The sequence below is a fragment of the Jaculus jaculus genome, chromosome 8 (genome assembly GCF_020740685.1).
Source record: "Jaculus jaculus isolate mJacJac1 chromosome 8, mJacJac1.mat.Y.cur, whole genome shotgun sequence".
NCBI classification, from domain to species: Eukaryota; Metazoa; Chordata; class Mammalia; order Rodentia; family Dipodidae; genus Jaculus; species Jaculus jaculus.
The window spans coordinates 34,416,786-34,538,681 of NC_059109.1; the positions used below are offsets into that span (position 1 = coordinate 34,416,786).

General features: G+C 35.8%; 1 protein-coding gene across 5 annotated transcripts; it reads right to left on the minus strand.

Moving 5' to 3' along the window:
- Positions 1-47,866: 47,866 nt before the first annotated feature.
- Tinag (tubulointerstitial nephritis antigen) lies at positions 47,867-117,823 on the minus strand. 5 transcript variants are annotated; one of them, XM_045157206.1, is made up of 11 exons: positions 117,346-117,823; positions 108,694-108,757; positions 107,356-107,445; positions 105,049-105,163; positions 99,596-99,719; positions 94,831-94,981; positions 93,489-93,555; positions 91,217-91,262; positions 87,819-87,939; positions 56,039-56,084; positions 47,867-48,181 (listed from the first exon to the last, which is right to left on the minus strand). In XM_045157206.1, the coding sequence occupies exons 1-11, from the start codon at positions 117,698-117,700 to the stop codon at positions 48,047-48,049; spliced, it is 1,314 nt and encodes a 437-aa protein (XP_045013141.1). In that variant the 5' UTR covers positions 117,701-117,823; the 3' UTR covers positions 47,867-48,046. The 5 variants fall into 5 exon arrangements, with proteins under 5 accessions (XP_045013141.1, XP_004668261.2, XP_045013143.1 ...); XM_004668204.3 differs by having other exon boundaries at positions 93,375-93,555; positions 117,346-117,822; XM_045157208.1 differs by having other exon boundaries at positions 93,375-93,555; positions 117,571-117,821.
- Positions 117,824-121,896: the final 4,073 nt, after the last annotated feature.

Genomic DNA, 121,896 nt, shown 5'->3' on the forward strand with positions numbered 1-121,896 from the left:
TTTGTTGAAGATCAAGTAGCTGTAGTTACCTGACCTAAATTCTGGATCCTCTATTCTGTTCCATTGGTCTATAATCCTGTCTTTATGCTAGTACCATGCTGGTTTTATTGTTACTATGGCTTTTTAATATAGCTTTAGATCAGGTATGGTGATGTCTCTAGAGGTGTTTCTGTTGGTGATTATATGCATGGACATCCGAGGCCTGCTGCCATTCTTATGAATTTTTAGATAATCTTTTCTATCTCTGTGAAGAAAATGCTGGGATTTTTTAAAATCTGTATATTGCTTTTGGTAAGGTTGCCATTTCCACAATGTTAATTCTATCCAGGAGCATGAGAGGTCTTTCCATTTTTTCAAGTATTCCTTAATTTCTTTTTTGAGTGTTCTTTTTGTTGTTGTTTGTTTTTGTTGTTGTTGTTATTTCTTTTGTTTTGTTTTGCTTTTGGAGGTAGGGGTTCACTTTAGCGCAGGCTGACCTGGAATTCACTATGTAGTCTCAGGGTAGCCTCAAACTCATGGTGATCCTTCTACCTTTGCTTCCTAAGTACTGGGATTAAAGGTATGTGCCACCATGCCTGGCTTGAATGTTTTTGTTTTCATTATATAAGTCTTCAACATCCTTGGTTAGTGTTATTCCAAGGTATTTTGTTGTTGTTGTTGTTATTGAAAATGGGACAATGTCACTAATTTGTTTCTCTGTATCTTTGTTCTTTGCATATAGAAAGGCTATTGATTTTTGTGTATTGATTTTGTATCCTGCTACTTTCTGAAGGAATTATTCATCTTTAACAATTTTGAGATGGAGGTTCTCTGGTCTTAAGTTAAGGATCACATCATCTATGAACTGGGCTAACTTAATTTCCTCCTTTCCAATTTGTATCCCTTTAAACTCTTTTTCCTGTCTTATTGCTTGGGCTAAAACTTCAAGTACTATGTTGAAGAGCAGAGGTAAGAGTAGGCACCTCTGTCTTGTTCCTGATGTCAATGGGAATTTCTTAACTTTCTTCCCATTAAGTATTATTCAGACTTTAGGTGCTTTATATATAGCCTTTATAATGTTGAGATATAATCCATCTATGCATATTCTCTCCAATGTTTTGATCATGAAGTGATGTATTTTGTAGAAGGCCTTTTCTGCATCTATTGAAATGATCATGTGGCTTTTGTGTTCAAGCTTATTTATGTTGTGTATTATGTTGACAGATTTCTGTATGTTGAACCAACCTTCCATTTCTGGGATAAGGCCTACTTGATGGATAGGTGCATAATGCTTTTGAGTTCTTGTTGAGTTCAGTTTGTGAGGATTTTGTTCAAGATCTTTGCATCTAAGTTCATCAGGGAAATAGGCCTATGGTTTTCTTGTTGAATCTCTGATTGTGGTGTTAGGGTGATACTAGCTTCATAAAATGAGTTGGGAAGCTCTCCCTTTTCTCCTCTCTCTGGAAGTTTTTAGTCCCCTTCATGGCGAATTTGTTAATTCTAATTCTTTTTATCCTTTTACATTCAATGGGCTGGTATCCAGTATGCCCTATTCTTTTGGAAAACACTTCTCCTTCAGTTCTGAAAAATTCTCTTAACTTTTTATTGTTGATTTTATACACTTAATATATTTGTGCTAATTTTATAAGATCATTCCCTTATTTATATTGTTTATTTACTTTGTTTCCCTGTTGGATTTGTTTTGTTCTTAATAGTTTGTAATTTTGTCATCACTAATTTGAACAACCTTTAAAAATTAACATTTGGCACAATTTTAGAAAAATTGGTTTCAGTTGTTCCAAGAAGGTTTGATAGAATTCAGCTGAGAAGCCATCTGGTGCAGGACTCCTATTTTTGGGAAGGTTTTGAATACCTTTACAATCTCGATGGGTATGATAGATTTGTTTAGGAGATTAATATGCTCTAAGTTTACCTTTGGTAGGCTATGTGTGTCCAGAAATTCATTCATTTTCTCAAGATTATCCAATTTTGTGGAGTAGAGGTTTTGGAAATACGTCTTGATGATTCTTCCAATTTCTCTTATGTCTGTTGTGATCTCTCCTGTTTCATTTCTAATTTTGCTAATTTGAAGCATCTCTTTTTTTCACTTGATCAAATTGGCCAGGGGTTTATCAATCCTGCTTTTTTTTTTTTTTTCAGAGAACCAGCTCTTTGTTTCATCATTAGTTTCCAATTCATTAATTTCTTCTCTGATCTTAATGATTTATTTCTGTCTGGAGCTTTTTGCTTTGGATTCTCTGTTTTTCCAATACCTTTAGGTGGTTGCTTAGGTTGTTGATTTGGGATCTCCCTATCTTTGTTATGAAGGCATTTAATGCTATGAATTTTTCATTGTATCCCATAAGTTTTGGTATGATGTATTCTCATTATTATTCAATTCTAGAAATTTTGCTGTTTCGTTTTCTATTTCATCTGCTACCCATTTATTGTTGAAAAGTGTGTTGTTCAATCTCCTGGAGCTGATGCAGTTCCTGGCACATCTCTTGTTAATTTATAGCATTGTACCATTGTACCATTGTGATCTGATATCATGCAGGAAATTATGTCAGTTTTCCTAAATATATGGAGAAGGTTCCATGGGATGCTGAGAAAAAAAAAAATGCATTCTGTAGACTTGGGGTGGAATGTTCTGTATGTATCTGTAAGGTCTAGTAGATCTATGGTTTTGTTGAGCTCTCTCGCTTCATTGTTAATTTTCTGTTTAGATGATCTATCTATTGCTGATAGTGGAGTATTGAAGTCCCCAACTTTGATGGCTTTGGTGTTTATTTCTGTTTTGTGGTCAAGTAGGTTTTGTTTTATGAATTGTGGTGCACCTGTGTTTGATGCATAAAGATTGATGATTGTTATATCCTTTGGTTGGATCAATCCCTTCATAAGTAAGAAGTGGCCTTCTTTGTCTTTTTTGCTTACTGTTGGTTTGAAGTCTATTTTATCTGAAGTTAGTATAGCACTACCTGCTTGTTTCTTAATTCCGTTCACTTGGAATATCATTTTCCACACTTCCACCCTGAGGAAGTGTCTGTGTTTAGTGGTCAGGTGGGTTTCTTGAAGACAGCAGATTGAGGGGTCTATTTTTCTGATGCACTCTGTTATCTTATGCCTCTTGATGAGTGAATTAAGGCCATTAATGTTTAGGGTAAGGATTGTGAGGTTTTATTTAATCCCTGCCCTATGGTGGTGGTTTATATGGGTTGGTGTTTTCTTGGACTTTGTAGTTCTTTGCACCAACTCTGGTGTTGTGGCAAAGTGGGAGGGGGATGGGACTGTGGTGTCTGATTACAAGGTGAAGCAGAAGGGAGTGGGACCGCTGCAGGGTCAACGACGCTGTGTTGTGGGGGGTGTTGAATGGAATAGCGGGAGGGTAACATAGCCGGGCAGGGGCGACGGAGTGGTTGTACCACTGTGGGAAGAGGGATGAAAACGAAGGGAGGGAGGAATGAGAGCTGGCTGGCCTGGATCTAGGAGGCCAGCTAGTAGTGTAGGAGGGAACCTGGTCTGCAGCTCTGAGGGGCAGCAGTTGGGATGACGGTTCTGGTTGTGGAGGGGAAAATCTGAGGGCTGGATGAGGGCGTGGAGAAAGGGAGGAATGCAAGTCAGCTGGCCTGGGTCAGCGGAACCGGCAGGTAGTGCAGCAGGAACCTGGTCCACCACGCTGCAGCAGCTGGCACAGTGGTTGATCTACCGGTTGGGGGGGGCTGCAGGCTACCCCAGCGCACAGGAACCAACGGGTTCCCTACATTGCTCCTCTAAGTCCTCCCACTGGACTTTTAGAAACTGCAGACACTAAAGGCCGGCAGGTCTTTCCTTCCCCACAAGGTGAAGCTGGTTAAGCAGACACCATCCCCACCCGAAATCTCAGCAGACTTTCATTCTCAGCACTTAGATGAGTTTGAGTCTCCCTAACTGTCTGCAAAATCTTTTAAAATACCTACAATTGTGCCATACTGAAAAGTAAGAACCAATTTTCATCTTTGAAATCCAAATGTTAATTTTTAAAGGTTGTTCAAATCAGTGATGACAAAATTACAAACTATCAAGAACAAAACAAATACAACAGGGAAACAAAGCAAATAAACAATATAAATAAGGGAATGATCTTATAAAATTAGCACAAATATATTAAGTGTCTAAAACCAACAATAAAAAATTAAGAGAATTTTTCAGAACTGAAGGAGAAGTGTTTTCCAAAAGAACAGGACATACTGGATACCAGCCCATTGAATGTAAAAGGATAAAAAGAATTAGAATTAACAAATTCGCCATGAAGGGGACTAAAAACTTCCAGACAGAGGACAAAAGGTGAATTCACATTTAAAATATTTTCTCAGCATCATCAGGATCTCAGAAAAAAACTGAACACGTTATTTATTTTACTTTTGTATATTAGTTTTAAATTCACAGAGCAATGTTAAACATTTCTCTAAGGTTTTTACATATCAGTTTCTCTTTGTATATCTAACAAGTTAGATTGGCTATTTTCATCCTATATTCTTTGCTAAAGAAAGTTGTCTCTGTTATTTCTTCATGGCTAATTGTGCCTTCTTTTTCATTGAATATTATTTGTGTCACTTTTAAATAATTATTTATTGAATTCTATTTTCATATTAGTAAGGTAAGCTCTATTCAACAATTCCGTATGTCTATTTTTTATAGCTTTTGGCTCTTTGGGATTTTCATCAGACTGGCTATTTTATTTTAGAAATAGGCCTTATGCATACTAAAAAAAAATAGTTCAATACACTTGAACAGTATTTTTCTATTAATATTAAAAATTATAAAATATACATAGGATCCACATGGTATTCCAGATAACACTATGTAAAACCTGAAGATTTTAGTCATAAATTTCATAACATGTTCTTCTTCATTTATTGTCTTTTAAGCCTTTGAAAATTATTAGTGAGTAAGAAAAATACATACTTTTTTTTTAAATTTAATTTATTAGTTTTCATTTCAGTGAATACAGGCAGTTTGGTACCATTATTTAGGCTCATCTGTGATCTACCCCTCCCATTAGACCCTCCTTGTTAATGAAAATGGGTCGTGCATTGTGGAGTTAGCCCCCAGTTATTGTTTAAAGATGATTGTGGAACTAATAAGGATACATTATACATTTGAAAATTGCTTCTGGAGGGTGAAGTAATTCTTGCTTAGGAATTATTGTAATAGTTTAAGTTAGAGATAATGATTGCTTGATGTTAGGTAATTAGAGTGAGAGGTGAAAGATGATTACTTAGCTATCTTGCCCAAGAAAATATTGAAGTGTCTGGGGAATTATAATGGCACTGGTTATCACAGGAAATAAAAATGAACAATAATTTTCATCGATATGTTGACTTGAAGAAATGGAAGAGCAAGAACACCACTTTATAATCTCAAATACAATCATCCTTCTGTAAATCAGGAGTAGTTGATGCTAGGACCCTCCATGGGCACTGTAGTGGTCTGAATGTAAAATGTCCCCCATTAGCTTCATGTGTTTGAAGCACCATCCAGATGGTGGTGCTGTCTGGGAAGACTGTGAAGCCTTTCAGAAGTGGAGCCCTGTTGGAAGAAGTTTTTCACTGGGTGCAGATATTAAGTGTTGTAGCCCAGCCCTACTTGCCAAACTGAGCTTGCTCTTGCTTTTTCTTCCATGCTGATGTGAAGATTTGAAGTATTCTTCTCTGCTCATGACGTACTATCCCTGCCATGATGAAACTTCCTCTTAAAACTGTGTGGTAGTTTAAATGAATGAACTCTAATATATTCAGGATTTTATTACAATTTGTATTTTCTATCTGAAGCTACCTGCATGAGGAGGTGTCTGGGTGGATCTTAGCATCCAGCCCTAAGGTGTGCTGGTGGTTTTGAAATTTCAATTTAAAGGTATGCAAAGTGTCTAAATTCTGCCTGGTGCACCTGAAGTGTGCTGTGTTGTGTGGCTTTCTCCCTCCCTCCCTCCCTCCCTCCCTCCCTCCTTCCCTCCCTCCTTCCCTCTCTCTCTCTCTTCTTGGTCCTTTAAGAGGGGACCAACTTCTTCTGCTGTTATAGAACTTCTCCTGGATCTGTAAGCGTCAATAAATATTCCTTCCTCCATATCTGTGCCTGGTTTGGAAATTCATCTCAGTAAACTGAGGTTGTACACTACAAACTGTAAGTGACATGAACACTTTCATTCCAAAGGATGCTTAGGTTAGTTGTTTTTCCCCAGCAATAAGAAAGTAACTGCTACAGTTACCATGACTCTTAGATATTCAAATACTTAATATAAAAATGGTATAGTAGCTGGGCATGGTGGCACACGCCTTTAATCCCAGCACTTGGGAGGCAGAGGTAGACGGATCACCACGAGTTCAAGGCCACCCTGAGACTACATAGTGAATTCCAGGTCAGCCTGAGCTGGAGTGAAACGCTACCTCGAAAAAATGAAAAAAATATATAAATGGTATAGTATTTGTATATAACCTATGTAGATCCTCCTATATACCTTAACCTATATTTTATACATCATAATTTATTCATTGCATATACTGTGCACATCATTGGTGTACTCCATTGTTTAGAGAATAAGGACAAGGAATCAATCTGCATATTCCTATTGCAGTTTAAATTTTTAACAAATTTTTAACCTACCACAGTTGCTGAGGTGGCAACTAACAAATTCTATGAACTAACTGTGGAGGCAAGAAAAGTAATGAATCAATCTTAAAAAACAACTCTTCTGTAATCTTGCCCTGGCCTGTACTTGAGTCAATAACTAGAGTTCTACCTGAGCAATACTGTGACTATGTGCACTCATGGCTCAGTCCCCCTGAGGCTGTCTTTCAAAACCTAGAATAGAGATCTTCATCTAATCCTCATGGTTCATTGAGAAGTGTATGTGACCTATTGATCCCTGATAGATACTGAGTGCACCCACAATTCATGTTCTGAAATCCTAATCTCCAAGGAGATGGCATTTAGAGGCTGAGTCATTACTGGAGCTCTCCTGAGTGGAACTCCTCTAAAAGAGTCTTGAGGGAGCATACTTGCCCTTTCTAACACATCAGTGTACAACATAAAGGTTCCACCAATAGCACTAAGAAACAACCCTTTACTTGACACTGAATCCACCAGTGCCTTGATCTTGAATGTCCCAACTTCTAGAATTTCCCGAAATAAATTTGTATTGTGTAGAAGCCACACAACTGATGGTATTTAGTTATGGAAGAATACAATCCCTTATTCTTAACTTCATAGTTTTATGTACCACCTGTCCTGTAGCAGTTACGGTGCTTACATGCAAACCATACAACTTCGTAAAATATATCCAGCAAGATAATAATTACAGATTTTACAGAGACTAAAGGGGACATTTATAAAGCTAAGTTTAGAAAAGAGTACTACCTCAAGGGAGACAGGACAATGAGAACCCCACATATCTAATGAAGAGTGGTTTGAACCTAATCTGTGGTTCTGCACCATGAGTCTTTAATTATTGTGCAGACACTAAGGTAGACTTGACACTACCACTTCAGCCATCTCCTCTACCACTTCAACTGTAAATAGTATGTAAACCAGCATGCACTTCTTCCTTCAGGTTCAAACTGCCAGGAGTATTGTGGGTTGTGCCTAGTAGGCTACCTATTCCTTTCTCTGTTGGAAGATACGAAATGCATAAATCACTCCTTTTGCCTCTGTTCATTAAGAGAGAGCTGCCACAGTATCTCATTCCTTTCCCTGAGAATTTAGGTCAGCTACAGAGTCTGACATTGAATTAGAAGGAATCCTACAATAGTATCCAAATGCCTTGCCTGAAGGCTCAGCTCAGTACTTTCAATAAGTTTAGTTCTCTTGTTACTCTCCTTTCTGTCTGGATTCAATTTTATGCTTCTGTTTAACTTGTATTATAAAATCAAAATTAAACTAGACAGAAGCATTCCACTTATTTTTTTGTCAATTTTTACTTGTAATTTTACTAGTGTACAGGTGAACCTTTATATATGCTATAAACAATTGGCTCTAAGTTATGTAGATTCAAATCTAGGCCTTCCAGTGGGAATAATTTACACAACAGCCATCTCTCATTCAATTTTCCAAAGAAAGAAAAAGGAAGCTGATTTTTTAATGGATTCAGGATACTTAGTACCGTTTACACAGATGAAAGTTCTGGTGGTTTGATTCAGGTGCCCCCATAAAATTAGGTGTTCTGAATGCTAGGTTCCCAGCTGATGGAGATTTGGGAATTAATGCCTCTTGGAGGCAGTGTATTGTTGGGGGTGGGCTTATGGATGTTATAGCCAATGTCCTCTCACCAGTGTTTGGCACAGTCTCCTGTTGCCATTGTACACCTTATATTGGCCAGAAGGTGATGTCCATCCTCTGCTCATGCCATCATTTTCCCTGCCATCATGGAGCTTCCCCTTGAGTCTGTAAGCCAAAATAAACTTTTTTCTTCCCCAAAAGCTGCTCTTGGTTGGGTGATTTCTGCTAACAATGAGAACCTGACTGCAACAAAGGTGATGATCACCTGAAATATTTTGTCCAAGAATTCTAATCCCAGTGCCCTGAAGCCCGAAAGAGGACAGCTGAAGAACTTGATAGTAACGTGCCTAGGTAACAATGCAGCAACCACAGGAGTAGAACAAATGAACCACTGTGTAAATTAACTCATAACAACAATATTTTAATAACCAAAGGGCCGCTTTCCTTCTGGGGGCAGTGGTAGGAACCTAACCAGCATAAGTATCTTGGTTAGATGGGAAAACATTTCAGATGGAAAAAATCAAATTACAAAGGGTTTATAGATGGTACTCTTTATCTTTCTCTGTTTTAAAATTGACCTTATAATATTTTAAGCCTTATGTGACTATAATCCCCTTCCAAAAAGAAAATGTTTCCCAGATCCAGGTGTCCAAATGATAGCAGAGTCTCCAACTGTGACTAAATCATGCTATGGAAGAATATATCAGTCTCCTAGGAAACTCAAATGAACCTGAATTATCACCCCTAAGTGCTGAAGATACTTAAATACAGCACACAAATTCTCACCTGTTATAAAGTATTACTTTGAAAATCTTTACAAGCCATAACAAATGGAGAAAAACTGAATCTAGTCCATTATTTTACTCTAAAAGTGATTATGACTAGACAACCGCAGGTTCAAATCTGTTCTCAGTGTGTAGTACTACCTAAGCTGGCCAAGCACTTGTTTATGGGCTAAAAGTCTTATGGGGAAACATTTATTAAAGGAAAAGAAAAAAAAAAACCAAAAATATAGAAGGCTGGTGGGTTGGCTTAGTGGTTAAGGTGCTTGCCTGTAAGGCCAAAGGACTCAGGTTTGATTCCCCAGGACCCATATTAGCCAGACTGCACAAGGGGGTGCCTGCATCTGGAGTTCATTTGCAGTGTCTGGAGGCCCTGGCATGCCCATTCTCTCTTTCTCTGTCAAATAAATAAAAATAAAAATAAACACAGTATAGATTATGATGTTATATATTTATGCTTATGGAGTAAACATAGAGCAGACAAGAAAGACGAGGAAACATTAGATGGGATCAAAATGAAAGGTGACTCAGAAGAAAAGCTACAGGCATAGACACTTGCACAATGAAGGAGAAAGAAAGGAGCAAGACACACAGATAACATAGGGAGCTCAGACAAAGGAAGACATGTAAAACTGTGACAGCTGCAAGTTTTGTAGGTATGGTCACATTCTTGAAAGGCAGCTGCTATAGCTCTAGCATCGTGGAGAAGCAGGAAGGAAGCAAAAATTCAGGAGAGAAGTAATAGGGCCAGAATATACAAGGGTGTGCAAGCCATGATAAGAACTTTGACTTATTCACAATTGAAGTGGAAAGTAGGATGTGAGAATCACAACAGGTGAATACATCTGACAATTTAAACAGAGGTTTCTCCAAAACGTTTTGCCAGGTTTGTAGAGGAACCCATAAAATATAAGACAATATATATGGAACATTATTATGATGTTCCTTTGGTGTGTTAAAATTATTTTTGATAATTTAAATTTTATTTATTTTTGCACTCTTCCTCCCATAAATTTTTATAATGAAGGGTCCTGAATCTTTATGGTATTGTATTGATGGTGACAGTGAAGTGAAATTCCCAGACTTCTGTATGTATCCACGGGGATACTTAAGTTCTGCTTGCAAAAATAGTCTTTGATACACACCATAGTTCTAATCTGATTTTCAGTAAATGTAGCTTGGAAAAAAAAAAATCTAAAAAGGTGGGGAGGCTGGAGTAATGGCTCAGAGGTTAAGGTGCTTGTCCATAAATCCTAATTACCTGAGTTTTATTCACCAGTACCCACATAAAAGCCAGATGCACAAAGTGGTGCATGGGGCTAGAGTTTGTCTGCAGAGGCCCTGGTCCACCTATTCTCTTTCTCTCTCTTTCCATCTCTCTTGCCCCTGTGATTGTGGCACACACCTTTAATCATAACGCTTGGGAAGCTGAGGTAGTACCTATGAGTCTGAGCCCAGCCCAAGACTACATAGTGAATGCCAGGTCAGCATGGGCCAGAGTGAGCTCCAAATACACATTGATGAAGGATTTGGGGCTTTTGGAAGATTCCTCAAAATTTATGAATTCCAATTTTGGGTCCTGTCCTATGTTTAACAAAGTATTGATAAAAATAGACTCAAGAAGGATAAATTATTAATTATTGAGTTTATTTAAGGGAAATTGGGGCCTAGGAAAAAGTGTAGAGCAGAGTCATAAGCACATAGGAAGTAGAAAACACATACTTAGGAAGAAAACACAGCAGAGTCTGTGAGATTGTCTTAAGAGAAATGGCTGGGGCAGAGTCATAAACAGATGGAAGACAAAAAACTAGGTGCTTAGGTAGGGAGAGTAAGGAGATACACAGCATCTGCCCTGAGCTTCCCCACAGAAGAAAGTCAAAAGGGCAAATAATGATGGCTTATTTTAGAATAGCAGAGGGAAAATACCAAAGTAGAGACTAAAAGTTTCAGGTGAGAAATGAATCATAAAGAGAGTTACATTCATAGTAACCCAGAACTCAGAAAAATTGCACAGGTAAGAGGCCCAGAGTTTAGAGAAAGCACCCACATCGTAGATCTAGTGCAAGGGAAATATGGGTAAGTCAGATTCAGAGACCAGATAGCAATTATACATATAATTAAAGTGAGAAATTACTCCAAAGTATAAAGCAGAGAGAACAGAAAATTACCCAGGCCAAGAAACAGTGCTCTGCTCTCCCGCATCCAGACAGGCTGGATGGGTGGGGGGAGAAGGGGAATGGGGGAGCCAGACACACGTGTATCTTATATCCAAGGAGAAATCACAGGGAAGGGTAGGAGAAACAGAGCAAGAAGAGGATGAACAAGCCTTCATATTGAAATTGTATTCTTTCCTCTGATTCAGGTAGGTAAAGGGAAGACCCAGCTGTTTTGCAGATTTAAAGGGCGGGCTCCAGGACCAGCCCGCCTGGCTAGACTGTAAGCAGCAGGGGCGCTGCAACTGTTGCAATGGAGTCTCAAACACAAGTTCTCTTCCTGCCAAGGCAGGTGGCATTTTGGGGGGGAGGGGAGGAGGGGATTCTTCTCTGGGCCTCTGTCATAACTGAAACTGCCTAGAAAAGAGCTAGCTCCGTCCTCATCTCTTACAACATCAGTGGGTAAAGAAAATGCACATTCTCTGAATAGTATGTAAAGAGGGGTACTTATATCTTCTGTATAGGTATCTACCCTTCAATAATCAGTTCTTCAGATGGTCTGATACAAACTCTAGCTCAGCTCCAAGCATAGAGCATAAGATCATGCCTAAAACAAGTAGCCCTTGGCATTCTGGGGCCATATGATCTGCAAAATGTATTTTCTTTAAGCTAGACCAGGCCAACTTCTCTGACTCTTGAGGTTAACAAATGATAATACTTTAAATTCAAAGCATCTTGAAATATTTTAAGAAAACTAAGTTCAGCAATATGTGGCATGAACTTCTAGATAGTCAAACTTTATTTTCTCAAATATTAGATATGTCTTTTCATGTAGGGAATTAAACACCATCTAAGACAAGAGAAAAAGAGAATCTTAGGGACCTAGACTTAGGACAGAGTCCTGGGACCTGAGTTGGATGTAGGGGTACAATGGAATTGATAAGGTCCTCAGGGCATAGATGGAAAAAATAATAAAAAAAAAAAAGGGAAAACTGGAATTTCAAACCTAAGCCCAAATCCAAACAATCACATCACATGGTCCAGTGACCAAATCATTCAAACAAGAGGCAAAACACTCAAACTACCTTCAAGTCAGTACAAGGTTAAACTTTTACTAAAGGCTGGACTTGGAGAAAGCGCCTGAGGATGTGGGAATTGCTGCAGGGCACTTGACAGATCTCCTTTGGAGTCAGTACAGGTGGAGAGGAATTACTGAAGGTACAAAAAAGAACATGCTTAAAAAATATTTAGTTATGTATCCAGGCCAAGTAAAATATTCAGAATTTAGTAGACCTTCAAATCCCTAAGGCAACACTACTTTGAAGAAAAGAATATCTTCATGTATAAAAAGCACTCACTATTGATGGAATGGTAATTCTCTATGACCCAAATGAGGTCACTATCCGCAATCAACACATGAAATAAAAGTTTTATTTAACTGCTTCTGTCCTTCATCTACCCACTACCATTCTATCATAGTAGGTATTTCACATGGACTGTATTACTAAAATAAATATGTTCTAAACTTGCTACAAGTGAGTTGAGATCGTGGAAAGAGGTGCATATGTTAAAAGTCGTGCCACATAGAGACCCTTAAAGCCCACTTGTCAAGTGTAAAAGCGAGATTCAGACACAATTTTGAGACGGAAATCCTTACGTCATTCTTAAATTTCCTTTTGGACCTGGGAACTTGTTAGGTAAAATTACTGAATCAGAAATTCTAGAGAGCAGGTTTGCACTTGTAGGTTAACAAAAACTTTGAGCTATTCTGATTCACAATAAATTTGTAACCCAGTGCTTTAGCCCAGATTCATCTCAACAGGAGTCACTGAAGCCTTCCCCACTGACAACTGAACAAGAACATTTGCTGACCACATGCTAACCACAAAAGAAGGGGGTGCCCAGACCAGCGGAGAGTCAAACAAGAACCCGAGGGGAAGTTATCCTGAATGGGAAGAGGCAAACAGACACAAGGAAGGAGACCAAGCCAAGTTTCTAGTCAAGGCCTTGAGACTTTATTCTTACATGTAGGTTTATATAAGGTTGTAGGGGGAAGGGGACATAATCAGGCCAAAGATCACAGAGTTACTGGCTAAACCTCAATGCCTCTGTTTCTTTATCAGTTACCAGCAGCACAGGGGAGGGGGAATTATCACCCAAGCATACAATTTCTTCATTTCTGGTAACTGAGCATTTACATGAGGAGATAGAAACTTAACTTGCTATATGGCGGTTTCTGTCAACATGGCCAAGGTTAGGCTCATAGCTCCCAACAAGGGGGAACAGAAGTCCTAAAGTCCACAAACCAATTAGGTCTTCCTTTTGCATGTAAGGCTCTCCTATTCTTCTTCTCTTGCTTTTATCTCTGTGGGATATCCCTGTGATGCTTGGATACATGTGAGTTTCGCTTCCCCCTCACCCAGCCTGGCTGTGTTTGGGGTGGGGGGTAGGGAAAGCATAACACTATTTCTTGGTTTGGGGAACTATTTTGCTTGCCTCTGCTTTACAGTTTGGGGATAACTTCTCACTTTGATTACATGCATGATTTTCCTCTGCTCTCTGAATCTATTATGTATGAGCTTTATTTACAATCTAAGCTCTCCCAGTAATCCCAGGCCTGTTACCTGTGTAAGTTCTTTAGACTTGGGGTATCCATGTTGTTGACTCTCTTCATTACTCATTTCTCTTCCATATTTCTTGGTCCCTGCTTTAATATTTACCCTCTGATTTTACCTGAACCTCCCCATTTAACTGCCCTCCATGGGAAAGCACAAGTCAGATGCCATGCGCGCTCCTTCTAAATCTCTCTGCCTGTATACCTAACTTCTATCTTCCACATGATTTGAGCTCTACTTTAATCTTTCCTTGAAATCTTCAGTTTCTTCCCTACATGTGCAGCTCCATTTCGTCCTTTCCTAAAAACCTCCATTTTTTTTCTCAAAAGGAGCCTTATAAACTTGCAGTGTTTCTACATGAAAGCATGTTTCATATTTCCCACAGGTTTATGACGCTGCTCTAGACTTCCTTCCTCAATCTAATTTCCCTTAAATAAACCCCTGAATTTGTGATTTCTCTTTTAAATAAACCAATTACTTAGTTGTGTTTTCCCCATAGATAAACTTAATAATTCATCCTGTTTCTTTCCTTTTTTTTTTTTTGGTCTTTCGAGGTAGGGTCTCACTCTGGCTCAGGCTGACCTGGAATTCACTATGTATTCTCAAGGTGGCCTCAAACTTTTGGTGATCCTCCTGCCTTTGCCTCCCTTGTGCTGGGATTAAAGGCATGCACCACCACGGCTGGCAATGATTTATCCTTTTGAGTCTATCTTTATTATTTCCTTTTAAAGATATAAAATAAGCCAAACTTGTGGCTCATAAATTTGAGTGACCTCAAACCCAAAATTCCTGCATCACTTCCTCACTTGGATGACAGGAGACAGCCCCTCCCTTGAAGCTAACACCTGAGAGATCAAAAGCCCACCTTAGACACAGCATGCATTTCTCCAGCATGATTTCTCATCTCCGTGTGAAAGAGAGAATGTCAGACCAAACCATGAAGTAGAACAGCACCTGCAACATGGGACTTACACTCCACTACACAGAGAACTAAACCTCATCCTCCCCCACTTCCCTAGAATGCCTTTAAAAACTCTCCTTTTCCAGGGGACTCAGAGCACCCTCCCCTCTTTATCTCTTTCCCATGAGTTCCACCAGCATCCTGATTGCATTAAGTAAATACTGTGAAGAAATTGTCTCTTTTGTTTTCTAAATTCTGAATCTCACAAGTGAAGACAGGCAAGTAAGCAAATATACACAATAGTGACATAATTTGCAAAAAGTTGGATAGCATTACAACTTGGACAACCTAACTGGGCTCTACATTTACAGAGAATTATATAAAGTACTTTAAGAATACCATTTCCTTTGGGCTGGAGGGATGGCTTAGCTGATATGGCATTTGCCTGCAAAACCAAAGGACCCAGGTTTGATTCCCCAAGACCCACATTAGCCACATGCACAAGGGGGCACATATGTCTGAAGTTTGTCTGCAGTGGCTGGAGGCCCTGGCATGCCCATCTTTCTTTCTCTCTCACTCTCTTTGTCAAATAAATAAATAAATAAAAATAAAGTATTATAAAAAAGAATGCCATTTCCCTAGACTAGAGACATGACTAAACAATACATAATCTGTGAAAGAAAAAAAAAAATCTCTAAAAGATAAATTCAAGATATCCAAAATCCTCATGAGGCCATTATTAAATTATGATATATATTAAAGTTCTCCTGTTTGTTTTCTTGTCCTCCCAGGCAGCCCTTTTGTTAGTCCAATTTAAAATATTGACTTGATAATGAGAGAAAATGCTCAGGCTGTTTGAAGAAAGCTTCTTTTGATTATAGTGAATGTCCTCAAGAAAAGTAACATAACAAATAAAGTATCTGATGACAGAATAATAATATGCAGACTAAGGGAGATAGTGTTTCAAAGAAGAATTTAAGAAAATTAAAATGGAGTTTGTTACTGGGTGTATTTTTTCATGAAATCAGATTTTATTATTGGGAAACCACAAAAATATCTGTATTATGGTTGATATATAACCTGGTTGTGTCAAACTTCAAATGTGCATCAGCTAAAAACATTTGAATTTTAGGGAAGTTTTATGTATGTATATGTATATGTGTGTATATATATATATATATATATATATATATATATATATATGTATGATTAAAAGAAAACAGACAACAGCATGTACACCTTTCTAATCTGCATCTTTGCTTTTTTCTCCTTTGTTTCATATTTTTTATAAACCAAATATTAGTTAGACTGAAAACCAGAGGAAGAATATTCAAAAAGTTTACATATTGGGAAGAGTATTAATCACTGTGGATTCTAAATGTAAAAGGCAGAAGCAGACTCAGAAATTCAAGGACTGTTTTGTTTTAATTTAAAACACAATTGGGCAGATAGTCCAAGAGTTTTGGCTACTGCCCTGAGGAGGGAAATAAAAAAGAAATTTATGCTCTTTGAGTTAGAATTGAAAAAAAGCAAATAGGTTCAATGGTAAAAGTTTTTAAGGAGCTGCAATGGGGAAAATATGTCATCAAAGAAAGAGAAATTCCCAGAGTATCAGGACAGATGCTTACAGTTTTGTCTGGCATCTGTAAGGAGAGAAAAAGAGGAAACATTGGACCCTGTGAGTTAGAGCTCAGAACAGCAGACAAGCTTAGAGGTAGTTATATGTAAAAGGTACATAGATATAGGTAAAAAGATATATGTGAAAGGTTCATAGCTGTATAGAGATACACTATGGAGATATTATAATCTTTAGACAGTACAGGACAAGTGCAGCAGGAGGAACCCGTCCTTAGTGAACTCAAGCCTGCTAATGCCTGTGTAGCTACCACACCACTTAATACGTATGTACATTGTAAAATTATCAACAAAGAGTCAACATTAGTCACAACATTTTTGTTCATTGCTTCATTTGTAATCAAAATGTCTTGATAATACATACATACATACATACATACATACATACATACATGCACGTATATTAATGGTATAGCCCTCTGTCAGATGTGACATGATAATAGTTATTTAATTTTTTATTCTTTTTTAGTATTTAGATTTTTTTTTGGTAAACAACATTGATCATAGATATGTATGCTTTCTCTGACAATGCAAAAGACACAGCTATCATCTCAAAGGGGATAAGTGATAGTTTATTCTAGAGCCTAATATGAGTGACAATAGTCCAGGAATACAGAGTTAGGCTACCCCAAATTCCATGAAGGTTTTATACTTACAGAACAAAAAGGTAAGTCAAAAGTCAAGACACTTTTCAAATATATTGGCAGTCATCAGGTAGGCAGGTTACAGTGAGGCATAGGTCTTAGATGTTATCTGATAACATTCTTAGCCCTTGAGTTGGTAGAGGCTGATGGTCTGTCAGTACATCCCACAAAGGTTACACCTGATTAACTGATAGTCACATGGATTTTAGTTCAAACACAGGGGTGGATAATACTGGCTATTGATGGGCTAAAGGTAGCCCATGTGATTTGGCTGTGATTTGCAACATTCTGTCCATGAGATCACAGGAGTTCCATCAGTCCATTCAGCCTTGTTGGAAACAGGTGCAGCAAATGCAACACTTTCCTGAGAACTTCAGTTCACAGTTCCTCCTGTTGGCCATGCATTATATTTTGTGCATGCAGAGGACAAATAGTCTACTTAATATGTCCCATGTAGCTAAAAAAGCTCATTCCTAGGCTCTAGTATAGATGAGGCTGTGTAGCAAGCAGGAAAACCATCTTCCAGGGAGAGGAGTTGCTGATAAACCCACTAAGGAAGAAACACTTGGATCATGTCATTAGACACATACATGAAACAGATTCTGATGTATCTGGATATAATTATTTTTGTTTTGTTTCTCAAAGTAGGGTCTCACTCTAGCCCAGGCAGACCTGGAATTCATGATGTAATCTCAGGTTGGCCTTGAACTCATGGTGATCCTCTTACCTCTGCATCCTGAGGGCTGGGATTAAAGGTGTGCACCACTATACTCGCTATCTGGGTATAATTATTTCTTTCCTCTGTGTCATATATAATATGTACATGTGAAATATGATTGGAATGTTATATTTAAAGTTGTATAAAATCAAGAATAAGACTAGCCTAACAAACTTAAGATAGCCGATGAGGGAAGTAGACATTTTTAACCAACTAGACATTACATATATTTAAAATTAGATTGATCATATGTTCCCTCTGATTTTACAGTTATTTGTATTTTATAAGATGTTTTATTTGAAGTTTAAAACACTCAAAATAACATTTTACTTTTAATTCTACTTTTTCTTTGGGCCAGCTTTCATATATATATATATATATATATATATATATATATATCCATGACCTCTTATCAAGTGGCAAGCTCTTATTCCAGGAAAAATTAGTTCTTAACATAAAAATTATTATAATTTTATTTGTATATAATAACTTGTTCTGTATTATTATCAGCATTGTATCAGGTCCCATGTGGAGAAGTAAATGGACAATCACATCACAGCAGAAATCAGAAAACAATACAATATCTTACAACAAATTATCTGTTTTTTATGGACCAAATATTTCAGGGACTGGAATAGAAATGAAAGTACAGATAAGTTACAAATTAGGATTTGTAGGTTTTATGGATATAACTAAATGTTATTTATTATTTTAGAGCCAGAAAGAGAAATGGGATTCTAATAGGAGTTACTGTTAATCTCAGTTAATTGTCATTATAGGACACTTTAAATATTGACTTAAGAAATATCAGCTTTCAAGTTATAAAATGGCATTAATCTTTTTATTATTAGAGATTTACATTTTTATGTGATTTGGATATGAAGAGTTAACCCAAATATTTGGGTATCTCTCAGAGCAAATGCAATTTAAATAGCATTAAAGATGCCAGAAGTTTGAATATGTCATAGGGCCTTTGACAGATTTTAATTAGTTTTCTCTTAACAGTGGTAAACATAGTAATCTAATTTGCTAGACCCAAATAATACACATTTGAAATATATGTAGAAAAAAATAATTGTATTTATTTATTTATTTATTTATTATTTTTGTATTTTTGTATTTTTCAGGTAGGGTGTCTCTCCAGCTCACGCTGGCCTGGAATTCACTATGTACTACAAGGAAGCATCAAACTCCATGGCAGTCCTCCTACCTCTGCCTCCTTAGTGTTGGATTAAATGTGTATGCCCCCAAACCCAGCCCCTATCTATTTTTACCTTCTAAGAATTTGGATTTCAAAAGAGGTGTCCCAGAGTGGGGCTCTTTTAGAAGGCTAAAATGAACCTTTGTTAACTTAATATGTAGAATTCTGTAGGCAAGTATATTATTTATTTAAATATGTTAATAACTCAAATAAAGCAGAAAGCAGAGATAACTCATTATCTCAATATTTGTATTACAGGTCTAGAGTGTTTGACACACTCTCCAGTTGCTATTGTACACCTTATATTGGCCCGGAAGTTCACATGCACACTCTGCTCATGCCATTGCTTTTCCCTGCTTTCATGGAGCTTCCGCCTCGAGCCTATAAGCCAAAATAAACCTCTTTTTCCCACAAGCTGCTCTTGGTCAGATGATTTCTACCAGTAATGTGAACCTGACTGCAACAGAAAAGTGGTACTGAGTAGTGGGATTGCTGTAGACACCTAACTGTGTGGTTTTGGCCTTTTAGAGCTGATTTTCAAGAGAAATGTGGAAGGATTTGAAACATTGGCCTAAGAGATGCCTTGTACTGCTGTAAGTACAACTTGATGGACTATTCTGGTCAGAGTTGAAAGAGCTGAATGCAATAAGAACTACAGACTGTGAGGTTTGCCTTATGAGGGTGAGAAAGAGCTTTGTCTGTACTGGCTAGCAGTTTGTGTGGGAAGCTTGCTGTAATGCCTGGGTCTTGAGAAGTTGTGCAGGGTTGCTTTGCGTAGAAATGAACTGGTGTGAGCAGAGGGATATGGCATAGAAAGAAAAATCTTTGGATAAACTGCTGCCCATTCAACTGTAATTGCTTGAGAAATTACACCCATTGAGATTGGGCCAGCTGACCTGCACTGGGACAACAGGAAAAATGTAAACTCTTTTGAAGGGGACTGAGTATTAAAGAAGTGTCCTGTTCTTCAAAGTCTGCCTATTCCTCCCTGGATTAACAAATTGGCACCCTACCTGGCATTGTGGAGTATAAGAAGTTCAGGAAATAAAGGGTCATAGAGTTTGCAACACGGTCTTGTGTATTGGAAACGGCTATGAGCAGTGTGAAATAGGTTTGTTGGATGCCTGCCTGGAGGCCCCATGGTGCCATGAGCATGAACTGTGGATTGCAGTGGAGACCCAGTGGAGATGCCAGGACCATGAGGTGGCTGCTAAGGAAAGCTGCCAGCCCTGATGAAGTTTTCCAAGACTAAATGTAGCCTAGCTGGAGGGGTGGAATGGAATAGCAGCCACTGGTTAGAATTATTGGATTTGGAGACTTGTCACTGGCTAGAGTTATTGGACTTGGAGTCAACAGGGTTTGATGTTTGCCCTGGTTGTTTTAAATCTTGTATTGGTTGAATATTGCTTTACTATGCCCAATACCATCTTTTGCAGTGTGAATGTGTACTCTGTGCCATTATGGGTTTTCTGATTTCTTTTTTGGTTTTATGGTTCAGTTAAAAGACCTTGGACTATGGGAATGTATGAATATCATTGGAATTGATAAAAACTATGGGGACTTTTAAAATTAGATAGCATTGCATTTTACATCATATATGGTTATCAGTTTATGGGGGCCAGTGGTGGAATGTGATGGTTTGATTCAGGTGTCCCCATAAACTTTGGTGTTCTGAATGCTAGCTTCCAAGCTGATGGAGATTTGAGAACTAATGCCTCATGGAAGCAGTGTATTATTGGGAGTGGGTTTATGGGTGTTATAGGCAGTTTCCCCATGACAGTGTTTGGCATGCTCTCCTGTTGATATTGTCTACCTTATGTTGGCCAGGGGGTGATATCCACTTCTCTGCTTATACCATTGTTTTCCCCTGCCAACGTGGAACTTCTCCTTGAGCCTGTAGCCAAAACAAACCCCTTTCCCAAGAAGATTCCTACCAGCAATGTGAACTTGACTGCAACCATATATATATATATATATGGAGAATATTTTTTTTATTTTAGTCTGGCTATTTTTAATCTTTAATCTTAAACCTAGACTTAAAGAGATGAGTTAATCGAAATAAAATAGTAATGCTAGATCTGAAAAAAGAGACTTTAAAGTGACATATTTTACCATTGAAATATATTTTAGGAGCTGGGGAAATAGTTTAGTAGTTAATTCAATTGTCTGTGAAGCCTAAGAACACAGGTTTAATTCCCCAATACCCATGTAAGCCAGATGTACAAGGTGTTGCATGTGTCAGGGATTTGTTTGCAGTGGTAGAGATTCTGACATACACATTCTCTCTCCCCCTCTCTCTCTCCCTATTTCCCTCTCATAAATAAATAAATACATTTAAAAATATTAAAACCTTAAAAAACTGTTTTGAAGGAGAACACAGGCAATAACTTTGACACCTTAATGTCACAACTGCAAGTAAATTTCATCAAAAAATTATAATATTTTACATTGAGACTTAATAATATGGCAGCACAAGTAAGCCTACCCAGATTCTGAATGACATCATTTTCTGGTATTGTATTTTCTGTAATATCTACTAGTGAAAATAAAATTTAAAGATTCTCTATGAGTACATAAAATAAAAAAATCATGGAAGGAGGTGTGGTATCGCTGGCCATTAATTTCATCATTGGGGAGACAGAGGTAGGAGTATTGCTATGAGTTTGAGGCCAGTGTGGCACTACCAAGAAAGTTCCACATCAGCCTGGGCTATAGTGAAACCCTATCATGAAAAAAAAAAATACAAAAAAATTTATGCTTTGTACTTGTATATAAATCCTGGGAAAGAAATCCCAGTTCATCAATCTAAATAAAGGATCTTTAGTGTATACTACTTAGAGGTATTTTGATGTCTTATTTTGATTACATATGACCATTGGAAAACAATGAAATAGAATTATAAAATCTCTTTGGGAAGGAAAGCATCAAAAATCTATGCATCCCAAATCTATGTATTTTGGAAGAGTAAGGTCTCCTGTCACTCTCTACTCCAATGAGAATTAAGTAAATGGATTTATTAATTCATCTAACTGTCAGGGACTAGGCACAAATTTGGAACCTAGACAATAGACAATAGCAAGCATTGTCTCCTGACCAAATAAGCTTGTGCAGAAGGACTTCAAGAATGCATTTGAATGACTGAAAGTCTGTCCTGTACACCAAAGTCCACAGAAGTAGATATGACTTCAGCAAATACATCTTAGTTAAATTTGGCTGTGTTTTGTGATCAAGAACTGAGTCTGCACACATGAATGAAAAGAGCTGTGGTTTTGGTCAGAAATAGCAGAAACATCATTGCGATAATGAAGAATCATCATCTTTCATACTGTATCATCCATCAGCTGCCATTTTGCTTGAAAGGAAGTGTATACTAACAATGGACCAATTATTTTTCTGTCTGTTTATTGTGTGAAAATCATGGTAACCTTTAAATTAAGATAGCCCTGAAGTTTTTGGACAAGGGGAAATTGGTTAACAGAAGTCTCAGAAAGGAATAGTAGGCATACTGGTAAGAAACAAATGAATTGATGGCAGTATAAAATACAATCTGAGGGATTGTATAGTCATAGAAATAGGTGAATTCAGAAAGTGTATTGTAGATGTTATTGTTTCAACAGGAATGCCTGCTACATACTAGTCATTGGCTAATATGTATATGTTGATATCTCCATGCCTCTCATCAATCCTGCATGATAGCTCTTATTTCTATTTAACAGTCTGCATACTACCACACACTATTTAATAGAAACTAAATAATATTACAAGCCCTGCCAGTATATCAACAATTCATGGCTGTCTCTTAATAAATCAAAAGGTCTGATTGCACATCATGTAACATATTAAATATATGACAACCAAAAATGAAAACCCATTTTCAATGACTCAGTTCAGAACTGTGAAAATTATTAATATAATAACAAAATAATATTAACAAATCAACTGTTAGAATTCAATGATATTTGTAATTATTTATGATGGCAGACAAAATATTTAACCACATTTTCTACATTTCTGTAATACTGTCCTGACCAGGGTGACCCATCTTTTGCATAATGACCATCCTTGCTTTTATCACATCCTGTGTTTATTTTTATCTACAATGTTAATTGCTCTCTGGAGAAAGAAATTAATTTTATTTATAGTAATGATGATGAATGGTAGTTGAATGTTAGAAGGATATACAGAAAATAAAAACAAAACAAGTGTAAGAAAAGCTCTTAAACTTATAGAAGACACTTTATATGATTCCTTTAACAAATGTCACAGTGGTGGAGCCCCCAATAAAAACTAGTGAAGTTTTTCTATTTTTGTCTTAGTGTGTTTACTTGTTTATTGAGATATGATTTGGGGGGATGAGTATAGAAAATACAAAAGATAGAAAATATTGAAATAAGATCATGCCTAAAATTCTTAGTGAAAGATAGTTTTCAATTAGTTTTGATTGAGTAAAATCTAGTGTTTCATTTGGGCTCTGTGTTCTTTATTCATCTTATTGAGACATAGTTTCCAAAATTATGCATTCATTGTATCCAACATAATATATTTGTATATGCATGCATTAACAAATGAGTACTATAATTACATACTCATCACTTTGCATATACCTAAGATAATGAAGATATGCCATCTTGGGATGGACAGATGCCTTAGCAGTTAAGGCACTTGCCTGTGAAGCTTAAGGACCCAGGTTTAATTCTCCAGTACCCACTTAAGGCCGATGAACATGGTGGCACATGTGCCTGAAGTTCTTTGCAGTGACTAGAGGCCCTGGCACACTTATTCTCCCTATCTCTGTCTCTCTTTCATAAATGAAACTAAATAAATAAAATATAAAAGATATGCTATCTTAGCAAATGTCAAGCATGCAGTATGTTATTATTTACTACAGTTTCCCTGCTGTATCTTATATTTCCAGAACTTTCTTACTTTGAAATCCTTCAACCAACATCTCTGCACTTATCACCACCCAATGACAATCCTTATAACAATCCTACTTTGTTTTGATGAATTAGACTTTTTTAGATTTTACATAAATATGAGATCATGCAGTATTTGAATTTTTGTGCATACAATAAAGTCATTAAGGTTCATCCTTGTAGTAAAATTACAACTTATTTTTTTTTTCTAACTGAGGTTAAGTAATATTCTCTCCACATTTTGTTGGTCTATTCATCTGTTGATAGATTTGGGGCTGGAGAGATGGCTTAGCAGTTAAAGCACTTGCTTATGAAGCTTAAGGACACATGTTCAATCTCTCTCCAGATCTCATGTAAGCCAGACACACAAAGGCAAGTGCAAGCTCTCACATGACCACCAGTTGGCATAAGTATCTAGAGTTTGATTGTAGTGGCTGAGGCCCTAGCACAGGGGGGTTATTTTGGAGGTTGGGGGGAGGTAGGAGGATCATTCATTGTGAATTCAAAGCCAGCGTGAGAATACATAGTGAATTCAAGGTCAACCTGGGCTAGAGCGAGACCCTACCTTGTAGAAGAAGACAGAAAAGAACACACACACACACACATCACACACAAAAAAAGAAAACTGTGAAAGTTAAAGAAAGATGACATGGTTTAAACCAAGTTGGTTTATAATAAAAGGTTAAGATACCTAATATTAAATTTCAATGCCCTGAGATAAAATTAATTCCAAATTCTTAATTTATAACACTAGTTTCTTTATATTGATATACTCTTAGTAATATTTGTGAAGATTCATGGATTTCTTCTGAAAGACACACTTGTGATTACATTTTATTCAAGAGTGAAGTTTTGAGACAATTCCACAAAGTCAATGTAAGGAATGAATGCAACAAGCTTTCTTATTTCTGTCTTGACCACAAGTTTTCTAGCTGAACTCCCAGAGCCTTGGAGTCCCCAAAGCTCAGCTAGTCCTCAACCACACAATTTCTAAGTTAACTATACAATTCCCAAAAGTGAAGAATTTTCTTCTCAAACTTCTGACTGAAAAGCCAGTTGGAACTCAGAAATGAATACTGTGTGATACTCATGTTCAGCTATATCAGCAATTAATTACTCCTGGTAACTGAACATTTCTAATTTCATTCTTATATTTCTTAAATCATCTAATATTTAGATATTTTAAAAATTATCTAAGATATTTTAAGTGTTTTCTACTATATTCCTAAGTATAAAATAATGCTACCTTTGATTTTAGTAATTATTAGAATGAAAATGACACATTATTTCATTAACCAAATTCTTCTGATAATTATTTGCTTATATAGACCTCTTACCTTAAAAGGTTTTTCATCCTATTTGTTAAAAAAAAAAAAAATCTTTCAGTATACTTTGGATAGAAAAAAACTATTTTTTTAATTAGTTATGGACATATTTGTACGTAAACAGCATATGTTGGTACCATTCTTTCCCTCATCCCTGACCATTTTCCAAAGAGGCCCTCCTCCTTGGGGATGCAGGTCATCCACATAGGAATTGTAGAAGCAGCATTCAGTTATGAAGAAGAGGCAAGGTCTCTGCACAATGTCCCAACTTCTGGCTCTAACATTCTTTCTGCCCCCTCTTCTACAAAATTAACAAAACCTTATTTTAAATCTTTCAAAAGAAACTCCATTCTGGAATATCTCTTTGAAATCCAAACTCTTAGAGCCTAACATTAAGTAAAACTCCATCTTGTGCAATTCCAGTTTCAGTTGAAGGAAGTTGAATTTCCTGCTCAGTTACAAGTATCTGGGGAAATGTTTGGCCAAGTCCAGCCTGGTAGGGAGACAGAGATCTGTGTGGACATAGTCCAAGGGGCCTGGAGTTCATCCAGAGATGCATATTTTAACTCATTTGTTGATGTTATGGAAGTCCACACTTAGGAAATTAAGAAGAGATCCTATACCTACACTCAGTGATGGAATGGTTAAAATCTGAATAAATTTGAATTATAAGATTTCTGTGAAGCTTTGGAGACAAGAGGTGTCAGGTTATGACTTAATTGAGATGTATTTGTTTGTCAAGTTAAAAAAGGTTAGAAATCTGATGCTTTATATTGATTGTCAACTCAACAGGACTTAGAATCACTTGGGAGGCATTATGTAGATTAGGTTAATTGAGGTTAATGCTGGGCAGCACCATTCCATGGATCAGCGTACTGATCTATACAAAAAGGATAGACCTGGCTACCCACCAGCATTTATCACTCTGCTTCCTCACTGTGGGCTGAATGTGACCAGCTGTCTCTTGAGTTTCTGCTGCCATGCCTTCCCTTCTATGACAAAATGTAACCTGAAATAAACTCTTACTACCCTAAAGTGATTTTTGTCAAGTATTTTGTCCTAACAATGAGAAAAGAATCCACTCACTCCTGTTCCCTATAATAAAAGAATGAAAAAGGAGAGTTTTCACACATCTTTCATTCTTCTAATGTGTTGTTCATTCTGAATAAGAATGCCATGACTATTATTTAAAAAGAAGAAATAAAAAAGAAGAAATAATAACCATAAGATGTAGATGAGATGTACTAAACATTCACATAAGGGTTTCTTCAGGATGAACTAGCAGTACTTGCTAATTTTCTGGTAGTCTTTGAGTCAAATGAAGCATTATAATTGCCGTTTTTTTTTTTTTTTTTTTTTTAGCTCTATTCAAGCAATTTAAACTGGATCATATGAGACATTTCCAGTTCAGTGGATCTAAAGAAAAAAAAAGTATCCATTATGTTTTGGCAAAGAAGTTGTAAGATGAAACCTATTATAATTTAATCAATGATGTGTTTTTATATTTTCTTCTAACTTACATAGGGGAGCTTGCACAGTTTATTTTAACTTTTATTGCCTATGATTAGGGAAATATATAGGAAAATAATTCCAATGACTCACATAACTATCTCAAAATTGCATCCTAAAAATATGAGAATATTCTTAATGATGTCATTGGAAGGTTCTTAGGCATATATTAATTTTAATAATATTTAATTCAGTGCTTGTCAATGACTTTCAACATTGCAGTGTGGATTTTCTCTTTCTGGGACTCTGCCCACTTTTCTATTTCAGAGATTGTGGTTGACAATGCCATAGTGAATAGTATTTTATGGATCTGATTGAAATCCCCCAGGTCTATGGCAAGCAAACTGCATCTTGTTTTGTCCTTTTGTGCTGATGGGCTTATCATGTGTGTTGCCCTTGGCACTGCACAGAAAGCCTGCACCTGTGACAACTAGAACTCCACCGAAGGCCAAACAGGATTTCATGCTGTTCTCCCTCCTTGCTCGTATGCATCGTCAGTGTCCATTTAGTTGTGTACTGAAATGCGTGGTGTCTGCACAGTTATATAAAATGACAGGTACTTTTTGTATGCTAAATGCATTTATTGAGCTATTTCTGGTTTCTTAAAGTGAAAAATATAAATTTTTAACAGCAGGAATGAGTATATTTATAATATAGCATAAGGTAATACCCTTATATCAAAAACATACATACATATATATAATCATCCCCATATAGGAAATCTATCAGGACTGAAGTACAGATGTGTGAAACAAACAAACAAAAAAATGCACTTGGATAAAATATGGGAAAATCCATAGGGATCCAACTGTTCCTTCTTTATAGTATAACTGTGGATAAATACATCTTTTTACTTTCCAAATTAGGCACAGGGTTGTATTTTATTTTATTTTTTGCTCAGTAGGAACTCATAAATCTTATAAACACCTAGAGAAAGAAGACTGAATTTAGAGTGGAGAAAGAGAAGACGTGAGAGGCGGGCTTGTGTGCTGTACTTTCTCACTCTGCATCCCAGGCTGCCCTGGGCCTTATCCTCCCACATACTGCAGGAATTACAGGTCCCCACAATCATAATTGACTATGTTTTACTAAAGTTTCAAATTTATTGTTATTATAAGTTAACTTTTCCCTTTTTCTTTATGTAACAAAATTTTCTTCATGATCTTCAATTTTTCAGAAATGTAGTAGATTTAATGCTTTTTATTTGCCTATTATCCCAATCTCCCAATTTTTCTGACCAACCCCACTAGCTTTCCTTCTTTCTCTCTCTCTCTCTCTCTCTCTCTCTCTCTTTCTTTCTTTCTCTTTCTCTCTTTCTCTTTCTCTCTCTCTCTCTCTCTCTCTCTCCTTCCTTCCTCCCTCCCTCCCTCCCTCCCTCCCTCCCTCCCTCCCTCCCTCCCTCCCTCCCTCCCTCCCTCCCTCCCTCCCTCCTTTCTTTCTTTCTTTCTTTCTTTCTTTCTTTCTTTCTTTCTTTCTTTCTTTCTTTCTTTCCCAAAGTAGGTTCTATAGTCCAGGCTGACTAGGAATTTGTCTCAGGGTGGCCTTGGATTCACAGTGATCCTCCTACTTTAGCTTTCTAGTGCTGGAATTAAAGGCTTGCACCACCATGTCCAGCTTACTTTCTTAATTCTTAAAAAAAATACCAGACAAAAATTAGTTTAAGGAGTGTATAATTCAGTGTTCACTACTAGAACAACAACAACAAAAAAAAAAACAGTAGAATCTTAAACAGGGAATTGCTAGACTACCACAGGAGGTACATGCTGGGCAGTCCAGGACCAGCTGTCCATAGACTGAAAAGTTGAAGCTCTTCACACAGGGAGGATCGATGACTCATAGGACCTGTAGTTATCACTCAGTCCATGAGGCGAAATGAAATGAAGCACACGTAAGTGAAAAGCAAGGAGAGCGAGACACACAAAAAGCATGGGCAAAGTGTGAATAGCTCTGGTAGCCAGATAAAAGATAAAAAGAGCCCTGGTGTTTTCCTGGAGTGTCTTTAGATTCAGTCTTGCAGTGGAAGAAGCCTGTCTTTCCAAAGGCCTGACTTCCTGGCTCAATGAGTCCTGCCTGGAAAGCCCTCACAGACCTGCCCAAGATGTGCATCTCTTGCTCCATTCCTAATCAGGTCCAGTTGAAACAGAACTTAACTGTCAAAGAGAAGAAGGGTGCTTACAGTCCATCGAGGCAGGGAAACTATGGCAGCAACACCATGAAGCAGCTGGACACATTATGTCTATAGTCAGGAAGTAGAGAATTATCAATGCTAGTTAGTGCACACTAGTTCTTTTGATATAGAGTTAGGACTCTGGTCCAGCGGATGGTGCTGCCAACTATTAAACTGAGTTTTCCTACCACAATTAACCTAATCGAGAAAATCTCTCACTGGCATACATAGAGGATAATCTAATCTACCAGAGGGCTCATTTCTTTCTGTTTTAATTTTTCTTTTTAGTTATAGACATACTTAGTATGTAAACACCACATGTTGGTACCATCCTTTCCTTCATCCCTGCCCCTTTTGCCAAGGGGCCCTCCTCATTGGGGATGCAGGTGATCCCCATGGGGATTGTGGCTCAAGCATTAACTGGGCAAGAGTCAGCTATGAGGGAGAGGCAATGTCTCTTTGCATAAGGTCCCAACTTGTGGCTCTGAAATTCTTTCTGCTCCCTCTTCCACAAAATTTCCTGAGCCATGTTGGGTGCATTTTAAGTCTCCATCAGTGATGGGCTCATTAGGAGCCTCTGGATCTCTGCTTTGGTAGGTGTTGAGTGTCCTCAGTGTCTATCTCCTATACTGTTGTACTGATATCAGATTCACCAAAAAAGCAGCACTCTTGCTCATTTCCTCAGTTCCTCTGTGGTTTCAGCTAGGGTTAGGGTGAAGTTCACTGGGTTGTTTATGTACTCAGGTCTTTCTTTCATCTGAAAAAGAGAAGCAAAATCTCCAACAGAGAGTGAAGACAGCACAGGTTAAATGGGATATCTATTATTAATTTAGAGAGAATTCAAAGGGTATAGACCCTCTTGTAGCTTGATAGTGGAAAGCAAAATCATTATCTGGATATGATTCTGACTCATTTCCAAGTTCCAGATGTGGGTTCCTTTCCACTGAGAAGCTCTGTTAGCCAATCCAAGTGCCATTGGTTAACCACCATGGCTGTGTGCCACTATTGTACTTGGGTGAACATCATGTCAAGTTGTTTGCTTCTGAGTAGCTTAGACCTCAAGTTGCTTGGATGGATGTTGGTCACTTTCCCCCAGTTGCTCATGTAGCACCTGCCAGCACTAGATGGGCTAACTGTCTGGGGACTGGCTGTCTTCCAGATTCCAGCCAGGACTTTCCATGGTTCATGCGAACAGCATATGATGTCTTTAGCGTTAGGGCTTTATCATTAACCTCTGGTAGGTTAAGTGATTCTAGGTTCCATCAAATTGAAAATACAAACCGTTACACCCACACTTGCATGAGTTGCAATATAGTCACATAAAGTTACCTCAAGCTTTCAGTGTAAACAATTGATTTTCTTATGAGATTATTGTTGTGAAAAAAAATTTCCCCTGCCTGCATAGAAGAAATCTTATTCCTGAGGCCTCTGTAGGTTCTCAGTGGGTCCTGAAAAGTTCCTATTTCTTATAGTTGAATTCTATTCAAAAACAGAAAAACTTCACTACAGCCATATATAACTATGAAAATTTTAGTTCTAATAGCATGATAATAGGTCATCAAATGAAAGATTATTCATTATAAATTTGAATTGTTTAAGAGTTCAAAACTGAAATCACATGGTAGAAGCATTTGGATATACTCATCATAATAAAATTGTACAAGTTCAAAGTAATGAGAAATGTTAATAATTCCAAGTTGATAATTACCACACAGCAATTGAAACATTATAATCTACTCAAATATGTACAAATATGTTAAAATTTTATAGCTACCCCATTTTGTTTTGTAATCACAAGCTAAATAACTACTCCAAGCTGATCTTAAATTCAAGTACATTTAAAGTAATTTATACTTTTCCTATTGGCAATAGATAAAGTCCCTTCACCCTCAAAAACTACCTACATTTTAAAATCCAATAGCATAAAGTATTTGCCTATGGATTTCTAACAATTCATTTGTTTGGGTTTTAGTTTTGAGAAAGATAACTAATTTTGTGGAGGATATGTTTCTTAAACAGAAAAAAAAATATATTGCATTTTGTTTGAGGTGTGGTCTCACTTTAGCCCAGGCTGACCTGGAATTCACTATGTAGGCTGCCCTTGAACTTCCAGCAATTTTCCTACCTCTGCTTCCCGAGTACTTGGATTAAAGATAGGCACCACCATGTTCTGCATATATTATTTTTGACACTAAATACTTTGAAAGACACTGTATATCAGAAAGTTCCAGTCTTATATAAAAAAATGAATTATCCTCATTTTATAGATGTGTGGACTATATTCCATGGTAGTTAGGTGACAAGCATGTAGCAAGAAATAGGAAGTAGAAATTTATAATTGTTTAATAAATATTTTATGAAATCTCACTTCTTCTTAATTATCATAGAAATAGTAATCATTTTCCACTGTACCTCTGGTTTGGGCATTTGTACCATTGGTCAAAATATAAATCTCTTTTGCAAGTGGAATTAAGTTGCTGGATATAGAATATGATGATTTGGCAAGTGTATTAGGTTCTTTTATCATTATGATTGCAAGATGCCTGCCAAAACCTCTTTATGGAAGGAAGGACTTATGTTGGCTTATGAGTTGAGGGTTCATAGTTCATGATGGTGAGGAAGGCACAGTAACGAGGACACGAGGCAACAGATCACATTTCATGCTCTGTCCAAAAGCAAAGAGAGATGAGTGCTGAAGCTTAGATTGCTTTCTCCATTAAAATATATATATATTCAGTTAGGATTCTAGCCTATGTGGTGACACCATTCACATTCAAGGTGAGTCCTCTCCCATTAAAAATTCTCTGGAAACTCCCTTATGTTTCCTAGGTGATTCTACATTTTGTTAATTGACAAACAGGACAATCATCACAGCACACCTGTTGATATTCAGATTTTATTCTGCCTTTCATTATGGAAAAGTAGGTACGTTGATTTAGCCTACTGCATGGGCTCAGCAAGTAGGGCAGTAGCAGAATGGCTTGCCAATATTCAGCCCTAAAACTAATTCAAGCAATCACAATATATGAATTGATATATGTTATTGGAAAAACAGAAAAATCACTTGTATTACAGTTAAATACTCAACCATCTTGGGTAATGACACACTTCTTTGTATTGTTTGGAGTGTTCGGGTTTCAGTCAACAGAATACACCTTAATGAGTTAGGCTAAAAAGACTCTATTTGGCAGTACTGAAAATTGAAAGGACCATTGAGCTTTGGACTTGATTGCCAAGAACATCTCTTACCACAGAACTAGCTTGGGAAGACTTGTTCTAACCATAGTGATGCCAGAATAGTTTGTCTCTCCATCAGCTGAGATTCTGAATGTGAGATACTGTTGTAGTTCCCACTGCCCACCTCAGAAGCACCAAGAGGAACTGCTGTATCTGGATTTGTCACTGCTGCCAAACATAAACAAGTCTAATTCTATACCAGGAAGAAAAGTGAATTTTCCACATTGGGCCTGTGCTTAAATTAATATAATTAAATTACAAATTATGGATGAAGAGGTTATAAAGCTTTGAAAAAAATTTAAATGAGCTCTCTAATCTTAGGAAAGAAACCTAGAGAATATACTTTTAATAATTCTATCCTGAGAAGATAGCATTCAGTATGGTTGGTTTCAATATAGAGACCTTTCAAAATCTGAGGAAATGTTCAAAAGATTTGGAATATCTGTGAATGATAGATGGTCATTACTCCTGTGCAAAATAGTCCTTTTCTATAGACCCGTACAGATAGTAGAAGAAAAAGTCAAATACTAACCATCCTTTAAGGGCATTCTTTTTTTTTTTTTTTTCCTTCATGCAGAGGACCAACAGATTATTCATTTGTGCTTCCTTGAAAATACATGCTAGGGAAAATTTTAATTTTAAATTGCAAAGTTTAAGGTACTCATATATCCTAGTTGGAGATTGTGGTGGTTTGATTCAGGTGTTCCCCATAAACTTAGGTGTTCTGAATGCTAGGTTCCCAGCTGATGGAGATTTGGGAATTAATGCCTCCTGGAGGGAGTGTATTGTTGGGGGCAGGCTTATGGGCTTTATAGCCAGTTTCCCCATGCCAGTGTTTGGCACACCCTCCTGTTGCTGTGGTCCATCTTATGTTTGCCAGGAGGTGATGTCCACCCTCTGCTCATGCCATCGTTTTCCCCTGCCATCGTGGAGCTTCCCCTTGAGCCTGTAAGCCAAAATAAATCTTTTTCCCAGAAGCTGCTCTTGGTTGGGTGATTTCTACCAGCAATGCGGACCAGACTGTAACAGAGATTTTTGGAGATATAATTAAAGCAAACTCCTAAAGTCCAACCAGATGAAAACTGAAGGCTTTCTCCTTTGTGAAAGTTATCAGATACCTCTATTTCCAGGAAACTTATTCCCTTGCCTCCTCAGACCCATTGACTATCCTCTCCTATCATCCCTCCCCATCAGAAAAGCTCAAATAATATATTATTCACATAATATCTCTTATTTACTTATCGTATATATATGATAAGAAATGTAATATATATATACGATAAGTAAATAAGATATTATATATATACATACATATATATGTATGTATGTATGTATGTATGTATGTATATATATAGCAGTGTAGCTTAGAAAATACCTACAGTAAGGGGCTTTCTGCTGCTTTTGTATTTTTGCACTATTATTTTTATAACATTTAGTCACTTCAACAAAATTCTAAAGTAATTTCCAGAAAGTAATGTGGAAAGACATGGGAGTAGTGCAGAAAAGGTGCAGCAAAGGAATTTCGAAAATCACTAGTTAATTATCACAATAAATGACCTCGTTTCATGCTCTCCATTCTCCCACAGAGCCCAAATCAAAGTCTTTTCATCTTTTATTTTGTCCCCCTTTTTAAGGATATTTTCTTTATACTTCACTGAAAAGTCATTCATTTCTTATTGATGCTTTAAGTGCAAAGCCAGTTCAGGTGATGATATAATTTTCTCCATTCTAAGTTAGATTTCATACAGTACATTCCAAAGGCAAAAGGCAGAGCTCATGCTGTTCTGCTATTTCACTTCATTTGTAAAGGAAATAATTCAAAATTTCCTTTATTTCTTTTTTTTTAAAGTAAGATTCTATTGCTTATTTGTCCTGTGTTAGACCAGCAATCACTGAAATGATCATTTTTGATTCTATCATTAAGCATTTTATTCCTGTCAGGTTTCAAAAAGACACAAAGTTTTATCCATAAAGAATGTTTACATATGTAAGCAAAGAATGAATGATTTAAATGTTACTAAAAAAATGTTGCCAAAGGAGGGATAAGGCTCCTTATAATACACTCTTCCAGACACAAAATGGCCTGTATATGCATGACCTTGCAGTGCCTGGCACTACTTACACAAGACCTTTATAATAGGGGGAAAAGATGATGACATCGAAATAAAAGAGGGGCTGATTGAGAGAGGGAGGGTATATGATGGAGAATGGAGTTGTGAAGGGGATAGTGTGTGTGGGGGAAATCACCATTGTTTATTGTCAATAATTATGGAAGTTGTCAATAATAATAAGTAAAAATTAAAATAAAAATTTGTCTTTAACATCACCAGATGCCCTATAAAATTCCTGATGCTATTAAAACTAAATTTGCATTGACTTTCTTTTCTTAATATTAATTACAATTATCTTTTCTTATACACATTTAAAAAAAAAGACCAGGAATGATGGTGTACACCTTTAATGCCAGGACTCTGGAGGCAGAGAGTTAGGAGGATTGCCATGCGTTTGAGGCCAACCTGAGACTGTAGTGAACTTTAAGGTCAGCCTGGGTTAGAGCAAGACCCTACCTTAGACAAAAAAATAAAAAGAAAAGAAAAGAAAAAGAAAAAAGAAAAAAGAAAAAAAAAACTCAAGGAGCTGGAGAGCTGGCTCAGTATGTAATAATACTTGGTGTGTAAGCAAGAGGACCTGTGTTCCATCTCTAGCATCCTGTAAAAAACTGTAGTCATACATGCCTATAACTCCAGTGCTCTAAGGGAGTGGAGACAGGATCATTCTTAGGATTTGCTGGACAGCCAGTTTTCTTGAGAAATGGAAGCTCCAGTGTTAGTGAGAGACTCTGCCTCAAGGAAATTAAGCCTCCACACACATGTACCTAGGAGTTCATATATGTACATACATGCTTATGCCATTCATACACTCACACCATGCCACCACACTTACATAGAAAAAATGTTCACATTTTTCAGTGTTCAACCAAAACTTCGTAACAATCCATTTACTTTGCTTGTGCTATAGTATATTGACTATTCATGGCAAAGATACATTATCTTTCTAAGACAAACATTGCATTAAATATTATTGAGCATACAAAAGATTTCCATAAACAGTGAAGGCAGTGACCTTGGGATGACTCAGAAGGAATCATAGTGCTGAAAAAAGTGACTGGAGTACTGAGTAACATCTAGATCACACCTTCCAAAGTTGGCTCAAGGTGGTGGAAAGAATGTAAGAGCCAAAGGTAGGGTAGGACTCCTTACAACACGCTCCTCCAGACACAAAATGGCCTGTATATCCATGACCTCACAGTGCCTGACACTACCTACACAAGACCATCATAAGTAGAGGAAAAGTCATGACATCAAAATAAAAGAGAGACTGATTGAGATGGGGAGGGGATATGTTTTTTATAATCATGGAAAATGTTAATACAAATTGAGAAAAAAAATAAATTATATTAACATACAAAATTTCCATAAACAGTAGCAAGAGTATACAGCATATATATATCCACACATTAAATATACATACATAAATATATATGTACATACATATAGATTAGCTTTCAGTATTTTTGTACCACACATTATTGTGGATAAAAAAAAAAAAAACAGTCAGTAAACTTGGTTAAACATTGTCTTTCCTATGTCATGTGAAATGTGAAGTGTAGTTTGTTTCTTTCTATGGTTGTTCTCTGGAAATTTGTTGATTTCCTCACTCCTCCACAAAATGGTGAAAACCACCAACTTAGTTGGTCAAGGGAATAACCCCAAGTCTTTCCCACCTTACATGCTCTACTCCTCCTTGTTATTCTCCATGTCTCCTAATCCTCAGTCAATGGCCTGAACTCTCTGGCCACGTTATCCTGTATCATCCCTGAAGTCCTTTAAAAATAAATTGGAAACTAGGAAAAACTCAATTTTTTATTTACTTATTGGCGTAGACAGATAAGTATTTATGATCCAAGATTTTTCAGAATTGTCATAATGTTAATCAGAAGATTTAACTATCTCTCCAAATGTGCTTACATATATATTCAATAGCTATCTGGTTATTCATTTAGAAAGTACAGAAGATAGTGCCAAATAGAACTAACTTGAGAGACATGCTGATTACTCTTAGTCCTTTGCTCAGAGTAACAGGGAGAGAAAGAACTGCTCCTATGATGTGTGAAAAACTTTTGTTCCTTTCCTCTGCCTTGGCTGAACATGATGTATGTAGGGATGGGTAGAAAACTCTTTGATAAAATATTCTACAGCCTGTGTGTTCATTAAAATAAATAATCTTTAGCTATATAGATACATTTCTAAATTCAGTAAGAAAATGTGTCAATAGCAGCTATATCACTCAGTGTACTCTAAAATCTAAATCAATGCTAGTTCAATTAATGTGATCATTTAGTTAAATAATAAAAGAAATATAGCTACAGAGGTTTAATCATTTCCCTACAAAGACAAAATAACTTTTCCTGGTCAGTTCATATACATAGGGAGAATTTTAGCCTTATTTAGATAGATAAGTGTCTTTTATAAGTACATTTCAGCTCTTTTGAATTATAAAATGAAAGTATTGCTTCAATATGTCATCATGTTTATCATTTTATAATCCCTTTAAGCAATTTTTATATTCATGCTAATAAACAGAACATTCTGTCAAGTAATAAAAATAATCTATCTTTTCTGTTCATGTACATATTTTTTATTTTTTTTTCAATTTTTAACATTTTCCATGATTATAAAAAATATCCCTTGGTAATACCCTCCCTCCCCACCAACTTTCCCATTTGAAATTCCACTCTCCATCATATCCCCTCCTCATCTCAATCATTCTACTTATAAAAGCATAGAATTGACTAAATGCTACAGATTATAAATGGACAATCATGTACAATGATTTCAATGATAAAATTTCTTTAATCAAATATCCATTTGTTGGAAACATACTTGTAAATTAATATGGAAAATTGCAAAGCACCTTAAAGATAGCTATATTATAGAATCTGAAGCCATTTTAAATGTAAATTCCATTTATATCTAAGGTGATTTTGATACTCTAATTTCTCTGTATCTATGGGAACCTAATTTGCTATGGAAAAATATAATTCTTATAGTTCTTTCAACAAAAAAAAAAACAGCATTTGCTTGCAAAGATTGATGTTCTGACTTTCATTTCCCACTATCTACACAAAGTGAGACGTAAAAGTAGTGCATGTATGTGGAGATTTTTTGCAGTGGCAAGAGGCCCTGGCATGACCATTCATTCTCTTTCTCTCTCTCCCTTCCTTTCAAATAAATAAATAAGAAATATTTTATAAAGAATAATAGAAAGAAAATGTGTTGTCCCTTTAAATTTATAAAGTACCACTGGGAAATCTAGCCATAACGAGTGGATTTTATAGTGAAACATAGTTTCATGATTAGACATAGTTTTAAATTTTTCTGTTGAAAATTTTCTACTTTCAAATATATATCAGAGAACTAAATAAATTTGAAAAGTTTTTTTTTTTAGCACAAAGTACATCAGTACAGTTAGATAGTGGGGTCACATCATACACCTGTAATGTTATTAAATTATTTCTACATTGTGGTTGTAAACCTACTGAGGAAAGGTGATCTGAGAGAGAATGCATATAAAACATAACTGAAATTACTATAAACTTTCTGAGGTTTAAGCATTCTCAGAATGTGTTTTATCTTTTAATGATTTAGCAATTACGTTTATGAAGAGCTAAAGGATGTGATGATAGCAGGGAGAAGATACACTCAGTGAGCACCCTGTACAATTGTTTAACTTACAAGAAATGAAGAGCAAAAATTCTTGAGTTGGCAAGGAGACGGCTCTCCATGGTTAATGATGCTCACTTGCAACCTTGCCAGCCCAAGTTCAACCCCCAACATGCACATAATCCCAGATGTAAAGTGGTTTAGGCATCTTTAATCCAAATGTGCCTATGGCAGTAAGAGGCTAAACCAGAAGAATCCAGAATCCCATCATCAGCTAAACAGACGCACATGGGGTAGGGCAAGAGAGATACTTCTCAAGCATGATAGAAAGAAAAGTAGTCTTCAGACATTCACATGTGTTTGGTGGCATGCATGTAGCCACCCACCCATCCACACATACACATCATACTCATCTACACATACATGCACACATACAACACATATAACCTCATGCAACAAAAACACGAAGAGCTGAGGCCAGTTTAAGAAACTAGAAGAAAATCACAATAAATGCAATACCTTAAAAAAGATGAAGATGGGGCTGGAGAGATGGCTTAGCAGTTAAGTGCTTGCTTGTGAAGCCTAAAGTCCTCCGTTTGATGCTCTATTGCCCAGTACCCATGTAAGCCAGATGCATAAGGTGGCACATGCATCTGGAGTTCATTTGCAGGGGCTGGAGGCCCTGGTAATCCATTCTCTCTCTCTCTCATTCTCTCTGTGTCTGTCTGTTGCTCTCAAATAAATAAATAAATCAGCTTTTTTTTTTTTTTTTTTTTTTTTTTTTTGGTTTTTCAAAGTAGGGTCTCACCCTAGCCCAGGCTGACCTAGAATTTACTATGTAGTCTTAGGGTGGCCTTTAACTCACAGCAAACCTCCTACCTCTGCCTTATAAGTGCTGGGATTAGAGGTATGCACCACCATGCCCAGCCTAAAAAAAATCAACATTATTTTAAAAAGATGAAGATAATAAAGATAACTGAAAACAAGAGAAAAGAATTTCAATTTAACCAAATGTATTTATGAATAAAAAATGGATACATAAATCTTTGATGAATTTGTTCAATAAAGTTAGAGATGTGGCAAATTCATTAAGTAATGATATATAGAAAAGAGAAACTGAATTCAGATACAGAGCTATTAAAATGATGTCAATGATGCTATGATATGGTATGCTACATAATAAATATTATAGTCCTATAGTATCCCAAATTAAATGAAATTAGTAACATGTATATGAGTAACATGTATTTCAAAGTAGTCCTAAAAATATATACACATATTCAATTAACAATTTAATATTTTAATTTTTTGTTATGAAGTAGAAACGTCATATGGACATATCATGTGTAGGTACCACCATTTCCCTACTCCCTTCTCTTCTTAGTGTGATTGCTGGTATTCACCATGGACTTGTGAGTTATGAGTTGTGTGAGCAACAGTTAGTCATGGTGTGGGGAGCAATGCCTCTGGATATTCTCTCCCAACCTGTGGCTCTTACATTCTTTCAACCTCCTCTTCTGCAATAAATAAATAAATAAAACTGAACTTTTGTGGGTGGGCTTTAAGTTTACCTCAGTGTTGAGCCCCTAGCAACTTCTGGATTTCTGCTTTGATACATTCTGAGTATCCTCAGAGTCTGTCTCCATCACCCTTGTGCAGGATGTCAGGCTTTCCATGGAAGCAGCACTTTTGCTGATCTCCCCAGTTCCTCTGTGGTTTCGCCTGGGCCCTAGCTGATGTACAAGAGGTGGTTTATCTCCTGCCAGGGAGTCAGCTATCTAAATAAATTCTCCAATGGAGTGTGAAGTCAGGATATGTTAGAAAGGGGATAAGCGTGGTGAATTTAGAGACATTTTTGATGAGTACAACCTCACGTTTGAACAAAGACTAGCGGAAGTTTCTCATTGTAGACCATAATCTTGGTATCCATAGGATTCTAACTCTGTTCCCAGTCCTGGTTATGGGTTCCTATCAATTGAGCTGATCTCATAGCCAATCTGAGAGCCATTGGCTACCCACCTAGGCTGTAGGCTGCTGGCCAGTATTGCACCAGTGTGTATATCTTGCAAGGCTGGTTGCTTTCATGTAACAGTGCCCCCTGCTTGCTCACAACCCATTTTCCCAAGCAGCTCATGGAGTGCTTTTCAGCACTATATGACCTAACTATCTGGGAACTGGCTTCCTTCCAGATTGAGCCAGATGTCTCAATGTTCGGCATAGGCAACATGTGGTATCTTTAGCAGTAGGATCTTACTTTTTCCCTCAGGTGGGTAACGAAGTGTTTTGACAGAAGACTGTGTTGTTTGGGGGACCTAGTAGTTTTCTCTGATCAACAGCTCAATGTTGTACTTGGAGTTACAAGCCTGAGCCAAATGTTTTAGGTTTAGGCTTCATCCTACCATTTCCAGGGCCCTTCCTACCACATGATTCCTCCATGCATATCACTTTTCCAAGAAAAACTGAAGGATTGGAGTGGATCAAGCTCATGACGGAAGATACAGGCAGTGCAACTGGAAGAGTGCACCTGCCCAAGTCTTTTGGAGCCCAAAAGATTTTATCACAACTCAAATGGACCACACATAGAGCTGCAGGATTTGGTGTTGCCCTGGTGGGTTTTGGTCTTGCTTTGGTGTAATATTTCTTTGCTATGCCTCCATTCATTCTTTTTGAACTTAGAATATGTACTATGTTTCGTTCTATGTTTGAAGTATGTAACTTCTTGTTGATACTATATCTGCTCACAGTTAGTAAATTGCCTGTGTCTCAAAAGAGACTCTAAATTAACACTTTTAATTTCTTTTTTTAGAACTTTCATATATGAATATATTGAAACCTGGCCATATTCACATGAGACATTCTATTATACCCCTACCTAAAGGCCCTCCTTAGTGGAGTTGAGGTTATTAATAATCGCCGTGGGGTCAAAAATGTGTCATTCGGTCCTGTCAGAGTACACCTTATCACCCTGTGGCTCTTACATTCTTTCTGTTCCCTCTTTATACAATGTTCTCTGAGCCATGGAGCATGGGTTATCAGTCTCCTCTGCTGCTACCAGCAGCCTCCTATTTTCAGCTTTGATGAGTTTTGAGACTCCTTTTTGCTTCCAGCCATCTCCTTGGAGGAGGTCTACAGGCCAGCAGTGAGAGCAGCACTGATATTTAATATGCCACTTCTTTTGTAATGCTTTCTAGGCCCTGGCAGATGTGATGGAGGTTTTCTTTTCATTCTATATTGACTGTGATATGTAAAAAGCAGATATTCTCATTACAACTGAGAAATCCATAAAAAGGTAAACAGATATTTGGAAGACTTTTTGATAGGAATAATATCTCCTTTTAACAAAAGAACAGTGCAAGTTTCCATCTAAAAATCTATGATCTTTCAAGCTACATGCTTCTGACTTGGTTCCCAATACTAAGTATAAATTCTCTTGCACTCAGGGGGTCTCAAATCCAATCAGTGAGCATTGATTGCCTCCAATAACCTACATGTCACTACTTACACCAGTGTTAACACATTGTCTGGCAGGTTGATTTTGTCCCTTTAAGAATATACTGTTTGCTCATTCTGTTGGTGACTTTTATTCTCAGCAGCTCACATGGCGCTTTCCAGCATGAAGAGAGCTAGTCAGTAGGGAGCTACCTTCAATCTCAGTCCCATCATGTTCTTGCCAGGTCCCATGACCTCATCCTGTGGTATCCTCAGCAATATGAATTTACCATTTAGTTCTAGGGGTAGCCAAAGTTCTTTGTAATGTCCTGCATTGGTTTGGGAGCTTCATGTACTTGCTTGTCTATCAGTTTACTGTGAGTGGTCGTCTTATTCTGACATTGAGCTATTACTGCAACAGCCTATGCTTTTAGCATAAAGCTTTCATTAGTCCTTGAGGGTACTACTGGCCAAGCTATCGCTCTCTCTCTGTGTCTGTATCTTTCTTTCTTTTGATAGTTTAAGACTTCAGATGAAGAAGGATCCCGATTTATTCAATACCATTCTTATACAATGCCATGGTAGTGCTACGTAGCTTCGAATAATCAACCACATTAGCTATTTAGAAGAATAGTACACAGTTTGAGATCATCATAAGAGAATATTTCTAGTATTTATTTATAACTTCACATTGTAATTTGTATGACACTTGCCAAACAATGCAACTATCAAACTCATTAAATGTCACATAAAGAAAATAAGCTTAGGGCCTGAGGGAATGGCTCACTGGGAAAAGTGCTTGCTGTATAAGCATAAGGGCTTGAGTTTGGATCCCCAGCATCCACATAAAGCCAGTCACAGAAGTGCATGCATGTAATCTCAGTATTGGTGAGACAAGAGGATCCCTGAGCTGGGCTGGCTAGCTTGTCCAGTCAAATTGGTGTATCTCTTTCTTTTTAAGAGTTATATTTTTAACTAGCTAATAAAGAAGTAGGTGTGCATTATACTGATTCATATCATCATTCATGTTGTGCATCTCCCCGCTTTCCACCCTCCCTTATCCCTGTGCCCTCCAGACCCTCCCACCCCATGACTCTCTGCTTATCTGTCTGCTATCCCCTTCGCTGATCTGTTTTAGCTTCACCTCTCTTCAAACCTCATTCTAGCTTTCTAACAATTACTAGTGATGCTTACGATAACTTAAAAAATAAATCAAACAATACCATGCTGGGATCCACACATCAAATCCACACAGAATACTAGATATTTTCAGACCTAGGTAAGCTCGCTTAGTATAATTTTATCCAGGTCTATCCATTTTCCTGCCAATTTTGTATTTCTTTACCACTGAGTAGAACTTCATTCATTGTTTATATGTACCACATCTTCGTTATCCATTCACCAGGTGATTTATGGGCATCAGGGCTGATTTCATTTCCTAACCATAGTAAATAGACAAGCAACAAACATGGCTGAGAAAGTACCTTTATAGGACAGCATAGAACCATTAGGGTATATGACCAGAAGTGGTGTAACTATACCAAATCGTAGGTCCATTTTTATATTTTTTGTGGAACCTCCATACTGATTTCCACAGTGGCTCCACAAACATGAACTCCCACAAATTCCCCACACTGTTTGTGGATCCTATTACATAAATTCAACATTGTTGGCCTTAAATGTATATATAGGTATCAATAAAATAAGAGCAAACTCCAATATTCTACTCTTATCAATATATAATTCAGAAAAATCAATGAATAAATATCAGGATTAATTTATAATACATATCAAATAGATTTTATATACAGCTATAAAATATTCTATCCGACAGCTGCCAAATACACACTTTTCTGTAGTCAATGGTGCTTTCTTTGTAGTTGATCATATTTTAGGCCTTAAACCATGTTTCAACTAATACAAACAGTTTAAAATAATTTGGGGGGCTAGAGAAATGGCTTAGCAGTTAAGGGACTTGCCTGCAAAACCTAAGAACCCACGTTTGACTCTCCAGGTCCCACAGAAGCCTGAAGCATAGTGACACAATCACCCAGCGACACACATGTACACAAAAGGGGGCAGGTGACAAAAGGGGGCAGGTGTCTGGAGTTTCATTGCAGTGGCGAGAAGCCCTGGCATGTCAATTCTCTCTCTCTCCCTCTACTTCCCTCTTTCTCTCCAATCTCTCTCTCTCTCTCTCTCTCTCACACACACACACACACATACACATATAATTAAAGGCCATCCTGTTGGGCTTGTCTCAAAATACACTTTTTTTGTATCCTACCAAGTTATAATAAATTAAAATTAGAAAAACACAACAAGAGAAACTGCATGGACCATATGAACTCAGGAAAGTTCATCATCTACCCTTGATTGAACAAAGAACTTAAGATTTTAAATTTAGACCCTAGGCAACTACAACTTACCCTACCTCCTGGATATATTAAAGAAAGTCCTACAAATTTATATTTGTAAGTGTTTACATTAAAATCAGGGAGAAACTCAAATAATATTATGTCCTCAGCAAAACAAGAACAAGACAAGCCAAAACTCAAGATAGAAAGAAATTATAAAATCAGGGTGGAGATTAATGAATGAAGACCAATAGAATCAAGTAAAAAAAAAAAGAAATCAATGAAACTAACATCTGGAAAACTCTAAGCAAGTTTGACAACCCTTGAAAAACCTAACTGATTATAATAAAGAAGAGTTGATTAATAAAACTAGAGATAATAAAGGAGGCATTGTAATACATACCAATAAAATACAAAAGATAATTAGAAAATACTTTGAAATCTTATAATCCATAAGCATGGAAAAGCTATGTGAAATTCATAAATTCATCAAAACTTATTACCACCCAACATAACAGAATGCTGACTTCATGTTCAGGCCTTGTGCAGGAAACCACTTCTGGTATGGATTCATGAGTGCATGTGTAGACACCAGAGTTCCACAGCACTTTTCCCCACCATCCAGGTCATATTCCCTCCATTTCATCGTCTGTGATGTTCCCTGAGTCCTGGAGGGAGGATATATATGTCTTATTTAGGGTTCACAACACATTAGTCACTTACTTTTAGTATTTGACCAGTTATGATTTTCTGCATAAACCACCTTCCACTGTCGAATACATGAAAGAGAGACAAAAGAGAATGAATGAAAGAAAGCAAGCAAAAAAGAAAGAAAGATCTTTCTGATCAGATCTGAGAGTACAACTTATCTGTAAATATAAAGATAAATATTTAGGAGGCAGTTTGACAAAATTCTGTTCACCAATACAATAATAGTTTTGTTTTGTTTTGTTTTTTTTCACTAGTGTCTACCATGATCTTTTGACCAGATTTCCATGCCAGGCATGTATCTTTCCTGAGGAACAGGACTCAAATCAATCATAGAGTTGTTGGTAATCCCTGTAACATCCATATAACTATTGTTCCAATGGGCACTTCTTGCCTAGATGGTCAGTATTGTAGAATACAGGATTCATTACGAGGTGGCAACATAGATGACTTTGCTAACAGTCTGCCTAGCTCCTTCTAACACTCTGTAAGGTAGGCATCAAGAAAGAGGCTTCTCCCACAACTCCCAGCATGATTTCTGTAAGTCTCAAACCCCTCAGGTATAGCACCATATTTAGCAATAACATCTTAACTTTCAGTCCTGTTGGGCAGCCAAGAACATGACAATAGCCTGTAGTATTTTGGGGCCTCAAACATTTCCCAGATCAAAAGCACAATACCTAACCTTGACATTGTTTGATAACCCACAGCTATTAGGAGCATCATTACCCCTTGTGTAGGGCAACTTTGTTCATTCTCTTACTATTGTTTTCTATTTATAGGTAGTCTTAAGTTTACTAAAGAGCAAGTTTCAATGGATTTTTTATATCTCCTAAATTATACATACCCTTCCCCCCTGTTTCTCTATCATCTTTCATCCTTCATTCCTGCTTAATACTTTATAACCCTAATGCCCATGAGCCCACATGCAATGTTTTCATATCACTTTTATTCCACCATATTTTGCTCATATTACTTCTCAGCCTTAGCCATTTTCTGAGTTTCTGTCCTCTGACACTCCAAATTGTTCACCTCAGTCTGGAAACTCTGAACTATGATGAACATATGTGGGAAAACATGTAACATCAAGGGCTGGAGAGATGGCTTAGCGGTTAAGCGCTTGCCTGTGAAGCCTATGGGCCCCGGTTCGAGGCTCGGTTCCCCAGGTCCCACGTTAGCCAGATGCACAAGGGGGCGCACGCGTCTGGAGTTCGTTTGCAGAGGCTGGAAGCCCTGGCATGCCCATTCTCTCTCTCTCCATCTGTCTTTCTCTCTGTGTCTGTCGCTCTCAAATAAATAAATAAATAAAATGTTTAAAAAAAAACATGTAACATCTGTTTTTGAGGTTGAATGAACTCACTCAATGTAACTTTTTATTGTTAACATACATTTTCAAGAAAAATATCATCTTTTAATAGACACAAGAAAGGAAATCACATGATCATCTCAATTCATGATGCAAAGACCTTTGACCAAAACCAACATCCCTTCATGGTAAGATTCTTAGGAAGTTTAGGAATGGAAGATGTACATCTCACTATAAGAAAGATTATATATGCCAAACTTAGACAAAATTATGCCAACTGAAAAAAAATTGAAGCATTTCCATTATTATCAGGAGCAAAGCAAGGGTGTCCAGTTTCTCTATTTAATCAAGTCAATCTATTACCTGAAATACTAAGTAAAGCAATTACAAAAGGATAAAACAAAATGGATACAAATAGGAAAGGATGAAGTAAACGTGACCTTATTTGCAGATGATGTGACTTTATATGTACAAGAGTCTAATAAAGATTTCATCAGAAAATCCCTAGAACTTACAAACCTTTTTAGTAAAGTGAGAGGATAAAGAATTAACACACAAAACGTCCCGCAGGCCAAATACTTTCTGCATGTTTTTCTTGATGGTAAAAGCAGTTAAATGCTACCATTATTCTTTCCAATGGCATCCTCTGTTGCTCATGTCCTCTAATACTATGCACTCCTTGCTCTCAACCAGGAGCATTTTCTCATCATTTCTGGTAGCAATTTTCTGTACCATTTATTTTGTTGATGCCAGGACAAAATACCTCACCACCAGCAGCTTAAGGAAGCAAACGATTCATTTCTAGCTGGGAAGTGTCTTATGATGGAGAAAGCATGGCAGGAGCAGTCACACCAGCAGAGGGTAGTAGGGAGCGAGATAATGGCTCACGGGCCTGTCCTGTGACATCTCAAGGCCCCAGGTCAGCTTTGCTCCCACACAGCTCCACCTCCAGAAGGTTCCACAACCTTCCCAAACAGCTCCACCAAGAGTTGATTACAAATATTCAAACCTATGAGGGCTATTTTACATTCAATCCACCACACTAAGGTGAGGAGTCACTATTTCATATATTTTCTAGTGCAGAACTAGATGAATAGAAACTTCTAATAAAATTACAATAATTAATTATGAACACAGTTGTAGACATCAAGACTTTTTGCATTAATTTTTCATATTTTCAGCATGTGTGGCTTGTCTAATCAAAACTTCTTTAGATAAACAGCATAAAAATTCCCACACTGAAAATCGAAAGGATAGAATACCTAGAAATTTAGGCAATTGGCTACCTTACTGTTGCAATTATAATCAGGTATACTTACCACCCAGTTTTCCTTCTTCATTTATTTATTTTTGTTTGCTTTGTTGTTTTGGCTACTGATGAATTGTTCAAATAGTATATCTTTTCAAGCCATTATTATGCTGCTGTTTTTCTCTAAATATTGAAAAATGGAATTAAAATTTCATGTAAATTAATGCAGATTTAGCTTATTTTTCACAAATCTCAAAGATTGAACTGTGAAATGGTTAAGATAAAAGTAGATTTTTTTCTATTTAATTCATGGAATCATGTTATTTCTATTTTCAAGGGTAAATATAGTATTCTTTATAAGTCACTTTTGTAGTCAATTTTATAATATACCTTACTGGCTTTCCAAAATAAGAGGGCGCTTATGTCAAGATAAACCTACTCTTTTCAGCTTCTAAACTTTCTCTCTCTTACCAGTGTGTCTACTTCGTACAACATTACACAGTACCAAAATAGTTAGTTGCCATGGAGTTCCTTTTCTCCTGTCATCAAACTACATGTCAGATTTTAGACAGATTAAATAAGGTTTTAAATTATTGAGGGAACAACTAATGATCAATTTCTGTTGTTTTTCAGCAAAAAAAAAAATTGTTTTCAGCAAATTTTACATTTAAAGATCATTATGCTCCTGCCATGATGGAGCACATCTTTAATCCCAGAGTTGAGAGGCAGAGGTAGGATTGCCATGAGGTAGAGGGAGTTCCAGGTCGGCCTGGGCTAGAGTGAAACCCTATCTGGAAAAAAATAAATAACAAGTCAACAACAACAATATATAAACATAAAGAGCATTATTATGAAGAAAGGAATATCATAGAGATGACACATAAGTCATTTTCCAATTTGCCTTTTGTTGTAAGAAGTGCTTTTTGGCCCAGTACAGAACCACATCATTTTTATGAGTGTATGGCAAGAAATTTTAATTCAAATTCCATCACAGTATGAATAATTAAATGTAAAAGGACACTATTGCACAAGAAAAATGAACACAACGTTGGAACTTCAAAGTTATTTAGCAACTCTTTCCTTTATTAATGTTTTTACATAGTCAATAATGTAAAGACAGCAGAAGAACAGAGAACAGTCTATGTGCAATGAAGAGGAAAAGTCGCCACCTTGAAGGAGAACCTCACAAGATAACTCAGTCATGCAGTTTCTTAAATGCATGACCTTATGGAAATTTAATAGCTATGGTTCATCTGAACTTGTCAGTTGGCCCCAAGCAGCGATAATCAACTTTTCAATGTCAGATTCATTTACTCCTCGAAGGATCCTAAAATATCCATTCTCTCCCCATGACTTTCCCCAGGAATTTGCAACTATCTGTGGGGAAAATAAAAAGAACAAAATGTTGAATATCATACTTTGATATTTTTAATCCAATCTATAAAAGCATAAAAGCACTCATATGCAGCTTGGATTCCCTGTGTCTTTTAATACTGTGTTTATTAGAAGTAGACATTTTCTAAACAATAATCAAATATTTATATTACTTATATTACATTAATATTCATATATGTGCATATGCTGACACTAGCCATCATTGATACAACTTAGCAATGTGCTTCATAATGATGGATATTTACTATGTGACCAACTTTGTGCTAAACATCAGAGACCAAAAAGAGATAATATTACTAATTTATTATTCTGTGTTCTGGTAATTTATGACCTAGTGAAAAACAGCCAAAATAAAACAAGTGTCCCGGTAGAAAAGTGCATAGAGTGAGTGCTATGGGAACCAGCATGGATACTTCTCACTTAGGGTAGTTGAGGAAAGATGTGAAAGAATTACCATGTGAGATGCATAGTAAAGTCTCAGTACAAACTGATCAGATTACACTGGGGGTGGGGGCGGTCAGGGCATCCTGCTAAAGGGTCATAAACACAAAAACATGAAGTAATTTATTGAAGTAAATAAGTTGTGATGATTATATCAAAAGATGGAGGCAAAATGAGGTGAATATGACAACCAGCCATTGAACTGCTCCCAGCAGAAAATTTATATTCTGATTAGATTACCTCCTCTGGTAAGAGACAGATGAATTTGAGAAAGTAAAGACAGTGTTATGAAACCAGCTTGCACTTTATTCCTGTTTGAATTTTCTGGTGCCTTATTTACATTTTTTTTGAGTTAGGATCATGTAAAGTAGAATTCACTCAGTACTATATACTGGTCTCACTCTCACTCAGTAGATGAGGTTAGTCTTGAACTCAAATATTCCCACTTATACGTCTATTACAGTACCAGAACTGTAAGACATGCATTACCATGTCTTACTGATAGAAAATAGAGAAAGTATTTGATAAAACTCCAAAAAGTAACCTCTTAGTTGGATTTATTTTTCTTTTATCCCTTTTTGAATTTTGGGGATAGTTATAAAGTTAGGATCGATTCAGAATGTCACCTAGATCTAACACTTCAGTGAAAATGTCCACTGTGAAAAATAAAATAAGTACTAATGGAGTATGCAGAGAGCTTCATGGAGACTAATGAGGCACATAGAGGGGAATTTATTGACCACAACTAAATGCAGTGGAGAAGCCAAGATTAAACTCTTGACCACCGCAGCTGCCACACTAGGCTCCCTTGCCAGGGCATATGTCACGGACATTCTCCACACATATGCTTTGTTAAGCCTTTGTGTTTGTCTACTATGTGTGAGAGGGCAGTTACCTTTAGCTTTAGAAACCGCCATGACCAACAACAGCTTTAAGAAATGGTCAGTTAGCAGCATTTCTTAAGATTTGGCTGTTTCCTCAATCTACCCTGACACTGGAAAGTAGCCCTTTCAAGGATGCTTCTGAACTTTTAAATTCAGTGTGCCACTTCAAAGAAGGAATGAGCTTTGAGTAGCTGGAAGCAAGACAGCAGTAATATGTGTGTGAGTTTATGCAGCAATGAGCTAAATTTCAGTTTTCACTTGTTGTAGTCAGCTCCAACGTGTATACTACCGAGATATAATTATAACACATGCACACATAAACACACACATACACACATACCTTCCAGAGACTAGACGAAAAAAGCCAATTAAGATCAGTCACAAGACAAGACAGATTTTTAGGAAAATTAATATTTTAAATTATGATCTTTAGCATTATAGGTCATTCCATTTAAATAATACATTACTTATTGTATTAATTTAAGAAGACTATATGAAGATATTTTTGGCAAATACAAATCTATATGCTAATTATACCTAACAATTTATTTTCAAGAAAGGAAAAATAACTACAAAGAGTGTGACTTTGTAAATTAAGACTGAGAAAAGGCAACTTAGAACATGTCTTTTGTTTATTCATTTTTTTCCTTCCTAATGTCATTTTTCCTTTTAAAAATTGAATTTATTTGTACATAATTATTAAAACCTTTCATTGAGCTATGTGATGCAATTCCATCTGTAAAATATATTAACCTTAACTGTACAATTTAATGGATTTGTAGATGAGTTAATGAAGTTTATTCTTGTGTCCTATGTTCCTACATGCATGATACAGGTCATTTATAACAGCCTAGAACATCTCCCATGTCACAATGCTGTCAATGTCCACTCTGTCTTGTCCCTCCGGTCTGCCTCTGGTTGATTCTTAGAGCAATGAAATGATGCAGTATGTCCTTTTAGGTGTCTGGTTCTTCTAATTCAAATGCCTGTGAGATTCATTCATGTTTGGGAATATGTAATTAATTAATTCATTTCACTGTGCACTTTAATTATGTGTCTATGTACAATTTGCTTATTCATTCTCCTGTTGATAAACAATGAACATAAGTACGCATCCATCAGTACCCTGAGATCTCCATTCCTACTACATTCTGACTCACGTATCGGATTATCAGTTATTCTAATTTCGCCATCCTAGGGTATATGTGGTGATATCTTATTATGATTTTAATTTGGATTCACCAAAAGATGAATAATGTTGATCTTCTATTCAAATAGCTGTTGCCTAATTGTTATTTCCTCTTCTGAGAAGTGTCAATCAATGATTTTGGTTTAACATTTTATTGTCACATTTGTCTTTCTACATATTTGTAAGTAAAACTTCACATATTTGACAGATGAGTCCATGCTAAATTCCTTTCTGGTTATAGAAATAAATAATGTATAGATAGATATACGGATATATGACAGATATATGGATAGTCTAGCTTGCCCTTTCTATCTCATAATATTGTCTTTTTTCAAGGTAGGTTTCTGCTCTAGCCCAGGCTGACACGGATTCACTATATAGTCCCAGGCTAACCTTGAACTCACAATGATCTTCTTACTTCTGTCTCCAGAGTGCTGGATGAAATGCATGTTCTACTTCACCTGAAAATATTTTCTTTATAGAGGTAGTTTATAATATTGGTTGGCATTTTTATTGAACTTTCTTTTGCATGCAATTTAAGACAACTGTGAGACTTCATTACTTTGAAAATTTCAAATTATCTTTGCATGTATTTTGTGAAGTATAATTTACATAGATGGATTTTTGTATTTGAAACAATCTTCTGTTACTGAAATAAACCTCACTTGGTTAATATGTAGTATCCTTTTAATGTCTTCCTTAATTTTATATTTAGAAGTTTATGTTCATAAAAGATACTGGCCTGACACTTTCTTTTCTTGCATTACTCTTGTCAAGTTTTGTTGTTGCTAATATGCCAGATCCTAAAATAACTTGGGGATTCTTCCTCATTTTTTGTCCCTAAAAGAGTTTAATGTAACATTGATTTTATTTGTTTCTTCAATGTTTGAGTAAATCAACTAGTGAAAGCCAGTTTCTTTTTAAGAGTTTTTAATATGTCCATGTTTGTCACATCATTCAATAACTAGAGTCTTTCTACTTTCATGTTGTGTTTGTTGTGTTGCCCAGGGATAGACAATGCACATTTCATATCAGATAGCTAACATTGTATTGCATAATTGCCATCATATTCTATCATTTACTCAGTATTAAGCAGTATCCCTTTCAATTTCTTTTTTCTTCTAGTCTTCCTGAAAAAATATTTTCAAAGAATCAGCTGTTCATTTTGTTACATATTTATTACATCTTTACATGCCTTTCTGTTAGTTGCTGTTCTATCTCTATATATTTTCTTCTATTCATAGTGTGTCAATTATCTTCTTAAAAGCAGATTTAAAACTTGTTTTAATACGCTAATCTTACATTGATATCTATAATTCTCTAACTAAATAACATTTTTTAAATTTTTATTTATTTATTTATTTGAGAGCGAGAGACACAGAGAGAAAGACAGATAGAGGGAGAGAGAGAGAATGGGCGCGCCAGGGCTTCCAGCCTCTGCAAACAAACTCTAGACGCGTGCGCCCCCTTGTGCATCTGGCTAACGTGGGACCTGGAGAACCGAGCCTCGAACCGGGGTCCTTAGGCTTCACAGGCAAGCGCCTAACCGCTAAGCCATCTCTCCAGCCCATAAATAACAATTTTTATGACATAGTATAATCTATATAATTTCAATCTTATGAATTTATTGAACATAAAGATTGGCATAATTTTTCAAATATTTCATATGTTTCCTGAGAACACATGAGCCTCAATACATGTTACTGCTATAGCATTACAGTAAACCATCTTATAGTGTTTCCATTCTTCTATATCACAGTTAGCTGTTCTCACTTTAAGATGCTGAGTAAAATGTAAAGTATTCATTGATTCTTTTGTGCAATTTTGACTTTATATTTTTATAAATATTATTTAAGTTATGGGGTGTCTGAAAGGTTTTGTTTTTCCTTTTTTTGATTTTTTTTTTTTTTGAGGTATGGTTTTAGTCTAGTCCAGGCTGACCTGGAATTCATTATGCAGTCTCAGACTGGCTTTGAACTCATAGTGATAGACTGGCTTTGAACTTATAGTGATCTTCATGCCTCTGCCTCCTGAGTACTGGGATTAAAGGCATGGACCACTATGCCCAAATGTCTGAAAATGTTTTAATTTTGTTTTCATATCAAAGAAAACTGACATAAGGCACAAAATTCTAAATGGGCAAGTATATCATCATTATCATTATTTCTATTATTTCACTCACTAAGCACCTTACTATTGTTGCTTTATTGGTATTTTACCTTCTTTTTCTACATTAATGTCACTCATTTCTTGACATTATTTTCTGAGACTTTTGCATAATATTAAAATGTATCTATCTGAATTTTTCTTTTCCACTATTTGATCACAAAATTCCTGGGGGTAATTTTCATGATTACTCTTGACTAGAATTTATGAAAATTCCTGAACTGGAGTTAATATCATTTAGTTTTTTTAAAATCTGGTCATAAAGGGCTCAAATATGAATTTTGTCTTATTCACTTTGTCTCTTATCCTTCTTAGACTGAATCATATTTGATTATACCTCACTCATCTCTTCATGATACTCTGGATTTGTTTGTTGCTCATTCCATTCCCTTTTCTCCTGTGTATTACAATGTGGATGTGTCATATTGGATTTCATTCATTCTTTGTGTTATTTAACCCATACAAGTGAGGTATGACATTCCCAAATTCAAAAGTTCACTTTTTGTCCTTGAAATTCTCTATTTTCATCCATTTTTTATACATTGTTTCATGGTAGCTATTTTAAAACTTTCTTCTCAAGAAACATATATTGTTTGTATTGATAGCACATTTCTCACTGGTCATTTTTCCTCATTTGTCTCAATTTTAAATATATGCTGGATTTTATTTTTATGCTAAATGAAAACGCTGGTATTGGTCTACAAAAGTTTAGCCTTTTATAATCTAGAGAAAACATAATGAGAGACTGGTTATTATGGTATAGTAAAAATTAAATTAGGTCAGAGATGGGAGAAGTTGTATCAAATTCTGTTTTCAAAAGACTTCAAGACCTTATATTTGTTCTGTTCTGTTCATAGGACTCTAAAAAGCTGTGTGTTTTGTCCTATCCTTCCATTTTTCCCTCTTAGTTTATCACTCCATTCTGGTTCTCAGGGATTATCCCCTGAGAAGAAATTGCTGCATGCATTGGGTTCCTGTAGATTCCAATTCAAGTGAATTCACATTCTCTTAGACCTTATCCTATTATAAAAGCAATTGAATGCAAACCTACCCAATATTCCCAATTATAAAAGTAGGTACAGATTGATTCAGATCCCTAATTTTTCCAACAAAACATAAGCTTGAGGAATCATGCTGTTGTTTTCTACTTAGTAAAATTTCTGAGTTATTGTTATCTGTTATATTTTATTCCAAACTGGAAGCCATCCAATGATTTTGATACAAAATAGGTTTATGTCATAGGGCTATTTGAAAATATTTTAAACATCTTTATGTAGATATAAAAGTAAAAGCTAGATTTATCTTTCTGGATGATTTCTCAAAGTCTTACTCTTGACAATTCAAAATACACATAATATAATGAGAAATGTTTGCCTTCGGTTCTAGAAATAGTACTCTTCATATACCCCAGCAATAAAATCTATAGCCATTTGTCTAGTGAATTGATTAGATCTATGGGTATAATAAAACGTCGCTTATCTCTTATTTTCCCAGATGAGTCAAAGAGTTAGACAGCAGACAAGGTCCTGATTTAAGTTCTAGATGGCAGGGTGTAATCTCCCTTACTGTTTTCATGACAGAGGGACAAACCCCAGTATTAAAAAACACTATCTAGAGTTTATCTAGCCATTGTACAGAAATATTGATATTCCCGAAGGCTAGGGCGAGAATATAGGACACTTTCTGCCTCATCTTACTGGAATAAAACTTTTTTTTCTTTCCTTGGACAAGGAGGCAACTACCTGTGTCTTCTATGTAAGTGAGGAAAAGTAATAAGTTTTCCATCTCTCAGTACAAGATGTACGCTGTTACTATTGAGAAAAGCTTGCCTCAATTAAAATCACATCCCGTGAATTATGTAGATGTGCAGAAGTTATACTGTATTTGGCATTGTCATTCCTGCTGTTGATTTGAATGGGTATCATTTAAGCAGGTTTTCTTCTGACCCAGGTGCTGGCTCGTGTGTGTGTGTGTGTGTGTGTGTGTGTGTGTGTGTGTGTGTATACAGGTGACATAATGTCAGATGCTTCACAGTTGTTTCCAAAAAGATTTAATGGCACTCAACATTATATATTTTAATTTTATCACAAGTTTTGCATAAGAAAATTATTTTGTTGACTTGATGATTTGTTTTTTTTTTCCTGAAGATATAATGTGATTGTTATTTCTGGACTCATTCAATGAGCATTTATATCCCACTGTGCATTTGTTAATGCTTTATCCCTGGATTCCATAGTCAGTAAGGGAAATTTCATACTAACCTAAGATGGGTACACTCAGTAGAAAAAGGAAAAGGAAGTGAAAATGTATGATTTTAAACAGTACTACAAATTTACTGAAATTATTATTTCCCAAGATTACAATAGAGATAAATTTTGCCCTTATGTATAAAATAAAGTTTCATTTGAAATTTTTAACTTTTTATTCATTTGCAATCAGAGAGAGAGAGAGAGAGAGAGAGAGAGAGAGAGAGAGAGAGAGAGAGAGAGAGAATGGGTATACCAGGGTCTCTAGCCATGAGGGAAATATTTTTAAAGCTTATTTAGGTATAAAAGAGAATCATTTTGTTTGAAAGCATATCTTCATAGATAAACCAGGTAGATATCAAGTACAGCAAGATCCTTTAGCAGTTGATATTTGTTAGTATTTTGTAAAGAAATCTACTAAGAATCATTCTGATGAGTCATATATCTAGTAGTATATGTTATAAGTGCCAAAAATCCCTTTTAGCTTATAGGACATATGCATATATATATATATGTATTATATACATACATACATATATATATATATATGTACATATATATATGTATATATATATATGGTTATAATCAATACATGATACTAATACAGCAAAGACCTCCAGCTAATTGTGATGAATACATATATGAAGAAAGTCCAAGCGTTACTTTAACATCGATAATAGAACAACAGTTGTCCTATTGAGTCTCAATTTGTATCCTTCTTTTACAATATGAAAAATCAGACTTGAGAATATTTTTTGTCCTAAATATGCATGATTGTAATTAACTTTGTGTTATCAAAGCACCAGTGTATGGACAGTGTTCATCATTTAGGATGCAACAATTTGTGCCGCGGGAAGAGGAAGAACAGATGACTGGCCTCATGGAAGGACTTCAAATTGAAAGCGTAACATACCCAAAATTTTTCTTTCTTCCCTTGTGCTCCTCTCAGTGTGCCCCATCTAAGAAACAATAATAATTATTAGCGCAGTGCACAGTGTTTGCTTTGCAACTTGGAAGTATGTAGTTTCTTGTCATTCCTGTATTTTTATAATTTTTCCATGTGCCTCAAGCTGTTTTATAATATAACATCATCATTATGCTGCAGCAATGTGCTTGCATGGTCTTTCCTTTCTACCATAAAGTTACCAATGTGCCAGAATTGAATCAGCAATATCCAAATAATGTGAAATAAAACAGTGAGTAAAGGAGAGAGGTCGTAAGGCACAGAGATTTTAAATTTAAGCCATCTGTTCATCTAGCCCTCTGAAATCCTATCCAGAATGAGAGACGAAACAGCCACAAAATTACAATTAAATAGAATATGGAAATATACATAACAGAGCCGGGAGTTGTGGCACACATCTTTAATCCCAGCAGTCGGCAGGCAAAGGTAGGAGGATCACTGTGAGTTCAAGGCCATCGTGAGACTTCATAGTTAGTTGCAGGTCAGCCTGGGCTAGAGTGAGACCCTATCTCAAAAAAAATAAAATAAAATAAAATAAAACACATACACGCACACACATTCACACATAATTTTTCAGATGTGAAAATTGGTATAAAATATTCTTATACACATATTATTTATATGTATATGTCTAATTTTTATACATACAGAAATGAATGCTAGATGCCCAATACTATTGCATTTTCAATGTAAAAAATGACAGCTCTCAAAGAAACAAACACTCCATTTTTTGTATATCATAGTTAATTAACCATAGATAGGTATTATTTCCATAATCTATTTAGTGATATGTATGTAGATGGTTGTCTGATACCACACATTAAAAAATGTTGAGCCAGGAAATGTAATTCTCATTATCTTTAAATTTTTTAATACATTTTATTTATTTATTTATTTTTATTTTATTTTATTTTATTGGTTTTTCAAGGTAGGGTCTCACTCTAGCTCAGGCTGACCTGGAATTCACTATGTTGTCTCAGGGTGGCCTAGAACTCATGGTGACCCTCCTACCTCTGCCTTCTGAGTGCTGGGATTAAAGGCGTGTGCCACCATGCCTGGCGGTTTTATTTATTTTTTTATTTGCAAGCAGAAAAAGACAGAGAGACAAGCATGAGACACAGAGACAGAAAGAGAGAGAGAGAGAGAGAATAGGCACATCAAGGCCTGCAGCCACTGCAACCAAACTCCAGATGCATGTACCACTTTGTGCCTGTGGGTATATATCAAACCTGGATCATTAGGTTTTTCAAGCAAATGCCTTAACCACTTAGTAATCTCCCCAGCCCATCTTGCATTTTCTTTTACATATTATGTTTAATTTTTATATTTCTTTCTCTCCTTTGAGAAATAGTTCTCACTATATAGGTATGACTTGCCTGGAATCATTAGACCACATAGACCAGGCTGCTTTTGAACTTGGAGAAAACCTCCTGACTCTGACTCCCACGTTCTACACCTATAGGCCTATACCACCATTCACAGTTTATATTGCTTTTATTTTTACACACATATAGGTCCCAGCTATAGTGTGCCCTAGGCAACATCTATCTTCAAGGCAGAAAGAACATTGAGATCAACTTGTATACCATTTGATGGACTATGTAAATACTATTAATTCACCCTTATATCATTAGCAGACATAACCCCACCATCAAAGTCATTTTACACAATGCCATAGTCCATCCTTTTAGTACTACTATGTTCAGAAGAGAGGTAAAAAAATATTCAAAAAGTTTTCAACATGACAGTTTGCACCCAGCTGTGTTTAGCAGAGCACAGAACAGAGTAAGATAATAATGTAAAGGCAGTGCACAAAGAAGACACTCTTCTGGTGGGGTTCTTGGAATATTCATCATATATTTGGATCCTCTGTCATAAAACCAAGGAATGAAAATAGGATGTGGAGAGTAAGAAAATTCTGAGAAACAACTATACTTCCTCTTGTTCCTGACAGAGGTGGAGTGGTAATTGCAGTGCTTTCTTTCTGTTTTCTGCTTCATAAGCAAGTACACTATTCTAAAATTTTTACATATTAAATTCAACTTCCAAAACTATTTTGTAGTCATAATTTTATTTAATTTTTTTCAAGTTGTCTTTAAAATGTTATCACCACAAAAAAGATAGCAATCATAACTGTCCCAAAATATTTGAAGGTCTCTTACCTACTTCAAATAGTAGACCACATGTGAAATTCAAGCATTCTTTTTTTTAGTCATTAATAATAACTACCATTACAATTTCAGAAGGCCTTTACTAGTATACCATACTTCTTTTTTAGGTTCTCTATGATAGTTATGATAGTTGTTTACTTACAATTAAAAAAATAAAAGACTAAATTGGTAGAATCAGAATTATCCATTACTAAGATTATACAAATAGAAGATATACCTCTTCACTGAGATCCCAACAAAGATGGGAAAAAGTTGCACACAGTTTTGTTCAAGTCACTATAGAAACACATGATAACCATCTTTCCCTTGTGAATCAGATATCAAAGTGTGTCCAGCATGGCCTAGAACAAAGGAGTTGGAGAAACATAGGCTATGACTTCTCTGACATTTAGCTCTGTTCTGGCTCAGCTCCCATACCAGGCTCAGTTATTTGGAGTTGAGGAAGGCATAAGTCAAACCTGTCATTAGAACCTAAAGGAATGGTTTCTTTAACAACCCTGCATATTTTATATATCACACACACACACACCTTCAAATAGGTGGTAAATTAAATGTGATAAATATGTCTTCTCTACTTTGTAAAGTCTTTTGAATTTCTTGAGCTCTTGTACATAGAAGGAGAAAGAAATATTATCTGGAGAAAATAGAAGAAAAATAGAGAAAGGCTATATCAGGAAATAAACCATGCATAAAATAATCATCCAAATATGAGGTGTAGCATGACCTAATCTTTCTGATGAGCAGCTCTCATATTACTGTGGGGGATAGAATGGATTTTGTGTGGGGGTGAAAATCCATACTTTCAAATAAAGATTCAGCAATGTAATGATCACACATAATTACGATATCAATAAGTTGGAGACTAATTCTGAAAAATAATCTCCAAACTGCTGGTATTGTAGGCATACACCATCACATCTAAATTAAGCTGCATTTTATTTTGATAGTAGACAAACTACCTTGTAGCAGAATCGCCCAGACAAATATGTCACAGTTCTTCTGAAGATTTGTTGTTACTGAGTGTTTAGCATGTTCCCAAAATGCTGAAATGTGCATTCAAATTTATGTTTTCTAGGCAGACCCACTCTGTATTAGTGAATACAGAGCCAGACAGATAAATATTCTGTTTATAAACAGTAGGCACGTAAAGAATTTTTATGTAGAATACTTAATTCAGGAAAAAGTATTGATTTAAGGCAGGAAAGAGACTCACTGGTTAAGGCACTTTCCTAAAAAGCCTAAGGACTGGAGTTCAATTCCCCAGTACCCACATAAATCCGGATGCACAAGTTGGTGCATGCATCTAGAGTTTGCTGCAGTGGCTAGAGATCCCTGGTGCACCCATTCTCTCTCTCTCTCTCTCTTCCTCTCTTTGTCTGTTTCTCACTCTCTCTCCCAAATAAATTACACACACACACACACACACACACACACACACACACACACGTTGAAATACTGGCATAAAGAGGGAACAAACCACAGAGCTTGATTTGAAGTTTCAACCATTCTTGTTAAGGGAAAATAGGTTAATGTATAAAAATAGGTTAAGGCTATAAATAAAAAGAAATCATCAGATGGGCTTTGAGTAAATATAATGACATAAGTATTCTCCGTAAAGGACTTTGCTTTTAGAGGTACACCTACAGATAGAGTTCTGGTTCCCTTTCTACAAGGGTTTGAAAGTAAATGCAGTAATAGTGAGACAATGCTTTATGTGACATTTTCATAAATATTCTATGTTTAGGTCTTCAGTTTATTAAGTGTTCATGCCTAGTGAGTCGAAGTGTTGAATATGCTAGGGAGCATTCTGAAAATGATAATTAATTCTAGAAAAAAAAGGTGAATGAAAACACTTTGTGGAAAAGTCAAATGAAGCAATTCTCTTACCCCACTTAATTTCTTACTTAAGCAAAATATCAACTTAGCCATAATTCAGTAAATTGGGTATCAGTACTTTCATTGATTTTTCTTCCAGGACGCTACAAGTTTTATAATAGATTCGAAAAGAATGCAGAAATTTCTAAAAAAGTGTGTTTACATTAAAACATCCCACACAACAACACACAACTGATAATCATTTCACCAAGATTAAATCATATAGCATTTACATATACCTCCTTCTGTAGTATATCAAGAAAGAGGAGGAGGTGGAGGAAGAGGAGGAGAAATGCAAGCAAACTATCACATGTAAATTGGTTATATTAAGAAACATAGAGGAAAATGACAGAGGGTTTTTCCTGGTTTATGGCATGGACAGAATGATCTGCTATACTAAGAGAACCATCCCTCTGAAATTTTAAATATTGAGAGACTGACTGCATGCTAAAATGAAAATAATGTGAAAAGTTCTGGGAAAGATGAAACAAAGTCAAAATCACCCATCACTATTGATGGCAATTAACTAGGGTAATATCTGGTGAAGACATATTTTAGGAGAAGCTTTAGCCCTTTGAGGTTAGGAATAGAAATTCCTTTTCAAATTCTCTTAGAACATAGCACGGGAAACACACCCAGAAATTATAGTATGCTCTTAGGTTTGGTTAACTATGCCTCATGGGATAAATCTGACTTAAGCTTATTTTTCTAAAAAAAAGCTTGTGAACTATCTATCAACATTTGTTTCAATATTATATGGGGCTGCAAATGGTATAAGTGAATGTTTGAGAACCATAAGGCATATGATGAATTATTATGAATCTATTTTAATCTAATATTTTATTTCACAAGTAAGGGAAATAAGTCATGAAGAAATTAACATTTCAAAATATATAGCTAAGTTGTCACCAAATATTTAAGAAGTGATTAGTAATATAAAAAACAAAACCTAGGATCTCAAGAAACATGAAAGGAATCATATCTGTCTCTAGTAGTAGAGAAGCCACATTGAGTCTTGCACATCTTGTAGAATATGTGAAAAAGAAATGAAGTTATAACTGAGAAGTGCATGAGATAATCCAAAGATAATCATGAAAGATTTGTAAAATATATATATATATTGTAGGCCACTATAGGATAATAAACTTGGCAATGGTGAAGTTGTGTATGTGAGGACATAAAGAAAAGTTGGGTCAATTTAGAAAGAACCAAATCAAAGCTTCATTACTGACAATAGTCTTTTTTGTTATATCTTGAGATATAATGATGATAATTGTTGCAATGATAGGGCTAGATAAGAGTAATGTTTAGTACGTTTATTTTGCTAATGAAAAAAAAAAGTTATTTCTTAATATTACAAGTAATATATATCCATTATTGAAAAATTTTAATTTTATGTTGTGCAACTGTTCTCTGCTATTCTACCATTCTCTTTGTTCTTATTGAATGAGTCAGTAATATAATAGACGTTTCTATGCAAAGAGCACCTTGCAAAATTGCCATAGCAACATATTCCTTTCAACAACAACAACAAACTATCACCTGGCTGGTTCCTTCATTCATCACAACTGTCTCACTTTTTTTTTTTTTTTTTTACATATTGCTTTTAAGGTAAAACTGGAGATAAAAAAGGGTCTTTCTTTCATATAGGGGTGTGTGTATGTGTGTGTGTGTGTGTGTGTGTGTGTGTGTGTGTAGAAGACATTATTATATCATAAGATAAATACTGATTTAAGATTGTAAAAGGTAACCTTTTTATCATACATTTTAATCAGGTGTACAGTTCTAACTCTGCAGGTGCTCTCAAGTGACAACCAATCCATACTCTAGTTGACAGAAGTCACAAGCCACCTTTACATTTAGCTTTTGAGGTCCCTTTTCCCATACTCAAATTTCTGTAAGTTCACAGGAATAGACATTCCCAATTATCCACATGAATTACACAGCTATTGGAATTTTGAGAGCAACACTTATGAAAGAGGAATTAAATCAAGATATAAATTCACCAAGAAGAGCTTATGAAGCTTATTCTGGGAGGTAGTTCTGTGCCAGGCCTAATAAAATGTTATCTCACACATCCTCAATCTAACTTAGCTACATACATGTAAACTTTAAATAAAACTGCTAAAACACTTGCAAACTTTTAGTCGACTTACAAAATAACACATTTTTATGATATTTTGATGTATGTATGTTGTTATACTTTTATGCACATATATTTCTTAACTCCCCATCCTCTCCTTCACCATTCTTTCCTAAGATCAGACCCATCCCTCCCCACAGATAGTCCCCCTCTATCTTCATGTATTTTCATATACATATACACACATATGTATATATACTTAAATCTAAAATTCCATATGAGAGAAAAATCTGTAATTTTTTTCTTTATTATTCCCATTTACATCCATTATTCCTCCTTCTCCCCTTTCTTTAGGATCCTTCTTCCTTCCAATTTTCTTCTCTCTCTCTCTCTCTCTCTCTCTTTCCATATATATATATATGTATGTATATATATACATACACACACACACACACACACACACACACACACACACACACTACTGAGTGGCTCCATGCAATGAATTTCTCAGTGAGTTTTCACTTTCTCTTTCTATTGTATAAAATAATTTGGGAAATCTTTGTCTTAGATCTTCTTTTAAAGACCTGACAGATTTTGGCATTGAATCTTTGATCTTGGCATTTATTTGTAGGGAGACTTTAACCTCATCATTATCACTGCCTATTACAGATTTTTAAGTATTTTGTAAATATACTTTAAGTAATTTAATTTTTGTAGGTCTTGTATATCTAAAAATTAATTGCTTTCTTCAACATTTTCTGGTATTGTGGAATATAGGCTTTCACAGTATGCCTTAATAATTTTGTTTATTTCTTTGCTGTCTGCAGTAATGACCCTTTTTCATTATAATTTTACTTTCAGCCTTTCCTCAGTTTCCTTTTGTAGTTTGGCTAAAGATTTTAATATTGAAGAATGTTGAATTCTCTGTTCATATCTATTTAAATAGATTCTGAATGCCTTCAGTTTCATTAACTTTTCAAAGAACTAATTTTTCTTGATTCTACTTTTAATCTCCATTTTATTAACTTCTGTCCTAACTTGTTATTTTTTTTCTGACTTGTACCTTTTTAGTTTGACTTGTTGTTGTTTTTTTTCCTAATATTTGGAGGAGCTTCATGAAGTTATTTATTTGAAATCTCTTTCATTTTTTAAAGGTAAGATCTCATAGTTAAAACCTTTCTTCTTAGAAGTACCTTAGTTCTATGTCAAAGGTTCTGATAACTGTTATTACATTTAATTCATTTCTAGAAATTTTCTAATACCCAAAATAGTATAGTTAGTGATTCACTGTTCATTCAAGATATTATTTAATGTCTATAATTTTTCTTGATGTTTGCTTGTAGTTTTACCCAAGTATGAGTTGATAAGGTATGTGAAATTACTTTAATTCCTTTGTATTTAAGATTTATTTTATGGTCTAAAAGGTATGTTGTTTGTAGAAGATTCCATGGGAAGCTAATAACATTGTGTATTCATTAGCTTTAACATGAAATCTTTTGTAAATTTGTTAAATCAATTTGATCTGTGATGTCATTTTTCTCTTAAGTTTCTTTGATTGAGGATAGTGGCTAACAGTTCCTTTAATGTTCAGTGGTGCTTATTGTATGAGGTTTGGAGTAACAATATTCAGGACAGATGACAATAGCCTTCTTTTGATTATATTGGTTTGAAGAAAAATTTATAAAATAATAAAGTAACTATGTCGTGGTGTTTTGAGTGGGTGTCTCTCATATACTAATGTGTTTTCAATGCGTATTCCGCAGCTGGTGGCCATTTGGGAGGTGGAGCCTTGCTGGAGGAGGTGTGTGGTAGGAGAGGACTTTGTTGTTTCATGGCCCAGCTTTCCTCTTGTTCCAATTCAGCTCACTCTTTTGCTGCGTTCTTCTACCTGTTGTGGCTGGAAATGATGTCCAAAATTTGGTCTACCATCTTTTCCTTCCATAATGAAGCCTCAACTCAAGACTATAAGCCAGGAAAAAAAAAAAAAAAAACTCAAAAGACCTCTCCTCCCATCAGCTGCTTTCTGTACTGTGTTTTGCTCCAGCCATGTAAACATAAATACCACAAAAGCCAAGTGGTATATGGCTTCCATGCACTTGGTAAATTTATTTATGTTCATTCACTCACAGGCAATATCTTTGTAAGTGAAATGTGTTTCATGGAGACAATCAACTGGGGGAGTTTGGTTTTTCACTCAGTCAGCTAATTTGTGTTTGTCAGTGGGACTGGCAAAGGCATTTACATTTACAATTACTAGTGACATATATTTGTAGATTTATGTAATTTTACCTATTGCTTCTTCCTTTTTATCTCTCTATTTTTATTTGAGGTTTCGTGGCTTACTGTGTTTCATGTAATAGATTCTTTATTATTCCTACTTTATTCATGTATTCTCACATGAAAATAATATTTGATGTGTTCTCATGATTGGAACTATTTTCCTTCCTCCACTGCGTTTAGTATCTTATCTTCCACAGTATTGGCCATTTGGTCATGAGGTTCTATAGGTTGTGTTTATCTTAAACCATCCTTATTTCTCTGTCAGTTTATATGTTTATTTTTAAATATTATTTATTTATTTATTCATTTGAGACAGAGAGAGGCCAAGAGAGAATGGGCATGCCAGGGCCTCCAGCCACTACAAACAAACTCCAGATGCATGCACTACTACCTTATGCATCTGGCTTACATGGGCCCTAGGGAATCAAACCTGGGCCCTTTGGCTTTGCAGTCAAGTGCCTTAACCACTAAGCCATTCCTCCAGTCCTCACTTTATTTATTTTTAAATAAATGGATACAGAAGCTTTGGTTAACAGTTTTTTTAGTTTTAGGGTTTGAGGTATTAATCTTTCTTTTGAGAGGTCTGATGTTACTGTCTTACGCATGACTTTATATGAGTAGTCTTTCTCTTCATTTAAAAAAAATTCATTCCTTTCTGTATATTTGGTTTTATGATTATAGATAGTTTTAGAGAGTATCTTCTCTGTTCATGTCTATTTGAAGAAATTCTATATGCTTTTAGGTTTATTCTCAGCTAATACTCTACATTCTTACAGCTGGTTTCTTGAATACATCCCTAGATTCATGGATGCTGTGTGCATGTTTATTTATTTATTTTACTGATGCCTTAAATTATTTTCATGACATTACCTTCAATTACTGATATTATTTCTTCTTCACAGTCTAGTCTATAGATATTTTCCAACATATTTTCATATATTTATTTGATTTGTTGAATTTTTATTTTCATCTTTCCTGTTTGTTTTTCTCAAAATATAAATAATATTAATTTACTTCTTAATTTTTCATCTATGTTATTGACTATATATATATATATACATATATATATGCATATATATGTATATAAATATGTATATATTCTATTGAATTGAGTTCCTTGCTTATTCATCTGTTTATTGGTTCTGTCTTTGAAATTATTACTTACTTTTGGAGTATATTTTGGAGTGATTTTCTGGAATTTTAATGACTTCAGTATCTTTGTATTTGGTAACTGATAGCTTCTGATCTTCTGAAGATAACTTGTCTTGTTTTTAATAGCTGTGCTTCAGAATTGCAATTTGTACATCTGTTGGTTTTGATATTGCTTCCAAACTTATTGGAAATCTTTTTAGTGAGAAACCTTGAAATTTCAATTCCCAAGTACATACTTAAAACTATGTATGAAGTGGAACATGCATTTGGAGATTATTTGCAGCAGTAAGAGACCCTGATATGAGCATTCTCATTCTATTTCTTTCTCTCTCTCTCCTTGCAAATATAAATAAATGCAATTTAAAAATAGTACAAATCCAGAAAAAAATAATTAATTAAAGGAAGGTGTCAGTTAAAGGGGAAAAAGTAGAAGAAAAGCAAGGTTAAATAAAAGAAAGACAAAAACAAGTAGGTAGGTCTTCAAGGTTAGGTCTGTGTGACTCAGTCAACACTAGATAAACTTAGAGTGCATTGCTATGCAGGAAACAGCTGAAGAATATTAGAAGCACATAAATGAATTAATAGTAGCAGAAAAAAAAAACAAATAAGCTACAGTGTGATATGTAAAGGCCTCCATAGAGAAGCATCCAGGGGTAACTGTGAATGTAAAACCCTCTACAGAGAAGCAGCCAGGAGCAGTAGCCAATATGCCCAGGTGAATTGTGCTGCTTGTTTTAAGCAGGATTCTACAGCAATGCAGTGGTGGTTGGACTGTGATAGTGTATGCATGAGGCTGGGTATGGACAGAGATACAGCCAGAGTGGCACTGGCTAAGAAGACTGCAGTAGAAGTGCGACGTAGCACTCTTGTGTCAATTCTCCATGAGGACCCAGGGGTGACTCCTCTAAGAGTACATGGAAGGCATCATAAACTGTGACACTCTCCAGACAAACAACAACATGGGGACATGGGAAATGCATTGAAACCTGCATAGTTTCACGAATGTATGCAATTTTTTTCAAACATGAACTGTAGGATATCACTTTTTTTAAAAAGCCAGATCCTACCAGGAAAACAAAACAAAACAAAAACACCCAGCAATTATAACTACCAGTATGTTTTCCTCAGCCCCTCAGAGCCTCATGTAGAAAATACAATGTACAGAACATCAGACATGAAGTTGTAGGCAGGTGGTTTATCTCATGTAATTCCTAAATAAAATGGAGTCTCACAGAAAATTCTCTACCCAGTAAGAATGGATCAGTCTAACCTTTATTATTTTATTTTATTTCATTTCATTTATTTGAGAGAATGAGTGCACCAGGGCCTGAAGCAACTGCAAACCACCTCCAGATGTTTGTGTCACCTTGTACATCTGGCTTTATGTGTGTACTGCTGAATCAAACCTGGGTCCTATGGCTTTGCAGGCAAGCACTTTAACCACTAAGTCATCTCTTCAACCCTAACTTGTTTAAATTACTATGCCTGGCAGTTTTCCCAATACCTGCACAGCCTGTCAAAGACACCAGAGGGAGTAGAGAACCACATTCATCTTAACTAGGAAGAAACATTGACTAAGGTTATAATATTTTCTGTTTCATTTTATCTGATAATGTATTGTTTTATAATTTTATTATACTTGTATAGTTCAATTACTTGTTATTTTGTTTTAGTTTTATCTCATCTGAATAGGTTTTCATCACTATATTTCAGTATTCCTAGTTTATATTTATGCTCTTATTAATTGTTCTTTAAGTACATATTCTATTCCCTTTCCTTCATATTTTACTTCTTTTTCCACTTTTCTTACTCCCTCCTAATTATTAATACTAATACTTTTTAAGAAATTTATTTATTTATTTATTTATTTATTTATTTATTTATTTGAGAGCAACAGACACAGAGAGAAAGACAGATAGAGGGAGAGAGAGAGAGAATGGGCGCGCCAGGGCTTCCAGCCTCTGCAAACAAACTCCAGACACATGCGCCCCCTTGTGCATCTGGCTAACGTGGGACCTGGGGAACCGAGCCTCAAACCGGGGTCCTTAGGCTTCACAGGCAAGCGCTTAACCGCTTAGCCATCTCTCCAGCCCTATTAATACTAATACTTTTGAAAACCCAGAAAATACATCTTTTGTCTTCAGTACCTTAGTGGCACTGTCTCTGAACCTTATGGAGATATAAATGAACTATGTATCTTCCACTACATGTCATTGTATATGTTACTGCAGTCAGCTTCCTTCTCTAATTAGTGGGAACATAAACCTAAGCAAAGAAAAATCACCAGAAAGACTCACAAAACCAAAAAGAAACAAACAAAATCATGATAAAATTGGGAAAATAAAAACTAGCAGACACATCCATATCAATAGTTGTACAAAACATAACCTAAAAATTCACATGAAGAAATGAAAATCCAGGCCACTATGCCATTCCTAAGCTCACAACTACTAAATACTGGAGGCCAAAAATAATAATGAGATAGTGAAATGACAGTATAATATTTAAGTGTTCTGTTTTTAAAAAGCGTCAATGGCCACAGAGAAGATTCAAGCAAGTGAATGATGTAAAAAAATTTAAAAATAATTTAAAACCTATGTAAGAAAGTTAGTAGAGTGGATAAGCCAGTAAACAATTAGAGGATAAAGTTAAAAAAAAAAAAGAACAGAGAAAAAATGAGTAAAGAAACTGACATTCTGTAGAAGAACCACGCATAAATGCTGGTAAAGAAAGAATAAATCAATTAACACACGCACACACACATACACAGTAAAAATATCACTGGTGAGAAGCAAGAGTATCAAGAAGGAAGAAAATTATAGTAATAATTGGTATATATGTATATACATACATCTATGGCCAACACCTCCAAGAGTTCTGGTTTATGCTCATAGACAAAATTCAAGAATTCATGGTATAATTTGGTGAAATTATAATAGTAAATTTCCTAAACTTATAAAAAGATATAGACCTCAAAAAAGGAAGCATTTGTATAATGGATAAGAATTTCTCTACAGCATCTCAGAGTTAAATGTCAAAAATACAAAGGAAATTAAAAATATTAAAAGCTTTAAGGGAAAAATATCAACTCATACAAAGGCAAATATGTCAAAACAGCACCATATCTCTCATCAGCTACCATAACAGCCACAGAAATGATATATTCCAAGCCCTAAAAAGAAAAAAAAAAAAACTACTGCTAATGAAGGCTATTATTTCTGGCATTTTTTTGTCTAAAACTGTTGAAGAAATGAGAACATTTCATAACAAGCACCACCTAAAGCAATTTATGGCAACTAAGCCAACACTGAAGAAAATACTTAATGAAACTTTAAACATAGAGAAAGGAAGTCAGTATTGTTCATTAGAGCAAAGAAATTAATATTTTCCATGATATTAATACATGAACAAAAGATTCATATGAAGAAATCCATATTGCCCAACAAAATGAAGCAGCACAAACCCTCGTACTAATATGAAAAGAGCTAAAGGACTGCCGACAGTCCGACCAGCTAGAACAACAACCAATTACAGCATGGGAATTGCCAAACCTCTCACAATGAAAACCTTAAAAGCAAATAGCCTGAACGCATAAAAAAAAAAAAAAAAAAAAAAAAAAAAAAAGATGGCTTAGTGGTTAAAGATACTTGGTTGCAACGCCAGGTGGCCTGGGTTCAGTTCCCTAGTACTCATGTTAGACCAGATGCACAAAGTGGTGTATGCTTCTGAAGCTGATCTGCAACAGCAGATGGCCATGGTATGCCCATTCTCTCCCTCTCTCTCTCATCTGTCTCTTGCTCTCTTCTTTTCCTCTCTCTACACTCTGTCCTACTTCTTTCTCTCAAATAAATAACCGTTTTAAAAAAAGGAAAACAAAACCCTGCAGACTAGCTACATGCATTACAAAGGGGAAAAATGCAATTATTTGTTGTCTTTAGGAAACACATTTGCTGGAAAAGGCATTGCAAACTGAGAGTCCCATAGTTGAAGCTTCCAATGAAAACTACTTAGAGGAAACTCCACGCAAAGTATCCCAAAATGACATCATGATGAGCATATATGTAAACTTAGCAAGGACATGAATACACAGCTAAACAAAATGGAAGAGAGTCAACAAAAAATGCAATAAACAGTTGAATAAATCAAAGAATTCATGTAGAACATGATGAAATGCCTTAATGAATACCAAATGTGAAAAGGCATTCAATTAAATGTATTGAGCAAATCAAAAAAGAAAGAAAAAAGGAACACATCAAAGAGACAGACATACTGAATAAAAATTCAGTGGAAATAAAGCATGAAATAAGTCAGTTGATAGGCTCCCAAGAGTACCTTCCCCCAAAAATAAATGAGTCATGTTGAGGACAGAATATGAGAACTTGAATAAAAGGCAGAGGAAATATATTGGGAGACCAAAATCAATGACAATTTCAAAAAACATAAACAGAACATGAGATAAACATGGGACACCTTAAAAAGACCAAACATTTGAATCATGGATACAGAAAGGGTAAAATATTGGTCAAGGGCATAGAAATTATCTTTAATAATAAAATTGTAGAGGAAATTATACAGATCTTATGAAAAAGGAGCCCATCCAGGTAGAAGAGGCATTAAGAAACCAAATACCTAGGACTGGAGAAGAAATTCCCCATGTCATATTATTGTTAAATTATAAAACACAAAAAAGAAAGAGTCCTAAAAGATGAAGAGAAATACTATTCATCCTTTACAAAATAACCCTATCAGAATAACAATAGAATCTATAAATGCTAGAAAGAAAAAGAACGGAGTACTTCAAATGTTGAGAGACCATAGCTGCCAGCCCAAACTACAATAACCAGCAAAATCATTCCTCATAATAGAAGGAAAATAAAAATTTTACATAATAAAAACACAGCTATATGAATATATGAGCACTAAGCCTGCCTTACAGAGAATTGTGGATATAATACTTCACACTGAAAGTATAAACAAACTCAAGAGGATATAGGAGGGAAAAATGATAATCAAAACTAGAACAGTTGATAAATTAAATGATGATCATGGAAACAACAAACACCACAAAATTTTCAACATGACAAATATTAACTAATGCCTTTAAATTATAACTCAATGGTCTTAACTACCCAATCAAAAGACACAGGTTAACAGATTGGATCAGAAAACATGATCTGCCAGGCATGGTGGTGCTCGCCTTTAATGCCAGCACTCGGGAGGCAGAGGTAGGAGGATCGCCGTGAGTTTGAGGCCACCCTGAGACCTCATAGTAAATTCCAGGTCACCTGGGCTAGAGTGAGACCCTACCTCAAAAATAAAAATGATCTGTCCATCTATCTTTAAGAAACCCACCGTACCATCAAAGACACCACCTAATGGTAAAAGCCACAGCTTCTGCCACCTCATGGCAACAGATATTCCAAGCAAATAGAAATAGGAAACAAGCAGGTATGGCTAAATTAATATAGGACAAAAAATTTTAAATCAAAAGTAAACAAAGGATATTAATTGGCTCCTTTAAAATCATCACTGGAACATTTTAGCAAGGAAATATTACAATCCTAATTATATATGCACAAAACATAATAATACCAAATTTTATAAACCCAAATCTACTCAACTTTAATTTAGACATAAATCCCAATACAATAATAGTGGGTGGTTTCAATACCACACTATTATCAATAGATCATTTAAATAGAAAACAGAGAAACAATGGTAAATCCCATAACAGATCAAATGGACTTAACAGACATCTACAGAATAGTTTATCCAAAGTACAGAATACGCATTCTTCTCAACAGAGCATGGAAGCTTTTCTAAGATAGAGTATATGCTAGGACACAAAGCAAGCCTTCACAAATTTAGGAAAAATAATATAATTCCCCTTATTATATCTGTCCATAATGCAATAAAGCTAGAAATTAAAAAAAAAGACAAATAGTAGAACATGCTCAAACTCCAGGATATTAAACAACACACTAGTGAGCAATGAATGTGCCATTGAAAAAAATCACAAATTTATAGGAATGAGTCAGAATGGGAACACAACATACCAAAACCTACGAGATATAATGAACACAGTTCTAAGAACAATGTTTATAGCTCTAAATTCCTACATTGCAAAAATAGAGAGATCTCAAATAAACAACTGAATAATCCATCTGAAAGCATTGGAAGAACAAGAAAAATCCAAACCTAAAAGTACCAGATAGAGAGAAATAACCAAATCAGAGTAGAAAACAATTAATTAGGAATAACTAAAGACAATTAACAATTGATAAAACAGAGCTGGAGGGATGGCTTAGTGGTTAAGGTGCTTGTCTGAAAAGCCAAAAGACCCAGGTTCAATTCCACAGTACCCACATGAGCCAGATGCACAAGGTGTTACATGCATTTGGAGTTCAGCTGAAGGCCCTGGCAGAATGATTTTCTCCCCCCCCCCTCCCTATTTCTCTGTCAAATAAATTAATAAATAAAAATAAAATATTTTAAAAAATTGATAAAACAAAGGTCTGGTTCTTTGAAAAATAAAAGTATTTTACAAACCCCAGGAAAAATTCACCAAAAGAAATAGAAGCCCCTAATCAACAAGATTAGACATGTCAAAAGAAGCATTACAATAAACATCAATGAAATTGCAAGAATCATAAGAACATAGTTGAAAAACCTATATTTCACAAAATTGGAAAATCTGGAAGAAATGGATGAATTTCTGGATTCATATAGTCTACTAAAGTTAAGCCTAGGAGATATAAATAATCTAGAGCTATTACCATCAAACAAGACTGAAACAGTTCTTTAAAATGTCACAAATATAAAGCCCAGGTCCAGTTGAAGTTACTGTTGAATTTTACCAAACCTTTATAGATCTTCTCAAATTATTTCACAAAATTTAAAATGAGGAAATGTTCACTAATTCTTTCTAGGAAGCAAACTTTACACTAATAACGAAGCAGGAAATGAAAACTATAGACCAAAACCCCATATGAAGTTACACACAAAAATTCTCAGTAAAATCCCTGCCAAAAAAAAGAAAGAAAGAAAAAGAAAATATCATCCACTTTGATCAATTTGACCAGGTGTACAGTGATGGTTCAAAAGGCATCCATGTAAAAGCAATATATCATAAATAGATTTAAAGACAGACATTGTATGATCATCTCAATAGCTATAGAAAAGGACTTCAACAAAATACAATAGCTGTTCATGATTAAAACACTGGAGAGATTATGCAAGAGTGTTCTTTATACCTACATGCAGATGTATGATAAAGTGGCACATGTCACATGACTATAGCTAAAAAGCCATAGCAACAAAACCATCATGGTATGGGAACATAAACTGACACACAGAAAATTGGAATATAATAAGATTCATTATAAGTTCTAGTAACAAAAGCAACCTGATCTTTGACAAAAAGGCCAAAAACATATGCTTTAAAAAAAATACAGCATTTTCCATTGGTGCTCAAGAAACTGTATAACTACATGTGTAAGAATGAAATTAGAGTTCTATTCTCTCACCTTGCATGAAAATAAATTTTATAAATTGATCCAGGAACACAATATAAGACATCAAATTCAGAAATGTCTTTTGGAAATATTGAGAAAGACTTTCTGAATAAGACCTCAGTAACTGAGGGAGTAAGACAATCACTCAACCATTGGGGTCTCCTGAAATTAAACAGCTATTGTAAAGCCACACAAACTATCAACAGACTCAAGACAAAGTTCAGAATGGGATAAAAGTCTTCATCAGTTGAGATGACCAACTTCTAAAATACACAAAGAACTCAAAAACTAAGCAATAGCATGCAAGACCCAAAAGAAGGGGAGGAGTGCGTATAATATTGTCTTCTGTACATAACATGGCCAAGTTGTTCATCATCTCATGGTGGATGATGCTATCTACACAAGACCTGCCAAAAAGGAATTAAAAATGGTGACACCAAAATAGAAGAGATACTAACTGGGAAGCAGAAGGGATTCAGTAGAGTAGGAGATTCAGGACAGGGAAAAGGAAGGATACTGGCGGGGGGGGGGGGGGAGAGATTTTAATCATGTTCTATGGTTTATATTTATGGAAGTTGTCAATAAAAAGTTAAAAAACTAAACAATGGAAAAAAATCAGATAAGTCAAAAATGTGGCAGATTACTGAACAGAGAATTTGCAAAGGAAAAATTACAAATGGCCAATCAGCATCTAAAAATGTTCAACATCTTTAGCCACAGAAGTAACCAACTGCTTTCTGATTTAAATATGAGCCTGCTTAGTGGGAGGAAATGTATGCCTGGTACTGAGGACTCACTCAGAAATTTACAGCTTGGAAAGTCATGGGCTCCAGAGGGATACTTCCACTATTCTTTGGCTAAAGGGTAGGTGTTGGTTTACCTTTGTGTTTTAATATCCACCCCTAGTGACATGCCACCTTCAGCTGGACTCCACCTGCTGGAGACTGAGTAGGAAGCTTGAACACAAATGCTTGAGGTTATGAGGGTTATTTACTTTCAGACCAGTAATAGAAGTTAAGTCCATCAGAAGTCATCCGATGAATATGTTTATCCTCTATGATCAATGCTGCTTTCACTCTTGGTTAGAGAACCTTCTTTATACTGGTTGAGGGAAATATCAGGGAGAACCATCAGACTGGCAAGAAGAGAAAGCTGACCATCTTGCAATAGATGAGTCATCTCTGCCACCCCTGTAGCTGAGGCTACCCTCAAATACACAGTGATCCTCCTGCCTCAGACACCTAAGTGCTGAAATTCAATATGTAACAATCCCTGACTACTAATTTTATTAAATTTGTTTATTTATTTATTTATTTATTTATTTATTTATTTATTTCTGTGTGTGTGTACGCGTGTGCATGTGCACATGTGTACACGCATATGTGTGGGCATGCACAGGTCTCCTGCTGCAGCAAATGAATGACTGTCCAGCTTTATGTGTGTAGCTAGGGAATTAAACCTGGGTCAGTAGCTTTGCAGAAAAGTACCATTAATTCCTGAGTCAGCACCCTGCTCCCTACTATTATTCTTTGTTTTTTTTTTTTTTTTTTTTTTTGGAGGTAGGGTCTCACTCTAGCCCAGGCTGACCTGGAATTCACTATGTAGTCTCAGGGCACAGGACTTACTGATGCATGTGTCTAAGTCAAGCTGTTTACGTGGGTCTTAGGAATTGAACTCAAGCATTCTCAGACCTCTTCAAACCCTCATGTTTGCAATGGGTGTCCTCTTGCCTGCTGAGCCACCTCACAGCTTGCTAATCAGGTCATTTGCAATTAAACTTTTGGCTAGTGCATCTCCTAACCTTAACTCTGAAATTTGTTTAAGCATCATGCTTTCTTAACAATGAAGTTTCATATTGGAGGTTCTTTTTGAAAATAACTGTTTTGGCTTTCAATGAGACTTTGAAGTCCAACTCTTAGGTGACCCATAAACTCTATTCTACATTTATCTTATCTTTTGTCTTTCAACCTCATTGCCCAAACATCTGTTCCTTCTAAGCTCTGTTTAGTGCTTGCTGTAATAAAGCAGGAGTTTGACAAAGAAGAAACAGTCAGTAAGCTATTACAGTTGAGGTACCATACTCATGAGGAAAATATAATCACTGGCTGTGATCAGGGAGATGCCTTGTCGTAATGGATGATAACTGGTTTTGAGCATGACCAGTCATGTCAGTGCAGCAAAAAATGAGTAGAAATATCATTAAGATATGGCGGTGTGGCTAGGAGCTGGACACATCAATCCGAAGTTTAGTGACAAATCTAGGTTGTGATTGCTCTGGAGACCAAAGATATGCTGAGAGACACTGAGAATAGTTTATAAACCTCTTTGCTTCCCAACACAATGGTGAGTGGCAGATTTCTCCTATTTTCATAAGGAATATAAAGGAGAGCTGCAGGTGGCACTTCAGAGAATATCAGTACCGAGGAAGACGTCATTGCAAGAACAAAGAAAACATTCTGAGTTTGAATGTGCAGCTTTTGTTGTTGTTTTGTTTTGTGGTTTTTCGAGGTATGGTCTTTCTCTAGCTCAAGCTGACCTGAAATTCACTATTTAGTCTCAGGGTGGCCTTAAACTCTCTGAGATCCTCCTTTCTCTGCCTCCTGAGCACTGGCATTAAAGGCATGGTGATGCCCAGCAAGCATTTTTTTGTAGCCTTTATAAAATGGAGTCACAAGTGGAAACAGACTAAGACATGTGGACAATGAATAAAATGCAAGTAGAATAAACAAATAGAAAAGAAATAGATGATGTGAGAAAGGTAATATCTCAATAACATCAAAATGTACCTGAGACTAATAGTTATTATGAATTAAAACAGATTTTTTTTCAGAAAATGATTTTTGAGTAATTGTATATGGAAAGATTATTAACTAAGGTAATGAAGAGTGAGTTATTTCTAAACACTACCCTTACATGACTCAAATTTGAGTCTTTGAAACATTATGTGTTGCCATAACTCTTGAATTTGGGGATTATCTCACATTTGTAGTATCCAAATATCCAGGAATGTTAAACTCATGAGATGCTAATGTCTATTACTTTTATAAACAACAGGCAGTGTAACTGTTATTTCAAAACATGCCTGAGCATATTTTACTATATGGACTAACAGTGTAGCATAGGAAAAATATATAAAACTTCAAAACTAGCAAATTTGTATCTGAACAAGATTCTTCCCAGAAGAATCAAGGAATATTTCTTAATTGAATCTGTCTCTCTGCACCTATTAGAAAGAAAATTATAAGAGAGAACTATTTTGCAATTGAACGTTACCCCAATGCAAAATAAATATTTTGTACTACCTCTACTAATTATCATATCTATTTGCATTTGCTAACGAAGCATGGCAGAAATGCTCATTCAGCTGTCTGAGGCTTCCTCATGTATTAAAAAGCATTTAATTAAAACATCTGCTCAGAATTTGCAAACTTGCCATGGGTTAACTAGAACATAACCTAAAAATTCAGGCATAACATTCGTTCACTATTCAAAAATACAGAGGAAAAAATGATGTCAGGAAAAAAGTGGTTGTACCTATAAAATGATGTCAAATGAATTTATAACTGCCCTAAATAGTAATTTATATTCAGTCAATTCTTGCTATATATGTGTAAAAAATCTGGGAAAACTATATATTCATGATTCATTCTTACTTTTTCTCACTTTACTTTAAATCTTGCTGACCTTTCCTGCTACTAGTCTGTACTCATTTTTTTTTCCTATCTCATCATTAAATCATTCATAAAGGATTACTTTTGTTGTGATTGAGGGGGGTATATCTTATAAATAAATACATAATAATAGATGTACAGATGGTTTACAGATATCTGGATAAATATAAAAGGCTTATGACTACAACCTAAGCAAGTGGTATGAGAACATAATAAGGTATCTATCATTAAAAAAAAAATATCATGGCTAATAGCCACTCAACAATGCCATCTTTTATTATTACCTGACTAATTGTTTATAATTGTATATGCACTTCCTCATAATTGCTTTAATTTATGAAAGTTTAACAAATAAGAAAGGAAAATTAGAGAAGAGTAAAATCATTGAGACTTGATTATTATAGCTTCAAGTCCAGTAAATTTTCTTTCTCTAATCCCTAAATTATCTCCCTCAGTATCTTATGAAACTTTCTGTCATTTGGTAGCACATCAATATTCACACCCTGGATCTTCCTTTCTGAGTCATGGCTCCATCAACCATAATCATCAGTGTTAGATGAGCACAGCCACTTCTCTCTGCCTCTGTCTTGTCTGAACAATTGGCTACTACTGCAGAAGCACACACAGGAAGAGAGGCCTGTATTGGTTAGTGTGGGTGGCATCCCTTCTAAGTCCTCTGGGTTTCTTTGTCTCCTATTCATCTAAATGGCCATAACAAGACATCTGTTTTCTTCAAATTAGCTATGTATTCCTCCCACCACCTTATCCATCAATAGATAATGTTGCCTTATATATCCTAGAGATAAAGGAGCCAAACTCTTGGGAATTTTCCTCGAGACACCACTACCCTATTGTGGCTATTGTATTTTCATCTAACATATTTTTCCAAATTTTTCCAAAGGTATTCAGAGTTACCATCAAGTCAATCTCTATACAAGCTCTGAATTTTAACCCTTGCCAGTTTTCCAGATTTCTAATATATTACATATTATTCTCTCTCTCTTTCTGTCTCATTTTTTTCTCACTTTATTTTTAGCATTTCCTTCCTAGAGTTTCCTGTCCCACCATTCTAAGCACATGTTCTTCCAGCCCATCATTAAATCCTGTTTTTTTTTCATAGTTTAGTTTCAGTTTCTTTTTCTTATTTTAAATTATATTATCCTATTCATTTTCAACCCTTGTTCCTCTTCTGCTCTGAGATCAATGTATCTACCTGACTGATCTGTTATCTACCTGTATTTGGGGGTGGTGTAAAAGTATTGTTGAAGATAAAACCCAGAACATCACATATACCACTTACCTATATCTCCAACCCTGATCAGCATTTTATGTTTCAAAGACTTTCCCAAATAATCAAGCTCAAAAGTTGAGTCCTCTCCTCTCTCCTTGGAGAGCATCACTTCCTGTCTAATTTATGAAACCGTACATGACTCCTCTGTCACTTGGCTTAGTTACATCCCATGCTATGTCTGCTGGCTTTTAAATATTTCTTATTGCATCGATTTGTCACCAATTCTTCCATCACCTTACCAAGTCTGAATCTTTTAAGAGTAACAAGGTTTGTTCTTTATCTTATGATCTCTGTAGCCAAATCAATCTTTTAAAAATATGACTAAAAATGCTGTGGAGATTGCTTAGTGTTTAAGACAGTTGATCGTGCAGCCTAAGATATGTGTTCAATTCCCTAATACCCACTTAAGCCAGAGGCACAAGGTGGCACATGCATCTGGAGTTTGTTTGCAGTGGCTAGAGTCCTCTCTCTCTCTCTCTCTCTCTCTCTCTCTCTCTCTCTCTCTCTCTCTCTCTGCCTCTTTCTTGCGCAAATAAATAAATAAATAAAATATTTAACAAAAATAATAGTAAAGAAAGTTCCTACAGCATTTCTATGTAAAACACACTTTATTCAACTTCCCGTTGTTCCTTAGCTACTTGACTAAAACCTTCAACATGCATCCTGGCTCTCCAGGATTTAAAAAAGACAGCCTTTGTGTGTTCCTGAAATCTTTTGCACTTTTCCAACCATGAGGGCTTTGTGTACCCTGTTCCCATAGACTGTATATGTAATCCATAAATAAAAGTTCAAGCTTTATTTCCATAAAGTCACTTCTCTGATTTTCAAAAGCAGAATACTTTTTTTTAAATGTGCTTACTTATAACATTCTAAATTGCCACGTCTCCTAATTTCACCTTTTTGTGTTTTTGTTTAAATTCTACCTGAGACATAAGGAAAGAATAACTGTAGATTTTATTCACCAGGACTATTATTCAGGCTTATTAGCACTGGAAATGTCAAGAATTATCTTTTCATATTTGTTAAGAAAATTAAAATTATGATGTCACTCTACTTAATATTTGTTAAGCACATTGATGCTGATGACACTCCAATTTATACTTAATTTTAAGTCACATAATGGATTTGGATCAAAATTTATGAAAATTTCTGCTCTTATTCACAAAGTATATTTCCTCACAGTAAATCTTGGAAGCATGTCCAATTTAGACCATCTTGCAGCAGCAATTTTTATGTGTTGCAAGAGGTATTCAATTTAGTTTATTAAATTCAATTTAGTTGATTAAAGAACAGCAATGATCACAAGTTGCTTGGGAAATTTGTTATTCTTACTCTGCTTTTTTTTTTTATTACTATAATATTCTTTTCCTTCTGGCCTTCATCTCTCTATAATCTATCTCCTCTCTCTCTGGGTTACAAAAAATAAATAAATAAAACTTGATTTTTTGACTCAAGACAAAGCACACAAAAGTTTATTCAGCAAAAAACTAATTTAAAATATTAATTTTATTTTTCTAATAGGTACACATCTACTAGTAGAGTATAAACTTAATGAAAGTCAAGATCAGTGCCCACTTTATTCTTGAATAGGTCTCTAATACATAAAACAATACTTGATAGCTACAAATACTTAATGTCTACCTGATTAATAAATAACATTATATGTAGAACATTGGTTAAACATGACAAAATCTTGTCTTTACTATTTTTAATTATCATTTGGTTATATGTAGATTATAGTTTGAATATTGTTCTGGTCTACAAATAAAAAATACAATATAAAATAGTGAACATTTAATTATTTCCTTTAATTTTCTAAAATTTCCACTTCTGAAATTTATCCTTTTGAATTCTGTCAGTGATTCTTGCAAGTCATATGCAAAAGATATGGCATTCATATGATCAATGTAGTGCCAATGAAGGATTTATGGCTAAAGGAAACTCAGAAACAGACACAAGAACCATTGTGATGAGCATGGAGATGAGAAATAGATGATGGGGAACCAGGGCTGAAATGAAAATCTCAAATTCTGTATTTGTTATCTACAAGAAGCACTTTTCCACAATATATTTAGAGCTTGAATTCACCCTATAGCCAAAGAAGTTATATTTAGTCAGTAATATATTTTTCTTACTACTAGTACAGAAAATAAATCTATAACTTTATTTTATCAGTATGTCTTCTATAGCTAGGATTAATAGAGATAAGAAAAAAGAATAAAACATTGTAAAATAGCCATAGAAATATTAAGAGCGAAGAATGAATTCTTATTTGCCCACCGACATCCTGTGCTTTTATACATGTGAAAGCGTATAGCCTGTATCACCTCATGGTAGAATTAGTTATTGATATATCTGACTCGTTCCCAGTACTAACTACTTTTCACATTGCTTCAAACAAATTTTCAAAAAGCAGCTTAAGTGGGGAAAGATACACTTTGGCTTATGGTTTAAGAGACTACCTCAGGGTGGCAAAGGCAAGGAGGCAGAAGGAGCTCATTCATACCTTGCAGTTGGGGAAATTTGCTCACATCTGAGCAAGCCAGAAAACAGACAAAGGGAATCCTAGTCCTTATCTGGCTTTATCCTTCTTCCCTTATTTAGTCCATTACTCCAGCCCATGGGGTGGTACTGCCCACATTCAGGATATGTCTTAGCCCTTCAGTTAGTCATCTGTGGAAAAGCTCTCACAAGCACAGCCTCATTATTTCCTTAGATGTTTCTTACTACAATCAAAGCTGCAATGGAAGTTAACCAACAAAGACTCTATATCCCTTAAAAAGGAGACTCTAGGGCTGGAGAGATGGCTTAGCGGTTAAGCGCTTGGCTGTGAAGCCTAAGGACCCTGGTTCAAGGCTCGATTCTCCAGGACCCATGTTAGCCAGATGCATAAAGGGGTGCACATGTCTGGATTTCCTTTGCAGTGGCTGGAGGCCCTGGCATGCCTATTCTCTCTCCTTCTCTTTATCTGCCTCTTTCTCTTTCTGCCTGTCATTCTCAAATAAATAAATAAAAATTTAAAAAATATATTTAAAAAAAGGACACTCCATAATAATTCTACTTTTTATTGATCAGTGCTGGGTGCTTGATGTAAACTCTGACTAATTCCTAAAGTGAGTTAAGTTTAATAGATTCATCATCTACACAAAGGGCAGCAAACAATTTTTTGAAATAAATGCATTTCCTTCGTAGAAGTATATTGTGCTCTTCAGATAAGGAAAATTAGATTTCTTTAGTTATCTATTGTTCCTTACTTAATTTCCTGAATGCAATAATTACCAAATAGAGAATTTAGCAATGGAGAAAAGAATTAAAATATAGTCCTTCAGGTGGTCTAAAACATTTGTGGAAAGGTAGACATATTATCCCAAAAGATTTTTTATGCCAATACAATTAGCTTTGTTAAATGTCTTACCTGTGACACTTTCAGAAGCATATGAAAGTAAAAATACTCGTGCAACTAACAGAGTAAATATGGGGAGTTAGCATATCATGGCAGGATGGATGATTATTTGACCTCTGCAAGAATGAAGATAAGAGCAAAGAAAAGAAGACCAGAATGGCTAAACAACTGTTAGAAATGATAGATCATCATGTCCAAAGATTTGTCTGAAATTTTACTAAATCATGTGACCTATAAATTTGAGATAGAAATTTGCTAGGCAGCTGAAGGTGGAAGCAGCCCCCACCATCTCCACCACTACCACGAGCAGCCAAATGACAGCTTATTCTTTGACTCAAATAAGAAAATATTCCTGAGCTTGTAAGGTATGTCTGGTTTTACTTTGTCTCTTATTTTTTTCCCTAAATTAATCCCATTCCTAGAAATTTAGTGAAGTTTCTGGACACCTGGACACTTGGCATAGGGACCAGACTGATCAATTCAGCACCCATTCTGTCAATTCCCATAAAAGACACCATCAGAGCACTGGGGAAATTGTTTAGCAGTTAAGGTGTTTACCTGCAAAGCCTAAGGACCCCGGTTCAATTCCCCAGGACCCATGTAAGCCAGATGCGCAAGGGGTGTATGCATCTGGAGTTCATTTGCAGTGGCTAAAGGCCCTGGCACACCCATTCTCTCTTTCTATCTGCATCTTTCTTTCTCTCAAATAAATAAAAGTATTTTTTTTAAACAAAAGATACCATCATAGTCACCAGGCAGATATTGCCCTCTCAGAGCTCATACTAACTGAGGTAGACCCATCTCAGCTTTGGAGCTTTTATGCTTTATTTCTATATACTTCCTCTTACAATACATCTGTCCTCCTAACCTACCCTTCTTTGTGTCTACACTTAATTATTTGTTAATCATAATACAAGAACATGAGAGTCACTGGCTCTGGGGAGTTCTAAGCCCATCTAGTGCTTTGAATTCCCACAACAAACTGGATTGGAACAAGATATACCTCCAGGAATAAAGAAAGGTGTGTGTGTGTGTGTAGGGTGTGTGCAGTTTGTGTAATGTATCTACACATATGTGCCCTTCCAGAGCACCCAAATGCTCATTTGTGAGGATCCTCACTTGTGCTGGCTGAAGTGGAACATTGCTATCCTGCTCCATTTCTCTTCCACCTGGTCTTGTTTGGAGCCAGACTCTTTTATTTATTTGTTATTTTTACTGATTCTAGAGTTTTCAAGGTCTTCAGTCATTCTCAGAGCCTGCTCCTCTGTAAGACTGGGGTTACAAGAGCAGTGGCTATGCTAGCTAGTTTACATGGGATCTGGAGATTTGAGCTTGGGCAGTCTCAGGACCAATAAGGCCTTCATGCCATCACTCCAGCTCAGGATTCCAGTTTTTATGTAGTGCTGAAAGCAAGGTTGAAAGCAATGAGAACTACACACACAAAGTTTACAGGAGGGAAATAAACTGGCAAAAAAAAACCCAAAAACCAAAAAACAAAAAGCAAGAAAGCTCAGCCAGCATGACAAAACCAAACGGAGAGAAGCAGCAGGTCTGGATTCTGAGCAATGGATTGCACAGGCCGTTGACAAACTTGAAATAAGTATGTTTTAGAAATTAAAGAAGGTAACAAAAATGATTGATGGAGTTGAAAAGAATTGGAAATGAAGTACTGAGGAAAGTAACAGCAAGGAAAACTTATAAGGGATTTGCTGTAAAGGTAGAGCTTAAATGAATGAGGAAAGAGTTAGATTTAAGAGAAAAGGTTTTATTATTGATATCTGAAATCTCAGAAATATGAGTGCTTAACCTAACAACAAAAAAAATGGTTACCAAGAAGAAAAAAGAGAAATTTGACTCACTGTGTCCTTGACTTGTTGAGAAGAAACTGGGTATCTAATATAAGCAAAGGAACTAAGATCAGAATGTGGGTGGTTCAATTATGTGAACAATAAGAGACATATTATGACAGTTGAGAGTGCATGTTGACAAGTGGCAGTTGGACTAATGGGAAGTGTATTCTGAGTACGTAAATGGAGTCAATGAAGTACAGCACAAAGTTATAACCTAATGAAAGGTGGTGAGGCACAACCGGGATTTAAGAAGAAGGGACTCATTTTAAGACAATCACTTGCACACCATGAAAGAACTTAGGCCATGATTACCTGGTAGTCTTAGACAGCAACTTGTCGGCTCTCATTCTAAATTGAAGTGAACAGCATAGTTTCAAGTCATTTTAAGCTGCTTTCAGAGTCACAGTTAAAGGTGCAGAATACAATGATTTGAATTTAACTTAAATTGAGGTTTGTGACAAGGAAATATGAATAGGTATTAGGAATAAGGTAGCCCCTATTTTGTAAAGCAGCTGTCCAGGGTTAAAGTCCCCAAAAGAATAAACACGCGTCTACATGGTCTAACAGAACCAATGAGCACAGAAATTTATAGTAAATTCGGAAAGCAGTCTATTAATTAAAACCCAAAATGCCCAAACTTCTGAAAGGTTAAGAGCTCTGACACAGGCTTACTCAGCAGGATGTCCTCTGGCCAAACAAACAAAGTAATCAACCCTTTATCTACCTCATTAGCCTTTCAAAAGTCCCTACATATATTATGCAGAGTAATCACTCCAATCCACCTAGAAATGATAATCAATTTGCATCCCTAAAGGTTTGAAAGTCCCTGATCTGGTCACCAGGCAGCTATCTTCTCTGGAACCCTTCAAGCTTGGGAGCTCTTCTGATTCATTCACTTTCTGCTCTACATTCTAATAGAGTATTATTTAAACTACCATTCTACCAGTATCTGAACTCCAAAGCCATTGGTTTGGGAAGTTTTAGGAACCACTGAGTGTCTGGACTTCTAACCCTAAAACAAAGCCCACTCAGAGCTAAGAAAGACTCTGTATCTCTCAAAATTAATAACAATATTATTGAGTTAAACAAGGACTAAGAGTCCACTCTTACCCTGAGAGTGGTTATGAGGATTCACCATGAGATTTCAGTGAGGTAAGAGAGAGTATATGGGTATAAAACAAAAGAGGGTTAATGAAAAACTGGTTAAATTGAATACAAAAATTCATTACTAGTACTTGAAGAAATGTTGTAAGTAAAGGATATGGAGGAGAAAAATTTTAAAAAAGTGTTCTTCAAAGAGTAAAATACATGTATTTAAGATTAAATTTCTAAAATGAATACCAAAAAAGCAAATGAAACAAATATAGTTCAAAGGGAATTATTCCAGGAAACTAGAGAAGTCAGATATAGACTCAAAAAGGATAAATGATTCATCTAAAAGTCAAAAGTCAATCAATGTATAGCTGTTTCCTCCAGATTGAAACATTTCTTCTGTACAAGTCCCAGAGCGCTTTCCTTCTCCCACTTGGCCATGATCAGACTAGGTCTGGGATTCTGGAACCATTTCCTGTCACGGTTATGGAGTAACCATGAGCTGTAAGGAAAGAAATAGAACCTTCCTCAGCCCATCACCCACGAGCCCCTACCATACAAGGCAGTTTCTCTTCTCCTCTTCCCATAACCCTTATACCCAGTAGCCAAATGCTTCTAGCCCTATGGCTTCAGATCTCTCCTGCTGTTGCAATAAGTCATGGGTTCAAGAAAGCACTTGACTTGGTGCTTCTTTCCAAATCCATCACCTTCCTGTTGGGAAGAAGGAAACTCGAGAGCTTCAGGAAACTCCCAAAACTTAAAAAATCACATGACTCACATGACCTCTTCCTGGGAATGTTACAGCAGTTGAAATTGCTGGGAAAGAAGAATCTTCTGTGGAACTACCAGCAACGTGCCAATTTTAGTGATGCAGCCATGTGGCATGAGCTTTAGGTGGTGCAATTCTCCAAGTCAAATATACTCAAGTCAAATTTACTCTGGTCTGCAACCGGGAGAAGCTCATTGCTTTGCCATGCTGGACCTGGACGGAATTACTTCCCAGGACTGTCTCTGCCCTGTCTGCCTAGGTGAATAAAAATAGCCTCCCCAAGATAAGTAACATAGAAAAGTAATGAGATAAATGAGCCAAATGTAATAATTTCTATTTGTATCCTACCAAACACACACAAATGCAACACACACACACGGGCTTTTTAGGACATAGTACTGCTTGCTGTGAACATAGAAGTTACTTCATTTCCATAACAATTGACTACCTTTCAGTATAGTTAAAATTAACCTGAGTAATAAAATTTCAAACCGTAAAATCCTATTCTTGCTGCCTATTTGTCTTCATAACTTTTTGTTCAGTAAAAAAGGAGAGAAAAGGACAAGATATCTAATTTTTATTAACCAGCACTTATGTCAATTTTTTTAATATTTTATTTTTATTTATTTGAGAAAGAGTTAAAGAGAAGGAGGCAGATAGAGAGAAAAAATGGGTGCACCAGGGCCTCCAGCCACTGGAAACAAACTCCAGATGCATGTGCATCCTTATGCATCTCGCTTACATGGGTCCTGAGGAATTGAACTTGGGTCCTTTGTCATTGTAGCAAGTACCTTAACTGCTAAGCCATCTCTCTAAAGTCTAAATAATGACTTTTAAAGGGTTAAAATGAGGATTTTTTTCTCAATGTTCTTCTTTGCATGCCATTAATTTTAGTGATAAACATATTTTATACTTCATTTTATTTTTTAAATAATTGATGTAAATGATGTGTTCTCTTCTATAATAACAAAAGCACCATGTTTATGTATAACCCAAAAAGCAGATAACTATAGAATGAAGGTGAACAATCAAAAAGATGCAGAGTAAACCTATTAAAATAACAAAGGAAAACTGGCCAAGATTTGAAAGAATGCTGAGAAGCTGCATTTTTCTGCAAAAGAATGCAGTACAACTCTTTTTCACAAAATTTTAAGCTGTATAGTTGCTCATATTCCTATAAAATCTCCTGTCTCTCTCTCTCTCTCTGACACACACACACACAACCCCCTACCCATGCACTTTTTCTCTCAACTCCAGTATGACAAAGAGATATGTGCGATATTATAAAATTAATGTAATGTCAGTAATGGCTATCACTGTATAGTCAATGCATATATAAACACATAAACATATATATTAATTTTCCTGTCTATAGTATTTTTTTCTATTTGAAGTTTAGCCATATCCCACATTAATATAAAATATACTTTCTGTTCTATAATGCATATATTTTCAAGTATCAGAACCAAGATTACTCAAGGAACTAGTGATGTCTTAAAAATGTTAGTTTTTATAATTAAAATATGAGAACTTTTGAAATACAAGATGATTAAAGAGACATCCCACAGGATAACCTATCTACATACCTTAAAATTGAATCAAAGTGGTTCTCAGGATCAATAAAAGATGATGATTTACTTGTTGAGAGAGTTTATTCTGTTCAGGCTCAGTAAAATTTTTAAGAAAGACATATTCAATGGGAATTAAATCAGTTACAATTAGAGGCAAGATAAAAATAAAGTGAGACATTTTGAGAAACTCTCACAGGCTTGGTAAGGTTGGAATGGTTGAGAAGGTGGTGGTCAAAATGATTTCATAACTGGACTGACTTTCAGCATGGAGCCTATTTGAAAAATTATTTACTGTTGAGCCATTACCACCAATTATATTTGAACTAGTTTATTTCTCTCACATAGCAAAATTTACTTCTATACTTGTTTGATTTAACTTCCACAATCTTCAAATAGATATGAAATAAAGTAATATTTATTAGAAGTGATTCTACCTTCTCTTCTATGACTACAATGTTTAATTCTAATATAAAGGTCAATCCAAGTTATAATACATTTTGCATAGTATATTTCCCTTAATTATGTCATATATAGAACTGAATCCAATATTAGATGTCACTTGCCTTCTGAATAGATTCATAAAGATATATTCACAAGTTAGTGAGAGACAGAAAATGACTCCCAGAGCTGTGAATTATCCCTCAATAGTGCTTAAAACAATGGCAAAATGGTAGCAAGGTTTAGATACCTAAATATACTTCACATTCTTATTTGTATTTTCACTTTCCAAAAATTAAAATCTTCCAGATAATGAAGATTATTTTAAAAAAACATGTTGCTTTTTGTGTGAAATTTTTATGTATTTATTTGGGAGAGAGAGAGAGAACGTGTATGCCAGGGCCTTTAGCCTCTGCAAACAAACTTCAGATGCATAAACCACCTTATGCATCTGGCTTACGTGGGTCCTGGGGAATCAAACCTGGATCCTTTTATTTTTCAAGCAAGCGACTAAACTGCTAAGCCATATCTCCAGCCCAGACCATGAAGATTTTTAAGAAATGACTTACCCAGTGAGTTTGACCGCATGTGTCCGAAGCTTTTGATACTTTGTTTCTTCATTTGTGCTGATAACATGTCTGTATATCCCTGTCTTGTAGTAGAAGAAATCATCGTGGACTTGCATTATGGCTGGAATAAAAACCAACAGAACAAATAGCATAATTTTCACAAATCTTACTCAAAAGTCTCCAGAAGTAGGGTAAATTGCAAGGAGTTAAATCTTAGAAGGGATTGTGCACCTTAGCCCAATATTCTAACTTTCTTACACTTAATTGGTTACAATGTCTTCTTATTCTCTTATAAAACAACTTTACACCATTTAGAAAATAAATACAATATACCTCTTAAATGACTTTCAAACTCTTCCTTGCTGAGTTTGACTTTTTAAAGAGCAAATTCAAGGCTAGAGAGATGGCTTAGGGGTTAAGCGCTTGCCTTTGAAGCCCAAGAACCCCGGTTCGAGGCTCAATTCCCCAGTACCCACATTAGCCAGATGCACAAGGGGGTGCATGCATCTGGAGTTCGTTTGCAGTGGCTGAAGGCCCTGGCGCACCCATTCTCCCATTCTCTCTCTCTCTCTCTCTCTCTCTCTCTCTCTCTCTCTCTCACTCTCTCTGTCACTCTCAAATAAATAAAAATAAGCCAAAAAAAAATAAAAATAAAAATAAAATAAAGAGGAAATTCTGGAATTAAGATCACCGTGACAGGAATTCATACTTTCAGCTCTGGAAAGCTAAACTTGGGTTATATTTTTTTAAAATTAGAGCTTATGTTTCATTAAAGCACTCCTTCACTCCCTCACCTTAGATTCCTTTCTGTCTGTGTAGTGTGTCTATATATTGTGGAAGAGCTTGGGCAATCCAAGGTGAAGACTTTAAACACCTCTACCAAGAAGCATGAATTGAAGCTATTTAATAGGGATCTGACATGATAACTGGATAGCTGAGAAGAGCTAGTCTATTTTAGTTCAATGCATGTTTTAAATAAAGTCAGAACTAAGATGATGCGCATTTGTTCAGAAGATTCAACAATAAAGCATGTACTCCAAAGCTAAATAAGTCTTTTTAATGGTCTAATTTTATTCCATTCTTCAACGTTCAGTGCCTTTTCTGATGCTGTGTAGTCTCAGAAGTTGAATCTTCTTTATCTATGCAAAAACACATTCCCATAGGATTGTAAGCATTTATGTAACCGTACCCTGTAAAGATCTTTGCTTTGTCCTCTTCCCATACACCTAGACTTACTTTCAATAGATATTTGAGAACACACACTGCATTACCTATCCAGGATTATATTCATTTAACATTCTTTTGTATTGAAACAGGCAGAAATGCTGTATGTTAGGTCAGGCAACAATAAGCCAAAAATCACATTGCAGCTTCAGCAAAACCAAGCAGCATTCTATCCATTCATAAAATTTATTAAGGTGTTCAATGATTTTTTTAGAGCTTGACCCTAAGCACCATTAAGAAAAATATATTCTTCACTGATGTAAAACACTCCTAATAAAACACCACCACCACCAACAACAACAACAACAAAGAAGCTGTCACAATAACCTCATAAGCGGCATTTTCTTTAAGTCTCTGATGTCAAATCAAAATTAATGAGTCTAAAAATATACAATGAAATAAGCTACAATGGTGTAATTTTACTACCAGGAATCTGCAATGAACTTCTTACATAGAATTTTTGCATGCATGTAACCAAATGTAGCAAACTTGATTTTTGCTCTGTCTTGACTCTGGTTAAGACTGTCAAGAAAATGCTTCTCAAAAGATTTTTGCTGAAGGAGCATTGAGAGGTATATGGAGATAAAGATGGAGAGATGAAATATTAATACAATGACTTGAAGATTGATAAAGATTAAGTAAATTAGCAAAAGTCATTCAGGTAGCAAATGCCAAAGTAATCGTTTTGTATTTGGCCTTGAGCCTAAATGTTCCTGTTCTATTATATCTGTCACACAAACAACCACTAAATGATGTAGAATTACACAAAACTGTGAGACAAGAAGTTACACAAGACAAAACTGTTTCCTTTCATGGGTTTAAGATTTGCTACAAGGTCATAAGATTTGTGTCTGGGGAGGGGATATGTGTGTGTGTGTGTGTGTGTGTGTGTGTGTGTGTGTGTGTGTTTGTTTATTTACTTATTTATTTATTTATTTATTTATTTATGTACATTCATGTAGGCCAGAGGACAATTTTGGGTATTATCCTTAGAAATGCTATTCACCACTTTTTGAAACCAAGTCTGCCAATGGCTTGATGCTTATCAATGAAGCTATAATGGCTATTCTGGGGTCCTATGGGATCCATCTGCCTCTCCCTCCTTAATGTAGAGATCACAAACACATGCTGCCATTCAAAACATTTTACATGAGTTTTGGGATTGAACTAATGTCCTCATGTGTAGGAAGCATGCAATTCACTCACTGGGCAACTTTTCCTGGCCAAGAGTGTTTAAAATTAAATTTAGGATATGTTTACTTTAAGCTTTAATTTCTCAATGAATAATTTCAACTTCTGTAAAGATCCATGGCTCCTGCTATACACTGAAGTAGAATAGTAACTAGATCAGCATTTAGAAAAATCAAAAAAAAAAATTGCCAATAGTTCCTGGAGTATATAGCAAATGTTTTAAATTAGTGATGCTTGTGTTTTCCATTCCACTGTATTGATAATCTACTAAAGTCTTAAGTGTTCACAATTTTATACATTTTATCCCTAATTGAATTTTTTCCCATGCATATCAATCAGGATTTCTGCAGGGAATACATTTGTGAATTTATCTTTGTCATTGTCATTGGCACAAGGAAAATCAATAAATTAAAGAAATAAATAACAAAGTCAAAATCTATATGAAGCAAATCACTGAACAATTTTATTACTTAAATAACATGCACAAAATTGATTCAATTTCAAAGGCTTTTGTAAAATGCAAAGAAAATCATGCTAGCTTACTAAATTTCCCCTGTCCTAATTTAAAAAAGGAAACTAAGATGTTTCAACTAATTCTCAATTTTTGTCTATTATATAAATCACTTAAGGTGAAAGTAAGTATCTAAACTTCCATATGATGCTTTAACAGGACAAAATTGATAGAGTGAGCTTCTTATAAATTAATATCAGTACTTTATGCTTGAGTGTCTGTTGTCCATTTGGAAAGACCCAGCCAACTTTCTTCAAATGTGTCATTAATATGTAAATTCAATGTACAAATGAGTCTATCTTCTTAAGTCATAATGACTGCTAAAGAGCTAACCTAATTGCACTATTTGTCAAAGTATCAAACCGTTATGAAGACTCTTAGATATTTTTTAAAGCTCTTTTTACATGAACTCAATGTAATGTTGTTTACTATAGGAGTGAGTAGGTCAAACCCATCTTCTATCTGAGCTTACCTTGAACTGGTCCATTTTGTATAATTTCTCTCATTATTTCAGTTTCCTGGAATGAAATGTATCACTGAACATCAATGAGACATACTAAGCCTAATATTTTATGTACAATGTTAGCTGTGTGCAATCAACTTAGGAATCACATAATCCACCATGACTTCATTATTTACAATGTAGTCTAATCACAAACAATACATTAGAAAGTGTGGTAGAAGAGAATCTTGGCCCTGTACTTATTCTCAAGACATTTATATCTTGTACTCAGAAAACAAAACTACTAAATTCATTATTATATAATGATTTTTATTTTAGGAACGAGCATAAAGCACGGTGAATGAAAACAGAAAGAGATGTTAATTCCATTTAGGAATTAATAATACATCACAAGGGGCCTGGATTCTTGTGTGACAGTTCTCAAGATGGAATAGTGAATAGCCAGGAGTATGAAAGAGTATGTTGTACTCAGACCATAGAGACTGATCTTGTATATCAGGAACCTTTGCACAGGAGGCATAGATTAAAGCCTGGCAGGACACACATTTATATAAGTATCAGTATAGTCAATGCATTAAAAGACCTGTGCATCAAAATAACAACAATATATTGTATTCTGGAAGTAAGTGGGTCTAACAAAAGGTTCAGATTTTTTGAACATGAGGCCAGTTCTTACAAATATGATGACGTAAAACTTGCCTAGGCTTTAAAAAATATTTTATTTATTTATTTGACAGAGAAAGAGAGAGAGAGAGAGAGAACTGGTGCACCAGGGCCTCCAGCCACTGCAAATGAACTCCAGATACATGTGCCACCTTGTGCATCTGGCTAACATGGGTCCTGGGGAATCAAACCTGGGTCCTTTGGCTTTGAAGGCAAATGCCTTAACCACTAAACAATCCCTCTAGCCCCTGCCTAGGCTTTTTAACATAACAACTAAAAACTATGGGAGTCTTTCTCCCATTTTGGCTATATTCACTACAGTTATGTGGTAGACTAAGAAAAAAAGGTCACTAAAATAAACTATCACCACAAAAAGGTAGTGAGTAGCTGTAAATTTTCAAATTCACACACACACAAGAAAAATAATTTTAAATGCAAGTTTTCTTGGATATTTTTTAATTTTAATTTTTTAAAAAATTTTATTAGATATGGATACACTTAGTATGTAAACAACACATGTTGGTACCATCGGTTCCCTCATCTCTGCCCCTGTTCTGAAGAGGCCTTCCTCATTGGGAATGCATGTAACCCCAGGGGGATTGTGGGTCATGTGTTGTGGGGACAGCAGTCAGTTATGGGGGAGAGGCAATGTCTCTCTGCATAATGTCCCAACTTGTGTCTCTAATAATATTTCTGTGCCCTCTTCCCCAAAATTCCCTGAGCCATGCTGAGTGCATTTTAAGCCTACTTCAGGGATGGGCTGTTAGGAGCCTCTGGATCTCTGCTTTAGTAGATGTTGAGTGTCCTCAGTGTCTATCTCCTTCACCCTGTGCTGAAATCAGGTTCAATGAGAAAGCATCATTCTTGCTCAGTTACCCAATTCTTTGACATTTTTAAACTTGAAACTTATCATTTATGTTGGTAATATAAAGACTAAACATCTTACCCAAAGTATAAGTTTTTATTGGTCACATTCAGCATAAAAATTGTGTCTGAGGGCTGGAGAGGTGGCTTTGTAGTTAAAAGCTCTTCCTTTGCAAGCACGAGAGTCTAAGGAGTTCTGAGAGTCCTCCTATGTTTGATTTCCAACACTCACATAAACAGCTAGGCACGGTCACCTGCACCTGTAACCCCAGTCCTATAGGGAACTAGAGCTCAAGTATCACAGGAGCTCATGAAAACATGGAAAGCACCAGGGTCATTAAGAGACTCTGGCTCAAATAAGAATAGGTAGGTCAATGGAGTAGGATACTTGATGTTTCTTACTGGCCACCACAGGTGCATGGGACAACATACGGTCGCATACATGTGCACCACCAAAACCACACCACACATACCACCCCAACCATACAACATGCTCCCTTCACACACATAAAACATTATATCTGAGAGCATAACATAGTTGGGCAATAATATTTTCAAGTAATTTTTAAATAATCTTAACAGTAGAGCTATTTAGGTTTAAGAGTGTCAGTCATCATTAGTGCTTGCTATTCAGACTTACATTGGAAGAGACTCTGTATGGAGGAGAACATTGGTAGATCTTGTTAGATTTCTCTATGCTATTGGGACATGGCTTTGTGGCATGTCTTTTACCCCGCCCATCGGATTTACTTGCCATGGCACAGATATTATTGGTGGTATTTTGTTCTTTGAAAAGCGGATAGCATGCATGAGATACCAGTCTAAGATGAATAAGAGAATAAGAAAAAAAGAGAGAGAAAAAAATAATTAGTAAAATGGCATCATAACATTTATGTTTAACTTTTCTGGAGTAAATATTTGTAATTTTGCTTGCTATTTGCATATATATATATTTATATATAAATATTTAAATTGTATTTATTTGTTTGAGAGAAAGAAGTATATTATATCTATCTATATATACATATATGTGTGCATATATATGTATATATATATATGTATATATGTGTGTATATATATATGTATGTATGTATGTATGTATATATATATATATATATATATATATATATATATATATATATATATATAGAGAGAGAGAGAGAGAGAGAGAGAGAGAGAGAGAGAGAATAGGTATGCCAAGGCCTCCATCCACTAACAAACTCCACATGCATTTGGCTTTGCAGGCAAGTGCCTTAACCACAAGGCAATCCCTGCAGCCCTATAATTTATCTTTTAAGCTCATAAAATCTTTCATTTTACTCATAATACAAAATAAAAGCCAAACAAAGAGTATTTTCCAGGAAGATATCAGCCTAAATTGTTCATTCAAAGCAACACTTTATTAGACAAAGCATGAGAAAAAAAATCATGTGTTAGCTCCTGTGAGTGTCTGACATGCCTTCTCTCTCTGGGTTAGCTGCATAGTTAGAAGCTATGAGAGAAGTAAATCAGATTTGTTGATGGAAAATGAGAGGAGCACTTAGCATATCACAGTTCATCAGTTGACCAAGGGGTCAATGATTCAGCTCACAAACACCTTTACCCTCACAGTAGACACAGGATGCCATGTAGGTATCAGCCATCATGAGATTAATTTTTCCTCATATAATTATTGTGAGACAATGATTATTGTGAATTAAAACACTTATAAGTACTTTGTTTCATTTTTGTTATATTTAATCTGACTTTTCTTGTAATTACATATCATAAACCTAGGTAACCAAGGGAATAACAGATTTATCAGCAGCATTGATTCTGTTATTGCCTATTGGGGACCCAGTAAAAAAATGTCTGGCTGAGATCAATAAGAAAAATATATCTACTTGAGTTTTCTCATTAATTTTTTGGGAAATGTTGACACTATTATCTCTGCTTCTAATACTAGTGAAAAAAGATATATATATATGTACTATTTATACAGATGTGGAATAATTTTTAGAGTACTTTAAGGTTTGAAACAAGCATTATTTTTCTGTGTTCTAACTTAAGACAGCACTTATAAGAATTTTAGAAACGCACGATAGGCAGCTATTTACCCACGTTTTCTCAGGTACCACCAAGCCCTGTCAATGCTTCCACCATTGCATCCATGATGATTCTTGGCACAACAAGAGATTAAATTCTGAGGTGAGAGATTGGCTGTGTATCTACCGTTAGATTGGATTGCAATTCGGTCAGCTGCCACACCTATGTCAAATAAAAATAGTGATTAATGTTCAAATGGCATATAATATGATACTTTAATAATTTACATAGCTCTTTTTGTTCAAACTCCAAGATAATTTTCAAAATTAAAGTCAAATGGTACCAATATAGCTTATGTATTCCAACCATTCAACTCTGCCATTTCAACCCTAATGTTTGTTTTATATTTGTATCTTGAATTTAGAGACTTTTCTAGTTCAAGATTCCTTTGTGCGTATTTTCCACATTTCATTAAGAAATCTCTCTATTGGTAGATTTTATCAAAGGAAATGGCCATGGGTTATTATACTTCTATCTTCTGCACCTAGAACATTTTCTTCCATGTAGGTACAGATAAACACATTTTTAATGATTATAAATAAACTGAAAAATCATTAAAATTCATCATGAAAATATTAATTATATGATCATTTCTTGTCATTTTATATATTAAAGTAAATTGGACCCCTAATTAAAAAACTTTTATCTAATGTAGCTACCTTGGAGACCATACTTTAGCTAATTCAAAGTAGTACAAATCTATGTTATATCTCAAATCTATTTATTAATTTTATCTCCACAATATGATGAAAAATTATCTTAATAATATTTTATTGGGGGCTGAGGAAATGGCTTAGCGGTTAAGGCATTTGCCTGTGAAGCCTAAGGACCCCTGGTTCAATTCCCCAGAACCCACATAAGCCAGATGCACCAAGGGGCACATGCATCTGGAATTTGTTTGCAGTAGCTGGAGGCCTGACATGCCTATCCTCTCTCTCTCTTCTCTCTCTCTCCCTTTCCCCCCTCAAATAAATAATAAAATACTTTAAAAATAATATTTCATTGGATATAGAATTTAGTCTTTATATATGCAAATATATAAATATAAAGGTGAGTACATTATTAGCTATAGTTATCATTAACTATTATAATTGTGATTAACAATTATTAGTGTATCTATAGCTGTAAATGTAATATTGTCTACTACATACAGCATGTGACTAATGATATGCAATATGATATAAGATTAATAGCATAATTAATATTAGCTATAACAAGCAAATTAGTATTACCAGTTGTAGACACACATTAACCTTTTAGGATTCAACTTTCTAACTAATTCTGTAGCATTAACTAACCCTTTTCCCAACATTTATTCAGCTTATACATGTCACCAGCACTGTAGTATTAAAGGTTATGCTGTTCAACAAGAGGAGAGAGGTATGGTCCTACCCTTCTATAGTGACAGGCCTAGAAATTACTCAATGGGTGGCAAGATCTATACAAGTCATCAGTTGGGTCATGCTTCTTTGGTAAGCTAATGTGAACAATGAGGTCATGAAAACATTAGCATGGCTGCCATTTCAATAAATAAATATTTTGGTGCAGAATCCATAGAACAGTTTCATTTTTTTAAACTTTTTTTGTCCATTTTTTATTTATTTATTTGAGAGTGACAGACATAGAGAGAAAGACAGATAGAGGGAGAGAGAGAGAATGGGCGCGCCAGGGCCTCCAGCCACTGCAAACGAACTCCAGACACATGTGCCCCCTTGTGCATCTGGCTAACATGGGTCCTGGGGAGTCGAGCCTTGAACCGGGGTCCTTAGGCTTCACAGGCAAGTGCTTAACTGCTAAGCCATCTCTCCAGCCCCATCATTTTTAATGTTTAATCTCAAGATAATCCAAAGAGATCTTTGTTGTTCACTTTTAATTAAAGGCAAAAGGCCAAATGCTCCTTCTAACCAGATTTTATCAACAAAAATTACTTTTCCCTCAACAAAATTGTGTATAGGAGCCTTTCAAAGTGCTAATACGGAGTTTTTCTGAATTCACTTTATAATAATTCAGGCACATATAAATATGCATATGTGTTCTATGTAACTACATGCTTAATTCTATAGTGTAATTACTGGCACACTTTAGGTGCTTAATTTATGTTAAATCTGCAACCTTCCACTTGCTCCTCAATTTTCAACTACTATTTTACTAGCATTTAGTTCACAGAATCAATTTGCATTATACTATTAACTCTGATAATCTCAACAGAACAATTTTCTATTTCCTAAAAGAAAACAGAAATTCTTCAATATATTTACATTTTCTTTAATAAGTCAGCATCAAATATCAAGTTTTTAAATGTTAGCATAGTTCTTTTTCCTTCTTAAACTACATTTATAAGAAACTGTAGTCAAGGGCCTGGGAAACCTGGCATTCATGATTGTCTCAGAAAGTCCTCATCTTTTGGTTTCAAGGGCGGGAGTCCTTTACTTATTTGGCCTCCTTCATATTACTGGATGACTGACCTTGGTGACTGCTAAGGTCTCTGAGCTCCATTCACTTAGATTGTGCGTAAAGGAGAGTGTTATCAATGCTAATTATGTGATACATTCCTCTTGTTTTTATAGATATTTCTGGATTGCAATGAAAATTTAATGCAAATTTACTTGAAATGTCTTAGAAAATCAAGAGTTGATGATTTAGTTCTGCCAACTGTTTATGTTCTATGTTTGGAAAGATCCAGCACCACCTCTGAGGCCTACTCTATTATTATCCCTGTTTATTTTATTCTATTTCCAAATCTACTCTGTGACATGAATTACTCAATTGTCTCTACTTCAGAAGCTTCTGATATAGCTTGAGTTTTATTTGGTTATGTAAATATTTCTGTACATGTGTGAGATTTAGGTAGTTTATTAATTCCATTTTGCAGTGGTTTTTGTTACTCTCAATTTCCCCTTTGTTTTTCTGTTTCTTTTCTTTGTTGTTGTTGTTGCTGTTGTTGTTTTTGAGGTGGTGTTTCACTCTAGTCCAGACTGACCTGGAACTCACTATGAGGTCTTAGTGTGGCCTCAAACTCGTGGTGATCCTCCTACCTCTGCTGGGATTTAAGGTGTGTGCCAACACCCCTGGATTTTTTTCCCTTTATTTTAATTTTAATTTTTTTGTTTATTTTTATTTATTTGAAAGCAATGGACAGAGAGAGAGAGAAAGAGGCAGATAGAGAGAGAGGCAGAATGGGCACGCCAGGGCCTCCGGCCACTGCAAATGAACTCCAGACAAATGCGCCCCCTTGTGCATCTGGCTAACATGGGTCCTGGAGAATCGAGCCTTGAACCGGGGTCCTTAGGCTTCACAGGCAAGCACTTAACTGCTAAGCCATCTCTCCAGCCCCCCTTTATTTTAATTACCATTTCTGGATACATCTTTCTAGAATTTATTTTCTTTCACACAAAAGCACACATGCAAAGAATTAAGGTAGTTTATAGTACTTAATATACAGGATGTAAAACTGTAACTTCTGAAATAAAAACAAAACGGTCAAAAACATCTCCTCTGGTGGGCTGATGAATTTAGCATGAGGAAGATGCAGATGTAGGCCTGCCCTAAGTCCATCTGTCAGGCTGTTACTTGAGACACCAGTATTCACATCCTGCTTAGTACCTCAACAAGCTGCTATTTTTCACCACTAACAATGTCCCTTATCTTATTGAAAAGTACTGATCTATCTTATCATGTGGAAGAACTATTATACATAGAACATAAGTTAGCTGATTAAATCTTTAACTCAATAAATAGAAATGAGATAGCCAGGGTATATTATGCTGCAATGGTAGGCAGTAGTGTAGAATTAAGTCACAGCCACTCTGGACATGAATCTGTCCAATGCTATGCTCCTGGCAGAGAAAATTCTGGAATGACCTATTAATACTATGAAGCAAGGATATGCAAATAAGATCAACTTATTTCTGTCCCAAGATATGCCACCTTTCACAGCTAATGTCTCTGAGAGCTTGTAAGCTTAGTTCACAGTGCTCTTAGTGCTTTAATCTACGAACCACACAACATAGTTTTATGAAGATCTTTTATGGTAACCAGGTGTTACCATGTTAGGTTTTATATAGTGGAAATACAACTAAATATTCTGTTGAGGAAAATTTTCAAGATCAAATCTTGGGATCAGCCTATTTAATTTATTTACTTGACTTATGAACTTCTATAAAACTAACTATAAGAGAGGTGTCCTATATACTTTGACAGTAATTTTGACATTAATTTAACAGCTAATCTTATTAGAATCATTTTTACTTTATAATTAAACATATATTTATTTTGTATAAAATGAGAAAAAAATGTGATCTGAAACTAAGTTGAAAAGTTTTACTTTGCTTCAAAAGTGTTCATGAACTAAATATATTTTTGTAAATCCTAAATAAATAGATAGAATAAAAATAAATAATAGTTATAGTAATAAAGAAATAGAATAATAAATAAATAATAGATAAAAAAGCAATAGAAAGCAAATAGAAAAATATGTAAGGATAGATGTACGTACATATTAAAGTAACAGATCATGTTATGGATTAAAAGGAACCATAATTATATTATTATGTGACCTTGTTTCTCAATAAACAAGGAGCATTTGGCATCTTCAATTTACTCTTCTATTTCATTATCTATTTCTAGTTATTAATGATTTTTAGAATAAAATTTATAATTTTTGGCCTGTTTTTTTATGATTTGGTAATATTTAAATATTAGAAGCATTCCAACTGCTCTATCAGGCTCTAAAGACAAAGGGGAAAAATAAGGAAGTAATTTAAAGCACTTTATTACTTGCAGTGGAAAATGCCCAAGATGCAGCACAATTTTTTTGGTCCAGTGGACCATGAATCCATCCAGGCCACTTATAAGAAGCAATGAAAATCTCTGGGAGGTCAGCTTTAGCAGGCAAGGAAGACTAGAAGAAAGAGAGATAGAAATGTTAGCTTTTTTTCAAATAGATCACAATAGTCATCATAAGATGCCAAACATATTCTTTTATGATGTTTATAATTATCTTGTAATTAATTTCAATTCAAGTTTCAAAGTGAAATATACCTCTCTATGTAAATTTTATTTCACTATTTAAAATGACAGTTGTAGGTGGAAAATCTTAATATACTATAAAATCATAAGTACATTTCATAAAATACTTCTAGGTTACCAGACAATGCAATAATTTGTGATCCAATGTTTCTATTATCTTGAATTAGTTTGATCATTCATACAGTTGTTCATTAAGTTATTTAATTTTTTCCCATGACAAATTTTTTCTTCTCTGTTCCTTTTACTTTGAAGATTGTGTGTGATGTTTGTATGTTGAGGAAATCTATTTGTGGTAACTACCAATTAATACAACTAGAATGCCAAAGAACACATATATTACATACAATTACTGAGAAATGAAGCTGAAATGAATTTGTTGATATTTATGAAATCCATGATGTCTTAAAATCCTACATTAAATTCCTCATAGGGCCAGTTTGGGCTAGTATTTTTCCAAGAAGAAACATTAAAAGTTTTGGAACTTTCTCTGTTAATATATCAAAGAGAATCTATGAACTTATTTTTAATTTTTCTTCATTCTTTTCTTTCTTTTTCTCTATTTCAGTATTAATCATCTTTTATCTTCTTCCAAATGCTTCAGTGACATCTAAAAGCTAAAGGACCCTTAGTTAAAAATTATTTACTCCTGGGACTGCATCCATATTTCATAATTTTGTTAACACCATTTTCCATTAATATCCTTTCTCTATTTCATGAAAACTACATGGCTATAGTACCCTTTAACAAAAGTTAAACATCTGTAAAGATAAAATTTCACCTATTTAATAGCTTTATGAGTGTACAATGAACTAATGATCTTGAAAAAAAATTACTTCTAGAAAGTATAACAGGTTCAAATTCTAAAGCAAGTAAAATGGAGAACTTCTTGAGAAGGCATCCAGCCAAAATAATGTATAAATCATAAGATTAATGTAGTGTTCACTTTTGATCTAGAGAGCTACTACACAGGATGAAAAAAATATGAAACCTGAGTTCATATTAAAACCCTGATACTTAGATGATCTAATAAAAAGCCAAGAAAAATCACACAAATCTCAGCATTGTGCTGAATGAGTAATGAAGAGGCATAAAAAGACAGAAATCTGAAATTTCTAGGCTGCTAGATGGACTATATGCCAGAATAAGAATAACATTATAAGGATCACTGCAGTGGTATAAACTAGTCCTCATAGATACTTCTATAACTGCAAGATTCACTTTCCAATTTTATTATTATTGGTTTATGTGTGTTCAATTAAGCACTTATAATATTAACTTACTTCATGGCTGCAGAGAAACAGGTTAAGTATCTGAGGTTCTGCTGTAACTTTATCAGTTTAAATTTCTAATTCAATAACAGAGTGAGAATGTATCACTCTTAATAGGTTGAAGCAATAAATATATAACTATTATTTCAAGCACATGTCAACAGGATTGGGTTATACAGAATATGGCTCCTACATTTGAAAGATTAACAGCTTGTTTTATACTTGGTAAATATTCAGATGGATATAAATAATAGGATATAAATAGATCTCTCTGTCTCTCTGTCTCTGTCTCTGTCTCTCTTTCTCTCTCTCGCTCTCGCTCTTTCTCTCTCTCTCTCTCTCACACACACACAAATGGTTCATTTAGCAGCCACTGTATACATTTCTTATGTGAATTAACCCTCTATCCAGTAGCGCTCTCCCCCATACTTTAGTTTGGATAATGAGAGACACCTAACAACCAAGAATATAATTTGATTCTGACCTTTGATAGGGTGACATTTCCCCTGAACTATTTAATATTGGGGAGGTCAAGGTTAATTTTTTGGTGACCTGTGACTAAATGAATATTTCTCAATTTCAACAATATTTGCCTTTGTGTCTTAACATTTGAAGAATAATCCTTTGATGTTTGTCTAGTTTTAAATTCTAGAGTATTTTTGTTGCTTTTTTTTTTTTCAAAGGAAGAGTCTCACTCTATCTAGCCTAGGCTGACCTGGAACTCAATAAGTAACCCCAGGCTGGCTTTGAACTCACAGCCTCAGCCTCATAAATGCTGGGATTAAAGATATGTGCCACCACACCTGAATTTATAATTTTTAAAAACTCTGTTAGTACCAGTGGCTGTACTCTGGCAGGTGCTAGCTCTTGTCCAGACTTCTTTCTTCGTTATTGGTATAAAATTTTAGTTAGTTAGTTACTTACTTAGTTAGTTAGTTTGTTTGTTTGCTGTTGTTTGGAGGTAAGGTCTTGCTTCAGCCTAGGCTTCCCTGGATGGAATTCACTGTGTAGTCTCAAGGGGCCTCAAACTCATGGCAGACCTCCTACTTCTGTCTCTGGAGTGCTGGGATTAAAGGCGTGTGCCACCACCAGGGTCAGAGAAATGATTACATTTGTCTGGTATACTGTTGCCATTTTCAGGATTAGTTATAGTGGTGGTTTGAATGCAAAGTGGCCCCTATGGATTCAAGTGTTTGTCATGAATCCTTCTATTTAGTTCTCAACTTGTAGAGCTTTGAAAAGTGTGTTGCTGATGTATGAAGAGTTGAACCAGCTTCCTGCTTGTGCTATGCTTTTCTCTGCCATCATGAAACTTCCTCTTGAAACTATAAGCTCAATATATGCCCTTTTCTCCCATAAGATGTGTCTGATTATGTGATTTGTCTCACAAATGAGAAATTAATTTTTACTGGTATCAGCAAAAGTATTATTTGGTAGCTTCTAAAACCTTGCTTTAAGAGACAATGGGCACTTAAATTTTGTTCCTCTTGTTCTTCTGTTCCAGTTGGTAGAAACTTGGACATTATAGATGGACATGAGGTATCATTTCTGAACAATGGATGAGCTTGGAAATAAGTGACAGTGAATCTACAGGAAAGAAGGAGATGGGCACCCAGTATCACAGCGTACCTTGCATCACATAGGATTGGCTAGGAAGAGGTCAATTTTGTCTCACGCCATTGTCACTTACAGCGTTTGTCACTCACAGCTGAGCTGAATCATAGCTAATGCAACACACATGCAGGAAAAGCTCTCTACCTCCTAGCAACCCCACCCAGCCCTACATGTAGGCGAAAAGTCATACTAGTTAATCAGTGTGTATATGTGCACACGTGCAGGCATGCAGGTTTGTGCATGGGCCAGGGTTCCTTGATGCTGAGAATGAGCACAAACATCTTTGCCACTTTTAAAAATAGGTATTTTTTATTTATGAGAGAGAGAATGAGAACACCAGAGCCTCTGGTCATTGCAAACAACCTCCATATGTATGTACCACCATGTGCATCTGGCTTACTTGGGTACTGGGGAATAAAACTTGGCTCCTTAGGCTTCGCAGGTAATTGCCTTAATGGCTGAGCCATTTTTCCATCCCCTGGGCCACTTTTTGCATCAATCTTCTGAGGGTGGCTTGAGAAGTGAACACAGGCCTACAGGTTTTAGAACAAAGCACTTTCATCTACTGAGACAACTCCCTAGCCTCTACATGTACCTTTTAATATGTCTTCACATGTAATGTTTCTGCTGGCTCAGAAGCACCTCAGTGAATATCCTTGCAGGAAGGCAAAATGATTTATTTCCATTATTTTTTCTGAGACATTGACAAAGTTCTATATTTAAAATGTCCAAGTAGCCTTTCTCTAGTCACCCATATTCACATACTATTCTTTGTTACTTGTCACATTAAAAGAAATAAGCATATTATCATAGAAGTCTCTGTACAACACCTACAATATTTCTCTAATTATACTCAGTAGAACATCAATAACCAGTAGTGACTTTAGCCAAAGAATGATACCAATCTAGATTGGCTGGCCAGTGAACCTCAGCCTTTCCTCAGCACTTGGAGTACAATGCAACCACACTCAGATATTTTTTATGTGAGTTCTTTAGATTAAAATCTGGCCTTCATGCTTGCAAGTTGAGCACTTTACAAAGTAAGTCATCTCCCCAGAACATAAGAATTTTTGAGGATAAAGCTTTATTAATCATCATAGCAACCATATCTGAGGTTGATTGATAATGGATAATCTAAGACATATAAAACAAAGTGTTTATGAATTCAATAACATTGGTTTAAAAATGAAAATATGAGTCTAGAAAGATTGCTTAGTGGTTAAGGCACTTTCCTGAAAGCCAAACTACCTGGATGATGGGCTTGATTCCCTGTACCCACGTAAAGCCAGATACACAAAGTAGAACATGCATCTGGAGTTCATTTATAGTGGCTAGAGGCTGCAGTGTGCCCATTCTCTTTCTCTCTTTCTCTCTCTTTCTCCATCTCTCTCTCTCTCTCTCCATGACCCCCCTCTCTCTCTCTTTGTGCACATTGTGTGTGTGTGTGTGTGTGTGTTTATGTGTGTGGTGAGTGAGATGGAATATTCATGTAATTTCAGCATTAATGTGATTTAGTAGGATCATAGTAGGATCATGAGTACAAGGTCAGTCTCAGTTACACATCAAGATCCACACCAGCCTTTAGAACACAGTGAAGTACTGTCTCAAGTATTAAGATGAAAATAAGCTAAATGAAAAGAAAAATATAAACATCTTTGTGAAGCTTTAGCACTGTGTGTTAATCAGACCTTTTCTTGCTGTGACAGAATATCTGAAAACTTTAGCCTGGGAGGATTTACTTTGGCTTATAGTCTCAGAGGTGTCTAGTCATCAAACTGTGGGGGACATGGTGAAACAGAGAAGCTTGCATCATAGTGGCCAAGCAGAAAAGTGCAGCGCAAGTTTCCTCTTTTTTTCTTTCTTTTATTCCATCTAGATCCTAAGCTTATAAGATGCCATACTTAGAGTATAAATTCATTTCTTAATTGATACGTTCTGGAAATATTCTTATACAGTAACTACCTCTATGCTTTGCTAGGCATTTCCCAATCCAATCATGTTAACAGTCAGAATCAACCACCATGAACATTTAAATCTGCATTGCTGTGAAACCATTATTAGCCACAATGAGGAGTGCAATCTGTGTCGCTGTGAAAGTACTTACAGTATAAAGGAACTCTCAGTCTCTCTACAAGGCACACATGGAACGTTTGGAGGATAAAATGATTTAGAAAAAGAATTTATTATTATTGATATAAAAATTTATATTTTCAGAACTCTGAAACCTCAAAATTCATAGTTATTTTAAATTTCTTTAAACGTACAAACAAATCCACCTGAACAAACACAGGTACAGGCATGACGGAGAAGAACACTTACTGTCATTTCATTCATACTCAGGAGCATGGGGCTAGGTGGCAAGGTGCCAAGGCGAAATTTGAAACCTTCTTGCAAAGTCATTCCCCAGAATTGACTGTAGTTCTGTGCTGTCCATCTACCATACACACGAAGCAGAAAAATGTGAATACGTATGCAAAAAATGCATGTTAATTTCCATATCTAAAATTATATAACAGTAAATCTCACCATATGGAAATGTTACTGTAGAGTAGTTATTCTTTACAGAGATGATATATTATCAATTATTCTAAAAATCCATGTACACGAGATAGTATTCCTATATTTGGCACATTTTAATTATTGCTGATAGGAAGAACCTAAGGCCATATAAGCATACATCAAAATGAAGAATATAGAGTCTAGGGCAGTGGAGATAGCTCATTTGCTAAAGTGCTTGCCTTGCAAGCGTAAAGAGCTAAGTTTGCTTCCTAGTGCTCACTTTAAAGTTTTAGTGCATGCTTGTCATCTCAGCACTGGGAAGACAGAAGCATGAGAATCCCTAGGGCTTCCTGGCCAGCCAGAGAGACCCTATCTCAAAGACAGGGAACAACATTCTTGATGGTGACAACTGAGATTGTCCTTTTACCTCCACACACATATGCATATGCTTCTACATCTATACAACATGCATTAAACAGAGAATATGAGGCTGGAGAGGGGGCTTAGTGGTTAAGGTGCTTGTCTACAAAACCTAAAGACCCAAATTTGACTCCCCAGCACCAACATAAAGTCAGATGCACAATGTGGCACCTGTGTCTGGAGTTCATTTGCAGTGGCTGGAGGCACTGGAACACCCATTCTTTTGCTGTGTGTTTTTCTCTCCCTCAAATAAATAATTAATAAATAAGAATATAGAGCCAGGCATGGTAGCTCACAGCTATAATACCAACACTTGGGAATCTGGATTCGGAGGACTGACATAAATTTGAGGTCAGCCTGACCTGCATAGTGAGTTCCAAGACTAAGATGGCAACAGACCTTGCTTTAAAAGAATAAAAGAACATATATACACACATACATACATATATAAATACATACGTACACATATACATATACATATACACACATCCTTTACACTCTGTAAAGGATTTCAGTGTAAAACAGCAAATTTATGTAAAATGACCTTTTAAAATAATTAAATATATTTACCTTTGAATACATTGAACTTTCTAGCTTGGTTGACCAGGTCAGAGTTGCAAAATTGCTAAGTATTAGTTATTTCATGGAAATTTTCTAAACATTTTATGAATGTTGTCAAGAGAGAACACTGTGATACTTAGCACATATTCTACATCTGCACATATGTTTGGCTTGGGTAAGGCAGCACTGGGTAGAAAATAGGTAGCATGACTAAAATAAATTTTTCCAACTTTCTGCTTTTGCCAAAACATTTATTCAAGGCAAAGTTTCCTCCAGTCTTCTCACCCACACCATACCTACACCACGACTTTGATCTTCCTGGATAGTGTTAAGATTAGACTCTGGATTTCTTCTGATACATTTGTACATTTAATTTTTAATCATTTAAAGTTTGCCTTGCGCATCACATGTTTAGAGAACTCGTGTGTGTGTTTGTGTGTTGCTCTATCACTTCCATATTATTTCCTTGTGACAAAGCCTCTTACTGAACGTGGAACTCCCAACAGGTTACACTGGCTGACGAGAGAGCCTCAGCAGTCCTCCTGTCTCTACCCCATCCAGCACTTGGATAACAGGAGTGACAGCGTGACTAGTTTTTCATGTAAAGACTGGAGATGGAACTCAAGTTCTTATGCCTACACCATAGCACTTTTAAATAATGTACCATCTCTCTTGTCCATACACACCTTCTTTTGGTGGCAAGTGTAACAGACTGGACTTTTTTTAATGCATAAGAGAGAGCGAGAGAGAGAGAGAGAGACAGAGAGACAGAGAGACAGAGAGAGAGAGACAGAGAGAGAGAGAGAATTGGCATGACAGGGCCTCTAGCCACTGTAATCGAATACCAGATGCTTGCACCACCTTGTACACATGTGACCTAGTGCATTTGCATCACCTTGTGCAACTGACTTATGTGGGAACTAAAGAGTCGAACCTGGGTTGTTAGGTTTTGCAGGCAAACACTTTAACTGCTAAACCATCGGTCCAGCCCCAAACATACCTTTTTAAATAAAGTCTCTTCCTACTGCTCTCCCTCTCTTCCTCAAGTAATGACAATGATTAGAAGTAATCATATGCAATACATTGCTTTAAGCCTAAGAAGTAAATGGAAGTGTCAAGAAGCCAATACAGCATGATTTCTCTCACCCATAGTCTCCTTCATTGATGTGTTCAATTATTTCTGGATGAACAAGGCATGAATGCTGGGAACATTTCCATTTCTGTCCTGAGCATGTGCTGCAGATATATGAAAGATACAAAAGTAATCTGGATTTTATATAATATTTCCAAATTATTAATAAGATTACACAGTATTAAGGCATAAAAATAATTTCCTAGATGGGAATGGAGGTGCATGCATTTTATCCCAGCACTTGTGAGGCAGAGGTAGGAGAATTGCCATGAGTTTGAGGACACTCTGAGAATACTCAGTGAACTCCAGGTTAGCCTGGCAAAGGGAGACCCTTTCTTGAGAAGCCAAAAGAAAACAAAAAAAAAAACACATATTTTCTTGACTAGTATTGGCTATACAGCTACTTGATTGTTGGCAACAATAAATCACAACATATACAAGAGCTATCACTCAGTTTGTTCTTATTCTGTTTCAGGTAATTAACATGACTCAGTATTCACTAAAATTTAAAAACAGGACAATTTTGACTACAGATTTGGTGTGTTTGTATTTCGAAACTGTTTGTGGGCCAATTTTTTAAAACCACCTCATTAAAAAATACTCTTCTCTTTATTTATTTATTTGCTTATAGAGAGGATGGGTCTTCTAGGACCTCCTGATAAACTTCAGACACATATGTCCCTATGTACATCTGACTACTTTACATGGATTCTGGGAAATTTAACCTTGGCCAGCAGGCTTTGCAAACAAGTTCATGTAACCACTTTAACCATCTCCTCTGTCCAAACATCTGATTTTATTTAAATTATTATACTCTAAAATTCAGTTTGCCTGAAGGCTACCCAAACATTAATGATTAAGAGATATTATTAATGAAGACTGTATAATACTCATTATAAAAATTATTCAAGGGCTGAAGGAGATGGCTTAGCGGTTAAGTGCTTGCCTGTGAAGCCTAAGGACCCCGGTTCGAGGCTTGGTTCCCCAGGTCCCACGTTAGCCAGATGCACAAGGGGGCGCACGCGTCTGGAGTTCGTTTGCAGAGGCTGGAAGCCCTGGCGCGCCCATTCTCTCTCTCTCCCTCTATCTGTCTTTCTCTCTGTGTCTGTCGCTCTCAAATAAATAAATAAATAATTTAAAAAAAATTATTCAAGCATTAAAATATATGTATAGTTACATTTTTAATATTCCTTAAATACGCTTACCAGAAATTTACAGTATGTGAAGATTTTATGGTGTGAGAGTCTCCCTAAATATGTTTAAATGCGTGTTTTGATCATAGAAAGGCATTCTGTCTGAAGGAAACATTCGCATACAGAAGAATTTAGTTCTCTGTCACTTAAAGTTATTACCAGGAATTGCAGTTTTCTCTTATTACTGATCCTTCTTCATAACGACTGCCATCTCGGAAGCAACCTGTAACACAGACACAAGTGAAAACCACACTGAGCAAGTCAGCTGTATGACAAGTCATCTAGAAGTGTCTTTAGCTTTCAGAACATGACAAAACTATTTGTGCCAATCTGATAGAAATCCACAACTGGGTTGTGTCATGGTGGATATCAATTTCTGATCTTGTCCCCTGATATTTTATCATTGTGTATTGTATTGCAGAAAAGAGTATCTGTGAACAATGAAATCTATATTACCACTGAGTTGCTCACTAGCTATGTCCCCAAATAGCTACTATTTTAAATAGGTAGAAAGCATAAGAATATTTATATCAATTTATGACATTTGATTTTAAAATATTGATCAAATCTTATACATGTGTAAAATTAATGACAGATAAACTAAACCTCATAATTGTAGAACAAAATGCATGGTTATTTCATTGAGTCTGCCTGAAAATATAATTCTTATTTTTTTCTCTGGATAACCAAAAATCTATAACATCAGCAAAATTGTGGTCATTTGTCGCCACAATTCAAGTGACTCCTAACTATTCACTGAGGACTTAACTTGTTTGCAAGATTATGAAAACTACTGAAAAGAGGACAATGATGAATTATCACAATGTGAAAAACATCATTAAGATATTGTGAAAATAATACCTGGGTTACAAGCTGAATCATTGTTTTAAACATACTTTTAAAAAATTTCAACATTAATATGGAATTAGCAAAAGGAACTCTAGTTTGTGTGGTAGTCACTAATTAAACAAAAGATGTTCTAATCTTTTACTTATAAAATCATTCATGTTTCAAAAGGTCTTTCAGTGGTGTGATTTAACTGCTAGTCACAATGTCACTGAAAATAGTTCTGATCCTTTGGACTTAAATTCTTTATTTTTTTCTAAATAATCAATAAAGAAACATTTTAACACTATGCTTACAGAGACCCTATATCATTTTATTAACTAAGAACAACAGAAAATTTTATGGCCATCCAACTGTTCACTAAGAAGCAGAGGAAATATTTTCCCAATCATGTTCAAAGAGAGAGTAGAGACCAAAGAAAAACATACAAAGCAAACAACAACAACAACAAGAAAAAAACAGCAGCCTTTGCACCACATGTCATGAATCCTGAGAGTTCAACACACTAGTTATATGGATGAAGGGAATAGAAATTATAGAAGTCAGAAAGGAAAATCTGCCCCTTCTCTGACTTGTATTCCAAAGAATTATTTTATGATCAATAATGGAAGATCAAGAAGTCTAATCCAAACTATTAGCACTTAATCATGTTAACAAGTATTCCATTTCATAGGCATACTTTCTTAATGCCACATCAGAACTAACTCCGAGAAGCTATGTTCACTTTGATTTTAATTGAGTGTTGGTTTGGTGACAAAGCCAGAACCAGGTATCTCTGACTATGGGGATGCTGCACTCCATCCTTTGCTACTACCTCCTCAACTCTGCACTGTACACTCACCATTGATACAGGTCTTTTAAACCATACTACCTCTGACTTAAATTTCCCAGAGGGTGACTCAGAACTCCTGTTAGTGCTGAGAAGTAGTGACAGTTGAGTGCTTAGTACTAAATGAGAAATCTCTAACACACCCTAAACTGCTCAGGGAACACTTTGGAAGAGGTTGCAGAAAGAATGTAAGAATCAAAGAACAGAAAGTAGTGCTTTGGGGTGCCATCATGTGGACAAGAGGTGGCCATTGCATTAATGTACTCAGAGTGTTTTTCATTACCTATACAAAACCTACACAATATTGGGTCCATCTGCATTTTGTGATGGAGGAGGGCAAAAAAAAAGAAAAATAGAAAACTACACCAAAATAAAAGCAATACTAGTTGGATAGAAAGAGCTCAGTAGAAGGAAATGGGGAAATCAGGGCAAAAAAATGTAATGGGAAAGTATTATGATCAAAATACATGATATGTATGTATGAAAACTGTTGACTTAAAAAATTAAAACAAACATCAAACATTATATAATAAATAAATAAAATCCCCCAGCTTGTTTTCCATCAATGTTTAAGAATGACCATAAGGGCTTACTCCAAATGAATCTATCAAAACTTTGCCTTCATGATTCTAGGGCTGGTGATGATGGTTTCCCAGAAGAATGAAGGAATAAAATTACATTATCAAGGACATAAATAAATGAATGGATATAACTTAGAGGCAAGGCAAATGGTACTCACTCATAGATTGTCTTCAGGTGTTAGATAAGGAAAACGAGGAAACAGTATGTTTCATTTGAATTTTGACTTAAGCAAAAGAGGGGCAAATGAGCAATCCCTGTATTAAGGAATTGGCTTGTTCCAAAGAAATCAATAGGTATAAGACCTGAAGTGTAGTAGCTGAGTGGAAGGCCACTTGCCTGGCATGTGAGGCTCTGAGTTATGTTATATGCAAATTAGATTTAGACTGAATTGATTATAGACATGTAAATGGAGGTGTTGAGGGTCATTGACAGATGTCCAACATTTCCTCAATGTCAGAGCACAACTAAAACATGAAAACATGCAATTTATATATCTTAAACCTAAGAGAGAATGTGTATATGGTAGGAGAAAAAGTAGTCTAGGAATGAACTGAAAATTCCTGGCTGTCAAAGAAAGGCAATCAGAAAGGAGTGGCTTAAAGGAAAAGGAGTTCATGAGAGGTGGTACCACAAAGCACAAAGGAAGAGAGTATTTTAAATAAACAAATGGCCAGCGGTTTTCAGTACTACTGAGGGTTTAGGATCGAGAAAGTATAAACCAAATTGCATTTGATATTGTGAAAGGTGCCAATGACCTCATCAAGAAAGGCATCAGTAGAGGAGCAAAGGGTGACTTGTAGGAATGGGTTCAGGAGAGATTTGGAAGAAAATAAAAGCATTTTATTTTACTTTTCCAGATGGAGCTAGGTTGAAAATTATTATGATGGAGAGATGAGAGAATTCCTGTTTTGCAGCAAAATAAGTATAAAGCATCTTCAAATGAGTCTCTTAGATCGTTTATACTTGTAGCCTCTTGACCAATACAACAAATCAAAATAATGACTAAAATTCTGAAATTAAGGAAGTTTTAAAAAGTTAACAATCTTTAGGACAGATTGTGCAAGTCGTGTATTTGGAGAGTGAAGTAGTTGGTCCCGTTTATTTGATTCAAGATAATAATATGGTATATTTTCTTTATTTTAAAATATTTTATCACAGTGAATTCTGTGATAACTGAACTGTGGGAAAAGCAGTCACTTGCTTTAGTCAGAAATCTAGACCCCAGGGGTGAACACTAGCATTCATCCTCAAAGGTCAGACTTCAGGGCTGCTGCAATAAGTACTTCCATTATCCATGTTTTCATTAACACTAGACTTAGCATAATGAGTATAAAAGTGGACTTTCATTTATAAAAATCAGTGGCTTGTTAATCAGCATAATGGATATAAATAATCAGTTCTCAATGATTAAATTAATAGTGTTAAAGTTATGGGTATTAGACAAAATATTCCAGTGTCACAGTCCAACTTTATAGCTCACAGTATATACTTAATTATATCTTAAAGGAAAAATTATATGTACTATTAGACCCCATGCCTTCAGATTAATACTTGTCCTGTGTCCTGTGCCAGTCACTTAAGAAGAATTGTTATTCCCTGATACCCACAGTGAAGGTATTACAGTCCTATATCTCTGATATTATCAAATGTATCTCTAGTATTTTTTTCTTTTTTTAAAAAAAATTATTTATTTATTTATTTGAGAGCGACAGACACAGAGAGAAAGACAGATAGAGGGAGAGAGAGAGAATGGGCGCGCCAGGGCTTCCAGCCTCTGCAAAGGAACTCCAGACGTTGCGCCCCCTTGTGCATCTGGCTAACGTGGGACCTGGGGAACCGCGCCTCGAACCGGAGTCCTTAGGCTTCACAGGCAAGCACTTAACTGCTAAGCCATCTCTCCAGCCCATCTCTAGTAATTTTTTGCAGTGTAGACATAGTAACGCATACTAGAACAAGGAGTGAATATTTCATACAATTTACTGGAGTTATAAGAATTTCTTTGTGTGTCTTTACTAATACATATTTTTTTATGAAGGCCATTAAATGCAGAAGAATTTGGTGTGTGGTTAAGGAGGCAATGAAGAGGTAAATAAGTATTATTATACTTACATGTTTAAGTACATATTTACCAACACCATCATAGAGTAATGTGCTGTCAAATTATCTTACTCTGTTCACAACAGATGGCATGCTAGACTTTTCCATAATATCTAATTTCACAAAAAGATTGTGTCTGGAATATCATACTACTTCTATTTTAATGTATATATCTATGGTTTACAGTATCTGACATTTGAAATCTTCAAGGTGTTAGAATTACCATCAGATATGTGAGAAACAGAAGGAAGGTAGGAATGAAATACACTCTCTTTAAACTTAATATAAAAGTAGCACATTGATTTATTATCATTATTATTAATTATTATCATTAGTTATATACACAGTGTATATAAAGCCATTTTGGTACCATCGTTAGCCACCACCCTGTTCTCCTCCCTGTCCTATCTCCTCCGCCGGGACCCTCCTCACTGGGGAATGTGGGTTGTGCCTTGTGGGGTGAGCCATCAGTTATGGGTAAAAGGCAATGTGTCTGTGCATAATGTCCCAACGTGTGGCTGTAACAATCTTTCCGCCCCCTCTTCTGCAAAATTCCCTCAGCCATGATAGGTTTGTTTTAGGTGCACTTCAGTGATGAGGTCTTGGGAGTATCTGTGTCTCTGGATAACTGGATTGATGGGAGTTGAGTGTTCTTTGTGTCTATCAGCTTCACCCCTGTGCTGGTATTAGGTTCACCAAGAAAGTAACACTCTTGCTCATTTACCCCAATTACTCTTGGTTTCAGTTGGGGCCCCAATTAGGTGTGATAGGCTGGCTGCATGAGTGACTAGGAGAAAATGACCAACATCTGTACAAACAACTTGTGGTCTAAGCTACTCAGCAGTAAACAAACTGACATAATGCTCACACAAGCACAATAGTGGTGCTAGCCATGGTGGGTAACCAAATGCTCTTGATTTGGCTAACTGACCTGCTCAGTGGGATAGAACCCATAGCTAGAGCTGGGAAACAAGTCAGAACCATATCCAAAGATTGGGCCTGCTCTCCATTATCAAGCTCCCACCAATTGTGGGCTTCATGAGGGCCTACACCTATTAAACTCTCTCTAAAATAATAATATTTATCCTATTTATCTAGTGCTGACTTCACTCTCTGTTGGAGAATTTGCTTCTCTTTTACAGATGGACTCAGATCCTGAGGAGAGAATCAGCACATTGATTTTTAACCCTTGAGATAATTTACAGTTTCAATTTGTTGGCCTAAACAGTTCATGGGATAGGCACAATGTAAAAACATCAACAACAAAAAAGACAGACAAAGTTAATTATGGTTAGCTAATTAAAAGAATACAACTCTCTTTAAAAGAGAGAAACAGAAAGCAAGGAAGAGAGAAAGAAAGATAGACTGTGTGTGTGTGTGTGTGTGTGTGTGTGTGTGTGTGTGTGTGTGTGTGTGTATGTGTGTATGTATGTGTAAATTTGGCAGAATCTCCCTGCAGGGGCAAAGAAAGCTTTACTCTAAAACCATAGAATGTTGTCAAATGCCCAAAATGAGATTCTCCCTACAGTGAGCTATTGTTCAGAGAGGCTTATGAAGACTGGAAAACAGTGCAGTCCACTGTTAAGACACTTGGATACCCACCAGAGCTAAATGGTAAATAAGACACTATTGCTGAAAGCACCATTGACTGTGGTCACAGGATACTGAGAAATCATGTTAGCATTATGATAGAAGCCAGCTCTATGCTGGCTAGCTCTCATAGGGCTATAAATTACTATTAGAGCTACTAAAGGGTAAAAATCACCAACACTGTGATCAAGCATTGGATACTGCAAGGAAGAAAATCAACCATCTAGGCAAGATATACACACCAGTGCAGTAGTGGCACATGGTTTATTGTGGTAATCAACTGCTATCTGGGTGTGAGACTCACTCACCGGGATGGAATTTCATACCTGGTACTGAGAAACCAGTCATAAATAAGCCTTTGACTTTAAAGGTCATATACCTTAAAGGGAAGCTTACACTATTCTTGGATAAAAGGAGAGGCTGTGGGCTGGAGAGATGGTTTAGTGCTTAAGCGCTTGATTGTGAAGCCTAAGGACCCTGGTTCAAGGCTCGATTCCCCAGGATCCAAGTTAGCCAGATGCACAAGGGGGTGCACACATCTGGAGTTCATTTGCAGTGGCTGCCTAGCATGAGATGAGTCATCTCTATCATATCTTCCAGGGTTCAGAAAACATTACAAAAGAAGTGGGGTTAAATATGAGTGCTGCTTTCACTGCTACCCTGAGAGCTTCCTCAAGGGAGATTGTAGTACACAGCAAGGTCACTCAAAACAGAAAAGCAAAGACTGTTGAGAATTCAACACTAAAGGAGACTTATACATGCCCTGCAAGACTCAGGGAACATTGTGGAAAATGGGGTGCAATGTAAAGAGTGTAATGAGGTCAGGTATACTCTGAGTCATTGTCCTCCCTACAAGGAATGACCAGTGCATCAATGACCCCACAGTAATTATCTATAATCCCAAGGATAAGCGCCCTTGGTGAAATGGAGATGTGGGCAAGGGAGCATAAGAATAAAATCTGGTGTTAATATGACCAATTTGCAACATATTCATATATCTAATGTCTCAATAAAAAAGAAAGAAATGCATAGTCATGCAGCTAGACTATTTGAAAATCAATAAATCAATGCATAAGTATCATAAAATCATGAGAAAATTTCTTCATGCACAAAAAACAATATAAATGCTATTTTCTTTTAATTTTAGTTAATTTTGAACTATTTCCAATTGTACTTAATACACTTTCTTTTCAACCAATTACTTCCAAAAGCAAGATAAAACAGAAAGAAAAATTACCTTCATGGGAGTAATTACAGTTTAATGTGAACTTTTTGCTACTAAACAAAATGAGTAATTGCTTCTCTCCATAATGAGTGGGGTAAAAACTATGCTTGGCCATATGTGTTCTATCTAATATATGACACTATTGTGAAATAGTTGCAACATGGTAGCTTTCAAGCAAATAGATATACTGAAAAACTAGCAATTACTCTTCTTAAATAAGAAAAGCACAAATACATTTAGTAAATCAAGAGCATTACAGCTGAGCCAGATGTACTGGCTCCCACCTGTAATCTCTGCTCTCTAGAGGCTATGGATAGAAGATGACTATACATTTACAGCCAACCTGAACTGAATAGTGGGTTCTAGAACAGTTTAGGTTATAGAGTGAACATTTCCAAAAGGAAGAGAAAGAAATGATGAAAGAAAGAAAAAATAAGAAGAAAGAAAAAAGAAAGAAAGCCAAAGGAGAAGAGCACTATAGCATGATCATATTAAGTGAGGCTTGGCACAGCAGTAATCTCAGCTACTCAGGAAGCCCAAGGATTTGAGCCCAATCTGGAAATGTAGCAAGCCAAATCTCAAAGTAACAGAAGATAATATTCAATTACTGACAAAACAAAACACAAATATCTAGAGTGTCATATTTTTAAAAACCTTTTGTTTGTTTGTTTATTTTTGTTTATTTGAGAGCAACACAGAGAAGGAGGCAGAAAGAGAGAGAGAGAGAGAGAGAGAGAGAGAGCGCATGTCAGGGCTTCAAGCCACTGCAAATGAACTCCAGACACGTGTGCCCCCTTGTGCATCTGGCTAATGTGGGTCCTGGGGAATCGAGCCTCAAACCAGGATCCTTAGGCTTCACAGGCAAGCGCTTAACTCTAGCCCTGGAGTGTCATATTTTTATATGACTCTACATTCTTAATCTTTTGCAGAAATTGTTGTGGTTATTTCCGATATCATTTGTGTTTTTCTAAAAAGCAGCCCCATTCTTGAGGGGGTAATCACTACTCAGCAAAACAAAACAAAACTACAAAACATAATACAAAACTGATAAACCAAAGAAAAGATATACATAAAGAGTTCATTTTACATGAGACAGGGAAAGTGAGTGATGTTATTTTGCTTTCTATTGGTTTGATTTCCATTGCTAAGACTACAGATTCTAATGTTAGAGATACATAAGACTGGAGAAATGATAAGTAAAATGTCACATGAGAAAAAGTGTTCAATGAATTTGTTGGTGATTGGCTATTTAACTTTCATAAGATTCTCTAAGAATACTACTCAAAATGCTTGACTTTATCAACATACTGAAAAAGAGTCTTAAGTTATTGTTTATAAAATAGTATTCAAAACAGGCTCTTGAACAATACCCACCCACATCCGATGAGAGCTAGTCCCAGTGCTTCCCATACACCCATAAAGTGTAGATGCCCTTATATTCTAAACCAAAACAATTTGAAATTCCAAAGACCATATATATATGCTATCATTTAAATTTCATTGAAGAAAGAAGTAAAGAAGAGGAGAAGAGAGGAGAAAGGAGGAGGGGAAGAATAGAGAAAGGAAAGGAAAGAAAGGAAGATAAAGTTGTCTGATCTGGTACTGCATTGGGTTAATGCCCAGGCACATTACCAAAGCCTACCTTCCGGATACAATGGCTGTGTATGAGGAGGCCATTCTTTCTCTTCACGGCAAAAGGACTTGTAATCAGGACAGCAATCAGAATTTTCCCTTTCACAGAAACTATCACAGTAACACAATGCATTTGCCTCATAGAAATGAGTGACACAGCCGTCATCTCTGTCTTCACAACAACCAAAACTTTTACAGTATTGCCCTTGGAAAATGGCTCTTTTGAATCGAGTACCTTCCACACTTGTGTGATTCCTTGTGAAATACACTCCCAGGTCTACTACTTTTGCAGATAAATAATGCCTTTCTGTGCAAATTTCCGTAGTCAGATAAGAGAAGATTAAGATCTTATATCCAGTCCACATTCTCTGGAGGTCCAAGATGGCTCCTACTTTCAGCTATATCCAGTACCCTTCGTCTTGGGGAATTCTCTATGCAACCTGAAATCTAATCCTCAAGACACCTCAGCCTGAACCTTGAAACTGATTCTGTCCTTGAGTTGAGTGTACTTCTTCTAGTTAAATATTAATCAAGAGTTTCAATGTTTGCACAAGATAATACAAGTATTAGAAATAGACTATTGTGATTCTTTTAGAGTTAAAAATTGGTATTTCATAAAACATAAAACTGTATACTGTTATCAAGATATCTACCAAAAATATTTTGCACAAATGCTACATTAAATATTGTTTACCCTTCAGAAAACCTAGATTATTTAATCTAAAACTTCTCTGGTACATATACCTAGTAGAAATTATACTGTAATAAACTATTGGCAAGCTACAAAAAATTCAAAATCAAAAACTATGATTACTAACTTCACCTACTTGCACTTTAACTAAATCCAGGCTTTCATGAGGGTTACCTGCTAGGAACTGTCTTATAAAAATAGTTGCTATGAATTATGCCTAGTCACATGCTGGTTTCATTTTTCATCTGTGTCTTATTTACCTACCAGAAATATTTTTTATTTTAAGTCTTACTAGATCTCTACTCAGCAAGAATTTCCCTGAGAGTGACCTTAGCTGTCTCCATCAGAGGACCTACCTGGCATCAATGGAACATGCACAACTTTGTAGCCAAGAAGCACAGGGAGCTCTGGTAAAGGACTGTGGGGGAGAAACTCAGAGGTCAAGATGTTTTTTAATATTTCTGTGGAGCTGTGCAATTGCAGTGGGTTTTGCTAGATTGTATTTATATATTAACTACCAAAACTCCCTTTAGACAGAGGATAAGTAACCAGCAGACGATTATTCAGCAAGAATGGCTGGGCAGACTGAACTTCCCACCCCAAACTGTTATGTAACTGGCTATATGACCCTGGGATCAGCATTTACTTTTCTAGTCCTCAATTGTTTCTCTATAAAACAAGGTCTTCCTCCTTATGGCTATTTCATAATTTAGTCCCCTTTATTGAATCACTGACCTTGCTCTGCATTTTATTTCACTCACACCATTATACTCATTATGCCACTTTCTTCATGTGTCTTGTCTAAGAGTATGTGAGGTACAGGTTTTTCTATCATTTAAAAATATCATCATCATCTTTTTGTCACAATCCTTGTCTCACCAGTCCAACACCTACTTACTCCATTGCCTTACTGTCTACTCTCATTAAATTACTACAAAGTACTATGTACATTCCCATTTAATTTGACCAGTAATTTCTTAGCACCAAATTCCTATAGACCTGATCCATCTGTGTGCTGCATTTTTAGGAGTATAGGTCATGCCAGGGAGGTAAGAGAAAAAGACAGGAAAAAGAGGTAGAGAGGAACAGAAACAAAGAGGTGTTATTTATTTGAAGTATAGACATCTTCATTGCCTTGATTGTAGTGATTTCAAATTTACAAGTGGATTAAAACTTAGGGTCGAATGCATTAAACATATACAATTTTTATTTACAAATTATGCCTCAATAAAGCTGGGACTCAGGCAAGGGAAGAACAGGGATATGAATATTAGACTAATGGGGTAATGGAATCAGGTCTGGTGTTATATAGCATCAGTTCCTCAGTCTTATGCAGAAGGATGACTAATTCAAAGTCAGTTAGAACAGGCGTGACTTTTTCTCCATAAAAGAAGTTAGATAGAGCTATGGATAATGCTCAGTTGGTAGAGTGGTTTCCTAGCATGTGCAAAGCACTGCTTATAATGCTCAGCATGAAAACAAAACAAAACAAGAAACAAAAAGCAAAAAGAAAAAGAAAACAATGTGTGGCTCACACTTGTAATCCAAGCAGGAGGTGAAGAAAAGGTGCTGGGATTCAAGGCCAGAACTTTAAAGATTCTGTCTCAATAAATAAATAAATAAATAAATAAATAAATAAATAAATAAATAAAAGACAAATGGAATTCAGATTAAAGTTCTACCACAGACTGGATAATATGAGATAGGAGATTAACTCTCAATGTTTCAGCTTCTGCATCTGTGAAATTTAAATAATAATAATATAACTTGGTTAATAAGTTAAGAACAGAGAGGAATTTAAATAAGACAACACAAAATGCGTACTGCATCACAAATGTCAAGCAAGTGTTAGTTTTAATCACTTAGAAGGCCCTATACAAGATCAGCCCTCAACCCTGTTATCTTTTAACTGCAATTGATACCACTTTACCCACTGCTCATATTAGTCTTTTCACCATACTGGGTTCTCTGCCACTCTTGAAACATGCCAGACATGCTTCTCTTTTAGGACCTTTGTACTTGATGTTTGCTCCTCCTAAAATATGCCAGATATCCAAAAGGCTCCAATTCCCACAGAGTTTAAGTGATTTTTAAGTAATTTTTGCAAGACTTTCCTGGAAAGGCCCTCCCCATACTTCCTGCCTAACCTAGTAATTCCCATCACTCCCCTTCTCTGTCTTCTTTTTAATCACTTGTGATTTGATTCACAAACCTTATTTATTTTTTAACTCCTTCTTGTCTGTAAGATATACAAGATAATAGAGGTTGTACATTCTATCAGAAGTTTTTTCTTTAGCACTTTGAATAGTATTTGAGACGAAACTGGTGTTCAAAAATACCATGTAAACTGGGCGTCGTGGCACATACCTTTAATCCCAGAACTGGGGAGCTAAAGAAAGAGAAGCTTTGGAGTCCCAGACGACCCTGAGACTACATAGTGAATTCCAGGCCAGCCTGAGCTAGAGCGAGATTCTACCTTGAAAAAAAAAAAAACAAATAAAAAATAAAAGAACATGTTAACTCATGAGAGTAAAACCTGCAATTTGCATTTTCATTCCCTGTGCCAAATCTACTGAGCAACATTACAGATGATCTGACAGATCAAAGAATAGGTGCTGTGTCAAAGATCAGATGTTTCGCTTTTGCTGAGCATGTAAATGTCACTTGTCAGTTTTGTCTCCACTCCCCCTTAGCAACTATGGCACATCTAAATGGTTTTCTAATTCATTCCTTTATTTTCCAGAGATGATAGAATTTACCAATACAATAAAGATATCAAATATCAATTTCACACCTTCCTGTCATCAAACCCATAAATCTACTTCCACACCCTTCTCATCTTCCTTCCAGGCTTAGAAGATGTGCCACCCACATCCATGACTCCTCTGTCTGCTGTGGCACGCCACTACTTGCATTAGTCCTTCTCCTACTTCTCAGTTCCCACATCTCCTAGAGTTCATTTACTTGGTTAGCACAATTATAACAAAACATTGCTACCTGACTGGTATCCCTACCACCCATTCGATAATATTAGCTGGAACTTCAACACTATAAAATATTCATTGGCCAAAGGCTCCTGCCCCACTGAAATGAAAGCCAGATGTGTTAAAGAACGAACATTTTCTATAAACCCATAAGCATCCTTTATTTATTTATTTATTTACTTACTTACTTACTTACTTACTTACTTTATGAGCAATTATTGTGTATGCTCATAGTGGACCACATAATATTATAAAATATGTAAACATGAAGGAATAACTAAATCAAGTGATTTAACATGTATTATTATTTATTTTATAGTGAGAAATACTTCAAATGTAGTATCAGCAACTCACAATATACAATAGACTATTAGCTATAGCCACTATGGTATACAAAAGAGTTTCTGAACTTACTCCTGAATAAAATTTTATGCCCTTTGACAAACATCTCTTTAAACCACACTCTACCCTGGGTGAAATAACTAACAGTTATTATTCGCTTTTAATTTAACATTTTGAGATTCTATCTTGTGTGAGAGACAGAAAGTCACCTGATTATAAAGTGAAAGATGAAAGATTTATATGATTTGAGGAGAAACCAGGGTATCACATGTTGATTAAAAATGACAGAATTTGTTGCTGGGTGTGGTGGCGCATGCCTTTAATCCCAGCACTTGGGAGGCAGGGCTAGGAGGATTGCCATGAGTTCAAGGCCAGCCTGAAACTACATAGTGAATTTCAGGCCAGCCTGAGCTACAGTGAGATCCTACCTTGAAAAGCCAAAAAAAAAAAAAGGCTGAGTGGTATACTGTTTCATAGGTACGTGTATCTTCAGCATACCAAATTTATATCCTGTATATATATGTCACATATACATGCATATACT

What these genes read in the sequence shown, in the direction of transcription:
- Tinag (XM_004668204.3), bottom strand. Translation starts at nt 117,700, where the DNA reads ATGTGGACTGGATATAAGATCTTAATCTTCTCTTATCTGACTACGGAA. An exon ending in AGAGAAAACTGCAATTCCTG is followed by an intron (nt 107,446 to 108,693) that starts GTAATAACTTTA and finishes ATATATCTGCAG; the next exon opens with CACATGCTCAGGACAGAAAT. An exon ending in ATCAATGAAGGAGACTATGG is followed by an intron (nt 105,164 to 107,355) that starts GTGAGAGAAATC and finishes TGTGTATGGTAG; the next exon opens with ATGGACAGCACAGAACTACA.